Source organism: Peromyscus maniculatus, chromosome 8 (genome assembly GCF_049852395.1).
Source record: "Peromyscus maniculatus bairdii isolate BWxNUB_F1_BW_parent chromosome 8, HU_Pman_BW_mat_3.1, whole genome shotgun sequence".
Classification (NCBI taxonomy): domain Eukaryota; kingdom Metazoa; phylum Chordata; class Mammalia; order Rodentia; family Cricetidae; genus Peromyscus; species Peromyscus maniculatus.
Genome location: NC_134859.1, coordinates 29,793,966 through 29,937,697, shown reverse-complemented (window position 1 = coordinate 29,937,697; position 143,732 = coordinate 29,793,966). Strand labels below are relative to the sequence as shown.

General features: G+C 44.5%; 4 protein-coding genes and 1 long non-coding RNA gene across 17 annotated transcripts; 3 read left to right on the top strand and 2 right to left on the bottom strand.

The window, feature by feature from the left end:
• Window positions 1–3,971: 3,971 nt before the first annotated feature.
• Window positions 3,972–7,124, bottom strand: LOC143274555 (uncharacterized). Its single transcript, XM_076578199.1, has one exon. The coding sequence runs from the start codon at window positions 5,943–5,945 to the stop codon at window positions 3,972–3,974; it is 1,974 nt and encodes a 657-aa protein (XP_076434314.1). The 5' UTR covers window positions 5,946–7,124.
• An 869-nt stretch (window positions 7,125–7,993) lies between these two features.
• On the top strand, window positions 7,994–11,911 carry LOC143274557 (uncharacterized). The gene is made up of 3 exons (XR_013053234.1): window positions 7,994–8,404; window positions 10,344–10,541; window positions 11,126–11,911. It is a non-coding gene; the product is annotated as an uncharacterized LOC143274557 (long non-coding RNA).
• A 4,038-nt stretch (window positions 11,912–15,949) lies between these two features.
• Thg1l (tRNA-histidine guanylyltransferase 1 like) lies at window positions 15,950–25,109 on the top strand. Of its 10 annotated transcripts, none has more exons than XM_006994639.4 (6): window positions 15,950–16,173; window positions 17,327–17,503; window positions 18,694–18,863; window positions 19,924–20,012; window positions 21,055–21,162; window positions 23,256–25,109. In XM_006994639.4, exons 1-6 carry the CDS (start codon window positions 15,983–15,985, stop codon window positions 23,415–23,417), a joined length of 897 nt encoding a protein of 298 aa, XP_006994701.1. In that variant the 5' UTR covers window positions 15,950–15,982; the 3' UTR covers window positions 23,418–25,109. The 10 variants fall into 10 exon arrangements, with proteins under 10 accessions (XP_006994701.1, XP_042139808.1, XP_076434316.1 ...); XM_076578201.1 differs by having other exon boundaries at window positions 16,037–16,173; window positions 18,789–18,863; window positions 23,256–23,689; XM_076578205.1 differs by lacking the exon at window positions 15,950–16,173 and adding an exon at window positions 16,256–16,302 and having other exon boundaries at window positions 18,789–18,863; window positions 23,256–23,689.
• A 2,100-nt stretch (window positions 25,110–27,209) lies between these two features.
• Window positions 27,210–46,795, top strand: Lsm11 (LSM11, U7 small nuclear RNA associated). The gene is made up of 4 exons (XM_006994638.4): window positions 27,210–27,699; window positions 34,433–34,572; window positions 40,588–40,671; window positions 41,059–46,795. Exons 1-4 carry the CDS (start codon window positions 27,249–27,251, stop codon window positions 41,467–41,469), a joined length of 1,086 nt encoding a protein of 361 aa, XP_006994700.1. The 5' UTR covers window positions 27,210–27,248; the 3' UTR covers window positions 41,470–46,795.
• Window positions 46,796–68,252: 21,457 nt separating this feature from the next.
• On the bottom strand, window positions 68,253–126,316 carry Clint1 (clathrin interactor 1). 4 transcript variants are annotated; one of them, XM_076578198.1, is made up of 12 exons: window positions 126,105–126,316; window positions 94,474–94,578; window positions 93,858–93,954; window positions 91,686–91,794; window positions 90,675–90,839; window positions 87,343–87,520; window positions 83,700–83,946; window positions 82,673–82,742; window positions 75,732–75,806; window positions 72,449–72,738; window positions 70,954–71,158; window positions 68,253–69,942 (listed from the first exon to the last, which is right to left on the bottom strand). In XM_076578198.1, exons 1-12 carry the CDS (start codon window positions 126,143–126,145, stop codon window positions 69,596–69,598), a joined length of 1,929 nt encoding a protein of 642 aa, XP_076434313.1. In that variant the 5' UTR covers window positions 126,146–126,316; the 3' UTR covers window positions 68,253–69,595. The 4 variants fall into 4 exon arrangements, with proteins under 4 accessions (XP_076434313.1, XP_076434310.1, XP_076434311.1 ...); XM_076578195.1 differs by having other exon boundaries at window positions 70,954–71,104; window positions 126,105–126,288; XM_076578196.1 differs by lacking the exon at window positions 126,105–126,316 and adding an exon at window positions 113,884–114,471.
• Between the last annotated feature and the right edge of the window lie 17,416 nt (window positions 126,317–143,732).

Genomic DNA, 143,732 nt, shown 5'->3' with positions numbered 1-143,732 from the left:
TTTGTCCCTACCATCCCGGGGGCAGACGTAGAAGGGTAGTTGTGACAGGGCTGCCCTGGCTTCAGGGTGACCACATCCGTATTTTCCGTCATTACATTTGCAAGTTCCCTTACCGTCCTGACAGACGTCTGGTGCTCTGGGGTTCATGGGGTCAGTGGTAGGGATGTCCCAGTCCTCTGACCCCGCTGCTAATTGGCAGAGATCTGGATGTAAGTTAGGCCACCATGTAAAGGGGGTGTGAAGGGCGGTTGTTTGCCAGACCGTCTCCCCAGTTTGTGAGACAACCTGCCAGGTAATTTTCTTAACCAGGTGGGGGCTCTCTGGTGATGCCCCTCCTAATGTCAGGAGGAGGACTATTAGGGGGATCAAGGGGACCCCCGAGTGAGTCTTATCTTGAGTGGGTTCGAAGAGCGTTGAACTTTCCATGTTGATGTCTCGGTGTCCTCAGCTTCGTCGGGTTCCTTGGCAGCCTTCACATGTGACGCGTGGACCCAAGCCGCTATCCCGTCAACCTTGAGTGCGGTGGGAGTAGTTAACAGGACGGTGTAGGGTCCTTTCCACCTCGGTTCTAGGTTCTTGGATTGATGGCGTCGGACCCAGACAGAGTCCCCAATCTTGAATGGATGAGGCACCACCGGGCGATTCAGTTGCTCCCGGTATGCATCCGCCAGGGGTTTCCACACCGTCTTTTGCACCAGCTGGAGGGCTTGGAGGTGTGCCTCTAGGGTAGGGCTAGTGGCAAAAGAGGAGATGTCAGGGTGAAGGAAATTTACAATTGGTGGGGGAGCTCCATACATAATCTCGAACGGGGTTAGGCCATGAGGCCCAGGAGTGTTCCGGGCTCGGTAAAGGGCTAGGGGGAGTAGGAGCACCCAATCTCTAGTGCCAGTTGCAAGCGTTAATTTGGTTAAAGTCTCCTTAATGGTTTTATTTGCACGTTCTACCTGTCCTGAGCTCTGGGGGCGGTATGCACAATGAAGTTTCCAATCAATCCCCAGTAGCCTGGCCACCTTCTGACTTACCTGGGAGACAAAGGCGGGCCCATTGTCTGACCCCAATATCTGGGGCATTCCATACCTGGGAAAAATTTCTTCCAGGAGCTTCTTGGTTACCACGTTAGCGGTCTCCTTCTTGGTAGGGAAGATCTCCATCCACCCTGAAAATGTGTCTACAAAAATCAGAAGGTATTTATATCCATATAGTCCGGGTTTTACCTCGGTGAAGTCAATTTCCCAATGGACTCCTGGGCGGTGACCTCGCAGGCGGCTCCCTCTGCTCAGATGGGCTTTTCCTGGATTAACTTGGGCACAGGCAGGGCAGCTGGAAGTCACCTGTTGGAGGACCTGTTCCTGATTCAATAATACAGTACCCGAAGTCTCATCAGCCAGAAGGGCCCTCATCTTGTTTTTGCTCAGATGGGTTAACGCGTGGAGGAACTTGAGCATATATTTGGTATGGGAGGTTGGCATAACTAATTTGTCATCCATTATATAAGCTTGTCGCTCGGGGCTCCATCTCGCCCCCATTTTCTTCGCTAGTTCCTGGTCCTCCGGGCTGTAAGACATGGGGTCTCTACTTGGCTGTTGGTCCTGCAAGACCAACAGCTGGTCGCCCCTTGGGGGTTGTAAGGCGACTGTCCGGGCTGTTAGATCAGCCAGCCGATTTCCCCGTGCCACGACAGAGTCATCTTTTTGGTGCCCCGGACAATGTATGATGCTGAGCTGATGCGGGAGGAACAATGCCTTTAAGAGTTCTAAAATTTCTTTTTTGTTTTTAATTTCCTTACCCTCCGAGGTCAAGAGGCCTCTTCTTCTGTAGATTTCTCCATGTACATGAGCAGTGGCGAAGGCATATCTGCTGTCAGTATAAACCATGAGTCTCTTACCTTCCGCCATCCGGAGGGCCTGGGTCAGAGCGATCAGCTCTGCTCTTTGGGCCGATGTTCCAGGCGGCAGCGGTGAGGCCCAAACTACCTCTGATTCGGTGGTAACAGCTGCTCCGGCCCTCCGTTCTCCTTCTTGGTAGAAGCTGCTCCCATCCGTGAACCAGATAAAATCTGGTTTCGACAGCGGTTGATCTGTTAGGTCAGAGCGGGTGCCATGGACCTCCGCCAGAATCTGGAGGCAATCGTGCTCCTCGGATGGGTCTGGCAAGGGCAGCAGGGTTGCGGGGTTGAGGGAGACAACTGGTCCGAACACCACTCGGTCTGTGTCTAGCAACAGAGCCTGGTAGTGGGTCATCCTGGAATTTGAGAGCCACCTGTCTGGGGGCTGCCGGACCAGAGCTTCCACCGCATGAGAGGATAACACAGTTAATGGCTGTCCCAAAGTCAGTTTCCCTGCATCCTTGAGCAAAACAGCAATGGCGGCTACCATGCGCAGACAAGGGGGCCATCCTGCAGCTACCGAGTCTAATTTCTTGGATAAATAAGCTACAGGTCTCTTCCATGGCCCCAATCTCTGTACCAGTACCCCTTTTGCAAAGCCTGAGTTCTCGTCCACGAACAGTTCAAAAGGCTTGGTCAGATCTGGCAGGCCAAGGGCTGGTGACTCAAGTAAGATGTTCTTAATTCGTTGAAAGGCCTGTTGCTGCTCCTCTCCCCAGTGGAACATGGTCCCAGGCTTGGTGAGAGGATACAGGGGGGCAGCCATTTCAGCAAAACCCGGGATCCAGAGGCGGCAGTAGCCGGCTGTACCTAGGAACTCCCGCACCTGGCGGGGGTTCCTTGGAGGGGGTATGGAGAGTATGGCCTCTTTCCGTGCTCTCGTGAGCCATCTCTGTCCTCCCTCTAGGGCATAACCCAAGTAAATGACTTTGCTTTGGCAAATCTGAGCCTTCTTAGCCGAAGCCCGATAGCCCTTCTGTCCCAGTTTAGTCAAAAGGGCCCGAGTGCCCCTCTGACATTCAGCCTGGGTTCTGGCTGCTAGGAGGAGGTCGTCCACATATTGGAGCAAGATTAAGGCCGGGTGTTCAACCCGGAATTCGGCTAAGTCTGAGTGTAAGGCTTCATCAAAAAGAGTCGGGCTGTTTTTAAACCCCTGGGGGAGCCGAGTCCAGGTCAACTGTCCTGAAAGTCCCATCTCTGGGTCTCTCCATTCAAAAGCGAACAGTAGTTGGCTCTGGGGGTGCAATCTCAAACAGAAGAAGGCATCCTTCAAGTCCAGTATCGTATACCAAACGTGGGTTGGCGGAAGAGTGCTGAGGAGGTTGTAAGGGTTTGGCACCGTGGGGTGTATATCTTCAACCCGTTTATTAACCTCCCTCAGGTCTTGAACCGGTCTATAATCCCCTGTCCCAGGTTTCTTTACAGGCAGGAGGGGGGTATTCCAAGGTGATCGACAGGGCACAAGTACTCCCTGGTCCAAAAGTCTCCTGATGTGCGGTTTAATGCCCTCGTGGGCCTCCCGGGACATAGGATACTGTTTGATTGAAACGGGAGTGGCGGAAGCTTTTAACTGAATAACAAGTGGGGGTTGGTCGCGAGCCAGCCCCACGCCGCCAGTCTCTGCCCATGCTGAGGGAAATTCCCTCAACCAGTCCTGCATTTCTTGTGGTGGCTCCTTAGAGGGCTCAGATTCAAACAGGCGGTATTCCTCTTCCAGTTTTAGGGTTAGGACTTGTAGGGGGGTCCCTTTGGGTCCTGTCACAGTCGACCCCTTATCATCAAAATAGATCTGAGCCTTGAGCTTAGTCAACAGGTCTCGGCCCAATAATGGGTGAGGGCAGTCAGGTATATGCAAAAAAGAGTGGGTTACCTGTCCAGATGCCAGCTGAACCTTTCTCTCGGTGGTCCATCGATATCTCCTGCTACCTGTGGCCCCCTGGACCAAAGCTGTGCGGTCACTGAGAGAGCCCCCGGTGTGGGTCAGGACTGAATGTTGAGCCCCGGTGTCCACCAGGAAGGTCACTGGCTGCCCCCCAATCTTGAGAGTTATCCTAGGCTCAGGGGGGGGCTCCTGGCCTTGACCTCCCTAATCCTCCAGATTGAGGAGGTCCGTGGCCCTTGACTTAGGCTTCCGAGACTCTTGAGGCTTCTTTGGGCAGTCACGAGCCCAATGTCCTCTCTCTCTACAGTAAGCACACTGGTCTTTGTCCAGTGGTGGCTTTCTCCGATCTCTCTTCCTAACTCCCTCGCTGACCTGTCCCTGAGATACTACAGTGGCCAGGACTTTAGTTATTTCCCTATGACGCTTTTTATCTCTCTCTTCCTGCCTCTGCCATAATCTCTCTTCCCGCTCTTCAGGAGTTTCTCTCTTATTAAACACTTTTTCTGCCTCTCTCAATAAATCTGACAAACTGAGTGAATGCAATCCTTCTAGTCTCTGTAACTTGGCCCTTATATCTGGACTTGACTGATAGATGAAAGACAGTATGACACCCGGCGCCTGTCCTGGATCTTCTGGATCGTACGGGGTATACATTCTGTATGCCTCTCTAAGTCTTTCTAAGAACGCTGCCGGCGTTTCCTCCTTTCCCTGGGTTACATTTCTAACCTGGGCCAGATTGGTAGGGCGTCTAGCTGCCCCTCGGAGACCCGCCAAGAGCAACTGGCGATAGAGACGTAGGTGCTCCCTACCTTCCGGGGTCGCGAAGTCCCAGTTCGGGCGGGTGAGGGGAAAGGCTGCGTCAATGATATTAGGCAATTGGGTGGGTCTTCCATCTTCTCCTGGAACCCGCTTCCGAGCCTCCAGGAAGACCCGCTGCTTTTCCTCCACCGTCAGGAGGGTCTGCAGTAACTGCTGACAATCTTCCCAAGTGGGCTTGTGGGTCACTAAAATGGACTCAATCAGGTTAGTCAAGGCAACAGGGTCCTTAGAGAAAGGGGGATTATGTTGTTTCCAGTTGTAGAGATCAGACGCTGAAAACGGCCAGTATTGGAGCTGGTGGTTAGGACCTTCCCTAAGGGGAAAGGCTCTGGACTCCTTAGCTGGCTCGTCGCGCTTTCCTCGTAGGCGACCGGCAATTGGGGAGGGAGCCGGAATCTCATCTTCCCTCTCTCTCCTTGGAGGCTGTTCAGGCGCCTCCGGGGGGGCCGTCGGTCCCTCCGGTGCCATTGCAGGGGCCACCGGTCCCTCCGGTGCCCGATTCCCTGGGTATGGTGGTGGGTCCTCTGTGAGGAGGTCAATAAGAGGTGAATTGGGGTCCGGGGGGAGGACGGGAGCCTTAGGGGAATCCTTTCGTGGGAGAACAGGGTAAAGGGAGGAGGAAGGAGAGGCGGGAGGGAGCAGTGGTTTGGCGCTCATCAGTGGCGCCGTCCCTCCTGAGCCCCCTTCCCCAAATCGGGGCTCCCCAGTCGTCCCAGAGCCGGTCGGGGAGCAGTCTCCCGCCGATCCCATCCCCGGCCCCGCCTGAGCGCCGGCACCATAACCTGCGGCCGCCTGCGCGCCCGCCTGCGCGTTCCCACCTCCCACAGTCGCCTGCGCACCCGCCTGCGCGTTCCCACCTCCCACAGTCGCCTGCGCACCCGCCTGCGCGTTCCCACCTCCCACAGTCGCCTGCGCCGGCGCGGCGGCCTGCGGGGAGAGGAAAAGACTTGCTGGTGTGGGGTTAGGGAGGAACAGGGAGTGGGAGGGATCCGCCGATCTGGCTTCCTCGGCCCCGGGATTCGGCGAGCGCTGCTGTTGCCGGGGGGCCGAGGGGAAGAGAAACGGCTTAACCCATGGGGGAGGTTCTGTTGTCAGGAGTCTCCACATGGCAATGTATGGGACCTGGTCCGGGTGGCCCTGGGGACTGGAAGCAAAAACTTTTCCCTCCACCTGTGAAATAAGACTAAGGTTAAAGGTTCCCTGACGAGGCCATCCTACATTCATTTTAACCCAATCGGCCTCGCAAAGAGTGATCCATTTTTTCTTCTTGATTACGACTCCTTCGTTGTTGGCTCGTATCTTTACGTCTGACCAGTGTTTAAGCGTGAGGCTCAAGGGGGTGGTGACAGTCTGTCCCATGGTTGTCTCTAGGAGGAGAACGGTTAAACAGAAAACAAGGAACAACAAACCAATACAAATAACACTGACACGCGCTGCGCGGCTTCGGTTCCAAACCGAAAGCAAAACCTCAGAAGGAGACTGCGAGGGTCCAACCCCCTCTTCTCCAACCAGCACAACGTATCCCTCTGATACGTGAGTGGCCCCAAAAAACCGTGCCCCAGAGGGCAATACAGACCGTGCCTCAGAAGGCACTTCAGACCGTGCCTCAGAAGGCACTTCAGACCGTGCCTCAGAAGGCACTTCAGACCGTGCCTCAGAAGGCACTACAGATTCCCGTGGAATTCCTTCCAGGGTTTCAGATTTCCCTAGGACGTCTCCTAGGGTTCAGCGGCGAAGTCCAGGCCCGTCGGCCCCCTCTTTCAGATCCACTGACACAGACAGATTATCAGACGCAGGCGCGGAGACAAACAAACAACATTCAACACTTAGGCAAACAGACAACACTCAGACTGGACAGGGATGACATAAACCAAGGCCGGCCGGCTTACCTCCTGATGGTGGGTCGGTGGTCCCAGGGAGGGGTCTCAATCCCCGTACGGGCCACCAAATGAAAGACCCCCAGGGGAGATCTTCCCTCAGGGAGAGACCCCGGACCCGGGAAACACACCGAAACCACAGATCAGATGCAAACAGCAAGAGGCTTTATTAAATGCACAGGTACCTGGGGCCAAGTCTCTCAGAAGACTTGCGCGCCTACCGAGGGCAAAGGGGACTTTTTATGGGATTTCAGGGGCAGAGGCGCGGCTACAGAAGCGAGAAGCATAGTTACAGGGTCCCTATTGGCTGTTTTACAGAGGGCCAGGGTGAACTTGGGGTCGCGTTCTTTAATTATCAGAAGTTTGATGTGTGGCTGACTTGGCCTTGCCCAGGCCAGCTGCCTATTCTTCAAGGCCAGGGGCCCGCCATAAAATATCAACTGTCTTACTCCCAAGGCTGCTGACCCAATTATCCCCTATCTTAGGCCCGATGGCTGACCATAGTTATCTTTTTCTTCCAAGGCCGGCTGGCTAGTTAGTCACAGCTGTGAACTCCTGTTTTTCTGATTCCTGCAGAATGGCGTTTCTAAGGCCAAGTTATTGGGGGGGCATAACATCGGCCCAACGCCCCATATCCTCATAATGGAGCGGGGGTCTTTCAGGACATTTAGTACCACCCTGACCCTCCACTGTTATTCAGGTTTCTTGGGGTAAGAACAGCTTTAGCTCTCTTTGGCCACACCAGCTGTCTGTCTCCAGCTTCATCTAAGTTTGCCCAGTGCTCCCACAGGCAACTCCTAGTTCCTGACTCCCCCTCTAACCCCTTAGACCTTTACTAAACCTATCATTACCTTTCCTAGGACTCATATTAACTCAATTAATTACCATCTACCATAATTACTTGATACTGAGCCACATATTCAAGATACAGCATCTAGATTCATCCCCCAGCCTCCATGTTGGAAATCATCCTTCTTGTGTGTCAGCTATGTCCAAGTTACGTACAATAGCTTTTGGAGACACTATGAAGAACAAACAGGAAGTTGACAGACTTGCCAGATGACTAGATGCTACCTATGCTCAAACAGGGGGGGTGCCGGAGGACACACTCACAGGCTGTGAGGGAAGGCAGTGATGTAATCCCACTCTGTCTGTAGACACACAACACCTTTCTCCTCTTTTGGGCTGGCTACTCAAGAGAACTAGTCACTGGCTTCGACACTCAGATACAGAACCCCAAATTCAGGAGACTCATGGAGAAATGAAGACTTCCAGGCTCTGTGGGTAGCTCTCCTGGTGCTTTTTTTTTTTTTTTCAATGATAACACCAGAAAATGCAACAAGTCCCAGATTCTTTTTAGGAAGCGAGGGAGCTGTTTCGCCCTTCTTAGCTTCCCTAGGAGTCTCCACAGCCCAGCACCACCTGACCAAAATTAACCATAGAGGTTTTGGAGGACTGAGGCCAGACAGAGAGGTAGAAAGTAGTAAGTCAGGACTTAGGGAAGATCTCAGCCTTTTTTTTTGGGGGGGGGATGGAGGAATGGAAGAGGTAAGAGGTCACTGGTGGCTTCTCTGCTGCTTCTCTGATCATTCAGGTTCTTACACCATATCTGACTCCCAATTTTTTTATTGATAAAGAATAATTGGATAAATGCTTCATTTTACCAAAAAGTCTCAACATATTTTCTGGTCTCCTTCCTTTCCCTCTTTCTGTTTTTCTAGATGAGCTGTGCATGATTCAAGATAACTATCTTACAACTAACTAACTAACTAACCAACCAACCTAACTTACTCATTGTGCACCAAGATCTACCCCTGATGATACTTCCAGCCTGTCCATTAAAGCAGTGGCTTGCAGAAATGAGTCATTGCCTTACCCCAGGGCTGCCCTTATCATTATGCCAAAGAAAGAAGGTACAAACAGTTAAAAACAGGAACAGAGGTAAGAGAAAAATGTAAAAGGAGAGTTAATGTTTCTAGAGGGTGGACAAGGCTTGGATAAACATCTCAGATCTTATACTGGTTGGTCTGTGAGACTATCAGGGTAACAAAGCTGATACAATTGTAGTAAAATGCAGATGAAGCTAGAGGTCTGGGAGGACGAAGGGAAGTTCCAGGACATACTAAAGTCAACAAACCAACACATGTGGTCCTGGAGATGGCGACGGAAGCCACTTTGATGATCTCAGAAGTGATGAAGACACCGATGACACCAAACCCTCCATCTACACTGTGTTGTAAATCCTCTAAGGCCATTCTACGTAGTCTTTCAAACCATTAAGAGTGAAATTTCACTTAGCTAGAGCACAGTGTGTTGAAGCATTAATTTTTATTTTAAAATATTCTTTGAAAACTGCATGTTAATGCTTTGTTTTTCAGTGTAATGGGATTTAGGGTGAAACATTATAATGAACCCTTCAAAAGAAAGGGAAAAAAAAAGCCTTTCCATCGTTGGCTACTTTCTTTCTGGCAAATGAATGTCTTCAATTAATTGTCTGCCCCAGTTCCAGAAAATCTGCTTACCCAGCTTTAGTTTCTCATCAGTAGATGCTCTTTTGAGATTTTTTTCATCAAGTTTAAGGACAGCATAAATCCACATGTGGAGCCAAAGAAAACAGAACTATTTTCCATATTTAATAGACAGATTGTTTTTGTACTAACTTTCGTATCATTGTTTTTGTACTAACTTTCAGATCTTATACACTTATTTTATCATTTACATCACCCCGCCACCCAAACATATCAAACATTGAGTGTCTAATCATGGGTAGGTATTTTGAGTGTGCAAAATTAGTGCTTGTAGAAACTAAACATTAGGCGTTAACCAGTTACCTTGACATTAGAAGCACTGATGTACTAATTGAGAGTATTTTTATTTGATGTTTGCTTTTGTAAGGCATACCTAAAAATAAGACTTGAAAACAAGATAAGAAATAAGTATGTTGTTCTAATATTTACATAGAAAACCTTTAAAATACAGTTTTTGTTTTTGTTTTTTTGTTTTTTTGTTTTTTTTTTGGTTTTTCTTTTAATTTTTTTCTTTTAGTTTGTTTGTTTGTTTGAGACGGGGTTTCTCTGTGTAGCTTTGGAGCCTGTCCTGGAACTCATTCTGTACATCAGGCTGGCCTCGAACTCACTGAGATCTGCCTGCCTTTACCTCCCAGTTGCTGGGATAAAAGGCATGCACCACCACTGCCCAGCTAAATTTTTTAAAAAATTTTACTTTAAGTGCAAGTATGTGTGTGTGTGTGTGTGTGTGCGTGCGTGCGTGCGTGCGTGCGTGCGTGCGTGCGTGTGTGTGTGTGTGTGTGTGTGTGTGTGTGTGTGTGTACACCATATGTATGCAGGTTTCCACAAAGACATTGCTAATTCCCCTAGAACTTGATTTACAGGTGGTTGTGAGCTCCCATGTGGGTTCTGGGAACTGAGTTCAGGTCCTCTACAAGAGCAATAAGTACTCTTAATCACTAAGCTGTCTCTTCAGCCCTTCACACATTTTAAACATTTGTGTGTTTGTGTGTGTGTGTCAGGGGGACCTGCATGCCATGATGTGCACTTGGGGGTCAGAAGCCAACTTGGGGCAATGGGCTCTCTCCTTTCTCCACGTGGTGTTCCAAGGTTCTAACTCGGGTCATCAGGCTCGGTGACATGAACCTTTTCCTGCCCAGCCATCTTGCCAGCCCAAGACCATTTTTAATAATACATTAAATATTTTTCACTTTGCTAAACGGGTTACATAAAGAGGTGCTGTTTTATTTACAGTGCCATCTGCTGTAACTCTCAGTTTGGGTCTTTATGGTTGATCAAGCAGCAATGTAAAAACAAATAGCTGATTTTTATAATAAATTCTATAATCTAAGCTTTTCTCAAAATAAACCTAGGTCAAGGGAAAATCAGCCAAATCTTAATGAAGTGGTTTCTGAATGGAAGCGTCTCAGAAATAGAAATATAACAAAAACATGTTGGCATTTAAAAAAAAACAAAACCGAAAAAATTCCCCTTGTTGGTGACAGCCAGGCGCCAGGGTAAAAGAACTGCATGTCCTCACGTCTCCTGAAGATAAGAAAGACCAGAAATAAGTAAGCAGAATTTGTCCCGCTTTAGTGAAAAACCCATAAAGAGAAATGATTCATGGGGAGGTATGGCCTTTGGCTGGTTGTTCCTTTCTTCTGCCTGTCTGGAATCGAGAGGCAGTGATCAGACCCGTAGCCACTGGAGACAGAAGCTGCATACCAAAACTGGAGGCCTCAGCCTCTGAGGGCAATGTGCACAGTGTGTGAGCTTGTGTGTGAGATGTGACTAGTTCACAGCCAAGCACTGAGAATATCCTTCAAAATGGACCAGATAGTTACAGCCACAGGATGTCTGTTTGGATTTTAAGGTATTTTGACAGGAAGGGACAGAATTTCTCTATATGTACATGAAGAGATGAGAAACTAATACAATGTCCCCATAACAACCATTAAATTAATCTAACATTCTGCCACTTTTGTCTTTTCTGGCAACCTATATTTACCTTGCCAAATCCTTCCAGTATCTCCCAAGTTTAGTCTCCTATACAAGCACATAGCTGTTATCTTCCATAAGTCCCTACTTTTGATCACTGAACCTTTCCAGTGGATTACATTACTGTTCCAATTACTTCCTTTCCCCTTCTGTGTAGGAGATAATACTCCCCTGCTGGCTCCAAGGCCCAGGGAACATCATGGAAGGGAGGGCAGAATGAAAGATGGAGAGGAGTGCTATGAAACACTGTCTTCCGATAATGGGCGGCCATCACAATGAGGAACACTCACAGCTGTAACCACATGCACAAGACCTGTGCCAAGAAAAACAAGGTATGGAAGTAGGTACAGGAGAAGAGTTGGGGAAGAAGGGGGCTCATGAGGGGTGTGAGATAGATAAAGACAATAATGGGGAGTAACCATGATCACAGAACATTGTGTTGTTGTTTGTTTTTGCTCTTTTATGGGGCCCGCCACCCAGCTCCCAAATAAATCACACAGAGAGGCTTATTCTTAATTATAAATGCCCCGCCTTAGCTTGGCTTGTTTCTTGCCAGCTTTCCTTAACTTAACTTATCCTATCTACTTTTTACCTCTGGGCTTTTCCCGTTCTCTTGCTTCTGTAAATCTTACTCTTAAGTGGCTTGCTGCGTAGCTGGGTGGCTGGCCCCTGGAGTGCTCTTCCTTCTCTGGCTACTTTTCCTCTTTTCACTCCTCCATCTCTCTTTTCCTTCTGTATATTCTTTCTGCCTGCCAGCCCCGCCTATCCTTTCTCCTGCCCCGCTATTGGCCATTCAGTTTATTAGACCATCAGGTGTGTTAGACAGGCACAGTAACACAGCTTCACGGAGTTAAACAAATGCAACACAAACAAAAGTAACAAACCTTAAAATAATATTCTACAACATATGTGTATGAAACTGACAAAAATAGAAAAAATAATGAACAACAACAACAAAAAAGATGCTGCACCACCCAGTGGTGAAACTTCTCAAATCACTTCCTGGATTTTGTATTGAGACAATCTGGGGATCAAAATGCCTCCCTGAAGAAAAAGCAGTAATGAGCAAGAAATAAACTCAAAAGACAGTGGTGATTAATGACAGCTTATAATTAGACTACCCCCAGTGTGTTTATAGCAGTTTTGAAGGTAGTACTGAGTCAGAATTTGTACACTCACTATGTTTGGTTTGACTTTCAAGTCCATTTCAATCTGGAACAGCATGCTGGGAGTTTTTGTCAACTTGACACAAATTGGTGAAGAGGTGACCTCGGCTGAAGAATTGTCTCCATTAGGCTGGGCTTGGGCCTATCTGTGGGAGCATTTTCTTGATTAATGTTCCATGTGGGAAAGCCCAGCCCACTACAGACAGTGCCAATCCTGGGCAGGTGGCCCTGGATTGTGTAAGAAAGCAAACTGGGCCGGTGGCACATGCTTATTATTCCAGTACTCAGGAGGCAGAGGAGGAAGGACCTCTGTGAGTTCGAGGCCAACCTGGTCTACACAGTGAGTTTCAGTTTCAAGACACCTAGAGATACATAGTGAGACCTTGTACTTAAAAAAAAAAAAAAAAAAAAAAAAAAAAAAAAAAAAAAAGATGGGGGAGGGGAGGGAAGGGAAGAGAAGGAAGAAAGCAAACTGAACAGCAAGCCAGCTTTCCATGTTCCGGCCTCCAAGTCCCTGCCTTGACTTCCTTTGACACTGGGCTGTAACCTGTAAGTCAAACAACCCCTTTCCTCCCCAAGTTGTTTTGAGTCACGGTGTCTCACCACAACAATGATAACCCTGACTAAGATAACCATGACAACTGTATTATTAGAGTACAGGTTTTCTCCCCCAGGCTTTCTCTTGGATGCCAGGAAGTGAGCTCCCCACCACCACCACGGTGAACTGGAATCATAAGCTGGATAAGTTCTTCCTATTTGGGCTTATTTATCACAGCAGCAGGAGTCTAACACAACCAAGAGGAATAAGTGAGACACAAAAAGCTGCATTTTTTCTCTCATATGTGGACCCTAAAAAAAAATGCGTGTAACTAGAAGAGGAAATATTAAGAAAAGGAATGGGATCGAGCAGAATATGTGTGATGGACAGGGGAGTATAACAGGGGATGAATATAATCAGAATATGTTACATGCATGTATGAACATGATGTCCATTATTTTGTACAACTGCCACACACTAATAAAAACATTCATAAAACAAACACAGTAGAACATTGGTAATGGCCCGAATTCCTGGAGACTCCTGTGGTGAATCCTACCTCATTTGTGGCAGAAACCAGGAACGTAAACACAGTTTTAAGTTCAATTCACAAACCAATAGAAACCTCAGAACCACTACAAAACAACTAGATAAGTGGATGGGAAGAAAGTAGGAGTTTCTGGACAAGTCATTACTAGGATTTGGTGTACATCTTGACACAAACCTATGCAGTACACCTACCCAGTAACTATGCTAACTTACCCTACCGTCCTAGTATGCACGCTGAGGTTTTCATCTATGTTTTTTCTTTTTTAACTTTTTAAGTCTTAGGAGATGAGACAGGTGTGGCAGAGATGGCTTATTGGTTAAGTGCACTTGCTGCTGTTCCAGAGGACTGGAGTTCAATCCCCTGTACCCACATCTGGGGTCTCACAAACAACTGTAACTCCAGCTCCAAGGGACCTCACACCCTCCTCTGGTCTTCTTGAGTACACAAGCAATAAAAAAGAAAGTCTCTTTTAAAAAGATGCAAAGAGAAAATTATTTAAAAGAAAGAAAATACACTGTTGCTTGGCTCATACTTGAAAAGGTTCCGAAAGAAGCATGGGACTTGGCAATTTCAAAAGTATCCTCCAATTTTAAGATGTGGGGAAGATTGTGACCCACCGGTTCAATACTTCAGTCAACTCTAACCAACCTTGTATGTCTGTCATGTTGGGCTGACCAGGATCTCCAGTGGTGGTAGGTTTTAGCACAATCAATGGCACTGGCTTGGTGACTGGCTGAAGGTAGCGAGTGCTCTGCTTATGACTGTGTTTTTCTTTTTTGTGACTAGCAAGCAATTTGGGAGACAATAACACCAGATTTGGAGAACATGGAGTATTTTCACAAATTATATAAATCAGTTTTAGTATCCATTCCTGATCCACATTTGAATTATTTCATAGAAAACCCTGATCATCTGAGCCCTCCATTCCATATTTGAAGCTAGTCAGCATTCTTCTGTAAAGTGCTTTCCCTCATCAGCTGGCATTGAATTATAACTGAGACACAAGGCAAATGCCTTGTTTCTTTTAATAACCAATCACCAGGCTGGGCTGTGGTGGCACGCCTTTAATCCCAGCACTTGGGAGGCAGAGGCAGAGGCAGAGGCAGATCTCTGTGAGTTCAAGGACAGCCTGATCTATAGAGTGAGATCCAGGACAGGCTCCAAAGCTACACAGAGAAACCCTGTCTTGAAAAACAAAACAAAGCCGGGCGGTGGTGGCGCACGCCTTTAATCCCAGCACTTGGGAGGCAGAGCCAGGCGGATCTCTGTGAGTTCGAGGCCAGCCTGGGCTACCAAGTGAGTTCCAGGAAAGGCACAAAGCTACACAGAGAAACCCTGTCTCGAAAAACCAAAAAAAAAAAAAAAAAAAAAAAGAAAAACAAAACAAAAAAACAAAGAAGTTAGTGTAACAATTACCTCCAACACCATCAAACACAGCTTTCCTTGTTTGGGTATTGTTATGGTGTTGTGGGCTTTGTTTGGCCTTTGCTGTGTGTCATAATCAATCACCGCAGTTCTTACTGATGCTCCAATCATCTCTAATCTGCCTGGTGGAAGCACTCCTCACAAAGGCTCATTTTTATCACATCCTCTTATTACTCTGAGCAGTTCTCTCCCTTCTGCTGCAACGTGTGTCTTAGCCTCACTTTGTGTTTTCTGTGACACAGCTAACTTGGAGGTGGTTATTGCTTCTAGGAATTTACTCTCATGAGGAGTGGCGTTGGCAACCAAGAACCGACGCTTGCTGCTTACAGGGTGCCATTTCATCCGTGTCAATGGGCAAAGCTGGGAAACGCATCTTTAAAATGCATGAGCTCAAGCCTGGGCAGATGGCTCAGTAATTAAAATGCTTGCCAGGCAAGCAGGGAGACCCAAGTTCAAATTCCCAGCATTCACATAACTAGTGGGACGTGTAAGTTTATACCTGTAGTCCCAGCACTAGGGAGGCAGAGACAGGAGGCTCCCTATAACTTGCTGGCCACCTAGTCTAGCTGAATCAGCGAGAGACAGTCTCAAAAATTAGGAGGGAACGGGACTGAAGAGGACACCTGATGTCTACCTCTGACTTCCATGTACACATAAACACAGATGTACACAAGCTCATGCACGTACAAAATTACTTTATGTTGATGAGTACAAAATTCACCTAATGCCATATGGCAGGATAGCATGCCTCTGGTATCAGCTACCAGGAACCTGAGGAAGGAAGGTCCCACCATGTGGCTTCCAGGGACCAAACTTAAGTCATCACACTTGGTGTCAAGCACCTTTATAGACTGAGCTGTCCTTTCTTTGTTTAAATCACACTTCTTCGGAACAACCAGTGAATAAAACTGGGAAAAACAAACAAGGTCAATGGGGGAAAATACACAATTGTACAGAAGACTGGTTTCTATTTTATGTTCCTTGTTTAAACTTACCGAGAAGAATCTGGAAGACCCTATCCACAAAGCTGTCAAGTGATAATTTAGTGTATTTCAGTCTTTGCAAGGAATTTATAAATGCTACTTGGAAATGATTTGTAAATGCTATTTAGAAATAAGAGACAAAAGAGTCACAACTACACTTTCAAACTTGGTCACGAAACAACGTTTGACAGCTTCGCGAGAGTGATTTGTTCCAGGCTGGGGTACACAGTCCTGGCAACTTGCTGAGGGGAAGACAGGAGAGTGGAGAGAGAAGCCTCCACCGTGGCTAGAGCGGCCCCGTCGGCGACAGGAACTTCCGGGGTGGGGCCCGTCCAGTGCTTCCCCATGGGGAATGTGGCCTTTCAACGCTGCTGAGATCGGCAGTCGCTTGGCCGCCACTTCCGTTACTTTGAGACGGTTCCTGAGGCTTGGGGTGACCATGGCCAAGAGCAAGTTTGAGTACGTGCGGGACTTTGAGGCTGACGATACCTGCTTGCCACACTGCTGGGTCGTGGTGCGGCTGGACGGCCGGAATTTCCACCGGTGAGCTGATGGGGCGGGAGACCGCGTGCGGCGCCTGCACTTCCGGGAAATGCGCGGCTCCCAGTTACTGGGGTAACGCAGCAGCCAATGAGCACTCAGCATTGAGCGTCACCGGAAGGGCTTGCTACGGTCGGTCAGAATTTGCTGCCCCCTGGCTGGGATACTTAAAAGAAGCCAGATAGTGTAATTAGTGAAGAGCCTGTGCTACTTAAGTAGAAACCAGTTTGCAAGAAATTTGTCGGGGAGAAAAGTCACTTCCCGGGCCACTACTTAAACTTCAGCCAAGTGTGCAACCCTTCTGTTTTCTTTGAGGGCTGACTGTTGAGAGGCCTGCGTAAGCCTAGCTGTGGGCAGGAGTTGATAGTCTATCCCTTTCTCATTGTCAGCTTCCTATTACACGGACTGACTGCACTATAGTCAGTGGGAGAGAGACAAAGTAAACCGATGGGGACTTAGTTTCAATAAAGTGTTACGTTATTGCTAGTTACTATTATTTTCTAACTGTGTAAGTCCATATAGCTATATGTGTACCAAGCACTTAATAAGAGCCAGGCATAATTACATCTTGATCTCCTAATCATCAGGACTATGATTAATGATATGATTAATCATCAGGACATAAGGTAACATCCTCTACCCAGTAAGGTGAACGTCCCAGGAAAGTGAATTGAAGCCCAGCAGTTGTATCCCTTTTTGTCAATTGGTCAAAAGCAAGAAAGAAAAACTTGCAAATTTTTTCGTGTGCTTATTTGTATGTAAGTGTGTGGTCAGTTTTTGGGTGTCACTCCTTATACCTGCCCACCTTGTCTTTTTTGAGACAAGGTCTCTCATGAAACATCCTTAGAACTCACCGAGCCTGGTGGTCATCTAGTCCCAGGAATCCTCTTGTCTCCACCTCCCCAGCATTGGGATCACAAGTGGGTGCCAGAAACACCGCCCCCTTTTATGATTCAGGGATGGAACTTGGTCTTCATATTTATAAGACAGTTTACCTGCTGAGCTATTTCTCCATCTCTGCTGCAGTTCTCAAGGAAACATGTTAAGCTGTAGCTAGCAGCATGCTTGCAGCATCATCCTCTCTTAAGTGCTCTGTGAACTGATGTGGTAATGACAGACTCTCCACCGTCTGTGCCCTTCTCTTTCTTCAATGAAGGTTTGCTGAGAAGCACAACTTTGCAAAACCTAACGACAGTCGGGCTCTCAATCTGATGACCAAATGTGCCCAGACAGTAATGGAGGAGCTGGAGGACATTGTGATTGCATATGGACAGAGTGATGAGTATAGCTTTGTGTTCAGGCAGAAAAGCAATTGGTTTAAAAGAAGAGCCAGGTGGGTTTCAAAGCCAGCCCTCCATTAGGGTGTTCTTTCTCCTGTTCTCTGCTCTTCTGTTTATCTTGATAACAGCTGAGAGCTTAATATTTCAGGTGATGTTGCATCTACAGAGTGCACATTTTCTCTTTTGGCTGTTTCCTTCAATTGAGGTCTGAGCATTCTTGTGCTATCTTTTTTTTTTTCAGATGCTTTCTTTATCTGATTCTTTCCCATCTGTATCCCATCAATCCAGCTCCCTGGCTGACTTACATTGACTATTTAGACTGTAAACAGAGAGTAGAAAAAGAGAGAATTAGTGATTCATAGGTAGCTTGGCCAGTGTCATTTTTTTTCCATGCATTGAAGTATTATTTAAACTTTTAACTAAGAAGATAAATTTGATATTTAATTTGGTAGTATGTTGAAACTCTTAGAGGAATCAAATTATATGATGAATTGGTATGTTTTTGAAATATTGGTTCCTTTTCTTCCAAGACTGAAAACAATACCAAAACCCCAAAAGAAAAACAACAAAATCTTGAACCATAAATTTATACTACATCCTATGGAGGAAAATTTGGAGTGTGCTGGATAGTTTTATGTCAATTTTCTCCAAGCTTAAGGCCTCCCAGAAGGAACCTCACTTAAGAAAATGCCTCCAGAAGATCCAGCTGTAGGCAAGCCTGTCAGGCATTTTCTTAGTTAGTGATTGATAGAGGAAGAAACAGATCATGTGGGTGGTGCCATCCCTGGGCTGGTGGTCCTGGGTTCTGTAAGAAAGCAGGCTGAACAAGCCATGGTGAGAAAGCCAGTAAGCAGCACCACTCCATGGCCTTTGCGTCAGCCCCTGCCTCCAGGCTCCTGCTCTGCATGGGTTCCTGTCCTGACTTCCTTCGATGATGAACAGTGATATGGAAGTGTAAGCCAAATAAACCCATTCCTGCCCAAGTTGCATTTGGTCATGGTGTTTCATTGCAGTAATAGTAACCCTGACCAAGACAGTGAGTAACTTACGTAGAGACAGGCCACATTCAAAACATGCAGCCAGAATGTTGAAAGTTCGTCTTAGCTGAATATCTTTTATCTTCTGGCTGCTTGGACAGTTTGTGTAATTTCTCTGTTGCATCCACAGGTCCTATCTTGGTGTCGAATTAATATCAAACACTTTCTCTTCCCTTCTCCTACCCAACCTGCCTTGCCTTTGCAAGTAAGTTCATGACTCTCGTGGCCTCCCAGTTCGCCTCCAGTTATGTGTTTTATTGGCCGGATTACTTTGAGGACCAGCCCCTTCTGTATCCCCCAGGATTTGATGGAAGAGTCGTGTTGTATCCTAGCAACCAGACCTTGAAGGACTACCTCAGTTGGCGGCAGGCAGACTGTAAGTGGCATGATGGACACAGTTCAAGTCACACACCAAATCTGTACATTAGAGCTGTGGATCTGATACAAGTTGGGCTCATTGATATGTTGTTTGGAGCCAAGCATTTAAAAAAAAGGGGTGGGGGGTTCTCTTCATAGTCTTTCTCTATAGCCCAGGCTGACTTCAAATCCTGCCTCAGCTCTAAAAGGCCTGTGTAATAGTGTGTGTGCCACCACACCCAGCTCGCTCTCATATACTAGTTAACAATATTTGCAAAGTTAGGTGATTTTACAGGAAAATGACCTGTAGTTGTTTGTACTCTGTGTGTGTGTGTGCAAATGAATGTTTCTATGTGATGTATGTGTGCATGCATGTGCTTACATGTGCTTGCCTCTACAAGTGTTGTAGAGCCAGAGGAGGAAGTGGGATGTCCTGCTCTGTCACTCTGCTCTGCCTTATTCCTGGAGCAAGTCTGGCAGCCAGCACGCCCAGAGATCCTCCTTATCTCCAACAGCTCTGGGGTTCCAGGTACATGTAGCTGTGCCCAAACTCAGGTCCTCTGGCTTGCACAGTAAGAACTCTTACCCATTTAGCCATTTCTCCAGCTCCTGTTTGCTTTTTAAAATCTAAAGATAAGGCAGTCTTGCATTTCCACGCAGTTTATGCAGAGCCTGTGTGGTGGCGGCTCCTTTTTTGCTTTGAAACACAAACTCACAGAGACACACACATGAAATAGTATGAATCCGGTAGCTTGAAAAATGTTTCTAGAATGAACACTTAAGTCAACATATTTGCATAAGGCTTTACTGAAATGACCACTTGAAGCTGGCTTTAGGAAATACGTTTTACATGCCTAGCCCTTTGCCCATCTGTTCCCTGTGTAGGCAGACTGGGCAAGCCACTGAACGTCTCTGAGATCTGTGTACTCTAAAGTGGAGAGAAGCTGGGTTGTGGGTTCCTGGAAGCATAAATAGTCTATATATAAAACAAAGTATATATACTATAATACATAATAATATATGTTTATATATAACTATGATTCAGTATATATATAAATGTTATTTTGTTTTCCTCACAGGTCACATCAATAATCTTTATAATACAGTTTTCTGGGCCCTTATCCAGCAGTCTGGACTAACACCAGTCCAAGCCCAGGAGAGATTAAAGGTATAAAGATCCTATGACAGAAACACAGCTGGTTTCTCATAACATTTCTGGAATGTTCTCTGTGGTTCCTTAGCTTTCTTTACAGGTCCATTTTGAAAGGCTATAGAGATCTCGGTGGCAGAAGCTCTTGCCTTGCTTGCTGTCAGTAGGGATGGATTATTACTCCCCCTGGGCTGCTGTGACAGCATGCTTACACTTGGCTCCCCTCTTTAACTGGTGCACGCGCTCCTCTCCTTAATCCTGTGCGGCCTCTTCCCTCATGCCAGGTCCTCTTGGGCTCCTGTTGCTTCTTAGGTTCAGAACCCCTGAGTATAGTGACCGTCAGTGCTCTGGGAGTCAAATAACCCTACTTCTGTGTATCCTTTCCACCTCAGTAAAATTTAGAAGTAATAGTTCTTACCTCATAGGTTTATAGAAAGAACATGCCTTTAATTATGCATTAATCCATGGAGAAGTAAGTGCTGAGTAAGTACTGGCCTTCTTCTGAGATGGCACTGTGGCCTGTGGGGTGACTGGTTCCCCAGTGAGTGACGCACTGTGACAGGTCCTGATAGATCTCCTTTGTGATTACTGAGGTGGTTGTCTTTGCTAATACTGTCAGTAGTGGAGACTTCACACCGGTAGGAACGCCAGCAGCCATGTCTAGTTAGAGCCCACCTCAGAGTTGGCTTCCTCTTAGCAGGGTAAAGATAGCCTTCCTCCGCTTTTTCTTCCCGGAAATCAAGTAAGAAACATTAACACCAAGTTTAGATACAGAGTTCTTGTTTACTGTTAGCAAACCCCACGTAGTCTGGACAGTGCAACTGGGTTTACAGCAGAAGGGGACTTGATGAATGTAGACTAGATTAGATTGTGCTAGCAGGGGCTAGTAATAATCCCCCCTAGATTAGAATGTCAGGGGCTGGGGTATAGCTCAGCAGTAGACTGACTGGAATTTTAATTCAAATGAAAATCCAGTATGATGAGCTCCAACAATCCTCCTGGGTGGTGGGCGTGTAGCAGAAAGACTGACTGAACTTTTCCTCTCTCCGCATTTCCTCAGGGAACTGTGACAGCAGACAAGAATGAGATCCTGTTCTCTGAGTTCCACATCAACTACAATGACGAGCCACAGATGTACAGGAAAGGGACAGTGTTGGTGTGGCAAAAGGTAAGGCTACATATTCACAGAAAGATGGTGGTGAGGACGTGGGAGCCCTAGTCTCCCCCAGGTTGGGTTTTGCCCACCACCCATGTCTGGGTACAGTGCTGGTTGCTAATGTGGCATCGATACTTTCCAATAGGAGACTTCTGGGAGGAACAGTTTGGATGCTCATTTTTTTCAGGGTCGCTGTAAACAGTATCACAGAATTTTAAATTAGTCCTTGTTTTCTGTGTCCTCATATCAAATAAACCCTCTTAACGGGCAAAGTATGAGCTGGAGAGATGGCCCAGCAGTTAAGAGCATTTGTTCCTTTCTAGAGCGCTCGGGTTCAGTTCCCGCCACCCACATGGTGGCTCACCATCATGTGTAACTCTAGTCCCAGGAGATTGAGTACCTCCTTCTGACCTCAGGCACAGCATGCATGTGGTATGCCTATGTACATACACAGAAGCAAAATACTCATACATATAAAGTAAAAATAAGCCAGGCATGGTGGTGTACATCTTTAATCCCAGCACACGGGAGGGAGAGACAGACAGAACTCTGAGTTTTAGGCCAGCCTGGTCTACATAATGAGTTCTAGGCCAGCCAGGGCTACATAGTAAGACTCTGTCTTAAAAAATAAAATAAAATAAATATTTTTTAAGGAGTAGACTATAGATCGGAAGAATTTTGCTTTCATAAAACATTTAAAAAAATACTCTTTCCTGTATCATTAAGTGGTCCATCCACTCCAAGACAGCCAAAGTACTGAGCACTAAGAGATACTATAAAATGGGGATGGAGGTAGCAAAAGAGACTTTGGTTTTCAGCAATTTCCTGAGATTCCCCTAGAAATTCATACTTGCCTTAGTATTCTTGGATGCCTCTATACTTAATTCCACCAATATTTTCTCTGCTCTCCGCTCATAGGCATAATTATTTCTCTAAATTGATTTCTTTTCGTGTTAGTTGTTTCTGAATGAGTACTTTCAAGATCTAAAGGTACCTGAGAGCCACCGGCCCCACTGGCAGCCTCAGCTCATTTATTAGTGTTTTCTTACATGTTTGTTCTTTGGTACATACAGCTTTGGATGCTTATGTGGGCATCTAGATGCCTTCATCTTCCATAGTCAGTGATGACTAGGAAATGAGTCCCCTTTGTTCCTAAGTCTACTGTGTTAGTGGGTGCCTCTGGAGAAACAGAACAATAGGATGAATGTAAATATAAATACGTACTCGTGTGTGTGTGTGTGTGTGTGTGTGTGTGTGTGTGTGTGTGTGTGTGTGTGTGTTATTAAATCAACTTACACAGTATAGTACAACTGCTGTCTCTCACCTAAGAGGATGAGGACCCATTAGTTACCTGGTTCTTGGGCTAGGTGTCTCAGCAGTTAGAGTTGTCCCTCAGGGCCTGTCTCACACTGGCAAGGGAGAGAACCCTGTAATTGCACAGTTCACTGGGCTGGGTGGCTCAGTAGTCCCACCCCAGCACTGAAGACCTACAAGGCTCCTGGGTTGCTGGTCCCAAGTCAGTGATGGGAGCTGGGTTTGGTACCAGAAAGTGCCGCCCACACTGAGAGTCAGGTAAAACAGTCTGGAGAATTCCTCAGTGAGTCTTCCTACGCAGATGATTCTGATTGGTGGCAAGATGACATTAATGCCAGTCATCACAGTCACTTTTCACAATACAGTAAAGTGATCTTTTTACGAGATTTGTTGTTGTTGAAAATTTTGTGTTGCCAAGGATCAACCCAGGGCCTTACATATGCTAGAGAGGAACTCTACCACAAATCTCCAGCCACAGCCTTAAAGTACTGTTTCATTCTGTCTGTTTTTGAGTCAGGGGCTCACTGTGTAGCCCTGGCTGACCTGAAACACACTGTGAAGACTGGGCTAGACTTGAACCCATAAAAATCTGTCTGCCTCTCAAGTGCTGGGATTAAAGGTGTATGCTCCATGCCAACCTAATTTGTATTTCTACTTAGAAAGAAAGATGTCTACCCTGTTGATAAAACTCTTAACAGTCAGTGGCATATTAAGTAAAAAGGTGAATTTCTCCCATAATTCTCTTTGGGTCCCTCTCCCACTCACAACACTGTCCCTACTTTTGCTCATAGGTGGATGAAGTCAAGACACAAGAAATTAGGCTGCCAGAAGAAATGGAGGGGAAAAAGATGACCATAACCCGGACCAGAACCAGGCCGCTGCCCTTGTACTGCGACCTCATTGGGGATGCTTTCTGGAAGGAACACCCGGACATTCTGGAGGAAGGGAACTGACCCAGCACCCTGCAGTTCTGCTCTGCTCACCCATGCAGGGCTCCCTGAGTCTCCCCTCCTTAGGTGGCTCGAGCATGCCTAGCCCCAAGAATACTGGAGGGAGTGACGTGGCTGGAGTTGGGTGGAGACAGAAAAAGAAGCAGTGGACGGGGCGGTGTATCTTACTGTGCTTAAGCAGAATACCTTTTTTTTTTTTAACGGTGTTAGAACATGACTTCTTTGGCTCTTTTCAAAATCATGATCCTATTTTTATAAAAGAACTATTCATGCTTTGCTGGCGGAGTCATTTTTAGCTGTGGTATAAGCCTTACAAAAACCTGTCGCCTCTTTTCACCTCTGAAAGAAGAGGAGCCCAAACTTTACCCTCACCCACCTTTCTTAACTAGAGAATGTGGTGACTGAAAAATCCCACTTCTGACAGCCAAGTACTTGCGCTCATCTTTGGCATGAAGTTAAATATGGGTTCCTGCCTGCACGATGCCTCCAGATTGAGGAATCCCAGGGAACACTTGGGGCTTTGTGCCAGTTCCTCAGGGTGGCAGCTCCAGCCGAACAAAGGAGGAGTGGTTTGGGTGCCCTGCACCGTGCCAGGGTTGATTTTTCTGCAACTGTTAGCATGATCATCATCATCTCCGACCAGGGACATAGTTTCCAATCACTTAACTCTTCTGAAGAAAAGGTATTTTGGGGAGCTATATGTGTGTGTATGAGTGAGGATGGAGAAACAGCTACTCCATGGACACCGGAAGTACTTCAGTTGGAAAAGCTGACTTTGGGTTAGACTTCTGGGCAAGCATTTTCAAATAGCCTCAATGTAGTCAGAACCGTAACATGTGAATTCAGGAGCACCAGGAGGCCTGATGCCGTGGTTTAGCCTAATCCCAGCTCTCAGGAGGTTGAGGCAGGAAGAGCAAACGTTTGAAGCCAAGCTGGACTACATGGCAAGACTGAAAAAGGCTGGAGTTGGGGTTGGGGGCGCTATTGATTTCAGAGTTGGTTTGTTTGTTTGTTTGTTTTTCCCAAGACAGGGTTTTTCTGTGTAGCCTTGGAATTTCAGAGGTTTTAAAGTAGCCCCTCCTGCTGGGTGGTGGTGGTGGTGGTGGTGGTGGTGGTGGTGGTGGTGGTGGTGGTGGTGCACACGTTTAATCCCAGCACTTGGGAGGCAGAGGCAGGCGGATCTTTGTGAGTTCGAGGCCAGCCTGGTCTCCAAAGCGAGTTCCAGGAAAGGCGCAAAGCTACACAGAGAAACCCTGTCTGGGGGCGGGGGGTGAGGGTGGGGGAGCCCCTCCTGCTAATGGTGGGATGGAGTCAGCAAGGGGGCAGAGAGTAGTAATGGGGATCATTTGTTGCCGAGGTGTGTTGGATTCAATAGGAAAGTCAGGTTTCCTCTTGACCTTGTTTTATATTTTAGAGGAAAAAGATTATTTGCCTCCATCAGGAATTAATTAAAAGACAGCCCATGTCCTGCTTCCTGGTCTGGATTGCAGAATTTACAGCCAAGAAGAAAATGTATTTTTGAAAGTGCAGCGTCTGGCCTCATCCCTCACTAATTGACACCCCATCTGCTGATGCCATTTTTTCCCTTCCTGTTCTCCCCACTCCCCAGGAAGAAGCAAGAGAGCTCATGTTTGGTAACTGCTAAAATCTTTTTAAGGGGGGAAAAAAGTATAATAAAGATTTCAACTCCTTGGCCTACTTAATTGGTTTCTACAGAGTGAGTCTAACTTGTGTGTATGTCTTTGAGAAAGTTAGGATGTATGTACCCACATGGCAGACATCCAGAGGCTTCTGGGAACATTTTAAGAGTGTTTGTTTGAATGCTTAATTTTGAAGTGCCAATGTAAGACACCCATGTGAATTTTTGGGACTCAGCAATGTGATTTTTTTTTTAAGCCCAAAGGCTTCTGATACATGGCCGTCAGCATTATAGCATTTTTGGCAAGCAATTCCCTCAGCATGCTGATGAGGCAGTGAGATCGTTAGCTCTGATGAGCAAATTTAACTTAATGGTAAGTTGATAGCATTTTATATCAAAGTTGGACAAGTAGGGACTAAAAACCAAGTTTCATGACAACCCCTAGAGAAAGTTTGTGCTTTCAGATACTGGGAAGCCTATCTCTGGACTTCTCCTAAGATAGTCATTTACTGGAGGTTATGTGGCATGGAGGTTTTCACCCTCGAAGGGGATTTTAAAGCAATAAACTAGGTTTAATACCAGTGCCATCAAGAAACGATTACTGGGCTGGAGAGGTGGCTCAGCAGTTAAGAGCTCCTCTGCCAGCAACCTGGGTTCAATTCCCAGCACCCACGTGGCAGCTCATAACTGTAACTTCAGTTCCAAGGAATCAGATACCCTCACACAGACATACATGCAGGCAAAACACCAATGCACATAACAGTAAACAAATCTTTAAAAAAAGGAAACCATCACTGACACAATGCTTGATTTTCATTTTGGGTGATTTCATCCCACTGAGTTTCTCACAGTTGCACAGTAATCTTCATCTTTATCTTGAAAAAATTCAAGTATCCTTTTGGGTCACATTTTCAAACTTACAGAAAGTAAATAAAACCCCAAAGCAGCTAGTGTATAGACTTAAGACTGGGTGATGCTTTGAGGTGGTGGCAGTGAGGAGAGTGACTTGTGCGGCTGGAGATGGCAGGAAATAGGTCAGCTCTGCTGGGTTGAGGAGGTACTATTACAGGAGACGCACTTAAAAGAAATTAGTTTGGGACTGGAGAGATGGCTCATGGGTAAGAGCACTGGCTGCTCTTCCAGAGGACTGGGTTTCGATTCCCTGGACCCACATGGCCACTCACAATCATTAGTAACTCCAGTTCCAGGGGATATGACACTCTGGCCTCTGCTGGCACTGATTGCACATGGTACAGACATGCTGCCAACATACTCATGAGATACAGCTTAGCTTTGCTGAATTAGAGCTGTCAAATAGTGTCGGTTCGCTCACAGGAGCCTTTGGAGTTTGCAGAACCCAGGAAAACAGTGACGGAGTGAATTTCCTTTTCTTTGATACTAAGGGGTCTCCAGCCTTAGTGAGCACGGAAAGGCGATGAGGATTGGAGTCACCCATCTTTTATAGTGTTTAACCGGCTCTGTGCTCTATACCCTTCCTGTCATATTTCAGATGACAGGAAAAAAACAGAGAGGGTCAATAATTTGAGCCCAGACAGGATAACTCGGCCCATGTCAGGAGTAGTACTTAACAGGGAAGCAAAATGGGACATGCCTTGTTCTCCTGTCCTTTGTCTCCAACTCAAGGTGGACAACAGAGAATGTCCTGGGACTTTAAAATGCGGGTCTCAGGGTCCAGCCCGCAGCTTCAAACGCCCTAAAGCTGTCAGTTAAGTATCAATGAGTTTTTTAAAATAAATGATCAATTTTTGTACTGCCCCCAGAATGTTGGCTTTGTTTTTGAATAATTTGTCCCTAATTGCGTATTTTGTTGACGTTAGATCCCAAATTCAGAAAAGATTATAACTGTCAATGGGGGGGGGGGATGAGAACTAAGAAACAGTATCTACTACTTCAGTAACAAAAGACAAAGGTCAGAGGACAGCCTCAACCTATCAGCAGTCTGTGGGGGCGGAGCGAGGCCCGGGCAGGCCACGCCTCTCACCCCGCCCCCAACCTGCGCCACGCCCCCTGCAGCTCTCCGGAGCTGGTCGATGCTGCCCCCTGGTGGCAGCGGCTGCACAGCGCGTTCCCCCCTTACACACCCCCAAGCCGCGGCTGCGGCTGCGCAGTGCCGCCCTCTGCCGGCCCGGCTCCTTCCTCCCTCCCATCGGCCTCGGCTTGCGGGCCTTTCAAACATGGAGGAGCGCGAGTGGGGGGCGAGGTCGGCTCGCGCCGGCAGCCCGGCCAGCCCGCCCAGCCCGCGGCTGGACGTCAGCTCCTACAGCTTCGACCCGCTGCTGGCCCTGTACTCGCCGCGCCTGCCTCCCATCCCCTACCCCAACGCGCCCTGCTTTAACAACGTGGCGGAGTACGAGAGCTTCCTGAAGGGCGGGCGCACCGGGCGCGGCCGGGCGCGGGGCACCGGGGAGCCGGCCTCGGCGGGAACCTCCACCGGAACCTCCACGGGAGCCGGGACCTCGAGCAGGGCCCGGCGCCGCGCCGCGCCCACCCCAGATCCCGAGCGCATCCAGCGTCTGCGCCGCCTCATGGTGGTCAAGGAGGACGCGGACGGCGCGGCCGGGGCTCGACGCCAGGGCCCGGGGCGCAGCAAGAAGGCGCCGCGCAATGTGCTCACGCGGATGCCCTGTGAGTGCTGCGGCGCGGCGGGAGGTCTAGGGAGGGTTGGCAGAGGTCATCCGCGGGAGTCTCGGGGGTCGTGGGGGCGCGGGGAGGGTCGCCTGCGGGACACAGAGGCTCTGCACGAGTTGAGGACGAGGGAGAGTGACGACCCACGGGGGAAGAAGATCCGCAGGGGCCATTGATGGAGATCTGGAGGAGTGTTCCCAGGTAGAGGAGAGCAGCTGCAGAGGGGCTGCGGGAGTCCTGAGGCATGCGGAGCGATTGTGGGGCTTTGCAGACAGTTTGGGGAGCATTAGAGGTCTGCAGAAGTGATGACAGGTCTTGGGGACCCACTGCAGGGAGGTGAGCAGGAGACGTATGGAAGTTGTGTTGAAGCACAGCCAGTCTTAAGGTGAATGGGATCTGAGGGTCAGTCGGGTGGGGAGTGAGGCGATAGATCTGTTCTCATAGCGCGAGAGGCATTTCATATCCCAGCATGGGAAGTGACAGCTCCGCCTGGGGTGCCGTTTGCAAAATTGGCTGCGGGGGACCTGATCCACTTATGTTCGCATTAACTAAATCACTAGTGTTCGAATGCCGCAGACACAGGATGCCACCAAATCACAGGTGTGGTTTTACAGCCCCTGGCTGGGGCAGCATATCTGTCAGGCTCAAGTCGGCCGGTGTGCAGGTTGTTTTAAATTCTGAAGGTGTAAATGGCACAAAGGCATGTCTTGCAGCTTCCTAATCGATCCTCGGGATGAAGCTGTAAACAGCAAAGGTTCTAATGTGCTAGTTAGGTCTTGTATAAATGGAATAAAACAGCCTAGGGTTATACCCAATAGTTCTGACATGTGCCCTGTGAACACAATGACCTACTTAGCCAGTCAGAGCTTCTGTAGCCGGCTAATTAAAGCGTTACAATGTTAAAGGGACTTCTTTTGGACGAGAGGAGTGAACTCAGCAAGAGATTTTGTTTTGTCATGTTCCTAGAAATTTGTTTATTAGGAGAGAAGCATCCTGAAAAGCTGTGTACGGCTGCTGGTGCCTTTGTTGGGTGACAGACTGTACCAGAGCCTCCCTGCCCAGCTCCGCTTTTCCAGAGCTGACTTGTACAGCAGTAGCAGAAAGACGGAGTGTGCAGGGTTCTGGAACGAGCAGTCCCAGTACCTTCTTTTGCTGTGTGTTTTGCCACTGTTAGCTTGTTGAATTGCACCCAAGTCGCAAGAGTGTAACATTTATTCCCATCCATTCTTCTTACTGCCTTGCTACCAAGATTGTCAAGGGAAACACTGAAGAGTGTTTCTGGTTCTCCAGTGTTAGGACTGTGTGAAGACCAGCTTCATCTGGGTTCTCTTAAGTTCATTTCTGGAGTCAAGACCTCGTAGTAGTAGCCCTCATCACTGGAAAAACGTGAAGCAGTTGGGCGTACCGTGAGAGATGGGTGGATACCATAAAGAATACCTTCAGAAAGCGAGTACATGATTAAAGTCAGAGGATTCGATTTGTTAAGGAGTTTTTCCAAGGGTCACCTTTAGGATTTGAAGTTAAAGAAGGACGTGGATGAAAACACAGTTTTCAAAACTCAAGTTATTCAGTGTGCTTAGCATGTAGCAGAGGCCAGCATTTTCACAGATGTATAGCGTCCCCCTTGGTTTGAACGCTGGCTTCATCGACTTCCAGTTGTTGTATTTTAGGCAAGTTACACCACTGGACCTGACGTTTCCAACATGGTAATGTTTCCAACAGAGGTAGTGTCGCGCTGTCACTGTAAGGGTTAAATTTATCAAGACTTTGAAAACATTTGCAACAGTGACATTCTCTAGTAGGGGAGGTTTCCACAATGTCTGCTGTCTGTGGGTTCCTGTAGTGGCGGTCATTATTATTTCCAGGTTGACATCATTAAAGGTCAGAATACTTGTGACTGATTATTGTATAGAGGGTTGGTTGAACAAATTACTTTCATGCTGTTGAGCCTCTTCAGCTGTAAATTGGAGTGAGATAATTGTGAGCACCAGGAGGACCCAGCCTTCCGTGGGGGTACTTGGGTTAGAAAGTACTAGATAAAGCTCACCAGAAAAGCAGGTGAGCTTTGTGGTAGATCTTTGCTGTGAGCATGCCTTAATATTTTGTTTACCTGTGGTGATATTTTATTTGTGCTCTAATAAATAAAACTTATCTGGGGATCAGAAGACAGAGCCAGCCACTAGATTAGACACAGAGGCCAGACAGTGGTGGCACATACCTTTAATCCTATCACTCGGGAGGCAGAGCTCCATCTGGATCTCTGTGAGTTCAAGGCCACACAGGGAACAGAGCCAGGCATGGTGGCACACACCTTTAATCCCAGTACTTGAGATCTCACGTCTTTGCTTGGGAAGGACACACGCCCTTAATCCCAGGAAGTGATGGCAGGAAGCAGAAAGGTATATAAGGTGTGAGGACCAGGAACTAGAGGGTTTTGAGCAGTAGTTCAACTGAGACCCTTAGGGGTGAGGACTCAGGCTTCCAGTCTAAGGATTCGTGGAAAAAGGATCAGCTGAGGAGTTGGCGAGGTGAGGTTGGCTGGCTTGTTCTGTTTCTCTGATCTTTCAGCATTCACCCCAGTGTCTGGTACTGGGTTTTTTGTTCTTTTTTTTTTTTTTTTTTTTTTTAATTAATAAGACCATTTAGTGATCCGTGTTACATTTACCTTTTTAAATGACTCAAGTTGTGAACGTGTGAGTATTTCAGTCTTTTAATTGGCAGCTGTCAACCTTCCCAGCGTCCTTCTGTAGCCCATACTGCCTGGGCAGCCAACCCATTGTGTCGGGCAGTGTAGTAGGTCAGATAGGAACTTCTCTTGTTATCTGTGTGGTCCCTAGCCCAGTGATGCTGTGAAGGACCTTGTTGCCACTCCTGAGGTCTACACTAGGCAAGGTGGTGACTGGACTCTTGCTCCAGCACCACCTTCTCAGAAACTCTGGAGCCGTCAATCAACCCGCCACTTGCACAGCTGGAGGACAGTTGTTAGGAACTATGGCTACTTTTCCCCTCTTTGAGACCATTTCTCTACGTAGCTCTGGCTGTCCTGGAACTCACTCTGTAAACCAGGCTGGCCTCGAACTCACCGAGATCTGCCTGTCTCGGTCTCCTAAGAGTGCTGGGATTAAAGGTGTGCACTACTGTCCAGCTGGAACTATGGCTACTTTTAATGCCTCGTGTCTGCCCAGCAACACTTTGTTTCAGCCACCTGGGACATGTCACCCCAGGTTGTGGTCAGCCTGGTCACAGGAATCTCTGTAGTTGTTAGGCCTGTTTGGAGGCCATCACACCGACAGCTGTCACCGTGGTAGACTGGACTTCAGCCCTACAATGTCACTCTATAATGGCTCCAGGAGACACTACTTCAACCCCAAAATCTCTCCAGATCACCACATCCATCTTGCAGATGTCCTCAGACAGGGGAGGATTATCTCCTCTACTCATGACAGCCATAAGTGTGCCCTGGGTGACCGAGTGCCGAGTTAGCGGTTAGCAGACTGGGGCCCGTGCTGTGGAGGCAGCCCGTGCTGTGGACGCAGCCCGTGCTGGGCTCTCCTCTGTATTACTGTCTTCTGCTGAAACACTTGGCCCAGGTGAATCCTCATCTGAACTGTTTTCATTGACTACTTGTGGTCTTCGTCTTGGGCAGAGCGGTCAGACCTGGGAACAGGAAGAACAGACAGTCCTGGGGATGCTAGCCCCAGGCACACCCAGAAGCAGCTAGAGGGTTGTTGGAGAGTTCCAGACAGTGGCTAGGAACAGAGATTGTGTGGGCTGAGACTGTGAAGAACTGAAGGAGTGCTGAGATGTCAAGTCTGTGGACAGAGAAGGGCAGCTGAGAGCCATGAAGATGGAGGCATTGTAGCCAACGATCAAGAGTTACTAGGACCGGCTGTGGAGGGGTGGACCACTAGGAGAGGTCCTGGCACCTTCAGCTTGGAGATGCTGAACTAAGAATCTGGTGGATTTCCACCTGAATACAGCAGAAGAACCCTCAGCCAAAGCACCTGTGTGTTGTTAGGTGGTGAGACTTACAGGAAATGATGGATGCAAAGTCAGCCTGCCAGAGGGCCTGGCTCTCAGAGAGCCTGGAGTGGCAGAGATGAGCAGGATGGTGTGGCTGGGGAAGGGAGCCAGGAGACGTGTAATATGCCAGTCATCTGATAAGATTCCGGACCGAATTGTGCTTCAGAAAGAAAGTACTGGGAAGGTCTTAATCCCTGAGAATCTATGGCTTGAACTTCTTGCTAAGCACAAGCAGAAAGGGCAAAACTCATCTGGAGTTGCATAGATGTGTCTCAAGAATAGCAGCAGTAGAGGAGGGGATTTCTGAAGAACTTTCTTCAAAATAATGCACACACACACACACACATTTCATACAAAGTTTAAGGAGCCTGCCTCATATGCATTTGGAGTCTGTCATGGAAATGGCTGGAAAAGAATGTTCAGTCTTAGAATGGAAGGTTCATTTCTGCCTTGATAGCTTGTTTTCATAGGTGGTGCTAAGGTTGTATTTTAACCACTTATGGAAAGAAATGAATGCTTCCTGGAACTACAGCTTGTTTAGTCTTTGGAAGAAGAGAAATCAGAAGAACATTACAGATGTAGGAATTAAGATCCTCGAGTTGCTGTTTGCTTAGTTAAGATACGTGCTTGCTCCCCCTGTCTTAGGAAGCTACAGTAAGGCCCTTTGTTTTGTTCAAATTAGAAAGAGAACTTCCACTTTGTGAAAACACATGCGTAGGAGACAAGACAGTACATATTTGTGTGCAGAGGGTCTAACCGAGACACTGTGATGTGTTTCAATTAATTGAATTACAGAGACCTATTCCCAAAAGTGATCTAGAAGGTCACTAGTCTAATTTCCTTTTACAAATGAGGAAACTTAAACTTATAAGGAAAAGGTCACTTACCAAGGTTACTCTGAGTAAGGGTCTGAATGCTGCTTACACACCTGATTCCAGAAAGTCTGTGACACACACACAGATCTATACATACACACTTATCAAGGGTTCAACGCCATTGCCAAAAGACACGTCAATGACCAGCAGCATTCTCTGCTTCCTTTCTGAGACCAATGTTTCTATCACTTCGCCTGCGCCTGTACTGGGTTACCTCATTTCCAATCTGTCGGTTTTCGCCTGCGACTGTACTGGGTTACCTCATTTCCAATCTGTCACATAGACTCCCACTTTCGTCTGTTGAGTCATTTCCTTCCAGGAGGATTTTCCTTCATTTGTCACAGTATTCATTTCTACGCCAACTCATGAATGAGGAAATCAGTTATCTGAACTGAAGTCCAACACTGTTCTCTCTTACACTCCTAGCAATAATGAAGTTTTTATTTTAAAATGTATTGAGGTTCTTTGGGGAAGTGTCTGTCTGTTTGAATACTAGAACCAGCAGAGCACAAAAGAGAAGCTGACGTGAAGTAAGAAAAGCCTGTCACTGCCCCAAGGTCTGCAAGAGAATCTCTCACCCTGAAAACTGGATCTTTCTTGCCCGTTATTCCTCCCTTGCATGGTCACATTGCTGTGTTCACAAGGTGCTTGTTAGGACTCTGAGGAACCGGATGCTCAGCAGACATCCATTTCCTCCCAGTGTGAAGATGTACATTGAAATACCAGTAACTTCAGGAGCTCCTACAGGCTACACATCAAAAGGCCATTCCACAACAAAAACAAACAGGATGCCATGTTTGAAACCTACTATTATATATGACAAATGGAAAAATAGAAAATTTAAATTTAAAAAATATATAATTCATCTTAAAGGCAGCCATAACAACATATTAAAATAAAATAGATAAAATTATAAACATCGAAACAAATTTACATTTTCTGAACAGCTAAATGTGAATTTACAGAGATCTGCCTGCATCTGCCTCCTAAGTACTGGGATTAAAAGCATGTACCACCACATCCAGTTTACAACTTTAGACTTTGATTGCACATAATATCAAATTACTCAGATGAACAACTCTCTGCACCTGTAGAAATAACTATAATGGTCATATTTTTAAAATAGGTTTTTATTTTTATATTTATTTATTTATGGTTTTTTGAGGCAGGGTTTGTCTATGTAGCCCTTCTTGTCCTGGAACTCACTCTGTAGACCAGGCTGGCCTTGAACTCAGAGATCCTCCTGCCTCTGACTCCTGGGTGCTGGAATTAAAGGTGCGTGCCACCATGCCTGGTTTAAGATACGTTGTTTTTATTTTAATGAATAATATTAAATTCTCCGAAAGCCATTTCCTTTGAGGGGTAGCGTGGATTTAGAGGCAGCTTGAGACAGTTTATTGCTTTCAAACACTTGAATTGGCTTTTGGTTCACAAGAGGATTGACCCAGGGTTACAGTTCACCATAAGTATCCTGAAAAACACAGGACCCGGAAGAACCCGGCAACTAGTGCGAGCATTCCCCTTTATTTCTTTTTTTGCCTGCAGACTTTTTTTAAAAGTGATGGTACGTCTTAGAATCACTGTCATCATCAAGTAGAGGAGACATTTATAGATAGTGAAAGATTTAGATTTGAGCTACGAATGTGGCTTTTCCACAGTCTGTTGGAATCTGGCCTCTCTTTGGAGTGTGTTGGCGGTACTAATCCTGCCACTCACAAGGCTTCTGTTGGCGAAAGTGGGGTTGCCTTGGGTGTGCCGAGTGTGCCGGGTGTGCCGGGCTGGCCTGCCAGTGGAGGCAGGTGTTACCCTTCACTGACCAAGGGCTTCTGTTTCAGTGCATGAAGGTAGCCCTCTGGGGGAACTCCACCGCTGTATCCGAGAGGGAGTTAAGGTGAATGTCCACATCCGCACCTTCAAGGGACTTCGGGGTGTCTGCACAGGCTTCCTGGTTGCATTTGACAAGTTCTGGAATATGGTAAGTAGCCTTTCTTAAGTCTCCTATGTGTCTCAAGGGCATGCATAACCTTGTTAGTCAAAGCCCTAAGAATAACTTCTCAATTGAAATCTTATACATCTTGACAGTCACCAATGAAAACAGCTTTTCTGCTCCCTTCCCTTAGAGCAGGGGTGTTTGGCCTGGGCAATTTGGCTCTTCTCTCCCTCCCAGGACCAGGGGACAGTGTATGGAGATTTAATTATCTTTTTGGTAGTCACATCTGTGGGAGATGCTGGACTGCTGCCAAGACAGCCCCCCTCCACCAAACAACAAACTATCTTATCCTGTGTGCCCTTAGTGCTAAGGTTGAGAAACCTAACCTTAAGGAACAATTATGTCATCATTTAGTAATTTTGAATAGGCTGACTACCAGCCATTCTTTTTGTTTGTTTGGTTTTTGTTTTGTTTTGTTTTGAAGACAGGGTTTCTCTATGTAGTCCTGGCTGCCCTGGAACTACCTCTCTAAACCAGGCTGTAAACAAAGTCTCACTATGTACTCCTGGTGGAACTCACTATACAGACTAGGCTGGCCCAGAACTCAGACTTTCTCGCCTGCCTTTGCCTTCTGAGTGCTGCCATTAAAGGCGTGCATCACCATGCCTGACAGCCATTCTTCTCTCCCTGTCTCCAAAACCAAGAGGAACAGCTTCTGAGGAATGGGACACCGGGGTTTGACTTCTGGCCTCCTTGAGCACACACATACCCTGTAGTGGAGCCTGGCCTCAAATGCAGCCCGTTCCTCCCCTGTCTCCCTTCATATCTCTTCATGGATGAGCTGCTGGTTCTACTGTACCTTTTATAGATAAAGACTGAGTCCAGAGAAGTTGGATCCATGCCCGATCTACTGTTAAGAAAGAACCAGGTTTTAGCCTGAGTCTTTATGGCTCCTAAAACCCAAACCCTGCTTTTATTGTTTGTTTGTTTGTTTGTTTGTTTGTTTGTTTGTTTGTTTGTTTGTTTGTTTGAGACAGGGTCTCTTTATTATGTAGCTCTAGCTGTCCAGGAACTATTGCTGTAGACCATGCTGGCCTCAAACTCACAGAGATCCTCCTGCCTCTGCTTTCCAAGTACTAGGATTAAAAGCATGCATCATCACCATGTCTGGTTTGAAACCCTTCTTTTAATTGTTACGGAATTTGAATCCTAGAGGCTTCATCATTTGGTAATGCCTCTGAGCCTCAGATTTCTCATTTCAAAAAGTAGGCTAACATCCTGTGATGATTTTATTCTTGATAAGAGCCAAGTTTCTTTATTTGTCTTTCCGGACAGGATCTCACTCTGTAACCTGGAATCCATCATGCTGCCTAGACTGGCCTTGAATTTACAGCAGTCATCCTGCCTCAGTCTCCTGCCTGGGATTACAGGGGTGAGCCACCATATCTGGCCCTGGGGGAAGAATTAAAGAGAATGTATTTATTGACAGTAGTGGTCATAATTACTGTTTCTTTAGATGTGTAGGGTGAGTTTGCATTTTTCAGAGTAAATTGCATAATTTCATTGATCCTGACAGTTATCCTGTGAGGCTGATGCTGATCTTGTTGATGAAAAATGATTTTGTCATTTTTCATGTCACCCTGGTGAACCTCAGACTCACTGAAAATGAGAAGTATAAAGGAGTAGTCATGCTTCTTAGCATGTGGTTCATAGCTGTCCTGCAGCAGAACCACCTAGGGTTTCTGTTGAACAGTACACGAGATCTCTAATAATGGCCTTGGGGCTGATGAAATGACTCAGGCAGGTAAAGTCGCTGGCCACCAACCCTGAAGACAAGATTTGATCCCCAGATCCCACTGGTAGAAAGCAAGAACTAAGTCCTGATCATCATCTGACTTCTGTGCCCACCATAGCACATGTGTGTAGGGTAGAAAGCCTGCTTCCAGGGCTTGAAAACCCACGAGTTCCTGAGCTCAAAATCCCACCAATGCCTGGGTTCACCCAAGCTCAGGACTTGAAATCTCACCGATGCCCACCCTGGAAATCTCTACCTTGGAAAACTCTACCCTCAAGAAACCCTATATAAGCCTTCTTTGTAGGGTAAAAGGTCCAAGCCCACTTCTGGGTCCCAAAACCCACCACTCCCTAAGCTCAAAAACTCACCAATCCCTGAGCCCAAAAATTCCACCAGGTCCCAATCTGGAAATCTCCATCCTGGAACCGCCCCCCCCCAACCCAAGAAACCCTATATAAAGCCTGCCTCCTGCTCAGTTCCCCGCCGCTTCTGGCCACCCCCTTGTGTCTCTCCCAATGATCTCTTATGTGAGGTTTGTGTGCATGTGACTGTGTTGTCTTCTTTGGCTTCTGCCTTCCAGGATACCTTTCCCCACAGAGCTGTAACACTTCCATCGGGAAAGTCTGCCCCTCAGAGATGTAACACTTACATTGGTTTTGTGACTCGTATAAGCTCTTCTGTGCCTGAGCTCCACCCCCCTCCCTGGTCTGCAGCACTGGGACCCTATCCCTCATCTCCAGTCCACTGATCCCTTGACACCCCATCCACTAGTCTGAAGTTCTCCCTTAGTCTGTGTAACAGCTTCCCTGAGTTCAAGGAAGTGAGCGTTGAGCATCTGACACTCTCTGGAGGCAGAGGTACCCCCAGCCATACTCTTTGAGCTGGCCCTCTTCACATGACCCCTCCCCCCAGACACATACCTTGGAGCTGCAATCTTGCAGTTTCCTTAGGCCCAACTGGGCTATTGCACCCCTTTCTGTTCCCTCCTTTTCCATCTCGCCCTCGAAGCTGCCTGTAATCCCACAGCTTCTCTCAGCTCTCATGGCTTTTTTGACTTGGCTCTTGATGGTTCCCTGTTGATGAGACCTCGTCCCTGAGCTCAGTTTTCTCATTGCTTCTAGGCAAGCCTTCAGGCCTCCTGGAAAGAAAGCCCTGGTACTCCCCATCGGGCTGTTAGTCATGGCCCCTGTTGAGTGTAGTGATAACCCATGGAATGGCTTGGTCCTCCTTCAGTCCTCCCTGAATCCTGTGGATGCCCTGGACTACAGGCTGCAGTGATGTTTTTTCCTCTCTACCTCACCCCCGTCCATGGGAACAGTGTCTTCTGTACCCTCTCACCACCACCACCCCCCAACCCTTGGATGCCTTTTAAAAAACCTTCAGTCTCTGGCACCTGACCTGGTAAAGGATGCCACACTTACCTTTCCGCCATGCCCCCCGCCTTAGCCTTGCAAACTGACTCTCTTAAGGTGTGCACGAGCATTGGTTTCTGCTGGCCTCTGCCACCCACCATACTAGAGTCTGCCTCTTCAGCTGCTTCTTCCTCCACCTGCTCTAACCATCCATCTCTCCTCCCCTACTCTGTAAGTGTCCTCTCTCTGGCTCCTGGAGCCTGCTAGCCCTCCAGGGCCCCCCACCACGGGAGCAACTCTCTAGCCTGTTTCCTGGCCTCCTCCCCGAGAAGCTGCCCGCTAAGTCCTGCAGCCCCCTCCTTCAGCCCTTCTGGGCCTCTGACCCTGTCCCTCCTGTCTCTGCTCCTCTGGAAGTCTCACAGCTTCTCTACGCCCTCCTGGGCTTATTCCTTGTCTCTCAGCTCTCACTTGGAGCTTGTAGAAACTCCCTCCGGTGGAGTTCATTTCTCCATGGTCTCAGATTTTATTAAAGTCTCACTCTGTTACTACAAACAGCTTGGCTTCAGTACAGTTCAATGGCCAAAATTGGCATGCTCAATTTTCAGTGGGAGCAACTTCTGCCGCCACATAAACAGATGATCGGAAAAACTTTTATATATATATATATATAAATTGCAGGTGGGCTGCATTTTCACCAATAGCCTCTCCTGGGTTCTCTTTAGGAACCTCGGTCTCGTCACACTGTGACAAGTCTCAGTTGCTCTCCATGACCCCTTCCTGTCATTTTTAAAAACTAATACCACCCAGGTGACTCTTGTATTACAAATTCCAGCTACCAATTGAGGTATATATATTTGCTCTCTCCTTCTCTATTTGTTCCCATCTGCATGTATCCATGGCAGCTCTTACATGTGACTATTTATCATCCGAGAGACCCCTCCCAACATACACACCTCTAACCAATAGCCCATCTAAGAGGGTCTGGAAATTGCTCTATATCAGCCTGTCAGAAGCTAGTTTAGTTCCCTACAATTCCCTTATTCATCTCTCCTTCTCCAGGACATTCCCATGCTTGTTTTCTGTATGAAATTTACTGTATGAAAATTCCTGTCCTGAAAACAAAAATCATAAAAACAGGGTTTATGAAAGATAGGGTTTAAAAAACAATGCTTGTTTAATAAGGTATACTCATATATAAGAATGTACCTCAACTGGTAGCTGGAATTTGTAATACAAGAGTCACCTGGGTGGTATTAGTTTTTAAAAATGACAAGAAGGGGTCATGGAGAGCAACTGAGACTTGTCACAGTGTGATGAGACCGAGGTTCCTAAAGAGAACCCAGGAGAGGCAGGAGAGGTGAAAATGCAGCCCACCTGCAATGAGAATCTAAGAAAGGGAATGATGGTCTGAGGATGGGCAAGTTTCAGTAAGTTTTGAGGGTCTAAGAAAGTGTAAAAGATCTGAGGATTCGAAAACTTAGTTTTGAAGGTATAATAAAGTGCATTAAGGTAATAAAAAATATTTCGGTTATCTTTCTCTCCCTCTGCTATTGTTAAGATATCAAAGGCTCAGGAAACCTATATGCAAATGATATGCAGCCCACATACGTGGTGGAGTCTGGAGACTGCTCACCAGCAGGTTGCCAGAAGGAGATACCAGTCCAATAGAGAACCGGATATTGCCTTTCTTAACTCCCTTTCACCCCCTCCTTTTAATTCTACTGATCACACCCTGCCTTGTGAACTTTTTGTTTAGATTTCTTCAACAATAGATCCAAAAGATTTCTAAACAGACTTTTAGTCAGCTGCTATTACAGGATTATTAGCCCCTGGTTACGGAACCAGAGGCCTGTGACCTCAGACTGTATCCTGATTGTGAAGGTCAGATTCACCCCAAGAATTTCTGGTGCCCCCCAATCAACAGGAAGTAGTTTAATAATGATGTTGCCCCCTTCTTGACCCCTAATTGTTTATTAATAATAAACAAAAAAGGGGGGATATGTAGGGTAAATGAGCTCAGAGTTCCAGGGCTTGAAAAACCCACCAATCTCTGGGCTCTAAATCCCACCAGTCCCTGGGCTCTAAATCCCACCAATCCCTGGGCTCAAAAACCTACCAATCACTGAACTTGAAATTCCACAGATCCCCCCCCCCCCCCGGAAATCTCCACCCTGGAAAACTCTGCCCCTAAGAAACCTGCCTCCACTTGGTTCTCTGCTGCTTCTCTCCTGAGCAGAGGCAGCTACCATCTTGTGTCTTTCTTAATAAATCTCTTGTGTGAGGTTTGTTGTACAGTGTGACTCTGTGGTATTCCTTGGCTCCCAACTGCCAGACTTTCCCCTCAGAGCTGCAACATTCACAGCGTGTACCTTCTCCCCACATACAATCAAATGTAAAAAGCTTTTTAGCTGTGTGTTAGTGCACACTTTTAATCCCAGCACATCAGAGGCAGAGGCAGGTGGACCTCTGTGATTTCGAGACCAGCTCTGTTTACATAGAGAGTTCCAGGCCATCCAGGTCTATATAATGAGATTCTGTCTCAAAAAAAGGGGAGAGGGATTGGGGTAGAAGGGAAAAAAACCAAACTAAACAAACGAAAAACCTTACTTTTTTTTTTTTTTTTTTTTTAAGAGCAGCCTTGTGTTTGTATTTTCATAAGCTTCCTGCATATTTATGCGCACTGAAATTTCTGAATATCTACCATGGGATTGTAAAGCCTTGCCATTGTCAAAGAAGCGCATCTAATATGCTGGAAGAAGCTTGGAAATCGTAGGCAGCCTCGTCAGGCCTTACCATATTGTGACCACACTGAGTCACCTGTTTAGTTCTGCTGTAATTAGATGCTCTCCCGCCTTCTCTCAAAGCCTCTATAAATAACATCCTTTTCCCTTTCTTCCCTTTGGGCTCCTTCAGGCCCTCACCGATGTGGATGAGACTTACCGTAAACCTGTGTTAGGCAAAGCCTATGAACGGGATTCTTCGCTGACTCTCACAAGGGTAGGCAGCTCCCCCTGACTTCCTGGATACCCACCCTGCCTTCTAGCTTAGACGCCATGATCACAAGTCCACTGCCAGGGAACCAGGTGTCTGTATCAGAGTCGTAGTCCCTCACTGCATGCTTCCAGCAGATCCCAAAAGCACCCGCTTCTTACCTGCATATGTGCCGTTCAGCTTTGTATCACGGAGATAAGGGTACCTCTTCTCCAGTCATAGTTGTCTGAGTCATGTCAACTCAGAAATTGGAAAGTGACCATTACCTTTAAGAAAATGTCAGTGCAAGGAGTTCACAAGATGTAGCTAAGGAATCTGACCTTGTTGTGTATGTTGACAGAGTTATATTGTAGGCATTACCACAGCTAATAGTTGTCACTGTTTTCCTTATAGCTTTTTGATCGGCTGAAACTTCAAGATTCCTCCAAAAAGGAAGCAGATTCCAAGTCTGCGGTGGAAGACTCCACCCTGTCTAGATACTCGCAGACATCCACTTGGAAGGTGGCTTCAGTGTGGGGACGAGGAGACACTGACCGGGGCTCACACAAGCGCTCCCGCTCCGTCCCTTCCTCCCTGCAGGCTTCTGCCAGGGAGGAGTCCAGGTCTGAGCTGTCAGGGAGGACTACACGGACAGAAGGGTCCAGTGCGGGAGGTACCTTCTCCAGGGCCACCACCCTTTCACGGGGCCAGTCCCGAAAGAAAAAGAGAAAGCCCAAGGTGGATTACCAGCAGGTATTCACGCGACACATAAATCAGATTTTCATTCGAGGCGAGAATGTCCTGCTGGTTCATCTTGCACAGTGACCAGCTCAGCCCCACATGACCTTCGGGTTTTAGAAATAAAGTGCATGAACTGTTCTTATGCTATATCCTAGTATCCCAATCAAAGTGTGAGTCGCAGTGATTCCCACTGGTCCTGCCCGTCCAGAGGACAGAGCTGGCTCACCCTCTGGAAGCCGTGTTGAGGGGAGGACAGGTCAGCAATCCTAACCAGGCAATCCTAAGCCATTCACTGTACATGTGTCCAGCAGGCTGTCATTGCCTGCTCCAGAGTCTCAAGCATAAGCTGCTCCCTTTGACTTAGGGTTATAGTATGAGTGGAATCTACTCTGTGGAAACTGAGAAATGCCTGAGAAAGAAAGATATCATTTTTAAAAGCTAGTGCTCCAAGCACCAGGAATTTGATCTATGAGCAACAGTGTAAACTGCCTGAGAGGCCTGCACCCATATCTTGGGACTGATCTTTGCTGTACATCATTCTCTTTTGACCAAGAAGTGAAATTTCTCATCCTTGAATAGTAATAAGGTCTAGGAAAGTTACCGGCTTGTGCAGGAGTGAAGCGCAGCTAGGTGTTGCTCTAAGCAGCCCGAGGTGACAGCTCGGTTTTGAGCCCCCTCTTCTCCTGGGCAGGAATGCAGAAGCTTGTCAGTGTTCTCCTCACCAGAGGTGGCCTCTGCACATGGCATACCAGATGGGACTGTGCCGTGCTTGTGGCTTGTCGTCCCCTCTGACTCCTGTGGCATGGTGCTAGTGTGCATGTGCTCTGTGGTATCACCCCATGTGTTGTGTGTGAACTGTCCTGATGTGACCTTGGCGTCTGACTTCAGAGAGTTCTGCATGAACTCAAAATACACATATATCACATGCCTGAGAGTCCCCTTTCTAGGCGGGGCTGGCCTTGTGTAGAAAGTCTCTCAGAATGGTGTTGCTATGAAAAAGGGGTCATAGGCTTTTATTCCCTGTGTCACACCAGTGAGGCTCTTAGAGGTCAAATGGGTGTGTTCTAGGGGCACTTGACTCCCATTTAGACTTGAGTACAGGAATACCAAAGGACCCAGGGACGCTCCTACTTGAATTATATCACCATATGCTTTTCAATCACAATACAGAATGGGCTACATCTTGACATTGACTGTTAGGCAATTTCAAAATTTTGTTTATACTTGCTTTATGGTAGATAACTTATGTTCAAAGTAAGAATAATAAATAGATAACTAGTCCAAATGTATGTATGAACAGAACATTTTCCCTGCTGGGTTTGTGGATCCTGTAAGCCTCCTGAGAAGCAGGCTAAGTAAAGTTTGCTTAGCTGGACCACTGCCTCATCAGACAATGAAAAGTGAGCAGATGCCCCCCTTTCCCCACCAGACACCTACCTCACCAGGGCATTGTGGCAGAATTTTAGAAGGTGTTTTACAGCCTCTAAGCATATCTAAGTGCCATGAGTAATTTTTCCTTACTCTATTGTATAGCTCTGTAAAAATCCTCTTCTCCTGTGAACAGGGCAGGTGCTATATAAGAAAGAGATCTTCCCGCTGTCATTTGTGGTCTAGTAACCATCATCAGAAGCTACGAGAACTTCAGCAGCTGTGTGCCATGGTCTGTTCTTTCCTCCAGAGGGAAGCAGGTCTAAGGAACAGCTTCATGAAGGAGAGAGGGACTCTCTTTGCTGCTCCCCACATCCCGGCCCCTGCTTTTCAGGGGTGTCTGTGGTGGTACTGAAGGGAGAATGTGCAGCTAAAGACAGCGTTGTTCCCAGAGGGGGCTCTGTGGGCTGCTTCCTGTCTGTTTTCTGTTTGCCTGCTCTTGTTTCTAATTGTGTTTACGTGGGAAGGCAGGGCAGATGCTCTGAGGTCCGTGGAGGCTCTGGGTACAGACTCCGGCTCACCACTCTTGTCTTCTAGCCTAAAGTCCTGTCTGCCTCCTGTTCCCGTCTCCGTTACCCAGTCATCATCGGGCTGTACGGCCTCCATCTCCATCGGTGTCCCTGTGTGCCTTCCTCACCTGTCTGCCCTTTTGTCCCTTGGCTAGAAGCTGTAATGGATGCTCTTTTTTCCTGACTCTGTAGAAATGTGCAATCAAAAGGAATAGAAAGAATTTCTGTTCATGCTAGTGACCCTCCTGATTTATTTTATACACATGACAGTTTCATGTTGCTATATAACTCTCCCATATTTCTCTAAGGATTGATTTATAGTTTTCCACTCAACATGACAATTCTAAGCCATGAAAATTGTGTGTGTTCTATCTTTAGCTCTTCTCCATTTATTTGTTTAATTTGGACAGTGATTCCAAATGAATACTGTCTAGGAAATGTGTAATTTTGTAGAAAGCGTGGTAATTATTTTCACATAAGTCAATTTAATAAATTATTGCCTTTTCTTCATTATTGGAAAAATTTTCAAAAATAAAGAATAGGTTCCAATAATGTATTGCTGCTCAAAAATGATATCATGTAGGTCATGATGAGTCACTGTCGTGGCTGGACTGGGCTGGTTGCTTAGTGGTAGGCCCTGTGCTTGGTGTTCATGAGACCCTGAGTTCAGTTCCTGGCATGAATGAGCGAAGGGGTCAATCAATCAATGAAAGCTGCTGTGGAAACAGCTGAAGTTTTCCTTAGGAGAAAGACAGACCCTGGGGAAAGGGGCTGGTGGGTTGAGTCCTAGAAGACACTAGAAGGCCCCCTCCTTCTGGAGCCCCACAAATAGAGAGTGGAGTAGAGCCTCCTCACTGGTGTTTTTAAAAAAATTAGAGTTTTCTTTTAAATAAACACTTTCACTTTTGAATAAACAGCTTCGATTGTTCAAACTCATCTCTAGACACCTGAATAAGTCACAGAATATTCCTGCATTCTTGTTGAGGTCTTTTCAAGAGTATGTGGCTTTATTCGGGGGTAATGTTGCCAGCAATCAGCATGGCTGGTGATTGGCTTGCTTTTTTTGTTTTTGTTTGTTTAGCTTTGCTTTGGTTTTTTTTTTTTTTTTTTTGAGACAGAGTCTCAGGCTGGTCTGAAACTCACGATGTAAACCAGGCTGGCTTCAAACTCACAGATCTGCCTGCCAAGGGCTGCAGGTAACGGGTGCCCTACCCCTGGCTCAGCTATTAGTGTTACCGGTTTAGTTTTGGTGGACTTTTGACTAGAAATTACAAGTAGGCAAGCATCAGCACCTGAACAAGGTTGTTAAAGGTTCCTGCTCAAGGCTAAGGGAGGTAGCATCCAGGACAGGGGTCCTGGGCGATGTCCAAGGACTAAGGTCTACAGCTTAAATAGACAAAGGAAGCCAGGCTCCTACAGGCACAGGCAGCCATGCACAGATGCCAGGATTTCTGCCCAGGTCTCAGCGACTGGCTTCACAGAGTGGTCTGCTCCCGATGGTTGGGTTTGTTTGTGCTCAGCTTGCAGAAGCTGCTGGTGGTGCTCACACCGCCTGGGAAGACCACACATTGGTCAAGTTCAGACATGTTGTGCGTGTAGGTTACAGGAAGCTGGGGAAGGAGCCAGCAGCTTCTGAACCTGGTCATGGGCAGAAATACTGTTTTGAAAGTAGCAGGCATTAAATGGGCAATGTTAATATGGAACCAGGGTGCTCTGCTGTGTCACGTGATTAAGAAATGGCCGCCAGAGCCCTGCTGCATGCCATTCTGTGCATAGAGCCATGCTTGTGCTCCACATCAGCACAGCTTTCGCCTGGGTTGTTTGTTTTAGTGTCTGGGAAGCTTGATGGTTTCTTTCTTAGGACCAGCAGGCAGCTTGTGAAGTTAGCTTCTGAGGCAGGGGATTTGGAGCAGTCTGCACCTTGCTCTTTGGCGCTTATCAAGGCAAAGAACATTCCAGTGTGGGTGCCCACGAACCCTTGGGATGAGCTGGGGTCAGATCAGGAGCAGCCCGTCTGTCTTGACAGGGAAAGAATGCCCCTTCCTCAGCCTCACAGAGATCTGTGCCGACACTTCTGCCCTTTAAGAGAAAAGAAATAGACCCAGCATGATGCGAAGTGGGTGTTTGTGTTTCTGTTTACACTCTCTCCATGACAGCCTCGCAGGCGAAATCATGAAATACAGTTGGCTCTATAAATTGCTTCTTTAAATGTCCTGTAGGAAAAAATTAAAATTCAAAGACAGCTAGCTGTCATTGGTGCTCTCCCAAAGCGTTTCATTCCCTTCTGTACTTTTTATGAATGAAATGGTTGCTGTGTGTAGGTCAGGTTAATGGGAAAAAAAAAAAAAGAGTCTGATGGTATAAATTGAGTAGTTTGAGAGATATTTTTATTTTTCTCTTCCTGAACTACATCTGGAATGCATGCAGCCCGTTGTGAATAACTCTGTTCATCTGTCCATGTCTTTCTTGCCCAGAAGGCTTTTTTTTTCTCAGTGGCTGAAAGCAAATCCATCTCCCCTGGCCTGTGTGGGAAGATCAGCTGTTACTTTCTTGCAAACTGGTGGATTTAAGATAAGCCTCAGCCTCCTGTCCCAATTATCTGAAGAAGGGTGGGGCCCCGTCACTCCCAGTGTTTCAAGGAGTTTTCAGACGTTTGTCATTTCACTCTCCTAATAAAAGCAAAAGCCCTCTGTCAAGAATTGGCATGGGTGGTCTGAAGATGGGGGCAAGAAAACTCCGGGCACCCGGGACCCGTGGGGTCTTTAAGCTGTCAGAGTCCAGGCTCTATCCAAACACTTTCTGCAAACACAAGGTGTCCCTTAGGAAAGCTGGGAATGTGGTTCCTGGCACATCGAAATCACTTTTGATTATGAGTCCTTGGGAGCAAATGTCTGATGTGTTTTCAGAGCCCTGAAGGAAATGTCTGGACACTCCAAGGGTCGATGCAGGTGACGACCTGGCCCTGTCGTGTGGAGCTGGGTTCCAGAGCTGCTCTTCCCCTCTTCTTCTGTTCTCCCAACAGGAAGGCAGACAGTAAGCTGTATCCTAAACCACTCACACCTGTAAACCCAGCCCTTAGGAGACTGAGGCAGGAGGACCACTGTGACCCAGGCTAGTCTAAGCTACAGAGGGAAAGTGTTTCAAAAATAAACAATAAAAAAAGATAGTAACAAAAAGTGATTTGCTTATTCAGTATGGACATGTAAAGGCTGTGGCAACTGTGTCCCCCTGCACCGTGACTTGGTGATGGTTTACAGACAGGACTGACACTGGATGACTGTCGTTTCTGTGCTCATACAACAACTGGTAAACCCCGAACTGACCTCCTCTTTACCTTACCCCTTGTTGTTAGGTTAACCGAGACCCTTCCTGTTGTGGGGGCCTGCTGCTAGTCACCTCCGATTGCAATGTGCTGCTTTTGGTATGTGTTGAATGGGAGTCTGGAACTGTAATAAATATGATTGTATCCATTCGCTTGCCGCTTGGTCTCTGCTAATTTGGGGAGTCCTGGAAAAATCGTGGGTCTCTTACCAAGAGAAGACACACATCTAGAAAGTTAAAGTATTTCAAGAGCGGGCTGGAGAGATGGCTTAACAGTTAAGAGCTTCACAGTCATGAGGACCAGAGTTCAGATCTCAGCACCCACGTAACAAGCCAGGCGTCCCTCATACACCTGTAACCCCAGCTCCCGGGTGGACAGACAAGAGACTTGGGCTGGCTGGCTTCTAGCCTAGCTGAGAACAGTTGAGCCCAAGTTCAGGGATGAGACCTCACATGAAAGAGGGAGGGAGGGTGGGGCTGGAGAGATGGCTCAGAGGTTAAGAGCACTGGCTGTTCTTCTAGAGGTCCTGAGTTCAATTCCCAGCAACCACATGGTGACTCACAACCATCTGTAATGAGATCTGACGCCTTCTTCTGGCCTGCAGGTATACATGCAAACAGAGCACTATATATACAATAAATAAATAAATCTTTAAAAAAGAAAGAGGGAGGGTGAAGGAGGAGGACCACAGTGCCCTGGGCATGTCCACAAACGCATACACATGTACACACACATACGTACGCACAAATAACCAAATAAAATCTTTATAGCCAAGTGCAGTCCTGTTGCTGTGGTCTTGGGGCCTTTTAATGCCAAAGCTCACATCTGGGTCCCCATCACTGAGACAGCTTTGTTCCCCCAAGTTCGAATTCTCCCACCCCCAAGCTGTACTAATTGCCCTGTGGATTTCTTCTGCCTCATCATCACTGGCATTAATCCAGTCTCCTCACGATCTGCTGACATCACCATTGAGTCTTACCCGCTCTGAATGTTTTACAACATTGGAGTAATAGATCTACACACACTTCCAGAAATCTGTGAATGGGGCACAGCTTCCCTCCATGCGTGGAAGGAAACTGAGTGGCCTGACAGCTTGCTATATTGATGACTTACTCTGTTCTCTGTGTTTTCACAGTACCCAGTGGAACAAATAAATATCAGGTTGGCTCAAATATGGCATATGCCTGCCATCCCGGCACTCAGGAGGTGGAGGCCAGCCTAGGCTACATAGCACGATCTAATCTCTAAAGCTCCAAAGACAGGGTAGATAGCTCAGTGGTAGGGTGCTTATCTAGCATGTGCAACACACACACACACACACACACACACACACACACACACACACACACCGATTCTTTTTCAAATTAACCTGACATACAATGCCCTGCTCTAAAAGACATGAGTTAACCTGAGTTCAACTGCATTTGTAATTTGCTAACCACCACAAAAGGAGAGAGGGAAGCAGAGCGATGGTGGTACATGTCTTGATCCCAGCACTCAGGAGGCAGAGGTAGGTGGATCTCTGAGTTTGGGGGCAACATTGTCTAGAGAGTGAGTTCCAGGACAGCTAGGGCTGTTATACAGAGAAACCCTGTCTCAAAAAAAAAAAAGGTGTGGGGGGGAAGGTCAAGACCCACAGCTCTAGGTCTGTTTTTTCCCAGTTTGTTTCATACCTCAGAGATTGGCCAGAGTGTAGAAAGCCAGTAAATCGATCTTTACCCAGGCTTGTAAGCAAGAACTGAAAAAAAAACAAACAAACAAACAAAAAACTTCTAGTCTTGAATAAAACTAAATGTCTTTCTCAGTCTGCTCAACTGCCACTAGGTGGCAGTAGGTTAAAGAAAACTGCTTCACTGGGTCTCAGAAGGACCCACGTCTCCAGCTGCAAGCCATACTTACATGTGTACAAGCTTTGACATCAAGAAAAAAAAATTGTGATCCGCCCTGTGGCAATGTGGATTGCTGTCTTTACCTATTCTAAGGCTCAGACAGCCCAACTGCTGGCAGTCAGCGAGGGAATGAACTTAGAATGAGGAAAGAGGTTCCCCAGTATCCCGCTTCAGGGGGGCTGTCACTATTCTCAGCTTCCCCTGCTGGCGGGAGATTGGCCCCTGCACCACTGCCTTGAAGCCCTGGTTTCTCCGCGGTGCCCTATGGAAAGTTCCAGCGGAGCTGTGTGAAAGCCCAGTTGAGACAGCAGTTGCCGCTGTCTTTAGATTTCTCTCCATCCCCAGAATGGAGTGACCACTGCAGAACTGGATACAAACATGCTCACGAGTCAAACAAGCGTTTATAATTAACCAAGGAAAGCTGGCTTTAGGGTGGGGTCGGGTGTGTGTGTCAGTGCTTATCTCCCTCCTAACACATGCCGAGGCCTCCGGAAGACTTCCCTACCCTACCTGAAGCATGATTTACTAGCAACAATCATGGCGAAGAGAAACGTGGCACGTGAAATAATAGCTGATTTTTAAAGGAATCACTAAAAACAAGAATATGGGTATGTTTGTTTGCTTTTCATAACTACAAGGAAAAACTCGAGTTGGTCAACTTATAAAGAGGAAGGTTTTATCTGACTCCTAATTTTGGAGGTCCCTGCCCAGGATTGATTAGCCCCATTGCTTCAGAGCTGTAGTGAAGCCGTGTGCCCACAGCAAAGTAAAGCTCTTTCTACTTCATGATGTATTCATTTCCACAATGTGGTGCTCCTGGGAGGATCTTTGACTCTCACTGATTACTCCCAAGCCTTACCTTCCTCATCTCTAGAACAGGCACACACCATTTTCATCTTTAAAATTAGGCAGTCGGGGCTGGAGAGAGGGCTCTGTGGTTAAGGGTGCTTACTAGTCTTCCGAGGACACAACTTCAGACCCCAGAAACCATGGCCGGTGCCTCACAACCAACTGTACCTCCAGCCCCTGGGCATCCGATGGCTACTTGCGGCCTCCTTGAGCTTCTGCATGTGTGTGGCAGCCACAGACACATACACATAAGTAAAATAAATCCTCAAATGTTGGTGACATAGCCTGCTAATCTGATAGAGCACACCCTTGGTGCTATTCACACTTGAACTTGCTGTGTGATATTATGCAGTTTCTGCACTCGCCTGTGCTTGTGTCTTAAGACCAGATCCACCACACTGCTACTGTGTCCTCCTCCTTTCTCCCAGCACGCAGGCGTCTGCGAGGTTATCCCTTGGCTCCCGAAACTGTCTGTGCTCCATCAGTTAGCTCTTCCCGGGTTAAACCTTTAGCAGATCCCATCTGCTGCTGGCGGAGCTGCATGCTTCCCCAGGAAGGACATTAGACTCCATGGGACATTCATTAGCTGGGGTTGCAAGAGGGCCATGGGCCACTGGAATGGTAATTTCCTACAAGAGGCCCCAGTGACCCAGTGCGAGCTAGCTCAGCTGGTCTGAGCATGTGGCTAATGAGGGAAGGGTCATGCTTTCACTCCTGTGTGGGCCAATTAGAGTCACGTGGAAAATACGCTCTGGAGGCAGCAGGCAGCCGCTCATACATTAGGTGCTGGTTGCCAGGATGGCTTGTCACCAGCTATCACCACGGTCAGAGACCCCGACCCAATGCTTACCTCATCCTTCCCATGACTGCATGGCCCAGTGTGCTCACCACCCAGTTAACTCCGAGCGTCTTCACAGTTTCTGTCATGGTCATGAGCAGACCACCTGCCATATTTTTATTTAGCTACTGTTTCCCTGTACGTTGACTTACCTTTGAACTTCGACTGTAAAGGAGGCTGAGAAAGGAAAATGGAGAAATCCGAATCGGGAGTCGGCATTGGCCTATGTGACTATTCAAATTCAAGTGTTCGTCTTCAGGCCACCGACAAACAGATCCCGTGACAGCCACAGCGATCGGCAACTCGTGGCAATAAGCGTTGTAGCTATAGAGCCAGCATGTGCTGTGAAACACTGGGCAGTGATCAAATGCCATCTGCAAAGGTAGTGTTAGAAAACATTTGCTTCTAAAAAAAATAAAACCAACTTTCCGTAGTGGGGGAACGTAGGGCCAGTGACCTGGATGTTTCATATTCCATTTTGATAAAACGATTATCCTTGTGGGAATCTCGACACCAAAGGCCTTTCTGGAAACCATAAGTGAGCAGCTATTAAGCTGGAACAAACCCAGGGCTTTATTTACATGCACCTTTTTCTCCAGAGTCACAGATTCTGTCCCCCTCATTCTCATGACCTTGTGTAACTTCTTATGTAGCCCACCCCACCCCCGTTCAATGCTAAAGCATGGCAACACCAGTGTTTGCTGCCTGCTCGTTCTCCCAGTCATCAGCCAGCTTCTGCCCTCAGCCCACTCATGGTCCTCCTGCCTCGGCCTCCTGAGGGCTTCAAGTATAGGCATACACCACACCTAGCCATTTGATTTTCTTCCATGATATTAAGAATACTTGCCAGGCATGGTGGTGCACTTTAATCCTAGTCCTAGGGAGGTAGAGGCAGGCAGATCTCTGTGAGTTCAAGGCCAGAATGGTCTGCAAAGTGAGCTCCAGGCAAACCAGGGCTACACAAAGAGAGCCTGTTTAGGGGAGGGGGAAAGGACTGAAGGGTTTTGTTTGTTTGTTTGTTTGTTTGTTTTTACCAGCTCTCATATGTGTATCTCAGATCCCCTCCAGTTTATCCCAGTGTTGTAGCTGAAGTTTTCTCTGGTCCTGCCCAGCCCCACAGACAACGATGCTGCCACCGCTGCCCCAGCCACTTATAGAAATCACTCAGAAGCTTATATTAATTAAAATTGCTCAGCCATTAGCTCAGGCTTATTACTGACTAGCTCTTACACTTAAATTAACCCATAACTCCTATTTATGTTTAGCCACGTGGCTTGGTACCTTTTCTCAGTTCTGCCTTCACATCTTGCTTTGTCTGTGTCTGGCTGGCAACTTCTGACTCAGCCTTCCTCTTTCCAGAATTCTCCCCTCTGCTCATCCCACCTCTACTATACTTCCTGCCTGGCCAGTGGCCAATCAGCATTTTATTTATCAACCAATCAGAGCGATACATTCACAGCATACAGAGCGACATCACCCATCCCAGTGTGTACTATGTTTCCTGTGTGTGCTTTGAAGCAGAACCTGGACGCAATACTCTAACCTCTGCTCTCTCAGGCAGCCTGAGGGTTTAGGAGGAATGGGCATGCTTCCACCCACTGGGCATGGGAGACGCTGCTGGCTTTGACTTGGAAAATGAAACCAAATCCTGGTGATGGCTGATGGTATTCACAGTATTCCGTGGCCAAAGTCATCCCACGAGATGCTGAAGAAGGGGTGCATATAACTATGCCCGGAGCTTAGGGGACACTCAACAAAGGGCAGTTGCTGTGCCCAGAAACGAGGTAGCTGAACATTGACACATCCTGTCGGCTGTCTGTCCATGAGACCTCAGCCTTGTCTTCACCCTCTTTCCTCCTTCCATGGGGCCTCAGTTTAGAAGCTCATCTCTGCTCACCTGGACACTTCAGTGAGCCTTTTCATTTGTCCCTCAAGGGCCTCCATCCTCACTGTTGACCCATATAGCTGCTAAGATGCTCAAGCAGCAGAGCATTCAAGTGAAAGTTATTTCGTGCGTTAAGGAGCCCAATTTCTGGCCGGGTGGTGTTGGTACCCACCTTTAATCCCAGGACTCGGGAGGCAGAGGCAGGTGGATCTCTGAGTTCGAGGCCAGCCTTATCTACTGAATGAGTTCCATCCAGGTCTGCTAGGGCCACAAAGAGAAACCCATCAACCCCCACCCCACCCCCCAAAAAAAGAGAGAAGATGCTTAATTTCCATAGCTAGTTAAAAAACCGAGTAATAAATACCAGGGTTTGAGTTTAGAGAGTGTGTGAATGATATTTTTTGTTTTCTTTGACTTCTACCTCATGGTCTCAGTACGGTTGCTCTAGCTCCAAATATCACCTCTACTTGTAATATCATCCAAAGGCGCAAAAAAGAGCCTTTTTCTCCCACCAAAAAGAAAAATTCTTCTAGAAGCTTCCTAGAATTCCTTAAAACACAGCTACCTTAAACCAACCCTAGGCAGGGAATAGAAGTACAATGACTGGCTGTCCCTAGGCATTGTGTTAGCGATGTAGCCTAACACAGTCAGGATTCCTGTATCGAGGAATGCATGTTAACTATTAGATGAACAATTTCAGCCAGTCCTTCCTATGCTCTACTGGCAGATTCAACGATATCTTGCTTGGACAAGCCTCACCCAAAGCCTCTTCAGCAAAGCCCAGGCTCTCCCTGTAATTAGGTGTTCCCTCTCTATTCTAGCAGACGGGGTCTCATTTGCCGGCACACGTCTTTCCTTCATAACTCCTCGGCCCCTTTTGTAATTATCCAAAGAGGGGACAACATGGCTGATGAGGTCCAGCTACAGAATGAAGTCTCCAAGTGGAGGGATGAGTCGATTTTGCTTCTCATGGAGCCCAACACTGGGCATGGAAGTTGGACACAGAAGGTTTTCATCTTCCTTCCTTCCTTCCTTCCTTCCTTCCTTCCTTCCTTCCTTCCTTCCTTCCTTCCTTCCTTCCTCCCTTCCTCCCTCCCTCCCTCCCTCCCTCCCTCCCTCCCTCCCTCTCTCTCTCTCTCTCTCTCTCTCTCTCTCTCTCTCTCTCTCTCTCTCTCTCTCTCTCCCCCTCTCTTTTTTGTTTTACTTGGTGCATGGATGAATGTGTAAATGCATATACTTGCCAGAGGGAGCAAGCAGTGGTGTCAACAGCTAGACATTTAATTTGGCAAGAGCCAGTTTTCATGTGGCTCTGAAAAGAGGTTCAAAGAATTTGGTGCCTGAATATCACCAACATTTTGTTGAAGGGCTGATTGCCGAACCCCCCTGTGCACCGGGGACCATTAGTAATTCCGTTGCTATGCAAATTAAAACCCTGATGTATGATTTATAGCTTTAATAACATTCTGAAGGCTCTTAAATTTTAATCACTTGCAACATCCTTTTTAATATTCAATTACTTTATTAACTAATTAGGTCACTTGCTGAAGAGGCACATAAGGCCGGTGCTATTTTAATATCAGCTGAGCCTCACAAAATACCTTTGAAATGGTGCAAATGGTTTATTTATTTTAAACAGATCATTAAGATGCTATAATTAATAAACCAATTATGAAAAGGAGGCTCGATAGTGATAGATGCTGGTGCACAATAGCAGTGTCCGACAGATTAGTCATTTTTATATACGTACATCAAGGGGCAAAATTTAAATGAAACCCCACCATAAAAAGCGCTCTCCTAAATAATTAACTTGCTCAGTGACTGATAACCCTATCGACGCAAGCCTAACTTGAGGCTTATTCATCACGCAAACCTGGACCGCGTGCGCTTCCATTTCATCTTTTGACAGCTCGGGAAGGGAATCCCCAGCCAGCGAAACCTGTGCTTCTTGATTACTTACAAGGACCTTCGTTTGCAGGCAGAGCTGGGCTCCTCACTACCAGTGGGCTGGGAGCGAGCCCAGCCTCCTCCCAGAGGAGAGCGGGGAAGAGCCACACTCAGGGTCAGCAGCAACCGGGCTTATTGATTTCTCGGTGCCTGCGAAGGGGCTTCAAAGCAAACAAAGCGAACAAAGCAAGCAGAGGCCAATCCTGCGGGGAGTTCCAGCCTGGGGTTTTAGAAGTGGCAGGGTGGGGGTGGGGCTGCTAAAGCACACTGGCGCTGGACCGTGCCTGGTCGGGAGGAGCAGCTCTCAGCCTCGAGGGAGAATTGTTTTCTGGGGTCAGAGTGAGCCAAAAGGAAGCAAATGCTTTCACTGCGAGAGAAAACTGTCAAATCCTAGGGGCCGGGTCATCTTCCTGGCTAACAACACATGATAATAAAAAGCTAACAGCTTCATTTATTGAGTGCTTGCTGTCTACCGGACTCCGAGTCATCCCCTGAACTAGTCCTTTTGCTAGCCTCATGGATCTCAGAATATACCTGACACTTCTCCCTGGGGTTCCTTCTGGATAAACTGCAATTCAGTCAGTTCCACATGCCCCCTTTGTCTTCTGTAGTTTAGGGTGTGTGTTTTGTATCCTAAATGGGGTGATATATTAAGAACGAGGGCCAGGTCCTGGGTTGGCATCAGAGACACTGGGACACAGGGACCTTGCTTTCATATTGCTTGTATTGTCTTGGGACAGATGGACACTCTGCAAGAGAACAGAGTGTGAATGAGGATGTTAGCTAGTGTAAAGAATTAGGCAGCTAACATTTGCTATGGAGATAGCTCTGCAGGAGGCAAAGGAAACTGTCTCCAAGCCTGAGGACCTGGGATTGACCCCTGGGATCCACACAGGGGAAGAACAACTCCCACAAATCCTTCTCTGAGGAGGCAGGAGAGGGCCAGTCGGGTAAGAAAAAGCTGGAGGAAATGGGCTGGAGTTCTGTTAAGTCATGATCATTATCAAGTCTGGGAACTTGGCTGCAATGAACTTGTGTGGGGGTGTGCGCGCGCGCCATGGAGCATATCTGTGGAGGTCACAGAGGTCAGGGGATGGTTCTTGGGAGTTGGGTCTTTCCTTCCACCTTATTGAGGTGTGGTCGATCTTATTTCGGCCACTCTCCTTGAGACTAGCTCTCCTGGATGCGTCTGGCACTCTCCTGTGTGCCTCCCATCACACTGGGATTACAAATGTAAGCCACCAACCACATCTGGCTTTTTATGTGGGTTCCCAGGACCCGACTCAGTCAGGTTTTTGAGATAAGCATTTTTACCTGCTGCGGTAACTCCCCAGCCCCGGGGTGTGATTTTTAACACTTCCTGGCTGAAATAGATTCCTGATCAGTCAGTGAGCCCTGTACTGTGTGTGGGTACCCATGCAACCTCAACAAGTGGATTAGGGAGGGCTCTCCTGCAGACCCCAGCCCATGTGCATTTACCTGGAGGGGTCTCTCTGTCTCCTAGAATGGGACCTGTGACTATGAACTGATGTGTACAGACTCAGTGACATAAAATTACATTTCATTTAAAGACAATTATTACATAAAACTGTATTTTGCTATTGTTGCTTTGGGGCTTTAAATAAAAGATGTATTTTTAAAAAATTTTTATATGTATATATGTAAGCCTCGGTGTATGTATGTGAACCATATTTATGCAGGAGCTTACAGAGGCCAGAAGAGAGTGCTCAGATCCTTTGGAACTGGAGATTAGGCGGTTGTGATATACCTTGTGGGTGCTGGGAACCGAAACTGGGTCTTCTCAACACCACCAAGTGCTCTTACATACCGAACTGTCCTCCAGCCCTTGTTTTTTGTTTTGTTTTGTTTTTTTTAAATAGGCTCTTACATAATCTAGGTTAGTCTCTAATTCACTAAGTGGCCAGCGATGCCCTTGAATTCCTGATTCTCTGGCTTCCACCTTACAAGTGCTGGGGTCACAGGTATGTGTCACTAAGCCTGCCTTTAACATTGCATATATTGATTGCTACAAAGGATTATGAACACAGAACCATGTGGCCACATGCAAGTGAAAGGATTTTCTGGGAATTCTGTGTACCATATCCTCGATTCTGCAACCAACACCCCCCCCCTCCTCCACACACACACACACACACCTCAAGTTGTTACTTAGCTGAAATGCTAGCCCGCCAGTTAGCAGGAGACTCCAATGGGGCAGCTAACATCTGGGACGAGTTCAGCACCATGCCTGGCGTGGGGCTGCTAGGGAAGTTTTCACTTAATAGATTTGTTACTGCTTTCCATCTAAAACGGGAACCATGCGCTCTGTCTGATACCAACCCTGTGGTTATTAATGTAATTGTGCAGGGGAGGACCGGAAAAGAAGGTCTCCCTTCCCCCAGGGTTACATGGAGAAGGCCGGGTCTTTCTGCCAAAAGGACCTGCCTCTGAGGAAGGATGCCTGTGTGCTCTATGCAGGACTGGGTGAGAGGAAGAGAAAGAGGTGCTGTGAGTGAGACACAGTTTCCTCTGCTTGACTCATGGGAAGGGGACTGGAGAATTAGGGTCTGGAAAGGATGGGCTGCGGGCAGATGCCACTGAGCAGCTGGATTCATGGGGCATGAGAGTCATTAATGATTTTTGAGCTAGAAGGAGGTAAATATGATATTGAGAGTGAAAGAGAGGCTAGAAATGGGAATGTCATCCAGGAGGCCACTAAGAGACCTCTTCTGAGCTCAGAGGGAACTGGTGGTAGTGGGAAGGAAAGATACCAGTTGATGATTTTATATCCTATCTATATATAAATAATATATAATAACTCAACAGAGAAGATCGCATCGTCTTTATTCCCACTCTCAACTGAAACCAACCAAACATCTCATCCATCTTCAAAAGTAAGAAAGAAAAGAAACAAAGAAATCAAATATAATATTATAAGAAAGCCTGGGGATGTAGCTCAGTAGAGGACTTGCCCATCATGCACAAGGCCTTGGATTCTGACCCTGCTGCTGCAATAAATGAAGGAGGAGGAAAGAGGAGAGAGGAGAGGAGGGGGTGGGAAGGAGGAGGGGGAAGTGGGGGAGGTCATCTTGTAAATATAAAGGAGGGATGAACATTATTATTTTTATTACCTGAGTTTAAGCCATGCATTTTCCTAGCTCTAGAATATCCAAGTGGACACGCAAGGTGCACCACATTTTTTTTAGAAATTTTTTTTCTTGAAAACCACATTTAGTTTTTGGGTTTTTTATTTGTTGTTTTTTGTTTTGTTTTTTTGTTTTCTTTTAAAATTTTTTTTATTATTCATACAGTTTGCATGTACACCTGCAGGCCAGAAGAGAACACCAGATTTCATCATAAATGGTTGTGAGCTACCATGTGGTTGCTGGGAACTGAACTCAGGACCTCTGGAAGAGCAGCCAGTGCTCTTAACCTCTGAGCCATCTCTCCAGCTCTTGTTTTATTTTTTTGAGACAGGGTCTCTCTATGTAGTCCTGGCTGTCCTGGAACTTGCCATGTAGACCAGGTTGACTTCAAACTCAGATTTACGCCTGCCTCTGCCTCCCGACTAACAGGACTAAAGGCGTGAGCCCCCACACTCAGCACACATTTAGTTCTCCATAATGCTTGTGTTGCAGATGACAGAATCTCTATTGTCTGCCTGAGCATCCCGCTGGGATTCTGTCATGTGACTGCCTCTCCACTCACAGTTAGAGAAGATCACTCCATATCCAATTACAGGATTTCCAATTCTGCTATTATGCAGAATATTGTCTTACTTATTTCCATGAACAGCACAAGGAACCCTTTTCTTCAAAACTACCTTCTTCTGTAACTGAGCCGTCTGTCACTTTCTGTTTCTGAGATTTGGCCTTTCATCTAGGACACCTTAGAAGAGGTGACCACCATGGCAGGGAAATGGATCTTACATCTCCAGGAGTAGCATACTTAAGACTCAGTGAAGACTCAAGGTGATGTTTTCTTCTATTTAGCAAGGGGGCTAGCACATACCTGGCCATTTCTATGCTTTCAAGTGGGTATTGGATGTCATTCCCCCCAAGACAGTCATAGTGGTCAGCTTGTGGGAGAATGCCACAGCTGCTGTAGAGTGTTGTTCTTTCATGGGGTAGCGAGAGTGGATCTTAATCGCCCCCCCCCCCATGTGGTGCTAGGATTGTCTTAGGCCCCGTGTGTACTACACAAGAGCTCTACCGTTAAGCTCAGTCTCAGCCTCCCATTATTTTTGCTTAGTCTCTCACGTGGATTTTCCAGCTGTGAAGTGAGTACAGTTTAGAAGAGAACAAAGTCTGTCATACTGGGCTTGGCCCTCAGAAAGGCCAGAATGCGAATGGAATAGCCAAGGGTCATGCGTCAAGGTAAGAATGACTGAAAGCGAAAACAAGACTACATGCCAGTTCTTCAGCAATGACACAGACTGGCTGTTCAGAGAGCCTGAGGCAGCAGCATTAGTGCTCTGAGTTCAAGACTGGTCTCCCATCTAAAACCACAATACAGAAGTTTATACGGCAGTCATTCCACATCTCGGTATGTACTTAACCGAAAGCAGGGAGTCGAACAGACATTTTCACAGTACCTTGGACACATCCTTTTTTGCAATAGCCAGAGAGTGGAAACAACTCAAGCGCCCACACATAGATGAATGGTAAATGAAACATGGTGGATACATACAACCAAACAGTAGCCAGCCTTTAAAAAAAGGGTGAAATTCTGAGGCATGATACGACATGAGTGGATCTGGAGGACATTATGCTAAATGAGATGAACCAGTCACACAGGACAAATACTGTATGACCGAATTGACATGAGACACTTAGAGCACACTCAGAGAGACAGAGGGTGGGATGGTGGCCACCAGCAGCTCAGAGGAGTGAGATGGGGTGGGAAGTGAGTGTCCCAGATACAGAGTTGGGGAAGATGAAAACCTCAGAGGATGGATGATAGTGACAGCTGGGTGGCAATGAGACTGTTCCAATGTCACTGAACTGTCCAGTTTAAAAAAAATGGTAAATGTTACAGCGTTATATACTTATACACACATATTTACCATGTTATATACACTTAAGACAAAACACAGTTTAGCATATGTTGAAGGGGAAGGTGTGCTGGAGAGGTAGTGCAGTTACTAGAGTGGCTGATGAGCCTGTATGAAGCCCTAGGTTTGATACCTAGTGCCCGTGAAGAGGGTGTGGCAGTGCCAACATGTAATTCCAGTCCTCATGAAGGGGAGGCGGGAGGGTCAGTTTAAGGTCATCCTCAGGTACATGGGAAGTTTGAGGTCAGCGTGGACTCTATGAGACCATGTCTGTACAAAAAGATTAGTCAAGTGAAATACAGAAGGTCCCTGAAAGAGCCTCCGAGAGCCAATGCTCTTCCTCACATGCCATCGTCTCCCCAGCCGCTGAGTACTTTGACGAGAACAGAGCCAAGGGCAGAGTCTCCCAGGCCCCATCTCTCACCTAGGAAATAATCCCGGACAAGGCTTCCAGAAACATGTCTGTCTCACCCAGGAAATGGGAAGCCCGCCTATGAGCACACAGGTGTCACATGGAGGCACTTTTGACCCTAGGCTTCCACTTATCAATGTCCAGGTCATTGCCTACATGCAGAATGAGGGAGTCCTTCAAAAGGACCCAACGAATGACAGCCCCAAGTTTCTTGTTGCGTACATAGGTTTCACTCTAAGAATTTTCTAGCCCACAGGAAGACACACAAAACCAGTTTGGTGTCAACACACCCCTACCTTTCTCTCCTGGAGATGCCTCCTTCATTTTAGGGTCTTGGTGATGAGCATGTAACTTAGGAGAACAATTTTTTTTTTTTTTTTTTTTTTAACACAGACATCGTAAGCTTCCTGTTAGGCGCTCAGGAAGGAACAAAGTTGTACATGGAAACATGGCCAGCACTCTGGGAAGGGTTTTAGAAGCGAGGAGATACAGAGACAGTGTGGCATCATTACCCTCTCAAACTCAATTCAATGCGGCAGTGACACTTTGCAGCGCGTTGCGTCCGATCTCATTTGAAGCTGACAAAGATTGGTTCTGCTTTACATCTATTGGTTTATTAATGGTCTGCAGCCTCTCAGGCTGATGAATATTCATTAGGTAGCCAGCTGTTAGGAGGTTCCCAGATGTCGAATATAACTCTCTCTTGGAACAGTTTTTTCCCCCTCCTTATCAGGAAAACAAAGTAATTGAGGCTTTATTAAAGAACTGGTTAATTACTAAAGCGGCACCTTATGGCACCCTTTTATCATTCAAATCCAAGAACTCTTGGGACAACTAAAAACTGGGTGAGGATCCAGTATTTAAGAGCCAACATTTTTATTGCATACACTGATAGGTGCTGTACACAGAGGAACACCATTACACATTACAAGAACTAAGAGGATGTGAAAAGTTTTTGTAAAAAAAATTATTACACTTTATTTGTTTGTGTGTGGGCATCTATTTTCTGGTCCATGTGCAGAAGTCACGTTCCTCTTTCCACCATGTGGGTCACAGGGATCGAACTCAGATCCTCAGACTTGGTGGCTGGGGTCTTTACCTACTACTGAGTGAACCTTCTCAATGGTTTCTATATGAAAAGTTTGTTTGTTTCAAGACAGAGTTTCTCTGTGTAGATTTAGCTGTCCTGGAACTAATTCTGTAGACCAGGCTGGCCTCGAACTCAGAGATCTACCTGACTCTGCCTCCTGAGTGGTGGGGCTGTGCCACCACCACTCAGTTATGAAAAGTTCTCAGCTGTTTTTCTGTTACAATATCCTTTATTGGTTCATTATAGGGATTGGATCTGAAGGACAAAACTAATAAACCAAGTAAACTAAAACCAAAGTACTTCAATATTTCTTTTATTCAATCTTATTACTTTCCTATAAAAAAAGGACTTAAAACTTGTATGTATGTGTATGTGTGTGTAATCCATGCTCAAACTTCATTTTATATTTTCTACCCCCATCCACCAAAAATAAACTCAAGTGGTAATCAAGGTGGTGTTCTCAAATGGTCGAGTGTTGTCTGAATGTTTTTCAGAGCTCTTAATGCTGTCCATTCACACATGGTCTTAGGAACATCCTTACCAGCTCAGCAGTGGTGGCACACACCTTTAATCACAGCACTTGGGAGGCAGAGCCAAGGGGTCTCTGAGTTCGAGGCCAGCCTGGTCTACAGAGTGAGATCCAGGACAGCTAGGGCTACACAGAGAAACCCTGTCTCCAACAACAACAACAACAACAACAACAACAACAACAACAACAACAACACAACCAGAAAACAAAACAACCTTACCTGTAGAAATTCCCTATCTAGTTTGATTTGGTGACAGGGCTTCTCAATTCTGTTTCTCAGAGTTAAGAATCACAGAAACATACCCAAGCTTTTGAAACCACTGTGTGCTTTCTGAAATGAATCCCTTCAGACAGCCACCCAATCCCACCCACCTTCCACCTGCAGCTTACTTATGACCTATCTCTTGATCATTTGAGGTACCTTTGAGTTAACTTACTCTGAATCTGCTGGGTTTTCTGCTTTCTAGATTTGGTTGATGATAATGATAATGATGATGATGATGATGATGATGATGTGTATGTGTGTGTATGTGTAAGATATATGTCCATGTTGTTGTTTGTTTTTGCTCTTTTGGGGGGCCCATCACCTAGCTCCCAAGTAAATCACACATGGAGGCTTATTCTTAATTATAAATGCTGGGCCTTAGCTTGGCTTGTTTTTAACCAGCTTTCCTTAACTTAAATTATCCTATCTATCTTTGGCCTCAGGGCTTTTATCTTTCTCTATTCCTGTATACCTTTCTTGGTTTCTTACTCCGTGGTCTGCTATGTAGCTGGGTGGCTGGCCCCTGGGTCTTCCTCCTTCTCTGGCTACTACTTTCTTTTTCCCCAGATTTCTCCTTCTATTTCTTCTCTCTGCCTGCCAGCACTGCCTATCCTTTCTCCTGCCTCACCATTGGCCATTCAGCTCTTTATTAGACCATCAGGTGTTTTAGACAGGCACAGTAACACAGCTTCACAGAGTTAAACAAATACAACATAAACAAAAGTAACACATCTTGCCGGGCAGTGGTGGCACACGCCCTTAATCCCAGCACTCGGGAGGCAGAGGCAGGTGGATCTCTGTGAGTTCGAGGCCAGCCTGGACTATAGAGTGAGTTCCAGGAAAGGCGCAAAGCTGCACAGAGAAACCCTGTCTCGAAAAACCAAAAAAAAAAAAAAAAAAAAAAAAAAAAAAAAAAGTAACACATCTTAAAATAATATTCCCCAACACCAACATGTCCATTTCTGGAAAACATGAAAAAAGGTTTCCCTCTAGAAAACTGTGTAGGTTTTTAGTTGCTATAAGGCTTATCTCCTACTGCTGACCTATAGAAAATGCAAATAGAGGATATGAATATTCCATGCAGGTCTGGTGAGGTAGCTCTGTGGGTAAACGTGCTTGCTGCCAAACCTAACAATCTGAGTTTGATCTCCAGAACTCACATGGTCAAAGGAAAGAATTGACTCTCACAAGTTGACCTCTACAAGTATGTGACAGCATGCATGCATGCATACACACACACACACACACACACACACACACACACACACACGACACAAATTAACAAATATTTACCAGTTGTGTATTGTGTGTGGAGCGTTTGGGGACCAAGTGGTCAGGGGTGCGCAAGAGAAAGTGGGCAGTCTACCTGCGGCCTGTACAATGCCTGAAATACTAATAAACAAGTGATGAAGGAAAGTGGAATGAACCGGAATGGGAATTCCAGGGACTGGAAGCCATGGCCTTTTCCCTAAAGACTGTGGCCTTCCAAGTCATGTTTTCTCACCTGTAAAGAAGAGATAATGACTGCCTTACCTTCTTAGCTTGGGGCTGTTATGCAAATCAGAGAAGAAATGACCGTGAACACACTCTTTGACCATAATAGACACATGGACATTATCATTTGAAATACTCAACTGACTTTTATAGTGGCCCCTTACATGCAAGTAATCCATACCCTTCATGCACAATTAACTGTCAATGCATTTGTTGTTTAAGGGCAAATATCGAAGTATACCATACAAATCTCCACTGGTCTTTAAAGGCTGAGTGAGTGAGCCTTCTCTCCCTTTGTTAGACAGCGTCTCATGTATTTATTCCAAGCTGGCTTTGAACTTGTATGTAGCTAAGGATGACAATGAACTCTTGTCTTCAGCCTCCTTGCCTGGTTTATGAGGACCAGGGCTTTATGCATTAGGCAAGCACTCTGCCACTGAGCGCCGTCCCCAGCCCACTGTCAGCCCTAGTGACAGAAGGGTTGGGGTGGGGATGCTTCCTAACACTCCAGGTTGATAGTCCTCTGTGAGGAATTCCTAAGGAGTGGAGTACTTGCTAAGCCCATCTTACCTCTCTATTCTGCTCTTCCATTGGGCTCTGTCCACATTCACCAAACTCTGGCTGTTGGTTCTCCCTCTGGCACCTTCTGTTTCCAGGACCAGCCTCTTGTCTCACTGAGCATAGCTGCTCCTTCTCATTCAACTCTTCCTTCTCAGAGGGTTTCGCTAGTTACAAGCAGTTCTGCCTGTTACAGTTCTCTAAAGACTGCACCATGACCTCCCTTCATCCCGCTGAACCCTTGTCCGCATGTCCCCTGGTGGTCTCATGGCCATGTTTCTGTTGCAACGACACAGCACAGGACTTGAGGTAGGGCAGACACAGGCACATGGTTAAGTCTGAACCAGTACATCTAACAAAAGGTGGGTGGTTTTGTGGTTTGGAAGGACCTTACAATACTGCAGTCTTACTTTCTAGTTCAGAAGAGTTGGGCTTATTAAATTTGTGGTAACTACAAAAGGAAAAATATCATGGGAAAAATACAACTACTGCGATCTAGTCTACTATATAAATTCAGTTGCGTTTAAAAAAAGAGAAAAGCACCAGGTGGCGGTGGCGGCGGCGGCGGCGGCGGCGGCGGCGGCGGCGGCGGCGGCGGCGGCGGCGGCGGCGGCGGCGGCGGCGCACGCCTTTAATCCCAGCACTTGGGAGGCCGAGGCAGGAGGATCTCTGTGAGTTTGAGGCCAGCCTGTGCTACAGAGTGAGTTCTAGAAAGCTACACAGAGAAACCCTGTCTCAAAAAACCAAAAACCAAGAGAGAGAGAGAGAGAGAGAGAGAGAGAGAGAGAGAGAGAGAGAGAGAGAGAGAGAGAGAGAGAGAGAGAGAGAGAGAGAGATGAGTGTGGTAGTATACACTTTTAATCCCAGCATCTGGGAGGAAGAGGCAGGGCTAGCCTGGTCTACACCTGCACCACGCCCCCTCCAAAAAACAATTAAAAAAAAAAAAAAAACAGGCAGCATGCACCTGTAGTCCCAGCTCTGGGGAGGTTTAAACAAAAGGATCATGCATTTCAGGCCAGCCTGGGCAATATAGCAAGACATTCAATCTCAAAAATAAGTAAGCCAGGCCTGAATCCCTGCCCTCTCAGGGCTGAGATAGCATTGCAGATCCGAGGCCTGCCTCAGCTGCACAGTGAGTCCAGTAAGATTGGGCAACTTAAGTGAGATCTTGTCTCAAGAAAAATAATGTTTAATAAAATCTACAGGCTGAGATCTAGAACATCACATTTTTAATGTTCTAGTTATCAAAAAGGAATTCTGTATCTACACTACAAATTAGTTTCCAAATGAAGCTATGAGATGAGGATTTCCAGGTGGCATTACCTTTCCATGGCAAACCCATGGGGCAATTGGGTGTATCACAACTGCCTTTGCTTGGGAGACTCACTTTTTTTCCTTCTTCTGTCTTGCCTATTCTTTATGTAAGGAGACAGTATTCCACCAGCCTCGAGAATGAAGGGACCTGAGTGGACAGTGGCTGGGCCCAGGGCATACCTTTTAGTACTGCTGGTGACCGCAGCAGCCACAGGTGGAAAGGGTTTTGAAGTCTCCCTGTTTATGGTTTATTGTAAAGGGACCTTGGAACCACATGGCTTCATACACCGCCCTATCTCATTATAAACTAAGAAGCACATGTGCCTGGGGTATTTAAAGACTATAGTTTCAAGATGTAAGCTAAAAAAAGAAAAAAAAGAAAAAAAGAAAAAGTAAGGTCTCATATTGCCTGAGTTATTTCAAGAAACGAAGCCCATTTTTGCCCATCAGGACTTCAGATTGCTCCCACATTTCTGGGAAGCTAAGCGTCAGAACTGTCCGGAGGCCAACCCTCACCTATGGCCTTAAAGAAAGACAGGAATCATGGTCACAGTGAGTTAGAGGTAATAAAAACTCCTCTTTCATGGGTTTTATTTTCTCCCTTTGACTTTTATATGTAATCACTTACCTGGATATCAGAAGGGCAAAATCTTGGTAAGCAAATTCTAAGAATTCAATCAAATAACAGGTCTGCGATCTCTACAGCTAATGAAGGCCAGGGCTGGTGTGGTGGAACACACCTGTGACACTAACTTGGAAGAGGTTGAGACAGGATGAGCACATGCCCAAGGCTATCCTGGGCTACATAGTGAGTTGGAGACCAACCTGGGGTACATGCAGGTCTGCCTCAAAAGTCGGTAAACAAGCAGGAAATACTGTGCAGATCTCAGACCAAAAGCACACTGAGCAGCAGCTCTTTCCCAGGCACCTGCAGGTCCATGGGAAATACATGCCTCAATGACAATTCCTTTGACAGTTAAAAAATTTAACAAGTGGTGTGAAGTTCATGATGGCAGCACAATTCTCAGTTATTACAGAAACCAACCTAAGACAGATACTTGGGCTTTCTGAACGTTGTTTTTAGGAATTTTGGAGTTGTGCTGTGTCCAGTAAGTGATATCACAGGAGGTGGTAAAGGCAGCCAAGAGCAACAGAGTAAACTAGAGTTGGTGTCTAAGTCATCTGCATAAGTAAGGCAGGAGGCAGAGGCACGCCCGGAGCAGGCGGGTCCCCCCACCCCCTGTGGAGTGGACTTGTTTTATATCACTAAGAAGCAAGTCCAGGGACTTTGTTTTAGAAAAATGAATCAGAGCACAGAAATGCTAGCTTATTGTTATTTGTGGCACTGGAGATTAAACCAGAGCCTCACACCCTCCACCCGCCTTTTATACTTTCTGAGATAGTCCAAGTTGCCAGTCTGGCCTTGAACCTGGACTCTCTTGCCTGTCTCCAGACTAGCTGGGATTACAGGCTTGCACCATCAGAGCCAGCTCCAAGCAAATGGGTCTTCCTGTATCTCCACACAGCCACCCAGGAGAGCTGAAACAAGAAGCCAGTTTATTTCTGAGAGTCAGTTTATTCCTTTGACATGTCTCCATGTCCAACACAAATTTTGTCTTACTTCCTATTATCTTAGCTATAAAACTGTATCATGATGACTGATCATTGTAGACAGTACAAAGACCAGAAAGCATGGAAAGCCGCCAAAGAAATTTACCATTTCATGAGTGTCTGACATGGAAGTAAAGCACTGACCCCTACTTTCAAATGTAAGTTAACTGCAGGGCCCAGTTCCTGTGACTACCCCCAAACTAACAGAGTACCAAGGTAATTTAGATGTTTGATTGTATTTTGGGGTATGCTCCTGCCTGTGTATGTACACACGCACGCAGGTACCCGTGGAGGCCAGAAGAGGGCGTCCAATGCCTTGGAACTGGAGTTACAGGTGGCTGTGAGCTGGCCAAGTGTGAGAACCCAATTCAGCCCCCTGCAAAAGCAGCTGGAGCTGCTGAGCCATCATCTCTCCAGCCCCTAATTCAGAAGTTTTAAACAAAGGGAAGCTGAATGAAGTACAGCAAAAAGCACTCCATCCACTTCATGACTTTCAAAAAAACTGTATTTTCCCCCCATGATTATATGAGTAATGTGTGTGGGCACCCAGGCCACATCCCAAGTGTGGAGTCAGTTCTCACCACCTGCCTTTAATGAGTTCTAGGGGTGGAACTCATCGACAGGCTGGAGGGACAAGTGCTTTCCTGGCCGTCTCACTGGGCTTTGACATGTGTTTGTTACATACGTTTACTTTGCATACATGTGAATGGACATAGGTGTGTGTGTCTGGGTGAAGGTCAGAGGACAACTTGTGGGACTCAGTTCTCTCCTTCCACCATGTGGGCCCTAAGGCCTGAACTCGGTCATCAGGTGTGATAGCAAGTGCCTTTATCCACTGAGCCAACTCACAGGCTCCTCTTTTATGGTTCTTAAAGCTATGAGAGAAGGGAAAACAGATCTAGAGAAAGCCACCATAATGGTCCCTGGAGTGTCTGTGAATCCACTGCTAGGTACCTTTCCTCATTACATAACTTGTGGACTAAAGAGATCCAAATCCTTACGGTAAACAGGCCCCTAGCAGGTGTGGTGACATATACCTGTAACCCCATATTCAGGAGGCTAGGATGTTTGAGGCAGGCGGGCGGGTTGATGCAGGGAGACTATCTCAAAAGGAAAAACGAACTGGGCAGGCCTTCACTGAGGGAGCACTTAGCCTTTCTCTGTGGTGGGTTTTGAAACAAAAACTACTTTGGAGATGGCAAACTAAGTGTTGAGGCCCAATGAGAAAGGGGAAGGGGCCCTTCATGTCCTCAGAGAAATAAAGAAAAGCAGGGGCTGTAAAAATGTGTTGAAGTAAATGCTATCAGAAAAACCAAAACCAAAACCCACAGCAGCAGAAACACACTCAGGTATAAAATATTTACTTCCTTTAAGAACCATATATATTTGAGAAAGTGAAGACATACTTCTCAATTAAAAATAAACTAAGATTACAGGGTTCAAGCGTAAATGAAGACAGCCTACCCGTCTTCAGCAGAGGTTGGCTGGATCGCTCTGAAGTAACAACATTTGAAAGCTCCCATTCTTTGAAACTAATTTAAACACACAGAATTGTTGAAAGATTAAAAACCGCAGTCAGCTAATTACACCCTCTCTCATCTCTTATTCAGCAAATGAATCACTTTTCCTTCCCACTTAGCTGAAGTACATGGATTTCTGCCTAATTAGAAATGTTGTAGATGGGACATTAGCAAGAGCAGAGCAGGGCAGGGTGTCTCTGCTGCTTCATGTTTAATTCCTGACAGTAGAGCCTGATAGGAAAGAATAGAGAAGTCATTAAATCATTTTAAATTATTTATAAAAATTACTTTGCCCAAATTATAATTATTTTTCCCCAAATGGCCTCGCGTCTAGTGGAGAGAAGAGGCAATTCCACGTTGATTTTAATGAATGTTTTAATGTTATATATAACAGAACATCATGAATACAATGGAAACAAAGTTGTATCAATTGAATAAAAAAATTCCAACATAAAGTGGGGAGGTAATAATTTGATACTTATAGTATTTATTTTAAAAAATATTCCCAGCTTGAGGTTGAAACATTTAATTTTGCATTCCAAACTCTAGCATCATGATTTTCATGTGAGCTTAATGCAGAATCACAGCAGGAAAACAAAAAAAAAATTTAATTAATTTCCTTTATTTGTCATTGAATCAATAAAATCTCTGACTGCTACAGGTCTCCTTTAATAATATATATCGAACTTCTATTGGAACCATATTGCTAATGCCATATTTTAGACACTCAAAACCCAAACAAAACAAATACTGTATAAAATCTAAACATGAACATTGCTGAGTCCTAACATTTATATTTAACTTAAGGTTTTAATGCATTTTTACCTTTCAATTTTTTGAAAAGACACCAGAAAAGATAAAAATAAATATTTTTCTCTTTTGACTGTTTCTGACTTGAATGATGGCTACAAGGATACGCACGGAAGCAGCTTTGCCAAGTCAATCACTGCACAGAGAAATCAACCACTGGCCTAAACAAACACCACACAAGAGGTCTTCCTTCTCCATCTTTTAAAGGAAACCACAGAGCAGGCCTGAAGAAAAAGGGTTTTCCCAGTTCTGCACAGGGTGATTATAGAAGGAGACGTGGGTGAACTCTCCAGCTGTTACCAGCTGTGGGAAGAGGTTCAATTCCATGAAAACTCAGATGGTATGTCAGCAGTGCTGCTGGAACCTTGGCAAAAGTATATACATCAGGTTACCTTTGATTTAGCCATAATCACATATGTATGCCTTTTTTTGGACAAAAATATATATTTTTATAAAAAACTGATCATCCAACTTTAATGATTTCGTATATGGACTCGAGAGTGGTACTAAAGGAACAGACCCAGTTATGACAAGGCGATTGAGGGACAGAAAAATCAAGTTCCTCAGGGAAAGCAGAGTATCAAGTTAGAGTGGAGCACACTGACTCAGCCCTGTGCCGGTCCTCCCGCAGACTATCCGCGACAGGGGCTCGCCCCGCCCCGTCAGTGGCGCACCTTCACTGGGGAAAACGATCCTGACTGCCTCGCCTGAAGTGCTCTGTGTTGCTTCTCAAACACCAGACACTTCACTTTCTACATCAGACTTTTTGGTTCTTTCTGTGGGCTATTTAATTAACTGATAAAAGAAAAGGGAACTGCTTAGCCTTTTCCATCCCAACATCACCTATATGCAGCTACACATTCTTCTTCCACTTGCTGCTTTATAATCTTTTATTTGCTAAAGTTGGCAAAGTTTGCAAAGGCATCTTGCTTGGGCTGCACAGTTCCAGAAGGCATGGCCATGTTGGGCATACCCATTCCCATTGTGCCCGTCAAGCCCATCCCTGTGGCTGACATCCCCATGTTCACGTTCATGCCCACCATGCTCTGGCTCATCACTGGGGCATTTCCCAGAGGGGCCATTCCCATGGTGCCTGTCATCACACTGGGCATGTTCATCGGCATGGGTCCCCCCATCAGAGGGTTAGTTTGTGGCCGGACAGGAAGCATGTTTGATGGAGAACTGAGGTTCACAGCTCCAAAGCTCTGAGTCATCATATTCAGGGGCTGTTGCATATCTACCAGAAGAAAGGAGAAACATAAATGACTTTAATCAGAGTGAATTCTTAAGGTTCATAGAGCAGAAAAATAAGACTGTCAATACTTCAAAACCCACTAAGCGAAGTCAATTAATTTGTCCTGGTTACATTCAACAGATATTCAGCAGATGTTGCCTTGGTCTCCTAGAGACAAAAACATGACCCCAAACATCCCCACAAAACCCACTCCCGAATCCTATCTAACAACTGTCAAAAGCCAGTGTCTACCCTAAGTCTTAAAAAAGCTTATATTCACTGACTCAAACTATTATATGAAGGAGAAAGCAGATGTACAGAATGTAGACAAATTTTTCTAGTTATAGTTTTTAAAAAAGTTGAACTTAATTTAAATGAGCTATGCACTGATATGAGGGGAAAATCTAAAAATCATTTTTCTCTGAAAGTGCTCAATATAGGAAAAACCATCATATTAATGTTGTTAAATGAAAACAGTAAGAAACAAAACAGTACAGACATCCAGGTTATCACTCAGCACACTGAGAGAAGATAACATCCATGAAGCAGGGGCCCTGAGCTGGGGAGTTCAGATGGTTTTGTTTGCAAAAACAATGTATGGTAATTTTGAAAAAAACAACTTTCTATTTTGGATCACTATGGAGAGTCCACTGCTGTAAGGATGCTAGCCAAGAGTTGTACCATCGAGCTATATCTCAGTGCCGGGTTTTTAACTCAGTCTCACCATGTAGTTCAGGCAGTCCTTGAATTCCCAAGCCTCCTAACTGCTGGGATTAATGGCATGCACTGTACTCAGAAGTATTTTTATTTTAGCGATTAGGGCCTTAGAACTCATAAATCTTATCATATAAGAAACACAATACAGAGTCAGTGTGCTGGTAGGAGGCTAAGCAGATATCTTAGGTGAATACGGTTATCTTCACATACACCCGCACCTGTCCCCAGTGGACACCATCCATTTTTATTTTAATGCAAAAGATATGAAACACAGATGGGGCATTTGAGGTGACTTACTCTGTTGTTGAATCATTGTATTAAGTGATGGCTGCTGGGGCTTGGAAGGCTGCATACCAGGTAGTAAGTTGTCTAGGCTGATGTTGACACTGGGGTCAGACCAAGTAGAGGGCAGGGTTTTGCTGGCCGACTTCTGGACCATATCTGCATTCTGATTATAGAGAGGGTTAGGCTTCTGCAGCACTGCACTAACGTTCTGCAGAGGCTGGAAAAGAAAAGTACGTTCCAGAAACCAAGCACCGGCTGCTCAGACAACAACTTCATCACATAATATCAAATAACTGGATGCTTTATGTTAATGACTTCAATGCTCTGGGATACTTCCTAAACGGAACCCTCTGAAGACTTGGGTATTCTCCAATAACCCAATGCCCAGTTCTCTAGAAGCCACTAACTCTGAAAAATGCCCAGGGCAATCACCAACTTCAGGTTAACATAGCCCCTGACCCCCAGGAAAACAGATTTACTGAGCACACTCCAAAGGGCAGCACCTGGGCAGGCAGCAAAGACCCACCTGCAGGCTAGCACAACTGAAGGTGGACAGGTGGAAACGTGGCCGTGCAAAAGAGAACGCAGGCCTGTCTGCTCAGGGTATAAAGCCCAAGCTCTGCGCACCTCTCCTGCCTCGAGTGAGCACCACCAGAGGCACTCGATACACACAGGGACCGACAGAAGAAATTCAGGAGAAAGAAGCAGAGGTACACGGTGGCTACTAAGGAGAATCTTTAAAGGGACAGAAACAAGGGCAGGAACGGGAGAAGAAAACTAGCACGGCAAAGGGTCAGAGAGGACAACGGAGGCTGAAAGCAAGCCGCCAGCCCTTCCACAGTCACCTTTCTGCTTCTTTCTTCCCCTCCTTCATCCCAATACCCCAAGGATGAGGATCTATGCATTAAAACAAGTGATTAGCATCAGAAACATAGCAGTAACTCAGTCAAAGCTAGCAAGTTCCAGGTACAACCCAGACACTTTCCCACCTCGGTCTGTTCAAATTCTACTGTTATGCAATTTGTATTTAACTCTTGAAATGTGAATTAAAAAACTCTCGCTAGTTTTCCTTTATGAAAATGAAGGTGGATAATAGGCCCAGAACAGGGGTAACATTCATCATCGAGACGATTTTCTAAGCGAGCAATGATATACAGAGATACTTTGTTAAAGACAGAACTGGAATTTACTATTTTCCATGGGTCAAACAAAGTATCCGTTCCCCCAAAACACTTTTGTGACCCAACATATTTTAGCATGTCTTTGTGCCAGGCACCATGCTTGTTATCTGAGGGACGGTAAGTAGGTAAGAAGGCCTTGCCCTTTAGAACACACATAAACAGGCACAGCCCGGACCTCTGTTGTGCAGTCAGGTATCACCTGATGGGGTTTAGGTCCATGGCGGACTATGGGAAGGAGGGTTTCTTGTTGCCTTACACTAACCCATCATCCTAGCAGACATCTTAGCAGGTGCAATAACAATTCCCAAGGGAAGCAGACAACTTACCTGTGATCTTGACATGGGCAAACCAAGCCCCACAGTGTTAGTGCTCATCAGAGAGAAATTCATACTCTGGGAAGACGTCATGGTTGCCTGGGATGAGCCCATAAGATCAAACAAGTCTGAAGAATTTGAGGCAGCAGGAGAGGGGCCTAGGGCTGGCTGTGAGCCACTGATGAGTTCCACCGCCGCAGGCTGTGGGGCACTGCCGAAGAGCTCACTGCCGGAAGCAACAGGGCCTGATGGGGCTTGGTTGAAGGCACTCCAGTCACCAAAGTCTCCGTTCCCACTTGTTGCTGTTACCAAGACAGAAGGAAGGCAGGGTGAGAAGCACTCGGAAGCGCACAGAGCGAATGCAAGCTCTACGAACTGCAACTAACTGAAGTTGATAGGAGCCCGCACAGGTCAGCATCTGCGAGCCCTGTCCCATCTGGACATCATCCTTCCCATGAATATTCCAAGAATCTTACAAGGTGGCAGAGAAAAGAGTTAGAACTCTCAAAGTAAAACCTACCTCTTGGCAGGTCTGTTCATGATACACAAAAAGCACCATGAAATGACTCCAACCAAGTCTGCAACAGTTAAACACGGGGACTCAAAAAGGGAGGAAATTCTATACTGGCTAACTTCCTGCTGGGAGTGAGGGCAACTCCACAGTCAGAGAGCCCCATCTTTGCTCATCGTTTAGTTAGAAGGTTCAAAGAGAAATCCAGCTGCAATTAATATCCACCTAACTGCCGAAACTCCAAGTTCATGATGTAAATGTATTAAGAACGAAACAGAAATCATGAAGGATAAAAAGCTAATAAAGCAAAGTGTGGGCATTTAGTAAATTTCTGTTAGGAGTTCTGCCTCTGCTTTTGTTTCCCAGGACAACACAAGGGCTACCACCTAGACTGACCTCCAGCATGCTGACTGCTCAGTGTATGTCACTAATTAGCAAGGGGAAGTCAGGTGAGTCTGAATTTAATGCAGTCTGAAGGGGCACATATTGAAGGCTTGGTCTGCAGTTTGAGGCACTAAGAGGTGATAACTGTGCTAAGTTTATCAATGGGCCAGTCCAGTGATGAGTTCATGCAGAGTAGGCCATCCGGAGGTGGAGCCTGGCTGGAGGAAGGGTGTGCCTTTGAAGGGTCTATTCTGTCATGGCCCTTTCCTGGCAGTCTCTCTGCCTCCACTCTAAGGATACCAGCCTTTCTACCACAGACCCACAGCAAGAGCAGCTGACCCCGGAGTCTCTGAAGCTGTTAGGCAGATAAGCTTCTTCTAAGCAGTCTTCTCAAGTGTCCTCTCACAGAGATGGAAAGCTAACACCTCAAGCTAGCATTAGAAAGTAATCAGGAAGAGTTCACACATTCCAGAGACAAACTAGTAAAAAGCAACTTTAAACCTGAGCTAACCAGCTAGCTCCTCTAGACCTGACTTAAATCTATATTGTAAAGATGGAGTAACAGCATACGCAGCATCATCTGAGGTTGGATAGTATTCCTTTGTAATAACTTGGACAATTCAAATGAGGGCACCACACAGAAACGTTGCATCTGGCTTCTGGAAAAGCTGCAAACATAACATTAACTATCTGGAACACACTGATTATAAAAGCAAGTCATATTTAAACACTCCTTTGACTAGGCTACACATGACTCCAAGTAAACACACCTGTCCTTTAGGAAGGGACAAGTGCATGAACAGGAGTCTGGGGCAGTTGAGGAAGCAGAAAGTGAAGAAACACCATTTAGAGACCATCCTCTGAACTGTCAGAGCACAGCCCCATGGTCTCCATGGTCTCCACAGTTCGGGGGTACATGTCTAGTCTAAAAGGTAACCATTCCAGCAGCACTGTCTCACAGCTAAGTACAGGAGACCAGTCCCACGATGTCTGGAAGATTGCACTCCTCCATTACTGTATTAATATGCAGCATCTTCAGGTGAGAATCCCCAAGCTTGCTGACAGTTTCAGGTAAGAGTGAGGCCACTATTTACTCAGGGTTTTACTATAACCTGCTGTTAATCTTTACAAGACACTGTATTAACCATTTTTCCAATTAGTTCTTGATTATTAGATGTTTTAAAACCATTTAAGTAAAGGTGCTGAATGAACATAAACTTTACCCTCATTTTCTATTTGCAGGATCCATTAAGCAGAATATGAGTGGAAATGGGCAAAGCATGTTGCCCATCTGAAAACTCAGCACTGAGATGATTAATCATGCAAGGACAAGATTTCAACTGGTGCAGACACTGTTCAGAAATGATTAATCACTGTTGTGGCTTCAGCCCCTGTGCGGTGGTGATCAGACTGTATTAATCACACATATATGGATAGAGATGTATGAGAAGGCTGAACTAACATATTCAAGTTATTTGCATACTAGACAACTTCATATACATAAAAAAGTCAAAGATTACCCAAGGAGCCTGTACAACTAGGCCATGTTTACCTTGTTTCTCTTCCACTTGGATGTGCCCACAGTAAGGTACCAGCCTTGGAAAGGTGCTGCCACACTTCCAGAAGGAAGCAGTTAACTACACAACAACTCTAGTTTTGGGGGAAACACTTGGAATTTATAGAAGGAGGTTGTCAAAATAATGCAAACTACACTCAAAGTTGTGCATTTTCCTTCCTAAATACTCTATGAACATAGATATTACTCAATATAAAATTTAATCCAGATTATAGCAGCAATAGAGTCTATAAGAACTGAAGAGTAACACTAACTCAGTTACATATCATTTCTCCCCTGCCCCTCATGCTTTTGATTCTTAAAGCTATTTTTTAAATGCTCGCTCACACTGTGGGCCACCTAGATTCTATGAAAAAAAAAAAATATCACAATTCCTTCACAACCTGCAGGAAAAAGACATAAGGACCTCAGTATACACTCTACATATCTCTATAGACATAATATCTATATAAGGAACCATGATAGGGGGTGTTTATCCTTAGCTTTTCATTCCTCGAAAAACAGGTCAGCTAAGGGAAACACTAATGACTGTATTTTTGCTCTAAGTGAGACCCCGTGTACTTACACTCATCCCTGTAAAATTAAACAAGAGTGTGTTATGAACATGGGTAGTTTTTGTTGGCTTAGCTTGAATAGTATACAACTAAGTTAACTCATCTTGCATACCTAAGACACTGACTCAATTTATCTTGTGGACAAATTGATTGGGAATTATGAATTATAAATACCACCGGGATTAAAAATGCTGACTAGTAGCTGTGTGTGTGAACTTTTCTGATAGTTTTTAACAGCCTTTGGTTGTGGACAATCAAATCATCTCATACCTTGGGAAGGGAAATTGCCTGATGCAGCAGCTGAGCCAAAGTCAGCAAATCCCCCGAATAAATCAGTTGATCCTCCTAGAAGGCAAAAATAGGAACAATGTTTTAAACTGCTTGAGCTGTGGAACAATTATAAGCAATTTCAGGAATCCTTTTCAAGCAATACACAAAAATATGCCAGGGAGAGGCCCGTGACCATCATACAAGCTGGCCTGCTCACCTGTGGTTCTCCCAGGCATGGTTCCTGGACTCTCAGACTTTGATATTTCTCCCCCCATTTGTTAAAACTTTATTTCTCTCCCTCTCTCTCCCCACCCCCACACTGAAATTAACCAGACCTAATGTCCATGTATCTCAATGAACTTTTATACAGCTAGAACAGCCATTCTGAATCTGTAGATCTTCACATGGGATTTAAAATCTTTACTATCAGATGTATTTTTATGCATTTAACCACCACCAAAAAGTAAAAATTCCATGTCAGAGTTAAAACCAGAAAAACAATTGACTGTATATCCTCTTTCACAAATTGTACAGAGCAAACCATGCAACAAAGAACTAGACACACTCATGAGGGAAGTCTGTACATTCCAAAGTTAAAATAATGTTTACTTTTATTCATGTGTATGTGTCTATGTGAGTGTCTGCCACACGTATGTAGGGTGCCCAAGGAGGTCAGATGAGGGCATCAGATCTCCTTGAGACTGAAGTTGCTGTGGGTGCTGGGAACTGAACTTGGGTCCTCTTTAAGAACAGTGTATGCTCTTAGCCACCGAGTCATTTCTCCTGCCCCCATATTTCAATGTTGTTGTTAGTTTTTGTTTTTTTTTTTGTTTGTTTTTTTTTTTCAAGTTAGGGTTTCTCTGTGTAGCCTAGCTGTCCTGGAACTAGCTCTGTAGACCAGGTTGGCCTTGAACTCACAGAAATCCACCTGCCTCTGCCTCCTGAGTGCTGGGATTACGGGCATGTGCCACTACTGCCTGGCTTATATTTCTATGTTTTACAACAAAATCTTGAGAAAATACTTGAAATCAATTTAGACAGACAATGGGAGAAAACTCTGTGATAATGTTCACTGGGAAGTCGTCTTTTCCCTCTTGCTCACTCCACGAAAGATTATTTTTTTTTTTAAATATATGGAGAAAAATGAGCTTTTTGCTACTCCTTATTCATCATCATCATCATTATTATTGCGTGCGTGTGTGCGTGTGTGTGTGTGTGTGTGTGTGTGTGTGTGTGTGTGTGTGTGTATGTGTGTGTCTCATGTACATATGCTCTGGCACACATGCAGAGGTTATAGGTCAGGATGCAGGGACAAAGTCAGGTCATCACATTCATGTAATCTGAGCCAACCAGTCAGCCCTTGTTACTACTGCTAAACTGTTTTTAAAATGGCAAAATCACAGTCACTGAGTCAATCTCCTTTGCAATTTGTACACTACAAAGGAAAGAGATTTAAGACCTAAAACTTTAAGCTGCTGGCTTTATTTTCGTCCTTAAGATTTCACCTCCTAAGAATCAGAACCTTCGAAGTCTAGAGCGGCAGCTCAATGACAGTGCTTTTAGTGTTGTGTGAACACAACACAGGTTACATCATAGCTGCGTAGCCTGCAGTGCCTAGAAGCTAGCCAGGTGGGACTGCAACATCTGGGCAGCACTCAAACACCACCAGGGACAGCTTCCAACATCTGGTGCCATTTCTGAATTGCTTTATCGCTGCAAGACATTCTAGCCCATCTGCTACACTCAGCTGGGTTAATTAAAGTGTAACCCCCACCCCTTCTAAGATGGCCAGCGCAATAAAGCGAAGAGTCAGTTTCTGATACAAGTGTGTTGCTCTTTCTTTTGAACGTACATTTACTGCAGCCAACTATCAGCAGGCATAACTAATTCCTCCTTCCTTCCCCACACTGCACCATGACACACACTCACAGATACATCCTCACAGCAGCCAGCTAGTGCCCACCACAGGCTCTGCACTCCTACCAACACAACAGCTCACGTGACTATTTTAACATGCAGCCAAAGGACAGTATCAAAGTGACTGGGTTTTTTTGTTTTTCTCTCCTTATAGGTATATGGGACAAGATAAAATGCTATGAGCACAAAGAGCAGCGAGCTAAATGTGCATGCTTACAGACAAGCACATATTAATAAAAGTTAGCAAGGAAATGAATGTTGCAAAGAGTTGGTGCTTAATATTCATGTTTGTTTTCTATGTTCCTTCATGTTAAACATTTTGATCAAAGTGTACTGCTAGCAGAATAATTTCTATTAACAGTAAGGGATTCCAAAACAGATTATTTTAATTTGCTTCATGTAAGCAGTGAATAAACACTAGTGAGTAATTTTTAAGCTAAGCAAGTAGAGACCATCACATCTGAACTAGTCTACGGTTACAAAGAAAAAATCATGCTGCAGATAAAAGCAGTGAAGAGCACAGATTTTAAGAAACTTTTCCTGAATTTGGTATTTCAGGTGAATTGGTTCTTCCTCTTCTCCCACCTACATGAAAACTATACACATCAACTCCTACCTGCTCCATCCACTCAGGTGTGCCTTGGTTTCTACAAGACTTGAGGAAGAAGCAGTGAGAATGGGCACATAAGCTTTCCGGCCTGGGTCTGGCCTTCTGTGATGCACCCCAAAACCACCTTTAACTTTAAGAAGTGTTTCAGAAATTAAAAACTGGCTTCTTTAGGGGCAGGTTTCTCCTAGCAGGGAGGAGCACAGTGAGGCTCTCACAGCACAAGTGCCTATGTTCTAGCATTTCCACATCACCTCTAAGGGAATACAGGGAAGACTCTCTCTAAGACTGCTACATGAGGAAGGCCTGCTGCTTCTCAAAATGCCATTCCTGAAGATTCCTACGTGAGAGCTATCATCATAAATGAATCATATCCTTCTGCCTTCCCAGGGCAGCAAGGAGGTTATTTACAATCACCAGCTGGGAACATGAATTTTCCAGAGCAATACTGGGAACAAGAAAAACATGGTCAGACAGTGCTTAAACTACAAATGAAAGATTAAATAAAGAGTTGAATCCAAATGCATTACAAACTGCAGAGCTTTAATACATATAAAGTAAGTAACTAATGAAAAACTTTTAAATAATCAGTAAGAATGAATATCTCCACTAGAGAGAGAGAGAGAGAGAGAGAGAGAGAGAGAGAGAGAGAGAGAGAAGCCTAGACCATCAGTAGGCAAAGCCACAAGTGGCCTATAAAATACAATGTGCTACTCAAAAGATTCTGCAAGATGTAAATGGACTTTGTTGGGAACACAGAAGGATTTAGAAAACCTCAGGCTAAGAATCTTGAAGTACAGAAAACAGATCATCAGGTTAAATACCTTATAGACAATGGTATGAACACAGCAAGTGCTGCTGAAAGAAAAGGTCAGAAGACGAGCTGTCCTCAACTAGAAGCCACCAAGCCTGCCACACAATAGATGCTGACGTCCATCTGAATGAATATGCACCAAGAACACTGGAAGGGGGGGGGGGGGAGGCGGCATGCACCTATCACCCGAGCACCAGGAGGCCAGTGTAGAGGGACCAGGTGTGCAGCCACTCTGGGCTGCATGGCAAAGCCTCATCTTGAAAGCAAAGAATACTCACCAAAAATTTTAATAGCTACCTTTCTATATTTAATTGGGTGCAAATCAGTTGTTTTGCACATTTAAAAAGCGAGCATAATCATCATCATCACCATCAGTGAAAAATTCACTCAAAATAACTTTTAGTAAACTCAGCTTAAAGATAACTTCCACTCAATGAAGCTGTTGTGCTGAGGCTGCCCCACAGAGCTTCCAATTCACAGAAAATGCAATTAGGTTCAAATGGTAGTGGAAAATTTGGACTTGACACATTTTGTTTTGGTTTTTACTTGAGAAAAGGAATTTAGATTATACTAAGTCCTATTAACACAGTTTTTTAGTTGTTCTGGTGACATGTTTCTCTCCACTCTCAAGAGAAATACATCTTATGGAACAATAAGTTAAGACCTAAATTCCTTAATCACAGAGATACAAAGCCTACAGGGTGGACTCATACTAAAAGAGAAATGGAATGGTTTTAGCATTCTGTTTTTAGTTGGCTTAGTTTCAAATTTTAATACCAATTTTCTAGAACAGACTTAGGAAAACGCTCCCTTAGAAATGAGCTGTTGTGTAGGAGGCACAGAAACATCACCCTAGGAGACTGTAATGGAAGATCACAACAGGACCCTTAGCGAAACAATCTCAAGAACAAGTTGACAGCCTAGGTTTTGCATGTGCAGTTTTAAATTTGGTCAGATAGTCTACAGTGATTTTAGCAGACACTCTTCATAAAATGTAAGATGTAAACACACACACACACACACACACACACACAGAGGCAAGGGAAGGACCGAGACCATGATTGTGGCTAGTGGAGACACTCATCTGTTGAGTGGTACAGATGTTTACCCGCTTACCTCACGTCTGTGGTATATCACGGGCATGGCAGTCCTATGGTAAGTACAGGACATCTGGCACATCCTTACACACTCTCATGTGCAAGTGCTAAGACTTAAACCTCATTTCCTTCTGTGGCAGAACTTCATTTTGATCTATAGTTAAATATACTATTCAAATGGAATTATTAAAAAGTAATTCTGATGTCAAACCACATTCAGTTGCCTTTTTAAGGGCAAGAAACCTTCCAGATCTCATTTAAACCCTGCCTCAGTTTATTAACTGCTATTGGGATACAATTAGTCTACCATTTACAGCAGAGAAAAAAAACCACTTGAAGGTTTCTTTCTGCTCAAAGTAATCTTGGATCACAGAGGAGAACATCCCATCCACACAGCTGACTTCTTAGTTAGTTAGTTCTTCTTTGATTGCTCCACAGATGCACAAAGGGGCCTTTCAATGTTTCATGCCAGGCAGTCCAAACTAATTGAAACTCGGTGACACTATACCTACATTAGATGGCCATATGCTAACTACCAGTTCAACCTCTAGTTCAAATCTTAAATATACAGAGACAGCGTATCAGTTGTTAAACAACCAAGGCAGCAGTTTCCCACTGAGAGCACTGCAGCCTCACCAAGTTACAGTGATTTCAGGACCGTTAGAGAAGAGACTGGTAAGAAACTCAAGACTCTCAGAACTGGGTCAAAGGAGATGCCTTGCAAGCTTATTCCCAGGCCAGTAATTTTATGATAGCAGGCAGTAAAGAAGAGAAAATAACTGGTGGTTCTATATTAATCACATGTACTAATCTATCAGTGAAAAGTAATTTGTACTGTGGACTTTTGCTTATAGCAAACAAGCAAGTTTAAAAACAATTTTGCTTTTGAGAATTATTACACACAATTTAGAAAACAGCTACACTCTGCACATTAGTCCTGATCTACATTTTAATGTAATGAACTTTAAACAGCCTTAGAAAAGGTATCTTTAAAAAGCTAATTTTAAGTTGTTTTTACTTGGAGTACAGTAGTTCATTAAGACTATAATCATCAAGTGTAATTCTATGGTATCAGTTTATGAGGAGTTACTCAAAATACAGCACAGGTTGGAGATCACAATGAAGACACCCTCGTCTCATCAATGGTCTGGTGTTCAATGTGATGTTTGCCCCTTTCTCTCTCTTCTGACAGCTCTGCGTATGCTGCCCAGGTTGTAATTATAGGCATGTGCATTCCACCCTGGACAAAACCCTCTTACAATATGCTTGATGGGGAGTTATATACATATTCATATAATGTCCCCTTTCCTCCAAAGCACCCAGCATGTTTATAACTAGGTAATTACAGTCAATTACCGCCCTTTGACTAATGATTACTTCCACCATTTGACTTTTCCAAGAACCTAAGAATTTCATTTTAAGCACACAACCAGTGTCTGGGTCAGCAAATGCACACTGACAGATGAACAAGAAAGTAATGAACACAAGGCACATCTGCTCTGACAACCACAATGAAGGTTTAGGAAAAGCCACGAAAATGTGCAGAGTAACACATCTTTTTATGAAAAGAAATTTTAAAATGTCAATTTTAATGTAATTTTCAGATCTGCAAATTGTTCTTAAGAGCTTAAAAATGCAAACTACAAAGCCTCCAAAATCTTTGTGGAAAATTTTCTAAGTATATTAAACTCCGAAGGAAAAAGCAGTACGTAGTGGAAGCCCTGTAAGCTAAGACATGTTAAGATGCTCTGAGGACATTACCATTCACTAATATTGCTGACTACCACAAACAAGGTATTTTCCCTCAAAGCACAAAGGTCAGAAAAAAGTAGAAAGCTGAGTGAGAGACTTTTCAAAGAAAGCTTTGAGAAATGTGTGTATGTATGTTAGATGAAAATAGCAATAGTAATAACCCCACAGACAGACTCACCAAGACTGTAGGCACTGAAGACAATAGGGAGAAGCTACCAAATGAGCCTCGTCCCCCTGCCAGGCAGCTACGGAATTCCCTCCAAACAGCACTGAGTGCTCCTTAATGTCATATTGGCAAATCCTGAAGTATCTTTTGCAGGACTGGAGAGACAGTCCGGAATCACAGAAATGCTTGGCAATTGCTCTACCAATGAGCTATAGTCCCAGACCCCTTTCTAAATTTTATTTTGAGACAAAGTCTCTTTAGGTTGCCCAAGCTGGCCTTAAATTTGTAACCTTTGCTGCCATAGCCTCCTGAGCACCAGCAATTACAGGCCTGCATAACCAGACTTGGTTAATTGTTTAGAGACAGGATCTCTCCACATAACCCTGGCTGTCCTGGTACCCACTATGTGGATCAGGCTGGCCTTGAACTCTGAGATCCACCTGCCTCTGCCTCTAAGTGCTGGGATTAAAGGTGTGCACTACCACACCGGCTAGAATTTTTTTTTAATTCCATCTTTCATATAACATTAAAAAGAAAATAGCAGAAACCACACAGTTGCTGGAAAGAAGAAGCCAATGTGCAGCTTACCTGCTGATTGGCTGTTTCCATCAAACAGGTCCACGAGGTCCCCTGATGACTTGCTACTCGGCACTGACGGCTGAAACAGTGGGATAGTCAGTGAGCTTACAAAGGACTCCAGCACCAACCCCCAGTTTTGACAGAAATTTTGTAATCATCTAAACAAGGCTAAACTTAGATTTCTAAAAGAGGTAACAGGACTTGAATCCTTATAGAGGAAGAGTAAGCATCAATCACTCTCTATATAATAAGCATTGTGAGGTCCTAACACATAAGTCTCTTTTCCCCTAGATAGGCTGCCCCCTCCCCCAGTCTTATACAATTTTATTAAGGAAATACGTATGTGTGTATGTCAATGGACACATGGTGCAGGTGACACCGAGTACAGAAGGAGGATTAGATCTCCTCCTGGAGCTGGAATACTGTAAGGTGGTTATGAGCTGCCTGAAGTGGGCCAGCAAAAGCAGTACCCCATCTCTCTAGCCTCCACAATACACGGTCTTGCTATATAGTCTAGGGTGGTCTTGAACTCAATCCCATTGCCTTAGCTTCTCAAGTGCTGGAATTACAGGCATGTATGACCAAACCAAGTTCTAATATCTGAATTTTAACTCTCCTTTCTTCATATTGCATTTCAATCTGGAAAACACTGTACTTCACACCAACCACATTACAGCACCAGCCGGCTCTTTTATCATTTCTCCACACTTGCAAATATACCCATGCTTTCCCTAGTGAATGTGGTTGAGACTGGTGATACTGGAGGTATGAGATGGGTGCAGATGGGCTCCATGGGATTCACAACCTCCCTCTGTGAATGAGTGTCATTTCTACCTCACAGAAAAAGTCATTCAGCACTGGAAGAGGTTTCTTACCCCAAAGAGATCTCTTGTTATTAATGACTGAATAGGGCATGCCTGATATCTATAACTGATACGACGGATGAAAAGGCCCCAGCTTACTAAGGCAGGAATTCTGAAAGCGGTTTTATTGCGAGAATAAGGCACACATGCTATGGAGACCCGTGTTGCCGCACCTTCACTGAGGACTGAGGCGTGTGGGTTGAAGCGTTCTGATCCGGGCTGGCTTTGTCCCCTGTGTAATGTGCTGCTGCTCCAAGATCAATGGTTTTGGAAGGGTTTGCTGTGCGCTTGTGCCGGGTTGTGGTGGTCTCCGTGGCCTGTGTGATATGGATGTGCTTCGTCGTCACTGTTTCCTCTTCGTCTTTGAATTCACCTTTGGGAGATCTGCCTCTTCTTGCTTTTTTTTCTTCATCGCTGTCGCTAAAAGATATGAAAAATGAAATAACATAATAAGACTTGGGAATACTGTAAGAAGGCGTCCTTAGTGATTTGAGTGAAAGAATTTCAAATGCACTAATTCCAAAACTCCACACTTTGACTGTTTGACAGGATCAACACAGTGTTATTTAGGCTGCTGAAAATGATGTGTATGTATTAGGGAGGGGAAGACCATGCACAATTTCCTTGTTAAGTCTAAAACACCCCTACAAAGGGGGAGGGGGAATCTTCAAAATTGTGCCTGAGCAAAAGAATGTCTAATACCTTAGTGTTTGTTACAGATTTAAAACTTACCAGCTGCTGGACCCTAGTATCTCAGGTTATGGAACATTCACAGTCTCAAAATATACTGTGCAAATGTCTACAATTTCATTTTTTCTTTAACATTATTACCAACTTTCTTAAAAGACAGAGGGTCATGCAGTCTTAGATGGTCTCTATCTCACCGTACAGCCAAAGATGACCATGAACTCCTGATCTTTCTGCTTCCACCTCTCAAGTGCTGGGTCTTAGAGGCTGTAATGCCATACAAGCTTTTACAGCTCTATTTTAAGAGCTCAGTTTGTTAGCGATTCTCATGCACTAATTTAAGGAACATAATGAAGAGTGACTAAGGTAAAGTGTGGGGTGCACCCTGGTAACCCTAACACTTGGGAGGAAAGTCAGGAGCTTAAGGTCATCCTTGGCTATACAAGGAGTTTGAAGCCAGCCTGAGCTACTAGAGACTGCCTGGGATGGAACGAAACAATTAAACTTCAATGGTCAGCTTAAAGCAGTATGCCCTGCCAACTGTCCCCTGAAAAAGAATACAAATATGAAACAATCTTTTTTTGTAACCGTTCTTCATTTTGCTACTCTGTTACATCACATTACCTGTCAACTGTGCTTTGTAGGAACTTAGTTATAGTTAAAATACTTCTGAAACAATTATTTTATTCATATTAACACTGCAAGTCAACCAATCAAAACCCCTACAAAAGCAAACTCCCTAGAAAGCAGGAAACCAGGTTTTTCATCTGTTGGGAATGAAGATTCTACTCTAATATCAAGCCATTGAGTTTTTGTCTGGGTGCAAGCAGGAGAGAGGAAGAGAGCACCATGAGAACCCAAAATAAGTTCCATTACCTATATTACTTAACTGTAGAGTAGGCAGTTTAATTTGTAAATATCCTGGAGCAAAATGCTTGGATTACTCCCTTGAACTACGACTATTACTGATGAAATGTAATTGTAATTTAAAGCAACCGCAACTTAAACACAAGTCAAGGATCAAAAAGCACATGGGCTGGCAAGAGGGCTGGGGATAAAGCTCTGAAGAAAGGGGGAAGAGAGAACCAACTCCACAAGTGCTCCTCTGACCCCTCTATGTTCCATGGCATGTGTGTACTCACATTATACACATTCATAGTAAAAAAATGAATGAAAAAAAGCATGGCTTCCCACACAGAGCAAAAGAGTTTTAAATATATATTTTAAACAGAAGGACCTTAAGGAACATACAAGTTCTGTTAAGTACACATAAAGCAAACAACAATCAAATGACCTCGAGGTTGTATCAATAACCTTGTAAGTAAAACTGATGTTTGACATCTAATTTTATTTCAATGCAAGACAATACATTTCAAACATCCAAGAATTCCTGACTCTAATAATGAATTAACAGACATGATTCTGGCCACACACAACTCTGTCTAAAATATACTGTTTTCTCATCAGTACTCTTAAAATGCAATGTACCTGGTATTTGGAATTCAGCCCGACCTTTAAACCCGAATCCCTGGATCAAAGGTGTAGGAACTCTTGGTCCACCCTGCCTCAGTAGGAATGTCACAAATAGCACCACCCAGGTCAGAACCACCCAGGCAAACATGGTCCTCCCCTGAGGACGGGAGGTCAGGAGGAAGAAAGAAACAGTGTGGGATTATACACCGCTATATCACTAAGACCCTACCTTGCTCCCACTTCAGAAACAGCAACAAGATATACAGCTGCTATGTTTTTCAAGTCAGATAAAAAACTTTATACACAGGCCATAAGAGCCTGTGTATAAAACTAATAAGGGAAGATAGGAGAGTACTCAGACACTGTTTCTCAAAGTTCAGTGTTTAGAATTAAAACATGCAGGTCTTTGGGAAAAAGCAGAATGCATCTATTACTGACATAAACTCTGTTCCTTCCAAGACCATGTTCCTACAAGTCCTGAAAAGGGCATTCTAGAGATATAATGACTATGGAAGGACACTAAAAACACATTAGAAGCTGGTATTTTAAAACCTACTTCAAAATCAGATTATGGTTTTATCTGAACTTCATTTCTATGACACCCTAAACCAAACTGTTATGAATTTATGGGTAGGGGGAAAAAAAGCAAACAACAAACAAAAACCTCATTTTACACAGGTCTACACAGTCTGGTCGGGCCTCTTTTTCTCTTCTACTGTCTGATCTAGGTTCAGTGTAATCACCCACATCAGAAAAGAATGTCTGTAAATGGAGGCCTGTACTACAACTCTAGGTGCCAACTGCACAGGATTCTTCTGGTCATGTGGGCATGGGATGGTAATGCAATGTCTCAGGTAGTTCAACTTCAGCCCTTAACTTTCTCTAAAACTTAGTGTGCAGAGGTCATTTCCCTGACATTGTTTTAGACCATGAAACTATATTGTGCCCAAATGTAAAAGGATGAATAAGAATATTATTAGGGATAAAAAAATGTCATGGCAAGACTAAGATACCTGAAGAAAAATGCAGAAACAGGAACAGATCACTACAGAAGCAGATAGGTGTGGACAGTGTGGAAGAAGTGTTAACATCAACACCACCGTCTTGACCTAGTGTCAAGAAACACGGTTTTTATGTGGAGGTGACTAGCAACTTCATGAATGGTTCCCCATTTTTTTGCACAGGGCATTTACAGGGAGGTGACATTACTGGAGAATACAGCACATTCACCAAACTGCACATCAATACTGGTTTTCAGTTAACAAAAGTATCAAATTAACACAATTATTTTGAAACTTGGGCAAAGGAGAGGGAATATGTAGCAGCTTTCTGTACTTTATGACCAAGTTTCATGTGTCCTTAAGACTCCTCTAAGCTGGGTGGTGGTGCATGCTTGTAATTCCAGCACTAGAGAGGCAGGCAGATCTCTGTGAGTTCCAGGACAGCCTGGTCTACAGAGCGAGATCCAGGACAGCCAGAGGTGTTACACAGAGCAACGCTGTCTCGAAAAACAAAAAAAAACAAAAACAAAAACAAAACAAAAGCAGCAGCTAAACTTCACATAGCAGGAATACCTCAAACTAAGACCAAAGCAAAGCCACCAGCTGCATCAAGGCCACCCCTCCAGGGAGCCTGAGCGGGACGAAGGCAGCACACCTGCAGCGCTCTGGAGAGTCCTCCCGGTCTTTCCTCCGAAACTTGCTGATGGTGTCGTCGATTGTGCTTCCGATCTTATCGCTCAGCTCACCTAACTTATCACTGAATGGAAAAGCACTCTTGTTTTTATCCCACTCTTCATCCCATTTGGACTTGGGTTCAGGATCGTATCTTTCGTCTGTGTAAATAATAAGAAACAACTAAGGATATTAAGTTTGGAAAGCTCCACAGTCCTTCCTTCTGAAGACTTTCTCATAAAACATTATTTTTAAGAGAAAACAGAAATCTCCCACAGTGCCACACAAGCATGGCATGGTGCAGCACATGCCAATCATTGTCACGACTGCAGATTCCAAAGCTTTCCTTCTTGGGGACTTCACAGCTTTCCTGGGTGCCAGCCGTCAGGAAGCCCCTGAACCTGCTATAGAGAGGGAGTGGAAACACCAAATACACATGACACAAGCACGAGACTTCTCATTTTCAGAAGTCATTTAATGAATCATATTTCATTCTCGTCTCAATGGTACGTCATTTTTAGAAAACTATGAGCCAACAACAGTGTCTTACAAGAATAGAAAGGGAAGCTAGGTGTCATCGCACAGGCCTGTAATCCTGACATTCAGGAGACTGGCGTGGAGAGCGCAAGTTCTAGGACATCCCAGGCTACAGCACAACAGGACTTGTTTCCAACAAACCAACAACAAAGAAAGGCAAGGGGGGGGGGAACCTGAAGGAGAGGAAGAAGGAATGTGCAAAGCAAGAGGCTATACTCTAGACTACTCCAGACTGAACTGAGTGATCACTTGAGACCAAGAGTTCAAGGCCATCAGTGAAATACAACACCTTCTCAAAAACAGATGAAAGAGGAAGGATGGACAGATGGAAGAAAGGAAATCTTAACTGATTGAGCAACCAACCAACCTACTCTAAAACACTATTTCCCTAAAGGAACTCAAGTCTGACTTCTGTGACTCAATTAGCTAAGAGGATCCCATTCTTTGGTACTAAACTAGAAACACTGTTAACTGAATGGATTTTAAGGCCTGGGAAAGAAATCCTTAATTTCCATAAAAAGAATTTTAACTTTCCCAACCTGCACACTTTAGAGCTACAAGTGTGTCTGTCCAGCAGCTCTGAGCCGTGAGGACCCGTCAGAGTGGTTAGGGACACACCTGGGAACCTCTGCATGAGTCTGGGGTGAAGAAAAGACCACAGTGACATGGACACAAACACCACGATCCACACTGGTGCTTCTCTGGAGCTCGATGGGAATTATGGACACCAACAGAAATCACCCATTTCCATCTCCAAATTTAACTTAAAAAGGGAAACTGGGATATAGAGATACCATGTGATATTTGAAAAAACAGAAAAGATATGAATGGAGGCAGGTTGTGAAGCAACAAGAAAGGGCAACGAGAAACCAAACAACTGAGGACAGCAAAAGGGAACTTCTCCTCGGACCCTGTTTCCAGGGTGTGACGGCATAGGTGCCCTTTGGGAAAGTTCTTAAACGTATTCTGCTGAATTGCCTGCTAGAAGCTCAAAGTTAAATTTTATAGTAAGCGTGTAAGGATTTTACTATGTGTCTTAGGAGCTGGGAACACAGTTCTGAGAAGGTCCAGGTCACATGAAGGCCAGGGTTCAAACCCAAATGCTGCAGAATGAATAAATGAAAGAATGGATGAAGGTCACCACCTAATGTCAGAAGTAAAAACCACACAGAACAGCTAAAGCTGTTGCGCAATTCAAAAAGAATTAATAAAAACAAAGACTGTTAATGCAAACGCAGGCTATTCACTCCACTGTAGCACAAGCTGAACCAGCCCACTGTGACTGTCTGCAAACTCACTCAACTTTGAGTTCATCCGCTGCAGTTCCATACTGCGCTGGTAACGGAATGGGATGCAAGCACAGGGAAGGAGGAAGTAAGTTACAAGTGGCAATTAAGCGATGCAGAACAAGCCAAGGAACAAAAGGACTACTTGGACAAATCCAAAGCCTTTCACGCTCTCAGAGAAGCCACTCCAAAACCCAAGTGTTTACTGAAGAGACATACATTCGATCGATTCATGGCCCGGCCTTTATGTGATGTATGAGATAAGAAAGGCCGTTTTCCTGCTGTTAGAAACAACTCTTAATACTAACTAAATGCAGTATCTTTTTCTTTGAAAGCAGGTAAGCAAAGGAACAGAAGAGTGAAGATATTTTACAGGAAATCACAAAATGATAGATTTTATTTTATTTTTTTGAGACAAGGTTCAATATATATATACATGGCTGGCTTGGAACTCCACATGTCAACCAGGCTGGCTTCGAACTCACAGAGATCTGCCTACGTCTAGTGTATACCACCATGCCCGACAATAAGAAATGTCTTTTTACCCATATTCACAACCTCAACAGAATCCAAATGTAAGCAAAGTCAGACAGGTGCAGGAGCTGGAGAGCCTCACCAAGCAAATGCTAAGGCCACTTACAGCACGGGCCTGCACATGCCCACACTGGCCAGGCACTGTCACAGCTCACAGAAGACAGGCCAGGCCCAAGAGACATGCTATCCAAAAGAACTTATATGTACTTCAAGCACCCAATGTACTATTTTTACATTAAGAATAAACATTAGAAACAAACGTTCAAGTTGCCTTCTGGGAGGGGAGGTGGATGGACAGAGAAACTGGGTCTTGCTGTGTGGCCAGGACTAGTCTCAAACTTATTGCCCTGCCTTAGCCTCCCAAGTGCTAAGATCACAGGTGTGTACTCCTACACCTGGCTTCCAATTGCTCTTCACTGTGTTATGAACAACAAAGAAAAGAACAGCAGACACACAAGAAGAGCTGATAATATGGTCAGCCATATTTTCCTGCGCTATACACTGCATAATTAAGGGAAGGAAACTGAAGCTTCATGGACTTAAAGAAACATACATGTTTGCAACCACAGCTAAACTGGTTTTGAACTAGAAAGATCAACCTCATGATTAAACTGGAAACTGTTAGAGGAGCTTACTTCTGTAAGAAGGCCAATCCTAAGAGGAGGGTGTGCGCCTCTTTGTTCTCTGGTTAACTCAAAATGTTTGTTTTGCACTTATCTAACTAGCCAGCATCAGCTAAACTCTATTTTTTTTGGATCCACAATAAAAACAGAAGAATTCCGAAGATCCGGGCAAACAGGAGTCAAAATATTACATATATTTTAGAATTCTGTGTATTCCTGGAAAAAAAAATTGCATCCCGCCCCCCCTTTTTTTTTTGGTATTTCAATGCCTCTTAAAACACACCCAAGGCTAAGTAAGCGGAGGCCCAGGGGCCACGGCTGGCCCTGATACTCACTGTATCTGAATCCGCCAACGCTGTCGGAGGAGACCCCCACATACTTGTCTTTGTTCTTCTTTGCTTTCTTCCGCTCTTCTCGAAGCCTGTCATCATCCTGCGCGAATTCAACCAGTTCCTTCACTTTCTGTCGAATGTTTATTCCTTGATCCTTGCCGTGTTCATCTTGAGGACAGGAAAGGAGAAAGCAAACCGTAAGACCTCTCTTAGTGTGCACCACACTGTTTCAGAAAAGAGTAGAAATAAAAACAGCTACAAAAATAACTTCCAATTTTTAAGGAGGCAGATTCTGACATTAAATTCCAATTTGACTTGATGACCCTAGACAACAGAACAAGATCAATCCATGATCTACTGAAAGATTTACAAATGGTGACATATGGAATGCAGAGAGCTGAAGTGTTTTCTATTGTATTTTAACTAATAAAAAAGGAACCACTCATTTTTTAACATTCTGAATGCCTAAAAGCACCCCAAGTATCTTGATTTCCCCAAGTTTGGGAACACTAGCTAGGACTTAGTGTGGCTAAACCCTGACATTTTACAGTCATTATAAGTAAGGCAAGCGACAAAATGAAACGCTAGCCGTCCTCTGCCATGTTCACATTCAGAACACACTCTGGCCTCGCTGTCGAGGCCCAGTAAATACTATCTGGAGGGAGGGGGCCCAGCTTCAAACAGATGTGTGTGTTTGGAGCTCTAACCTTCTCTTCCCACATGATTAAAGCTATTCCTTTATGGACACCACAGGGGACCAGTCTCCAGTGCATATTTTAATATAAACCCAACACTCGTGTTGTGTTGGTTCTGTTGTTATTAAGCCAGTCCTTTCTGCAGGCTCCTGTCTTCACTAATTAATACTCTAGGGCCCCACGCCTTGGATTCTGCACTCGTCACACAACCAGCAAGAGTCACATGCTAATTAGAGCAGAGAAGCTTCCAAGCTGGTTCAGGTGACTGACAACCCCAACTACTGTTTTAATTTGCTTATGAGGGTTTTCTATTGCTCACCTACAAAGTGGTAATTTTCCAGGGATCGCAAATCATAAATGTGCTCTCTGGCGCTTGTAACAACTCGCTCCGATCCGTTTCTTATGAGGTAAGCTAGGAGCAGCAACGACTGTGGAAACATAAAGCACCAATGACTTAATGGAAAAAGCTCTGGAAGAGCTTTGGTACACAGCTAAACACAAACACAAAACTCCAACCTTACCACATGGAAAAACTTCATGGTAGTGGTGAGGAGTATCCTTCCCTTTCTGCTAGACCAAAATACACAGTCTGAACTTCAACCTGAAGTTCCTCTGATATCTAGTACAATAAATAATTCCAAACTATTGTGGCCATTTTAAATCAAGATTTAAAAGAACAAACCAACCCAGTACTTCTGACACTCAACACTAAGTGTGTGATTCAAATGAACCACAGGATTTGGGGGATGACCTAGCTTTCACTGTAGGCATTACAGAGCTGAAATACTAGGAAATTGAGCAGAGCAGTCTGTCTCTACAGGACCCTGCACCATTGTCCTCAGATAAAAATCTCATTCTGATGCTAATGAGTCTTCAAAAAACCCTGAGCCTTTCAGAAAACTTGGCTAACATGTCAACTTCAAGGATGCTAAGGGGCATGGCTTCTCTCGGCACTGTACTGTCCGGGTGCTGCATCAGGCAGCGGTGATGCTTGCAGTTTTGTGAGCACAGCAGGAACTCCTCATCGCTTTCCCACTGGAACTTCACTTCCCAGTGACTCATGTCTGAGGGTCTCTGCAGGGTGGTGAGACCGAGAGTAGACACAGACCTGCATTTTACTAGGAACTGAGTTTTGGGGGTTGGTTTTAAGACAGGTCTTACCACAGCCCAGATGGCCTCTAGCTCACAGTAATGCTCCTGCCTCAGCCTCCTAAGTGCTGAGGTTATAACCCTGTGCCACCATTACTCAGATTTCCTTTTTTTTTTTTTTGAAAAACTAGTACAACAATATTTAAAAGTCCTCATTTTAGAAAAATTTATGCAATTTATAGAAACACCAGAGAATATTTTAGGAACCAAACATCATAAAAAAACAGAATTTGTTGGACATAATGGCACATGTCTTTAATTCTAGTACTTGGGAGGCAGAGGCAGACAGATGTCTGAGTTCAAGGCCAACCAGGGCTACACAGAGAGAAACCTGTTGTTCCCTGCCCCACCCCAAAATTCATAGAATGGGGAGGGGTGGCTGAAGAGATACTTAGTGGATAAAGTACTCACTATGCAAACCCAGGAACAGAAGCTCAGATCCCCATCACCCACATAAAAAGCTGGGCAGGCCTGGCTGCCACCTGCAATCCTAGTGCTTAGGAGACAGGGGGGTGGGGGTGGGGGGGTGGGGTGGGGGTGTTCCTATAGCAAGCTGGCTACACTAGCTGAGTCAGAAAGCTCTGAGTTCAGTGAGCCCTGCTCAGAAGATAATGTGGAAGGCCAGAGGAAGACACAGGAGGCAAAGCTCTGGCCTCCACACACACTTAAGTGCACTCATGCACACCACTCATACACACTCAATAACAACACAGACCTCTGGCTAAAACGGGTTTTTAATCCCCAAGTTGAAATATCTCATTTCCAGTGTGAGTACTGCTTTGGCATGCAGCATGTTAACATAATCCTATTTTGACTCACAGCACGCTTTGGAAATAAATTTTGAGGAGCAGAAAACATGGTGAAAGAGAAAGACCACGGCCTTGTTTTAGAAATACAGAATCAAAATGAAATGAAAGGAATCTGACAACAAGTACGCTCACAGAGGAGAATGTCAGGAAGTCTACTACTTCACAGTCCCAGCCAGTATACTTTGTTGTCCTGAATGTCATTATACTACAATTATAATTGTACACAGCAGTGACAAACCTGAGGCTGGTTTACATCTCAAATGCTCATGCAGTAAACATGCAGATGACTAGAGTCAATACTCAGAAGCATCCAAATAACTGAGTAGGAAAAAACTGAAGAAATAATAAAAATCTTCAATACTGAAAAGAACACAAGCACTGCAAAACCTCTGTAAGATGAGGAGCTGCGTATGACGGAACACAGTAAGCAGCCACAGCCACCTCTCTGTGTCTTGGGAAAGTCTAGGACTTAGAGGACGTGGACGGCAGCCACTTCGACGCTGTCAACACTCACTCTGTGGCTCCCACCGTACCTTATAAACTCTTCTCCAATTCTTTTTGTTGTCTTTTAGCATTCGGGACCAAAGCATGTTCATAAGTTCCGGGAACTGTTCGTACATAAAGGTAGCCCTGAAAGAAAGGTATTTATTTCCTTAAGCATTTGTAGTAGGTTAACTTTGACAGTAGATGGCAGGCTTGCTCTAGGTCCTCCAGACTGCCCAACTAGCTTACAAAACAAGCCTAATCCAATTTTAATGACATTCCTCCTAAACTACGCCTCCTCTTACGTTGTGCAGCACATCTGTAAGGCCCGGAATTACTGTGCCATTCTGCCAGCTGTTCATTCATGGCCTCAGTGCCCCACATTATCACCAAGAAAAACTTTTGTAACTTTTACTTCAAATATTTTATATATATTCTTCAAAATTTGCATGAAACTATAGTGAGCCTCTAAACCTGAGTGACATATTTTTAAAAGCTAATTGTTAAAGGGAATGGAATCTACCTAGAACTCTCCACACTATGATCAAAATGGATTATACAGAATGTATGGTTGTAGTTAAACAGTTTAAAACTGAAAACAAACTTCATTTTCTGTGTAAAGACACTTGGATTCTTTCTGCACTGTTGAGTCAAATTACCACTTACTTGGCAATCTCTCCCATGAGCTGCCCAGAAGGTCCCCAAGGATCATCATTCGTTGCTTCTCGAACTTTAGACTCAATCTCTGAATAATTCATAACCACATTGGTGCTGTAGAGAAAAAAAAATGCATGTGTGTGCACACACACACATACACATAGATACAAAGATTAGCATCAAAACTGCGAAATACATGAAAACTTAATCACAATACCAGCGTTATGTCCTAATGAGCTGCCTCTATGGGGTGGGGTGGAGGGCAGCTCTGTGCACAGGCCACCCCAAGGACACCACATTACAGGCTTACGCTATCCTAAGAAGATTTTAGCTTTCAAGAATACACAGGAGAGATTCCGTCAGCCTCGGATCAAATCTCAAAGACAACTGAACATGCTAGAGTCCATCATGGAACCTAGAGGTCAGTTATCTCCCTAGTCATGCTTTACAAGAGTTCAGTTTCGTGGTTACAGGAATTCTACTCTCTTACACTAGATTACAGGGGACTCTGATCTATGTGACATTTAAAAAAGAAATGATCTGAAGATAAGATTCTACAACTGTTTAAAACTATTACCAACATTTTCTTATAAAGCCCTGTTGGATACAACAAACTCTAAGTTACTAGACAGTTACTGTAAAGCCCACACCTTTAATGGCTACATAATATTTTCTTGGGAAACTGTATTTAGCTTTTCCTTCAGACTTCTAGTTTGTTGACAAGAATATGGGAGTCAGAAAGACCGGACTCCAATCCCATTTTGTGCTCTTTGGTAAACTGTTTTGTCTTCATCTCAGTTTGCTCAACTGTACATCAGGAAGAGATTATATACCTCAATGCAGCACAGCAAACAGTGCCGAGCTTGGTCTGGGACATATGGGAAGTGCTCAGGAAACGCTAGGTCTAACTATGGAACAGAATAACCATCTTATAGCAATAATGCTTTCAAAGAGTAAGACACAAGGCAGCAAAATAGTCCTTTTTTTTGAGAACACTGCATCATCATGTGTATGGGATCTGAAGGAAGAAAAGCCATAAAAATGTGGCACCATGTAGTGCTCATTTGGTGTCTATAGATGAACATGGCAATTCAAATCTTCCACTCAAAATAAAAACTTAGAACTAATGAATACAATCAGATTTGGACAGTTACTACTCATATACCCTCCTCTCTTTTGCTATGTGGCTTCCTCCCTCCCAATTTAACTTTTTTATTGATTCTTTGTAGACTTCACATCATGCCTCTCAATCCCACTCATCTCCCCATCCCTTCCCATCCACCCTCTACCCTTACCACCTCCCCACAGGATAAAACAGAATAAAATTTGAAAGAGAGAAGAAAAAAAAAAAGAAAAGAAAAATCTCATCGTGAAAGCCGGTGCGTGATATAGTAAGTCACACAGTATACCCTTTGGTATATATCATTAGAGGCCAGCCTGGTCTACAGACTGAGTTCCAGGACAGCCAGGACTACATAGAGAAATCTTGTCTCAAAAAAACAAAACAAAACAAACAGTTGTTTTCTAAATAAGGAAGGATTGAAGTTGCTACTCAGACCTTTTAAACCATTCACTCCTTCAGGTACTTTAGCTTAGGTAAGACACCACTAAACAGATTGATGTCAGAACTTAGTCATACACAAGTTCAAGTCACTGAACACTGCTGGCTTCTAGACGGGCACCCAGAGCATTGCTCTACCAGGAAAAGTGAAATCCTCGGGTGTTCTCTTCAATCCTGGACACTTCTTCCGAGAGCACCAACTCCTGTGATAGTGTGACCAGAAGTTATCTAGAACACTACTCTCCTTGAGAGCCCACAACTCCTGTTACCCTTGAAGACTATTAACGGATTTTCCTAACTCCAGTGATGATTCTGTTGATAACAACAGATTTTACACCACTTTTGTTTATCGTGGGGGCTGAAGACTGCAGGGTTGTGGGAAGTTAAAAGCATCCAAATGCAGCTGGGAAAAGGAACAATACCAATTAGGATCATAATCCACCTTGCATTTGGTTAGAGATTTCCGCTCAACGATGAAGGAGCCCGCTGCACGTGTGCACATGAACTATTTTCAGTGTTCAGCAGTGCTGAGGTTTTCACAACACTACTTTCCTTGTTCAAGCTACAAAGGCCCGTGGGTCAAATGAGAGCCCTTCAAGGGCTCTTAGCTAAAGGCCTGTATGCTGGAGTGGGGTGTGTTTAGGAGAGGTAGCAAAGGGCCAGCAATTGAAGAATTTCCTCATTTCCTTAGCTCAAAAACAATGGGAGCCATTAAAATATACTGCTGGTTATAAAAGACATCCACAGAAGGATCTTATGCCGTCACTGTGACAGTGAAAACCTAATACTTCCACAAGAACACTGTTTAAAAGTTCTTTTCCAAAAAAAACGGTGGCTGCTTTCAGAAATGAGCAAGAATGAAGCTTTTTTAAGTTTCACTAACTCAGAAACAACTGTAACTAAAACAAAATAAAGAACACTGTGTAGTCCAGCCTCATTCCTAAAAAGGTAAAAATAACATGCTGACTCTTCGTTACTTGAATGGTCTCAATTACTTGGACCCATTCAGTAACTTTTTAAAAGTAGAAACAACTCCCTTCAAAAATAAAATTAAAAACAACTTTACTTCCAGGTAGCTTACTTCAAAACCTTCCTGGGACTGACAGAGACATAGGTCCCTGACTACTTCAGTCGCTAGAGGGGGCCCTCTAATCAGTGTTTGAACACACAAACTCTAGAGAAAGGTCTGAGTTTGGCTAAGCTCAAGAGGGGAAGAGCAGCTTCCCAGGACCTGGGCAACTGTTACTCAAGTAGTTTCTGTGCTTGTAGAAATCTGAACCCAGACTCTGGACTTACAAAGCTCTTACTAGAGGTAAAAAGAGCAGAGCAAGTATCAGCACCATCCTTTGGAGACCACGATGCTGCAGAGGCCGTCTGCAGACAGTGGCCCCGCTCTTCATCCCCACTTCCCCTTACTTGACCACCTGATTAAGAGTAAAACACCACGTTTTCAAACACCCTGCTTAGTCAGTGCCAGGTTAGAGAGGCAGAACTACCACAGGAAACACTAACACAGGGCTTCTGCTTATAGCCAATGCTGCTTCTGATCCATGTTCAGAAAAACCTTCAGGGAAAAATGAGTGGCAACAACAACAAAACCTGGCATACGCCCATGCTGATATTCTGTAAGGTATTTTCAAGAACATGCTTTACTAAAAGATACACACCAAGAAAAAGTATAGAAAGAACTCAGGACCAACTGTGAATGAATGAACAATGTGGTACCAAGTACTTTTATCACACTCTCTCTCTCTTCCCAAATGGGGTCAAATGGGTTTGTAGCTTCACAGGGCATCATCCTTTTAGTCTAAGCTTTGCTCACCCCAAGATCATGAAACACTGAGACCTCTAAATGTGTTTTGTTGTATTCAAGTGTACAAGTTTAAGACAGAAAGCCAGAAACAGACCCGATAACTTAGTTCCAAGAAAGTTTCAAATAATAGTATTCTCATTATACTATCTCAGATTTTCCTAATTCATCCCCATGAACATTATTTCACTCTAACAAAGGGAAACTAAAAAAAAAAAAACAAAAAAAAAAACACGCTACTGAAATGCACATCAAATTCTGTGTCACAGTTGGCAATATTTTAACTATTATAGGTTAGAGACATTAGGATGAGCAAGAGAGAGAATGCCTGCACTTCCAATGTTCTTTTTCCTGGGTAATAAGTGCTGCAAAGCAGCAACCAAAGTATGTCTACCCAGTGTTATACAGTGTACCACTGCACAGATCGAAATACCTATAACTGGAATAATAGTTTTAAAAGAGGAACTGAGAATTAAGGCAACATCTAAGTCACCTTTAAAACATCTATGCCAGAAGAACTTCAAAAGGACAATTTGATAAGGAAGTTTTGTGTTAACAGTTATGCTCCCTGATAAATATCAATGTTAGGCTGGGTCACACTCCTGCAACACCCACACTTTGGAGACAGAGGCAGCAGGATCACGATCAATACAGCAGCCTGGGCTGTGCTGTAAGACTGTGCCTCAGAAAATGTCCTTAAGTGTTAATTGACACAAGAAGACATCAAGTACAGGCACCGTATTGCTCAAAGAATACAATGTTGAAATCACCTATAAAGACACGTTCAGTTACAGAGTTGTTTTTTTAGCATCTATTAAATACAAAGTGTCTGGTAAAGAAGAAAAAAATGGGAGCTAGAAAGATGGCTCAAAGGTTAATAGCACTTTCTGCTCTTGTAGAGGACCAGAGTTCAGTTCCCAGCACGCATGTTGGGCAGTCCACTCACCAAGCTCCTCTAACTCCAGCTACAAGGGCCCTGGTACTTTTTTGACTTTTTGAGGCACTAAGACACACATATATAAACAAATAATAAATCTTTCTTTAAAAAAAGAGCTAGAAGTAAATTTTCTCCTCTCTTACCCATGTACTCTGCCTGTGTCATACACAGAGGTCAGAGGACAACCTGCAGAAGCAGGCTCCTCTTTCCACCAGGGTCCCTAACAATCACTGCAAGGGAGAAAAAGGTACGGGCAGAACAAAGCCCTAACACACCTGACAGACAAAGACTGTGTGCCTTCAGTCTGAACGATGCAAAGGCTACAGAGATCCTGGGAGCGGGCTGGGAATACTGCTGTCTTCTCAGAACAGGGTGGCCAATACTCACAGCCACCTGCGTTCTTATTTGTCAAAACATGCCATTCTTGGGGGCAGAACACTTCTCTCACTGACTCCACAGAGCTGCCATCAACCTCGTGTGTCCGTCCGTCCGTGGAAGCACACTCTCTGAGGCCAGCAGAGGGCACTGGATCCCAGAGTGAACTCAAGTTCCCTGCAGGAGGCACAGTGCTCTCAACAGGTGAGAACTGTTCTCAGCCCCCAGAGGACTTTGAGATGGTTTCCCCAAGGCCCCCAGGTTAGAGGTCACCCTGAGCTGTGAGGTGGAACGCAGTAAGAGGCTGGGCTAAGTGCCTTGTTCTCAACCACACACAGCAGATCTGGGTCAGTTATCTAAGTATAAACTATGTTTTTGCTACAAACTTTCCAGTTTGTTAAAAATGAAAACTTTGAACAGAAATTCTAATAAGAAACTACTATGCTTTAGAATTCATCACAGAGGCAAATGCAGTGTCAAAGAATCATCTGTTAATTTAGCTGCTGCGGACGTGAACTGATGTTACCACCTAATACTTTCTCTTCTGGTTCTAAACTGTCTTTCTCTACAACTCCCAAGAGTAAAACATAAGCACTCCCAGCTGGGCCTGCTGACCCACCTGTCATTCCAGCACCTACAAGGGCCCCAGGTTGAGAAGGCAGCCTGGACTATAAGATGCTGTCTTGAAGGAGGAAGGGACCAGAGGAGGAAGCATTCACAAACCTGGAATTTAAATGTGTGAGTTAAAGAAGTATTTGTTCCCCTGCTTAAACCATCACATACCTCACACTCCAGGAAAATTCCCACTAGTCCATGTCAATGTAGAGAAGGCAACGCTAACCAAAGCCATGTATACATTTCTGAGATTCATAAAAACCAGTTTATTCATTTCTCAGTCTAAAGCTGTCCTAAAATGTAACTAGAAGCCCTGTTTCCACAAGGCACCAACTTTCTGATTGCTGCTAATGGTGATTTACTCTGGCAAGTTTTCAGGAAAATCCTTGAGTAATTTATGAAACGGATGTGCAAAGAAAATGACATGAATGGGACAAGCCAAGAAAAATACCCTGATGTCAGCAACTAAACCCTGAGCTGTAGGAAGACGCCATTTCCTTTCCTTACACTCCAGGGTGAGCGGCACTAAGCAAAACAAGCTACCCAACAGCAGCCCATTCTCAGACTTCACATGGGCCTTGGCTCCAGGAACTACTCCACACACAAGACCTCAGTAAAAGAAGATAACATACACGTACGTGTTTTTCATCAAGCTACTTCACCATTGACAGCCATTTTGTGTAAGAGCAGAGCAATATAGATTTACTCCATCAGTGACTCAGTAAGTTACTAAGTGTGAATTCGGTGCGTACCTACTGTTAGGATCTCTAAACAAAAATCACTGGCAGGCCTCGGTTTCTTCATTTAAAAAGTCCCCATATGTCACTACTGGGGTGACCTAACAACATGTGCGGGCAGTTAGCTGAGTTCTGATATCACTTCCTGTTTTTAGGTTGAGTTTTTTAACCCTAGATATGACTTTGTATGGACTGAACATGAAACATTCTACTGGCTCATGTGTCACAAGCCTGGCCCCTGCTGGTGGCAGTATTCTAGGAGGTTCTGGAAACTACAGGTCTCTCTGGAAGAAGTCAGTCACTGGGAAAGGTCCTCCGTCTCTACTGGCTGTTATAACGTGAACCTCTGTGCTCCACCTCCTTGCCACAATGGCCTGGCACTACTGAGACCATGAGCCGAAGAGCCCTTTCCTGTCTGGGCTGTCTATCAGATAACTGGTCACAAACACAAAGAAACAGATATCAAGTCCCTCATCAGGAGGGCCAGAATACATGGGAATCCCGACTGTCTCAAAGACATAAATGATTAGCAGAGAGCTGGGAAGATGGTTCTCCGGTTCTCTCAGAGGGCTCTCCAGCATCCTCTTCCCGCAACTTACAACTACTTGTAACTCCTGCTACTAACATCCTCTTTTGGACTCGGTGGGCAACTGCACTCACACCCACAGCATATACAGACGTGTATCCACATAACCCAAAGTAAAACTCAATTAAAAAAAATAATAATTAGCAGAAGCTGGGAGTGTGATTTGGTGGTACAACACAAAATCCTGGGTTCAATCCCTACCACCAAAACTAACCAACATCCTAAGTATTAGGATTCTGGGCTCTTAAAAACATCCAAACCAATGTCCATGTAAGTAATTATGCCACGTGGTGTGTGGCTGAAAAAGGGGCTTCAGAAGTGCCAGAAAACCCCGTTTCCTTTCCAAAGACATAAATTATACTAGGAAATATCTGGATAGTCACTGGGTCTTACTGGTTTGGGAGGAACTCTGCCCACTTCCTAGGAGGGGTACTACTTTTATGATTTAGGCAAACGTACAAAATAGCCATCACCACAGAGCTGTCTCATGATATGGCATAGTTACTATTTTCCAGAAAGACACCCTGCCAGCAAAGACCGAGAGATCAAGCTTCTCATGGCTAGCAAAACAGAATAAATTACACACAATAAGAAGTAGAGTACAAAGTGACTCCCATGTGGGCAAAATTCCAACCCTAAGAAATCCCTTCCCCAGAAAAAGTACTCACAAAACAAAATTATCCAAATGTGTTTAACAACTGTATAAAAACATATGCACATGGAGAAAAAGACTCAAAAGAACCAAAAACCAAATCAAAGTTCCAAACAAAACAAGACGCCAGTGAGCACAGTGGGGTGACAGATGGCCGCTATGTCCAGTATTTTCTAGACAATGAAAAAGCAGAGGAGAAGACGGTACCCAGACCTGCCCATCTTCGAGGCAGGTGCTGGCTGGCTGGACAGACGTAAGCGTGCTAGAGTCTCCCCAGCTCCCTGGTTCAGCAGTGCCGTCTGCAGATGGACGGCTGCGCTCACTGCTCCAATCCTTAGCCAGAACAACTGGTTCTCACCAGGACACTAGTCTCTCGGGATGACAGCCACAACCATTTCTCTGTTTTCTGCTTTTAAAAAACTTTTATGTTTCTTAGTGACTTTAAAGGTTTTAAATCATTTTATTTTCTTCGAAGCATAATCTAAACAGTTCTGTGAAAACTCACTGGGGACTGACGACAGGTGCTCCCCGAGAAGAGGGTTCTCTGGGGAGCTGGGCAGCGTTGGCTGCAGAGAAACTTCCCAACTGTATTGCTTCTCAGACTTGCCCAGCCTAATGGCTCATCCCAGGGTCCCAGAGGGGACAGTACTGTACATTCCTCAAACTTCCTAGACATCTTTTCTTTCCTTCACATCTTGTCTGAGTGTCCCCAAACCCCCTTTAATTTGACTTTTGTAAATATAAGTGCCTAAATCAAACCGTCAAATACACGTTCACCTCACTGTTCTTATTAGCTAATTTCTTATTTTCTTCTGAGGGATGACTTTTCCTGTAGTCCTAATTTTTTTATTTTTACACCTCTTTGAGAGTACATGATGTCTTACAGGCAAGGGGCCTTGCTGCCAAGCAAGAGTTCAATCAGACCAGATTGAACTCTGCCAACCAGAGTTCAATCAGACCAGATTGAACTCTGCCAACCAGAGTTCAATCCTGGAACCCACATGATGGAAGACGAACCAAGTTCTGCACATTGTTCCCTGGCATCCAAGTGTGTGCCATGGTGTGCTTGTGTGCATACATACACCTATGCACATACATAATAAAAGTTAAAAAAAAAAAAAACTATCTCTAACTCTCGGCTCAGATTTCAGCCTTTTAACTTGTCTCAAGTCTCACTTATTTTTGGTGGAGTTTAAAAACCTCAATTGCTCCTGAGTGTCATTTTCCGTTCCCCACTTGCTAGTTTTATGTTCTTACCTTACTTGTTATTGACACAAAACTACACACATACAGACAGCCTCATGTTTTGATGCATTTATACACCAGGTAAGACTCAGCACACCCATCATTGTGGTGAGGCACTCGGAAGGTCTGTTCTGGCCACTTCAAAGGACTGGGCACACGTTACCCAGTGACACTGCTATGCAAGTGTTCGGCAGAACTTCTTTATCTGTCTTTCTTTCCTGTTCCTGTATTGCTTACTGTGCTGGGGATCAACCTAGGACCTTCCACATACTGGGAAGTGCTCTTATCCACACCACCAACACCTCTTTTTCTGAGACACGATCGCACTGTGTAGCTCAGGTTTATCTGGAACTTGCTACATAGCCCAGGCTGGCCCACTACCTGAGGCTAGGATTACTGGAGTGTGTCACTATGCATAGAGCCCCGAGTACCTTTGTAACAACAAACTCATCTCCTCTTCTTCACTCTCCCTGGTTCCCCAGCCTCTGGTTAACACTATTCCCTCTAGTTTCGCCCTCTGTGGTCAGCTTCTCACTATTGACAGCTGGGGGATCTTCGGATCCAGCTGATTTCCCTCACCAGTCCTCCAGTTTCATCTAGGCTACTGCATACGACAGGAATTCCTCTTCTTATGGCTGGAGAGTATCCATGGTGGAGATGTGCATTGTCTTCATAGTCACTGAAGGACACAGTTGATTGCATGTTTTGGCTGCTGTGAACGCCTCAATAAACACAAGAGTGCTGTTTATCTCCTCAACAGACTATTTCCTTTGGACATAGACCTGTAAGTGGGGCTACTGAGGCATATGGCTGTTTTTTTTTTTTTTTAAATAAGATACCTTAAAAAAACAAAAAACAACAAAAAAACTTATGTGTATGGGTGTTTTGCCTGTATGTATATTTGGGCATCATGTGCATGCCTGGTGCCCAAGAAGGCCTAAAGAGGGTGTGAGAACCCCCGAATCTCTACTGTTACAGACAGTAGGTGCTAGGAATTGAACCCTGGTCCTCTGGAAAGAGCAGCTGTGCTCTAACCACTGTGGCATCTCTCCAGCCCGTGTATGCCTAACTTTCTCTTTAGGTCTCCATACTCTTCTCTGTATTGGCTGTGCTAGCTTACTTTAACTCTCTTGCTAATGTCTGTGTAAACAGGCCCCACTTCTTTTTTAACACTGCTGTAAAGAAGGCATTTAACCTTTACTTCAGTCCCTTCAAAATTCTTGTATTTTAGCTTTACATTTTAATTTCTAATCTCCACCGTATCATTTTATGCCAAACACCTTCCCCTTCACTTTGTGTTAATTTTATATGGCACAAAGGGATGATGGGTGGATGGCCCCACCACATGGCCTTACTCTGGACCAGCAGTGCTTCTCTGGGTGCTGCCCCTTCATAAAGAGGTGTAATGCTGTTCACAAATGCCAATTAAAGATGCATGTGATGTTTACAAAAGAATTAAATTCCTCAAACCCCAAGAGTGAAAACGATTATTCTTGTAACCAGAGCCGCTTTTAGGCAAAAGAATGGTATTTTTCTTTGTATTATTTGACAAGGAAGAATATGAGTTCAGGGCTCATCAGAAGTCTGGGCAGGCTACATGCAATAGCTGGAATGCTTCCAGCCTGCCTGTTCACTCCATATTAAGAATACAGGCTCTTCTCTTGGACCCAGGAGCAAGCTATTTCCAGTGTGTCCCTTCAGTCATCCTTCTACCATGCAGTGGTGGCCATGTTAACCAGCACACAACCCCTTCCCTCAAACGCCATCCTCCTCTAGCATCCATGGGCAAGTCTACCTAAGAAGTGAGCTAAGAGCTTGAGTGTTGCTGCTGATCACTTCTCACACTCTCCATCCATCAGCCCTTCTTCTCATCCAGATCTTCTCAATGCCTTTTCCTATATTCTCTACAGCATACATCTCTGCTTCTTCCGCCCACAGCAGCACTATCTTAGTTCAGTCACCTTTTCCCCACCTGGACTGCCAAAAGTCCTCTAACTAGTATTTCTGCCTTTATTTACAAACTCCTACCAGGCTAGAGTCAAAGGGAACTCTTGTTCACATATAAGTCCTACTTAAGTTGCAAAGTGGGGCCCCCACCCCCGCCCCATTGCTTTCAATTCGAAGCCTTGACATGTCCTACTCATGTCCTTGACATGAAGTAAGGTTCTTGCTGGATAGCAATTTACCTCTCTGATTTCATGACTCAGCAACCTTTAGGTTGCTTGCTCGAGTTTTCTTGTTTTTGTTTTTAGGTCCTTTGCTCCACAGCTAACTATATCAGCACGAGGTTTTACAAATGCCACTTCCTCCAAGAAACCCTCCTGCAGTGCCCCAAACAAGTGGAGACTGTCTATATCTGCCTTCTACAAGTGAACTGAAACCAAAACAAGCACCCTGCTGCAGGCCTGCTTCTTTCCCCTGCCCTGGACTTAAGACTATGACAGGATTGTGCTTACTTAAATCACCAAGTCCTGGAACAGGTTTGGTGACGGCAAACATCAAACCTTTACTGAATAGCCCCAAAACCACAACAACAACTAAATAAATAGGCAGCTGTGACTAAGGAGGACAGACGTACCAGGAGATGAAGCAGAGGAGCAAGGGTCAAAGGTGACTGAATTGCCTCTTGGGGACAAAGTGTGCAAGCAGAAGCAGTGAAGGTGGTAAGAATTCCACAGACTGACAGAAGAGCACAGAACATCTCAGTGACCCAAGGGCCTAGAAAGAAAGCTGCTTAGGCAGCTGGTTTGGAATCTTTGGTTCCAACCAAAGTTCTGTCAACTGATACCAAGTGTACATTAGCTGGAGAAGTTCAAGGAAACACACAAAGATTTGGTTTGAATGTCTCCTCAACTAGTGAAAATGCTAAAGACAGCATAAGACACTAGAGATTGTGTCAAGTTCAGCTGCAACAAGAACCACAAAAGATACAAAGAGAAAGAGCAGAGTGCTCTAGCCCAGTGGCTCTCAACCTTCCTAATGCTGCGACCCTTTAACACAGTTCGTCATGTTGTGCTGATTGATCCCCAACTATAAATTATTTTTGTTGCTACTTCATAACTGTGATTTTGCTACTGTTATGAATCTTAATGTAAATATTTGATATGCAGGATATCTGATATTTGACTCCTTTGAAAAGGTCATTCAACCCCAAAGGCATCGTAACCCACAGGTTGAGAACTACTGCTCTAGTCTCTAATGAAAAGTTCTTGATGAGCTCTGATGGCCAGTGCTTTCCACTTCTGATTCTTCTTGGTGAATTTTATGCTTAAGTGCAGTCACATAATCTTGGCTCAGGATGGAGAAGCAAGTCTCCCAAGTACACCAGTGAGCATCAGCAGAAATCTGATGCTTTCTGGTTGGGCTTTTAAAGTTGCTGGGTTTTTGTTTGTTTTTGTACCTTTTCTTTCTTTTTAATTCTTCTCTCATATATTACATCCCGACCAGTTTCCCTTCTCTCCCAAGGCTGCTGTTTTTGTAGTTTGCTGTTAATTGTGGAGCAGCAGGCGAGGGTGGAGTGTGGTCCTCCTTCTTTGTGGACTCCATACTTGCAAACTGACCAAGACCTAAACTGCAACAGTCACGTGCTGTACTGATCTCTTGGGACATGTGTGTGCAAAGCAGTATCCATCACACTGGTTCTCAGCTGAGATGGAAGATAACACTGTGCCCTCGTTCACTCAGTTGTCTATTCAGTACCATGTTTCCATGATCCTGCTGTTTAAACAGCCCACAAAGGCAGTAAGTACAGTGTGCAAGTGCTGTCCAGTGTTGCTCTAAGTTCAAGAGGGCCCCCGAGAAGTATGTGAGTTACAATGCTGTGGACAGGGGTTCAATGAGATAGATACTACATATAAAATAAGAGTCGGGGCTGGAGAGATGGCTCAGTGAATAAAAGCACTGACTGCTCTTCCAGAGGATCCGGATTCAATTCCCAGAATTCATATGGCAGTTCACAATTATCTGTAACTCTAGTTTCAGGGGATCCGACACCTTCATACAAACATACATACATAACAGGCAAAACACTAATGCACACAAAATAAAAGTAAATAAATTATTAAAAAAATAAAAAAGTGTCTTACATCAGGAACACACTTTTAGAAGGTTATGGATCCAATGGAGCAAATGCTGTGGCTCAGGTTCACAAAAGCTAACTCGATCTTTTTAGCTGGGAGCAAGCGCTTGGTTCTTGCTAACTCTGTTGATAACTTTACAAAACCTAACAAGGACTGACTGCTGTTATCTTATGCACTGGTGACTTAAGGTTCAATTCCTAGCACCAGAAACAGATAAATGGACACTTAAAACTGACTGGAGAAGTGAATACATAAATGAAATTACGTTATCTTAGACACAGGTTGGCTGGAAGGTAAAGAAGGGAGACCAAGAGGAGATTAAAACACATCCACCCAAAGCACACAGAGGATGAATGAGTGAATGTCCTAATAAACAGCACTGCATGGGAGGGAAGCGGTTATTGATGCTGCTTTTAAAGACATCATGGAAGTGTTTCAATGCAGGGGTCATTTGGGGCTTGGATGGAATTTGCTGTCACCTGAAATTACCTCAGGGACAGGAGCTATGTGTCTCAAAGAAATAACCGAAGAACTAAATTTGAAACCTACCACTCAAAGGGATACTTGAACATTGAATTAAGCCTCCTCCCTCCTCGTGTTCAATGTTACAAGAAGAGCCATGGACGTCATTTAACACGTGGAGAAAAGTCTCCCATGTCTCTTTCCTTGCATGGAAGCATGCTTACTAAAACACTTCCACGCTGGAACTGTGTTCTCCACACAATCTGTTCCCATGGAAGAATTGCACAAAGCTGCCATTGCCTGTATAGTGATAACGACTCTTGGGTTCTCTCCAAAGTACAGCAAATCAACAGCAAGGCACAGCATCCCTGGCTTCACTTTCTCCCCTATAACATGGCTGTACTTGTTGCTCACTGTTTTGTTTGTTTGTTTGTTTTTAAAAATATAAACTTGGTGGTGAAGAGTGCTTGCTGCTCTTCCAGAGACTAGAGTTCAGTTCCCAGCACCTACATCAGGTGACAAGGCAGCCAGAAGGAGGTGCTGGCACCCACATGCAGGTACTGTGATGGTGTAAACAAGAATGGCCCCCACAGGCTCATATACATGAATGCTTAGTCATTAGGGAGTGGCACTGCTTGAGAGGGATTAGGAGGTGTGGCCTTGTTAGAGGAAGTGTGTCACTGGGTAAAGACTTTGAAGTTTCAAAAGCTCAAGCCAGGCTCAGTCTCTCTCCTGCTGCCTGCAGATCAGGATGTAAAACTCTCAGTTACTTCTTCAGCACCATGTCTACCTGTGTATGTCCATGCTCTCCAACATGATGACAATGGCCTAGACTTCTGAAACTGTAAACCAGCCCCAGTGACATGCTTTCTTTTATAAGAGGTGCTTTGGTCATGGTGTCTCCTCACAGCAATAGAACAGCGACTAAGATGTGCTGTGTGTGTGTGTGTGTGTGTGTGTGTGTGTGTGTGTGTGTGTGCACCTCTGTGTGTGTATACATACACTTACATACAAATAAAAATAATATAAATTTTTAACACATAGAACTCCAACAGACTGGGTAACAATTTATTTGATCCCTGAAGGCAGGTTTTATTACTATCTCTATTTTACAGAAGGTAAACTGAGGTACAAGGAGGTAAAGTCTCTCACTCATCACACAACCACTCAATGGGTGTGCTGAGGACCCAAGTTCAGCCAGGCAGTGTGGCCTTAGAACCTGTGCTATTCAGTGTTGTCACAGTCACGATTTCAACAACCCTCCCCAACCAATATACAACTCAGCACCAGGAGTAAGGGACACATTTGGGGTCATTTTGCTCCTTTGCTCTTCAAAATCCCTCATGGGTGTCTTATAACATGTAGGCAAATCCAGACTGCACACAAATAATTTACAGAGCCCCATTAGCACTTCTCTTCCCTGCTCTGCCACACGATGTCCCACTGTCCGCACAGAAGCCCTGCCCACTCCCTCCTCCTTAGGTACTCACTTTTTAGTCTTACTGGAAGCACTACATTCTCAGAGGGAAAGCCCTCACCATAACCCTTTATTCAGCCTCTTCATAACTCTCCTGAATGTCTACTGTTTCTTAGAACTTACTTTTATTTATATGTATATGCATGTGCCTGCTTACCTATATATTCCACGTTTGCAGTGCCTACGGTGGCCAGAAGAAGGTGTTGGATCCCCAGAAGAGGAGTTACAGGTGTTTATGAGCCAACTGATGGGGGTGGCTGGGAACTGAGCCCAGAGGTTCTGCAAGAGCCAGTGCTCTTAACCACCGAGCCATCGCTCCAGCCCCAACTATTGTTTTCACCTGTGCCTCTACCTAAACAGGTTTACAACTCCAGTACCTACCTACAAGAGCTCCAGGTAAAAGATAATTATTCATTCAATAACCTATCCCGTGGTTTCCTGTATTCCCTGTTATAACACTCTGTTCCTTTGGATGTGGGCATTTGCCACGAGATACCTGCCTTTCATCTGATTACTCATCACAGATTACATAAGCATAAAGAAGAAAGTTAAAGGACAGGCTTAGAGGGTAAGGTACTTGCTGCTGAGCCGCACAACCCAACTTTAGTCCCTGGAACCTACATGGTACAAGGAGAGGACTGAGTCCCACAAGCAAGTACACACACATACACACACACACACAAAACCCAAAACAACAAATAAACAGAAGACCTGTTGTTGTTTTTTTTAAAAAAGAACAAACTTAAAGGACAGGTCCCATGACAGAATTTTTGAATAGAATATGCAAAGTTCTGGGTTTGTGTACATATGTGTGCACAGAAAATATTCTTCATATTCACTCACCATATAATGATTATCTACCAAAGGAGCAACACCTGTGGCTCAAGCTCTTTCCCTTAAGACTGTTTTTGAATTGGGGTGGGGGAAGAACACGAACAGCACAGTGCTCAAGTGCAGGCCAGAGGACAACGTCCCAGAGTTAGTGCTCTCCTTCCAGTGTTACACAGATTCTGGGGATTAAACCCAGAAAGCCTGCATGACAAACAGTTTTATCCACTAGGCCATCTTCCCAGCCCAGCTCTTCTATTCTTTTTGTTTGTTTGTTTGTTTGTTTTGAGACAGGGTTTCTCTGTGTAACAACCCTGGAACCAAGTTAAAGCTGGCATCTATGACTGTGACCAAACACTGAAGGAGTGGAGACAGGCAGATGGGCTAACTGGCCTTTCACTGAGCCCTTGTCTCAAAGGGGAAAGAAGGTATGGAGCATAGGTGTGAATGAGAGACATCCCAATACGAAACTCTGGCCCCACAGGCGAAGGTACACATGCATACAACACATACACACAGAGGAAAAAAGTAAATTAAGAAACTGTATCTGTGCTGTGTACAGTGGTCCAGACCTATAATCTCAGCACTTGGGAGGCTGGGGCGGAACATTGTTAGTTCAAGGCCAGCCTGGGCTACAAAGTAAGAACTCATGATTCTCCAGCCTCAACCTCCTGAGTGCTGGCATACACAGTTTTAATTAGTGGGAAAATGCTACCCAACATATAATCAGTTCCTCTCCAACTTTACTCAAAATGATTTCATATTCCAAATAAGCTGCATGCTTACTTTGGAAGGAAAGTACAGTATATAACCTCAGACTATCTATAGATACACCTGCCAATCCTTACTTACACAAAGTTCAGGAGCAGCTACTTCACACTTGTAGTTGCTAAATGAAGTGCCAACATCGAGCATTCTAATGAGCACACTGCTGCCATGATTGAGACTCTTACTGAGTAATCAGTTAAACCTGAAGGAGGCTGCCAGTGCAACAGGAGTGTGGAGCACAGGTGTGACCGGGACAGGAAGTGCTCCTAGCAGGAATGCCTTCTCTGAGAGCCATTTATTGACATAATCAGAACAAATATGCTTTGATTGTTGTCTGTTCGTACCTAATTGACTTAAGGAAAGCAAACTGCATTGCTGTGGGTAAAAAAACCAACAGATACATAGATGTGCTTTTAACCTCCGAATCTCTGCTATGCACTTCCACAAACCGTGCTCTCTTATTATCTGAAAACATGAAGCCAGGCTGAGGATGTTGCTTAGCTGGTAGAGTGCTTGTACACTACAGGCACTAAAAAAAAGAGGGGCACGATTTAAGTAACCTCTTTTCAGGCAGATCAAAATGTGTCTATAGACACACGGGGTGAGGGGGAGGAACATAGACAAGCATGTAAATGCTGGCCACTATGGACAAGGGGTTCAGGAATGCCCCATCATAATTTCTACAACTTTCATCTCAAAAAGCAAAAGTTAAAACAATCAGGGCACTGGCTGCTAGACAGTGTCTTCTAGACACGACAGGTTAGGCTGTACCCACGTGATTAACAGTGTGGTTGCTGAAACAAGACCTGCATGGTGACAACACCTGTTGACACACCAATGTGGACCATGAAGATTTCACAAGTCCCTACCTTAGGTGAAGAAATACAGGCATTCAGTGTGCCGAGAGAGGGAGAATTAGTTTTTTCCAAGGACAAGGAGCATCCTGGTAGGTTTTCCAAACCTTAGTGGTCAACCTTAAACATATACATATGAGCAACACTACACTAAATAGACTCGGGTTATTTTTACATATACACCTATATGTATACATTCCTACATATTAGATATGTGACTGTATGTCTAAAAATAATAATTATAGAAAGGTCATGTATTTAGAAGGTCAAGGGAGGAGCTGGTGGGGAGGGAGGAAGGGTGAAAATGATATAAGTAAAATATTCATACATAAAATTCTAAAAAAAAGAAAAAAGAGGTAGGCTGGAGATTTGGCTCAGTGGTAAAGAGCACATCTTGCTCTTGCAGAGGACCTGGATTCAGTTCCTAGCATTACATGGTGGCTCATAATCATCTGTAACTCTAAGCCCAGTTCTAAGGACTCTGACACCTTCTACTGGACTCGGAGGGTGCAATAAACTCGTGTGTGTTTGTGTGTGTGTGTGTGTGTCACACACACAATACATTTTAAAATTAAAGTTAATCAGGGGCAAGGGATATAGCTTAGCTGGTAGAGTGCTAGTCTAGCATGCAGAGGCCCCAGGTTCTATCCATAGCACTACATAGAAACAGGAGTGTGAGGACACATCTGTCATTCCAGCAGTGGGGAGGCAGAGGATCAGAAGTTCAAGATCATCCTTGCTGACACATTAAATGTTAGGATAGCCTGGGCTATGTGAGAAAATGCCCTTACTGTCCATGCTGCAATGTGCTACCAAACAGTTTAAAACGATCAATTTATCTTACATGACCTCTCTCAATAATGCTGTATGCATAGACTAGCTGCTTTTCAGTAAACTCGTGGGTTTTGTTTTGTTTTGTTTGTTTTTAAAGAAAGGACAGTGTGGTGTTATTCTCACCTGAGGGTATCATATGTTAAACTGTTTTACAAACAGGTCAAATACCCAAGGTACTTTAAAAAATGAACATAGCCTAAGAATTTTATTTGCATGAGATTCTAATTCTAATTGGAATTACATACATAATGAAGTAGTCATTAGTAAAATTGCTACATTTAAAATAGGTTAAAATGCTATAAAAATACCATACTGTACTTACTTATCCATTTATAAACAGGGTTTCACTATGTAGCTCTGGCTGGCCTAGAACCCACCAGACTGCCTCCCCAGTTCTGGCATTCAATGTCTGTGCCACCATGCTTGGGTAAATAAAATTTAAATTCCTATGAATTAAAACTAACCTGAAAAATACTGTCATTATGTAACTTTAAACCCTTTGGGTCATAGCTTTGGCAAAATTCTTACAAATCTGTTGGGGAAGGTTTTAAATATGGAGGCCGGAAGACAACTTACAGAAGATGCTTCACTCTTGCTACTTCATAGGTTCTGGGAATTGAACTTAGATTATCAGGCTTGGTGACAAGTGCCTCTGATCCACCTTGATGACCCCGGGTTATAACTTTTAAAGCTATCTCTCAGTGAAAAAATTAAAAAAAAAAAAAAAACTTGAAGAATAAAAAATCTGAGAGCACAATGATAAAATCTTTTCCAAATAAATCAGCTCATTTAATCCTCTAACAGATCCAGAGGCAAACTATACCGATTTCACACAGAAGCAGCTGTCTCCCCTTCCAATGACCTCAACCAGCACTCATGAAAAAATAAAACGGAAACCCAAAGGAATCTGACGAGCTCTGTTACACTCATGACTGGCTATCTTTTTAGGTGGTACCTTACCTAAAACATTTAAGGTAGTTTTATCAAATGCACTATCTTACTCTAAGGTTGAAAAAAAAAAAAACCCAAAGGAAAGCCATATAACAGAATGATCAAACATCCAGTACTTACGAGGTAGGAAATTCCCTTTGTGGACTTTGATTCTATCACTTATAAACTGTTGTCACTATTGGCCAATGAATTTCAGATACAGCACCAAATATCCACTAAATTGGCAGTCTATGACTCTAAAACACTCCCAACAGAAAGACAATAGGAACTATGTATTTCAACAGGAGAATGTCCAGGACACCACCTCTGGAAACACAAGCAGGGTCTTGGTAGCTCAGATTAGCCACAAACTTAACTTGCTAGTCTGCCAAGGCTGACCCTGAACTCCTGACCTACCTCTCAAGTGCTGGGATGACAGATGTGTGTCACTGCATCCAGCCTCTTTTTCATTTTTACCTGTGATTGAACTCATATACATTACTAAATCCTCAAGATCAGGCTTGGCTTTTTTGACATAAAGGCTAACAAGGTAAAACAACAAAATAATTATATTTCAAATTATTGACTTTGGACTATTTAGTGAGGGCAAAAGAGGACTCTGTCTTTCCTAACAAACGTACATTGCTATCAACAGAGGCTAGGAATCACCTGGGAGCAGCTTATCACCAGTGAGGGGTGTCATCTGGCTTGTGACTTAGATGCTGACTCCAAGTTTGGTAGCTCACTTGAATTTCTTTCAGCAGTCATGACTAAACAGCAGGATCTTTATCAGGCTTTGGCTCTGCCTGGTTCTTCCAAGAGTCTGGCTTTGTGTTATACTTGAAGTATCCAAACTGGAAAAGCATCCCTTATTATAGTGCTTCTTTTTCATGTGTAACTTCACAGAATCCCAGAGTCCACTAGAACCCTAAGGTCTGGCTTCATGTTGTCGAGAACTCTGCAGAGCTCTTTAGAAACTTAAACTTCTCAAAAATCTGTTGAATACCAGAAAGCTCTCAACAGTGTATCCAGTTACTATGTAACATTTAAATATCTGGAACGGATTAGAAAAGCACAGTATCTAGACAGGTAGATACAAATCTAAGATGCTATTTCTAAGTGGTCCATTCTGAACATAAGAAACACTAGGAAAAAGTAGATAGTAAGCCAATCAGTATGGGAATATCAAAGTAACCATAGTACAAAAACCAAAGGACTGGGAAACTGAAGAGTTCTGGAAGTTATTCACTGATGACTGATTCTTCATTGTGATACTTCCCACAAAAGGGACAACATTCTTTGAGACTGATGCCAGAGAATGCCTGCATGACAACAGTGAAGATTTCCTCTCTCGCATATGAAATAGTCTGTTTTTCCCTCCATTTTGTGTCAGGTAATGTAAAGATGGTACATGGGATGTTGCAGGAGAACAGTCTAATTCTCTTTTGTGGAAGGCTGTCAAGTTTGATTCTGAGTCTTAATTAGTAAATACGTTTTCCAGGTAAGACTCAATCTGCAAAAGATATACATGAGTAACTTACCTTTAGGATAATGAATGAGACAAGTTTGTCAGGTGATTCTTAGGAAAGACTAGCAAAGACTTAAGATGTATGTCCTAAAGGTAGATGAGATTTTAGCCTAGACTACTTTCCAGGTCTGTTACCTTAGAATGCACCTAGACTTTTGTAGCCTATTTTTCTTATTAGAACATTAAACTCGTGGGAGCAGGAAGTCAGGGTGGGCATGGTTGAGATACATGGTATATATGTATGAAATTGTCAAACAATAAAAGGTACTTTAAAATGATTTTATTATTTTTTTAAAGATTAAAAAATAATCTGTGTGCTCCTGGGCAGTGGTGGCACATCATTTAATCCCAGCACTGAGGAGGCAGAGACAGATCTCTCTAAGTTCAAGGCCAGTCTGGTCTACAGAGTTCCAGGACAGCCAATGCCACACAGGAAAACCCTGTCTTAAAAAACCAAACCAGACCAAACCAAACCAAACCAACCAACCAAACAAACAAACAAACAAAAAAACAAAACAAAAAAAAACAAAACTGTGTGCCTGGAGTTCAGAGAGAGGCTAGAAGAGTATTTGATCCCCTAAAACTGGCATTGCAGATGGTTGAGCCACCATGTGGGTGCTGGGAACGAACTGGGGTCTTCTGCAGGAGCAGCAAATGTTCTCAAATACTGCCCCTCTCTCCAGCCCCAAATTAAAAAATATTAATTATTTTAAAGATTTATTTTATGTGAGTGAATGTTTTGCCTGCATGTGTGTACGCCTGGTGCCCACAGAAGTTATAGGAGGGTTTTGGATCCCCTGGAACTGGAGTTATGGATGATTGTGGTTCCCACCACTATGTGGGTGCTGGGAACTGAACCCAGGTCCACTACAAGAGTAGCAAGTGCTCTTAACTGCTGAGCCATCTCTCCAGGGCCCCCAAAAGGTATTTGGATGGATGGATGGATGGATGGATGGATGGATGGAAGGAAGGAAGGAAGGAAGGAAGGAAGGAAGGAAGGAAGGAAGGAAGGAAGGAAGGAAGGAAGGAAGGAAGACAAAAAGAAAGAAACCTGAACACAGATGGCCATTTACTTGGTACTTAACAAATGATCGGTCATTGTTGACCTTTATTACTAGAAATGTCCTGATTTAAAGAACAGTCTAACAGATATCAAGTTATCAAGTTTAACAAATTCATTCAAAACCATTTATGAAGTATCCACTGCACCTCATGGTGTTTTAGCATTTAGCAATAAAGAGCAGGAACTAAAACAGACAACTACATGTAAGCAGAAGGCAGGCAGACATAGGGCCAGTATGTGAGTGTAGATTCTGAAATCCAGGAGCCCAGGGCAGTGGTGAGACATGAGGTCAAGTCTGCTCATGGGGCTGAGATGAGAAGCCACTGAAGGATTCTGAGCAGAACTGACTGCTTTTCTGCTATTATCAGACATGTCTTTGCTGCATAGTGCAGACAGCCTGGAACCTGCGATCCTCCAGCCTTAGGCTCCTTAGCACCAGGGTTACAGGGGTGCTGCACCATGTGTAGTCTGACTGCTCTACTGCCCTAGGGAGTGTCATTAAAGTCTACTATAGGTGTGCAGAATGTGTGTGTCAGAGCACACATGCCATAGTACATGAGTGGAGGTCAGAGGACAACTCTGGAGTCAGTTCTTGCTTTCTACCTTTACATGGGTTTCACAGATCAAACTCAGGGCTCCAGACTTGTAGAGCAAATGCCTTTACTAACTCAATCACTAAACCATCACACCAGTCCCGTTACAAACTTTTATTTAGCTTCATGATAACTGAGCTACATTCCAAAAGCCCATTCAGTACCAAACATGAGCTAAACATGCCAAACTAAGAATATGATTTAGGTGTCTGAAATGCAAGTAAGACATGACTTTATTCAAACTATATGTCACCTGAAAAGAGACAAATATGAATGATAACAGACACCGTAATCCCAGTACTTGGGGCTGAGGCAGGAGATCACAACCAAGTTTGAAGCTAGCCTGGACATATAATGAGGTTAAAAAAACAAGCAAAGACAATAACGAAATCTGAGAAAAATTATAGAAAGCACCAGTAAGCCTGATGTATTATTTTTCAGATTTGCTAAAAATGCATGAAATGTCAAGAAAAATTAGATAAAATAAAACTGAACATGGCTGGGCATGGTGACCATGCCTTTAATTCCAGCACTTGGGAAGCAGAGGCAGGCAGATCTCTGTGAGTTCCAGACAGCCAGGGCTTTGTAGAGAGACCCTGTCTCAAAAAATAAAATAAAACAAAACTTTTAAAATGCATGAACTTACAATGCATGTTTCTATCATGAAAATATAAAGCTCTCTAGATGAGAGATGAATGAAATGTTACAAAAGCATGTGCACAAACTGACCAACCACAATGAGTGTGTACATATCATCAAACACTGAACTTCGGATGTAAAGTTCCTACCTCGCATGCACAGAGCCCTCGGTTCGATCCCTAGCCCTGCACTGTTCAAGTGTGATGGCATTCCTGTCATCCCAGTAGCTGGGAGGTGGAAGCAAGATGATCAGAAGTTCAAGGGAGCACATGGTCAGTGTGGGTTACATGAGACTCTGTCTAAAGAAAACTTTATAGTTGAGTGTGCTGGCTCACGCCTTTAGTCTCAGCACCCGGGAGGCAAAGGAAGCTGATCTCTGTAAGTTCATCCACAGAGAGTTCTAGGCCAGGCAGGGCCACATAGTGAGACCTTGTTTTGTTTTTATTTATTTATTTCTTAAAGAAAAGAAAAAGCCAGAAAAATTATTTATATTCAAATTATACACAGCATTTAAATGTTCTACATTAAGAAATTAACAAAAATTAATGTCAAAAGACATTCTAAATAATTAGTTACTAGACTTTGAAGTGAAATACAAAACCTACTGTTGTCACACACTAACAGAATCATATTAATGATTAATAAATCATTAATCTACTCAGAAGTAGCTACATTTGGGTCCAACATGAGAATATGTCCTATTCCTTGATCTGTACTCCCACAACTTTCAGAAGAGCCCCAGTGAGTTTAAAAAGACTTCACTGTGAAACTAGAAAGCCCTTTTTCTAACGACTTTTCTTCACACATGCTACTCACTCACTGTCAAGTGATCATGTATTGGGGATGGAGAGATGGTTCAAAACTACTTATAGCTCTTGCAAAGAACCAGGGTTGGGGCCAGGTGGCGGCGGCACACACCTTTAATCCCAGCACTGGGGAGGCAGAGCCAGGTGGATCTCTGTGAGTTCGAGGCCAGCCTGGTCTACAGAGTGAGATCCAGGACAGGCACCAAAACTACACAGAGAGACCCTGTCTCGACAAAAAAGAAAAAAAAGAAAAGAAAACAAACAAACAAACAAAAAAGAACCAGGGTTGGTTCCCAGCACCACATCAGGTCACAAACACCTGTAATTTCAGTTCCAGGAACCCAATTCCCTCTGACCTCTAAGTGCACATAAATTCATGCAGGCACCACATTCAGATAAATAAAAATTAAATCTTTTAAAAGAGAGAAACTGTGTACTTGTTACCACATATTTGAGTGGTATCTTAGTGCCCAATTTAAGGATGAAATGGCAGCTCCAATTGACATTCATAAAATCTTTTTATGTTTTAGATAAAATGTTTTACATTGGCAATATTTTTAAAATCTTAGGGAAATACAAAACAAGCTGAACGGCACAGTAGAACTGGCAGGTGCGGACTGCAATATGTCTTTCCCAACACTTCCGTCTTCAATATGTCTTCTGAAAGAATACCCTGTAATATGCGTCACAATATTCAAGAAAGAGCATCCATGAGTTGGTAAAAAATAACACAATACATGCACAGCAGAGTTTAAGACAAAAGGCTGAGCACAGTGGCACACACCTATGATGCCAGCATTCAGGGCAGGGGAAGCTGAGGGCAAACGGGTGAGAATTAGAGGCCACCCTGTATCACACAGCCAATCCTTGTCTAGTGAGATCTTCTCAGAACAAAATAAGAGCTAAAAATAAAAACTAAACAACAAAAGAGTGCCACTGAGGGGCTGGAGAGAAGGCTAGATGTTAAGAGCACTTGCTGCTCTTGCACAGGACCTGGGTTTGGTTCCCAGCACCCATGTAGCAGTTCACAATAGTCTCTAACTCCAGTTCTAGAGAATCTGCCTCCTTCTTCTGGCCTCCACGGGAACTGCACACAAGCAGTGCACATACATACATGCAAACACTTATACACATAAGATAAAATACATCTTTTTAAGAAGCCCATTGTAAACAATGAGCTCATCATTAGGACACAGATCTTACATACTAGTAAGTAATCTATTATATCTTTATTCTCTTACTGCACTCAATTTCCTCAGTGTTAGTGATTACTATAACAAAACAGTAACAATAGATTTCCCAAGAGGTACTAGATATCAGGGTATTTTTTAAAAAAGGTTTCATGTGTAACACCCATGAACCTGTAAAACAAATAAGCATGTCTTAGTTTACAGTTGGAGAGGTACTGCTCCAACATCCACAACTACTGTTTCTCTGCAGTGGTCCCAAGATTTCAATCCATGTCTTACTTCTGATCCACCAGTGGCATCCAGATTCAGTAAGCACTACCTAGGGACAGCTGAATGTGGTGGGAAGTGTCTTTGGCTAGCAAAGATCAATGAACATTACAGAAAAACTAGGTTAACTAAAGAAATTTCATAGAAAGTGATAAGAGGATTGTACGCCTAGCAAGTTAAATAACATACAGCTGGGACTAAACTGCCTTAACTGTGTACAAGAAACACCAGAAATCATAAAAATGAACTTCTAAACTAGGAAGCAGTCTTGCTCCCATAGATTGGAGCTTGAACTTATCAACTGACTAGATATAATTGTCATTTTACAGGTGATACAGTGGACAAGAACATTTACACGCTACTATGGGATAGAATTAGCAAAATCCCGACTTCGAGAAATGCAAATAACCTAGGCTCATCTGTGGTGGTATTGTGTTCCCCAAAATATTGTGCACCCTAATAAACTTATCTGGGGTCAGAGACAGAACAGCCACTAGATACAAAGGCTAGAAAATGGTGGCACTCACACCTTTAATCCTAGCATTCCAGAGGCAGAAATCCATGTGTTCAAGGATACAGCCAAGCATGGTGACTACGCCTTTAATCCCAGAAAGCGAGCCTTTAATCCCAGGGAGTGGTGGTAGAAAGCAGAAAGGTACATAAGGCATGAAGACCAGAAACTAGCAGCATTTGGCTGGTTAAGCATTTGGCTGGTTAAGCATTTGGCTGGTTAAGCTTTTAGGTTTTGAGCAGCACAGTTCAGCTGAGAGCCATTCGGATATGAGGACACAGAGGCTTCCAGTCTGAGGAAACAAGACCAGCTGAGAAGTTGGCCAGGTGAGGTCTCTCTGATCTTCCAATGTTCACTCCAATATCTGGCTCAGGTTTGATTTTATTAATAAGAACTTTTTAAGATTCATGCTACACTCACCAATAAACAAACAAGTGGGAAGAGATTTAGAATAAAAAAAAAGATGGGAGTCTGACTTACAAAATAAGAGAATCAGCCGGGCGGTGGTGGCGCACGCCTTTAATCCCAGCACTCGGGAGGCAGAGGCAGGCGGATCTCTGTGAGTTCGAGGCCAGCCTGGGCTACCAAGTGAGTTCCAGGAGAGGCGCAAAGCTACACAGAGAAACCCTGTCTTGAAAAAAACAAAAAAAAAAACAAAAAAAAAAAAAAAAAAAAAAAAAAAAAGAGAATCAAGGGAAGACTGGCATGTCTGGCAGTATTACTGGGGAAGCAAGAGGAACTAAGAGATACATCTACCAATCAGAACATTAGAAACAAATTACAGGGCTGGAGAGGTGGGGCTCAGTGGTTAAAAGTGCTTGCAACTCTGTAGAGGGCCGGAGCTCTCACAGAGGACCAGCGTTTGCTCTCTAGCACCTGCATTGGAAGGTTCACAACTGACTGTAACTCCAGCTCCAGGAGATCCAACATCCACTTCTGATCTTCATGGGTACTACACTCGAATATGCACACCTCACACACAATAACAAAATGGCCAGGCATGGTGGCAAATTCTATATAGCCATATATATGGCCAGACTTTGTCTCATTTAAAAAAACAAAAACTAAATAAAAAATAAAAGAGAATCATGAACAGTTAAGAAATATAAGACCAGACATTTGATACCAAGGAATCACCTTCAATTTATGAGGCTGACAATGGTATCATGGTCATGACTGAACTCAGTGACTCCTAGCTGATTATGGGGACTCACACCTTGATCCCAGCACCCTGGGCACTGAAGCAGAAGGCTGTTGCAAGCTAGAGGCCAGTCTGAGCTACACAGGGAGTTCTAGGTCAGCCAGGGCTACACAGCAAGATCCTGCCACAAACACACACACACACACACACACACCCCACACACACACAAATAAGACAACTCCTCACCTTTTAGGAACTGATTCATTTATAGAATAGATAAAATGATACGATATCTGTGATTTTCTCCAAAATGCCATCTATCCTAGGTCACACAAGACTGTGTCCCACCTAGCCGCCCCTCAAAAGAAAACAGGCATGCATGGATATAGGCAGCATAAAGAACTTTTAAAATCTTCTAGAAGCTTTGTTTTACTTTTCATATCTAGATCTTTGATGCTGGCACTTATTTTTAGCTTTTATTATACCAAATTTCAAATATGGCTTCCTGAATACTAAGCACTTTATCAACTAAGCTGCATCCCCATTTTTCCTTTTCTTAAAGGGATTATTAAATATCATAAAGGAGTATGAAAAATAATACAGGAACATGTACACACACACACAGCCAACTGTGAAGCCATACTGTAAAAAGCAGGAGTATGACTGGTACGCTCTGCTTAAAATAAAAATGGCAGAGTACCTGCAGTGGACATATTAGTAAACACACAAAAGCCACCTGTAAACTAACACCAAAGGGCACACCAAGAGGTGCGGGGCAGGTGAAGGCTTTTAAGAGGCACCCTGGGAGTAGTACTAAGCTCGCTCACGGAAGCTCCTGAAAATTACCGACGAAATACTGGCAGAAAGGAAACTAACTCATCTTTCTCTGGAATTAAATTCTTAATACCTACTGTGTCCTGTTACCAGAAGAAAAGGAGGATAATTAATTCATTGTCTCAGTGGCAACAATTCTCAACAACTGGTTCAGAGCAGTTGTTCTCGGAAGATCAGAGCCGACAACCACCTTCTCGTCTTTGATTTCAAGTTCCAGGAACTGAATGAAGAAGACTTACTGGCCAGATGGGGATAAACAAGAGTGGGGGATGAAAGAAAAGCAAACCCAAGGCTGTTCCCGTGGCAGTGGAGTGTAGCAAAAGCCTCTGCCAAGTATGGAGCGCACTGCACAGGTCCACAGCACTAATCTAAGACAACAAATGCACTATCTGTTCAAATAACTGAAGAAGAGACCCTCTCTGAAGAGCAAAGTTTCCTATGGAGGCAGTCGGACAACAGCAGTGCACACAGCTCTATCACAGCAGCTAAACATCTAGGAAATGAAAACAAGCAATGTACAGCAAGGAAAATAACTAAGGGGTAGAGGAGATCTCTAATTGAGAGAAGAATAACTTAAAACGGACTGTCTGCTGCAGATGCCTTGACCTTAACAGCCAGGCCTGTTTAAACAGCTATGCTAAGAAAGGGCTGCTGGTGGAACACACGGCTCCCGGTACGAAAAGAGAAGGGTTAGCTGGCTTGCAGAGCCAGCAGCAGCTTCCCTGTACCAGAACCATGCATGTCACTTTTGCCACATTCCCCCAAATTCCCAGAGAAAAATGCTACAGAGCTACAGAACTTTCACTTCATACCTTGTGTAGGATTACGAATAATAAATGGGTTCAATTTATTACAGTTTTGAATTCAGGTCACAGATAACAACGCCTAGCTGGCTGCAGCTGGAAGTTTCTTCACTTATCCTTTCCTGCCACAGTTGGCCCTGTAAGCAACTAGACAAGACGGGGAAATGGCTGTCCTGGACTCTGGCTGGCCTATGTGGCCTCCTTTGCTTTCCTGCCGTTTTATAATGTTCTACTCTAGACCCATTTCGTTCCACCAGGAGGTGCAGCCAGAGGGGCACTCGACCCTGACTTCCCAGAAGAAGGCGTCAGACGACCGAGGGGCAGCATTTGAAACGCCTCCTTACTTTTGAGCATTGCCACCGCACAGAACCCAAGGGCTGCTCTGGGGAATGGAAACATTCGGAAAGAATACATTTCTCTTTTTGAAATAAGTCACATTTGCTAGCGGGTACACGCTAAAGTCTAAGTTTTCCTGAGTCATGAGCTGTACTTATTGATTGCTTCAAACATTTAAATATAACTTTATTGGCCATATTTTTTGGTTATCCTTTGCAGTACTCAGGACTTCCACATATCAGGCAAGCACTCTACTACTGAGCTATAGTCCTCATTCTCCCCTTTTTCTTTGAGACAGGGTCTCCCTTAGCCCAGCTGGCCTCCAAGGGGCTGTGTAGCAGAGAGTGACCCTGAACTGATCTTGTTTCTCTTGTCCATGTGCTGGGATTACAGGTATGTGCTAGAGCTTTAGCCCAGAGCTTTTAAGAAAATGTACTTGCTGCCCCTAGCACTGGGACTGAACCAAGCAGAGCTCTGCCATTGAGTTATAGCCTCAACCTTTGATTACCATTAAATAAGTAAAGAAAGATTTATTTCATTGTTAGTTCTGTGTGTGTCTGTGTGTTTGTGTCTGTCTTTCTGTCTGTGGGGGTGGGGGTTGGCACGAGATCATGAAGGCCAGAGGCTTCAGATTGATTGTGAGCTGCTTGATGTAGGTGCTGGGAATTATTCTGGTCCTCCAGAAAGGCAATACATACTCTTTTTTTTTTTTGTTGTTTGTTTGTTTGTTTTGAGACAGGGTTTCTCTGTGTAGTTTTGGTACCTGTCCTAGATCTCGTTCTGTAGACCAGGCTGGCCTGGAACTCACAGAGATCTGCCTGGTTCTGCCTCCCGAGTGCGCCACTGCTGCCCGGCACAATACATACTCTTAATAGATAAGCCATCTATCTCTCCAGGCCTCTTTGATTACCATTAAAATAATAACAATAATAATAATAGTAATAATATTAATACACATTCTTTCCAAACTAAATTGTCTCTGGAGGACCATGATTTTCCAAAATTTGCTTGCTAATGTGAAATGCTAGTTTTAGTTATTGTTTTCTTTGATGGAGATTTATTTCATTAAGTACCCAATGAAGTTGAAGTTGCACCTAGACTATGACCATCGTTTTAAAAATAAGAAATCTGAAGTTTGGTGTCATTCTGCCTTAAATTATATACAGGGCTGGTTAGACGCAGTGCCAGAACCTGAACTCCTTATTCCTATCATAGTCTGGTAATCTAGCTACCAGAGCGGCCATATTAATCACTTGACCATTTCCTCCTCTGCCAGTAACCTCATTCCTCTAATAAACCAATCAGCCATTCTATGGATAAGTTTCATCCCCATCATAGTTTTTTGAAGCGTATAGTTCCGTACCATGGTTCTGTATGATGCTTATATTTTAACGAATTTTTCTTCCTGCCAGTTAAAAGACAAAGATCAAATGCTGAGCACTCATCAGTAAGACTGCCTCCTGTCCTCCTGTCTCCGTGTGTCAGGTCCACAAGAGAACTTTGGGAAGTTCTTAGTGGCAACATTCTTACACATCCTTGAGTAAGTTGGCTCAAGGCTGCAATCGACACTGGGCAGAAACAAGAAAGGAGACATGTTTCACTGTCCTTTCAAACTCTGCAGTATCACACATTTGATGGGGGTAGAGTGGCGGCGGGTGTCTTAGTCATTTTCTTCAGCTTTCCTCTGACTTTGAAGCAGAGGTACAGCAGTTTTATAGACACCTCTTTCAACTTTTAAACTAAGTTGGATTCTACTTCATATATGATACCCTGAAAACACCCATGGATCTGGAAAAGACATGATTTTTCTCTTTGGTAAACCAAAACAGAGTTTACAAATGGTGAAATGGCCCCATATAAATTTCTGAACACTTAAAGGAAACACGAACAATAAAGCCACTAAAACAAGCTCTTTTCCAACTTGCAGCTTCTCGGGGAGGTTTATCTCACTTCAAAGTCGGAAATCTGTTTTCTCTCAGGAGCACACTGACATGAACATGTTTTGCTATAAAGAATCAGATGAAATGGAAGCCCTTAGCTCTACATCCTCACAGCTTAACAGGGGCATCATTATCTCCATTCTGAACCAGAGAGGACGGGAGTGCTACAAGGCTAAGAGCCCGGCTCCTTCAGCTGTGAAAACAGTACTCTTGAAGCACCCGACCAACTTCTGGGGGGGGGGGGGTTGAAGCAAATCTGCACTGTCAAGTTCTGGTTCCATCTGAGGCCTTCTCCAAGTTGCTGCGAAATATGTTGTTTTCTGGGGTCAAGAAGCGCTTCTTCACTTCCTGGTTTTAGGTTAGGAGGATGGCTCAAACTGTTTTCTTACCACACTTATTGCATAATCACAAAAACTCAAAAGGAAGAGGGCTGGTTAAATATTTAAACTCTTATTTCCTGGTGACCTAGAAGACCTACTGTTCTATTCGATATGCTCAACTTAAGGGTTAAGGGTTGCTCAGTATACTAAGGATACTGGAGTTATTTCTGTCTAAAAGGAGTTAAAAGCAGGTCAACAGGATATCCAAACTCGGCTTTTCTTTTTTAGGGAAATTTTTATTGAAATGATGTCTTAATGAAAACGAATGGAACAAGCGACCCACTCAAAACTAAGAGTAGTGGGAAAGTTAGAGGGAAACAATCAAGAAAAGTTGTCTGGTCATCTGCTTTCACTTAAGTGTGAAAAACCAGAAGGGCGAGTCTCGTCTTCGGCAACTCCAGCCTGCCCACAATGACCACTTGTTACACCTCCCACCCACTCCACTGTGGGTTCACTGGAAATTCAAAGGACTCTAAGGGGCACACCCGGCCAGGCCTAAGGTGCCTATGGGTTATACCCTGAGGGGGACGGTGGACGGAGCGCACCGCGCGTCCCCTCGCCCCCAAGCCCGGCCTGGTGTCCAGGAGGCCAAACTCCAAGTTGGGTTCGATCAAAGAATCCGCCTGCCGGGAGAGGGGTAGGGGCGCGGTGAGGACGTCCCGGGGAGCAGGGATACGAGTGGGAAGGGAGGGTGTGCACTACGGGAGGATCAGGAACCGAGGCCCAGGCCCGCAGCGGCCGCCGCCATCACCAGGCCGCGGGGCGGGGGGCGTGCCTCGCGCCCCCGCGCGCCGGACCACCGTGCGCAAGCTCCCCGCCCCCGCCGCGGCCCCGGCCGCAACTGCCCCCCGCTACTCACGCTTTGTCCACCAGCTCCCGCACTTTCCACATGTTCAGCATCGCGCCCCGCGCGGCCCGGCCCGCTGCCGCCCGCCGCCGCTCCTCACGGACCCCGGGACGCCTCCGCGCCGGGGCTGGTCCAGGCCCGGGTCGCCGCCGCCACCCGCCGCCGCGAACTCTCCCTCGCTGGAGCTCCTTCTCCCAGCCAGAGCCACGGCGCCTCCGGTGACACGTCGAGACGCGGCCGCACCGGCGCTGCGTGGGGCGGAAGTGGCCGGCTTTCCGCCCGCGCCGCGCGCCGCACGCCGGGAATTGTAGTCCGCGCCTAGCGCTCCAGAAGCGCGGGAGGACTAAGGTTGCCTTGGTTTGGGGACCGCTGACAGAGCCTTCAGGTGATTGTCATCACAGTGACAGTTGCAGGACTTAATCACGTTCACCTTCTTCAGATGCACAGCGCGGATGCTAAGCTTAACTGCTCAGGTGTGATCGGCGTGCGTGTTCTTCCTTTATGCACGTGTCTCTCTCTGCATTTGCTTCTAAACTTCCAGATGTCTATACATCACTGAGCCCCGGGGATTCCAGCTCTGACCAGTGAAGAATTTTATTCTAAATCCTTTCCCACACTAGTTCTATGATACAATGATTTTATATGCAGACAGTTACCTGGTACCCTTGTTGGATACTTTTTTACAAACCTCAGAAACTCAGCTCATAATCGCTGGGAAATCAGAAAGCCAGCACTAAATATACACAGCATACCTATGTGTATTTTATGTGATACACCCAAGAACTTTGTAGTTTTAATTTCTAAAAGCATACATACACACTGCTCGCTGAGATCTGCTAAAGTAATTGCCATTGATCATGTTTCCACTTATTTATGTCAGTCAAAGCAGATGATGAAACTTGAAGTAATCTTAAATTTCGTTGTAGGCAGCTCCTTCAATTTTATAGGTTCTGCTCACCCTGGTGGCGCACTGCTTCAGTCCCAGGGCTTGGGAGGCAGAGGCAGAGGAATCTTGATGAGTTTGAGGACAGTCTGGTTTACATAGGAAGTTCTAGGTCAGACAGAGTTACACAATAAGACCTTGTTTTTAAAATTATAATTTAAAAATTAATTAAATATTTATTTATGAAAACGTAAAATATTAGATAAAATTATAATTTTTATTTTTTTAACTTAAAAAAATCTGCCACTATATACTGAACATCTTCAGGATGGTACAAGTGAAGACTACAGCTGGGGCTCCAGTTCCTTGAAGCTTAAAGGTCATTGGAGGAGGAATATAACAATAAAAAAAAACCATTTAATTAGAGAGAATAAATGCTTGTTAAAATAAAGAACAATAGACAATGATGCCAGAGGAAAATAACACTAGGGAATATTTAGGGCTCTTTGAGGAGATTGAATGTAATCGAAAATTGAAACAACACAAAAGAACTGGCTGTAAGAAGATCAAGAAAAGAATACTGGGGGAGGAAACACACACAAAAAAAACTCAGATTCACAGTGAAGGGAAAAACGGTGGCTGGAAGGAGCAATGGTCCCAGGTCCTCTAATTCCAGATCCTTCAGTCAAGACACCTGTTTAGTTTGCATTTACTCGGTCATTGGAAGCAGCTCTGAAAGTGCTCCAGTAAGAGTCTGAAAAAGAGTAAACTAAACTGAGAAGCACAAAGAGCAGAAATCAAGACAAAGCTGGCTCACATAATCCTTAAGACAGGGGCCCTGGAGATCACACTAAGTAAGTTGGAGCAATAGCTGGGGGAAGGAAGGCAAACAGGTACAGAGGCAATCGGAGAAATGGAGCTTTCAAAAGCAAAGTTTAGTTTTCCTGTTGAAAGCATTGTCCAGCCCAAAGTTCAAAGGATGGAATGTGGCCAGGGCAGATAAGAGAAACTGCTTTGCATAAATAAGAGCTCAGCAAGTTAGCTTCCAAACAAGCCAGTCCGGAGGACACCTGCAGAATGGGCTTGACACACAACAAGCAGCTTCCATGCCCTGGGCTCTTCAAAGCAGTGCATAGCCAGGCTTACCATTTACCCGCAAAACACAATGTGAGTATCTCATATTCCCAATCCAACACCAAGTTTGAATCTATCGAGAGTTAATCTGAGTTGTTACCTCTGCCATGTTTAGAGTCCACTGGGGCCAAACAGAACATAACACTAAAACTCTTTTTTCCACTTGTTACTCTAGAGAGCCCCCCAAAAGGGCTCAGAAAGAATTTGTTTAAAAGGTGGTCTCCTGAGAATAATCATTTGCATATCAGCAGAGTGTTCCAATTTTACCTTTTAATCTTGCATGTTTGAGAGCAGTTTCCATAGTAACTTCTTTATAGCAAGTTAAATATGTCCATGGTAGAAAAATAAACGAGGAAACACCCTACCAATCCCTCCTCAGGAAAACATTTTTCCCTAAATGAGCTGACGCTTTTGAAGGAAGGCTAACCCAACATGTGCTTTGAAAGACAACATACTCAGCTCTGTTTGTTATGTGCAATGGACAGTTGTAGACAAATGGACACTGACTGCTTAGCTGAGGTGGTTCCTTGGGAGAGCACAGTATCAGAGCCTCGGGACAACACTTTACCAAAGATCACAGTTAAGGTCTAGGGGTTTCCAGGTTCTTGGCTTCTTATTCCAATGACTGAAATAAGGGCTCACACTGCTTTTCAAAGTAGCGAGGAAACTTTATTTAAAGCAAAGCATAGAAAAGATCAGAATAAAAAAAATTCAGAATCCACTGTGAGGGAGCAGCAGACCATGTGGGTGAAGATTACTCAAGGTCCCTGATTATTGTTTGGAGTTGAAAAGGAAGGATTTGGTTCCTAAAGAATGTGATGGGAGTGGTTTTGTGTTTTGATTGATAGATTAGATCTTAAGATTGTTTTTTTATACTGCACATTTCCCTTCCCAATTATGCATAGGCACAAGATGGTAAGTAGGGGACTATCCCTCAAAGGTCACTTGGGGACCTTATTTTGCCTTATTGCTCATGCATCCAAACCCACTTCAGATTGGATTGACATTTCTAGTTGCTATACTGGATATGTTGGGAATATAGTTGGACAGAAATTGTCTGTGTGTGATTGTTATTAGGTAAGGAGAAACATTCCATTGTTCAGAGGGAGAAGATTGGTAACTCGCTGTAGGTGGGGGCCTATGGTTTCTAGATGATTGTTCAGAGAGAGGTTTGTGTCATAGTACCTGAAGTGAAGGAGATAAGCAGTCAAGTGCATTATTAGAAGAAGGGTATGTGCGTGACTCAAATCTAGCAGGGTCCCAGGTTACTACACTCTCTTATGCTTGCCTGCTTCAGCACCATCTAGACTTCCAAGAGGACCAGTTGGCTGGGGCATGTTGGCTCAGACCTGTAATCCTATCACCTGAGGACTCAGTCAGGAGGACTAGTGTAGTGGGTAGCCATTCCAACCTTGATCTGGAAGTTCCAATCCCCACTGAGGCTTCGGTAACTGTCACGCCTACAAGGTGGGGCCAAGAGAGGACCCTGAAGACCCAAGATCCGGATGTGCCATCTCTCTTGGTTCCTGGACCCTGGACGCTGGAGGTAGACTGAGCATAGTTCTCCAGAGAACACCGCTGGACTGCGCCATTCCTAGACCCTGCAACCCACCTCTTCCTTCATTTGTAAGTTACACCACTAAATAAACCTCCCTTTTAACTATGTGGAGTGGCCTTAATAATTTCACCAATAGACTAGCATGAGTTCTGGGCTAGCATGCCTACATACTTTGTTACAGGATAGCCTAACCTACAAAATGACACATTGTTTAAATAAATAAATAAATAGATAGATAGATAGATAAATAAATAAATAGATAGATAGATAAATAAATAAATAAATAAATAAATAAATAAATAAATAAGATGACTCAGCAGCTAAGAGCATTGGCTGATCTTGCAGAGGACCTGGGCTTGGTTCCAAGCACCCACACGGAGGCTCACAACCCTCTGTAACTTCAGTTCCAGGGCATCCAGTGTCAGCTTCTGGCTTCCATGAGCACTAGGCACACAGTGGAGCGCAGATATACGTGCAGACAAAGCAGGAAAGGGAAAAAGTGGCTGATATGGTAGTTCAAAGTGAACAGAAAGTGAACAAAGCAAGACAACAGACGAAAAAGAAGCAGAGGACCAACTGCAAGGTGTGCTGTTGACTGACATCCTCTAATGACCTGTCTCTTCTAGGACCACTTATCCCCAGGCTGGAGGTGGGCCAACCCTGGGCTGTTCCACCCAGCTCCTCCACTCCTGGGCAATCAGAGCTTTGCTATAATGTTGACTCTTGTGCCCACTCTTTATTTTTCCCTCCTCTCCCTTTGCAGGTGGCAGAACTGCCTTGGGGCTTGGAACTCTAGCCACCTGCTCTTGCTCTTGATTCCTTTTTTCCTTCTTACCCACCCCCATAAACCTCTACACCTCTAATTCCATCTTTGTTTCTTGTCTGTGGTACCTAGACACACCCAGGAAGTAAAACCACACGTGTTGACTTTCTGTGTTTGGGTCCCAAGTCTTGATTTTGATCATACCTGAGTGTTCTTTCCTCTTTAGAAGGGAGAATACTTCATTTCTAAATGTATTATGTGGGCTGCCGCAAAGGGTCAGGTGGATTATAGATTGTACAACCCCTCGGGCATCATTTATGTAGACTATCATGAATAGGCTATACAATCAAGTAGGAAGGATGTGGTTAATGTGTGTGGGATAAGAGTTGTGAACTAAATAGTTGGGTGTTGTGGTTCACACCTTTAGTCCCAGCACTTAAGAGGTAGAACTCAATGGATCTCTGTGAGTTCGAGGCCAGCCTGGTCTGCACAGCAAGCTCCAGGCCTGCAAGGGCTATGTAGAGAGAACTTGTACAAAAGTAAAATAAAATAAAATAAAATAAAATAAAATAAAATAAAATAAAATAAAATAAAATAAAATAAAATAAAAGAGTTGTTGACTTTGGGGCCAAGCTGTCTGGATTTAAAATTTTTATTTTTATTTTGCCACTCACTAGCCATATGATCAGAATTATTATATCTTTTTTTTTTTCTTTTTCAAGACAGGGTTTCTCTGTGTAGCTTTGGTGCCTACCCTGGATCTCGCTCTGTAGCTCAGGCTGGCTAAATGATTTTACAGTTTTAATCTCAGTTTTCTCTTAAGGATAGGGAGAATTAGAGATCTATCATGAAGGCATTTTACAGACAACATCTTCTAGAACAAAATTAATATTCAGTAAGTGTTAGCAATAGTACTACCATTCCAAAGTTGCTAATAATAACTATATGAAGCTATGAATGTCATCTACTGCTAAGTATTTAGTGGGTCTTTGTTTCTGACACTGTATAGGGTGGTGGATATACAATTGTACTTAAATTAGATGTGACAAACAAGTTAATAAAGGTTTGTCAGATAAACAAGGCCCAGGCAAGAATTCTCGATGTATATCATAGGGTACATATATCTCCTCATGTTAAGTCCTGCATAGATAAGTACTCTTTAAATTCTCCCTCATGGGGCTAGAGAGCCAACTCTATGGTTAAGAGTGTTTTCAGCTCTTCTGGACGACTCAAGTTCAGTTCCTAGTTCACAATGGGCAGCACATGTAATTCCAGCTCCAAGGGATTTGATGCTTTCTAGCTTCTTCGGGCAACTGCACACGTCACACACACACACACACACACACACACACACACACACACACACACACACACACAGCCCACACACAAATAAATAAAAATAAAATCTCAAAAAATGATTTTAGCCATTTAAAATGATTAAAGGCAGCAGTGGCACATGCCTTTAATCTCAGCACTCGGGAGGCAGAGCCAGGTGGATCTCTGTGAGTTCAAGGCCAGCCTGTGCTACAGAGTGAGTTCCAGGACAGGCTCCAAAACTACACATAGAAACCCTGTATCAAACAACCAAAATAAAAAAAAAAATTACCTAATGGGGATGGGTAGATAACTCAGCAGTTAAGAGCACCAGCTTTTTTCCAGAGGACCCCAGTTCACTTCCCAGCATCCAAAACCACCTGTAACTTCAGCTCCAGAAGGTCAGCTGCCCTCTGTAGGCACCCACACACATAGCCGTACACTCACATAGATGCACATAAACATAAATTTGAAAATTAATAAAAAAAAATCCTACCACATTATTATCAAATCCCTTATATGAATCCAGCCTTTTCCTTATAAACAATGGTTTTGTCTTATAGAGCATCCCAAACCTAGCCACCGATCAGCAATTCATGGACATCTTTCCAAAGTCCAGAGTCTTCTGATTTACCTCCTGAACTTCTGATTTGCTAGTGACATAATCATCTAAAACCCCCGTAGGCAGAATAAAAGGCCTTAAAATATAGCTCAGGGGTAGAGCTTTTGCCTGATGTGCACAAGGTAAGAAAGTAACATAAAGGAAGGAGTGAATGCTGGAATGACAAAACCAGGAAATGGTTAACGTTGGGAACGGAGACACTTGCCTTGGAAGCTTAGTAAGTATTGCTGGAATTCTCCCTCTGATTTTCATTTTACCTGCATGCAGAGAGGCATCTTACAGTGGAGAGGAAGAAGGCCCAGCCCCTTTAGAGGTATAGTTGCTGTTTGTTTTCAGTTAACCACCCTTGGGGGAAGAGGTAAGTTTGTCCCGTCCAGGAGGCTAACAGTAGGACAGATGATTCTGATCGGCCCAGTTTGGAACATGTATCCATCAAGGCTAATCATCTCCAGGGGAAACTGATGGGTTTGGATTGGATCACATGCCTCCTTCTCACAGCTGACTTTAAGGAGTGGGCAACCCTAGCAGAGCCACAACTACCAGGGAAGGACGTGTTCTCTGATGCAGGCGAAAGCAAACACTGAAGGTGAAGTTCGGGACTCTGAATTCTCAGACCAAACAAGGCCTAATGTAATTTTTGCCAGAGCTGGGAATGCCCTGGACTAGGTTTTACAAGTTTCATTCTTCCTAGTAATCGGAATTCCACAGACAGCCAGGGCAGGGAAGGTAGAAATGAAGAGGAGGGCAGAGGAAGAACAGGAAAGAGCCTGCGACAAAGAAGACGTGAAAGGCTTGTCGCTGCTGCTGGTTGCTGTCTAGGCAGCAGGTAAGCCGGCTCTCCAGACTATCTTCGCTCACTGTCTGTTCTGCTGATACTTGGGCCCTTCCTGGCTGAAACTCAATCCCCTCTCAGTGTGCTCAGTGGGGCTCAGAGGGGCCTCCTCGGAGAGCCTGGTGGGTGCGCTGCTGCAGGAACGCAGGCCTTCCCGGAGCTGGGCAGGTCTGAGTTGAGTACAGATGAGATGGTGTGCTCCCTGCCTGTGCGCCTCCTGGCTGCTGCACCTTTGCGTTTCTGAAATAGGAGAGAGCCTGGGTGGACAAGCTGCCACTAGTCTAGGCCTCTTGAAAAGGATGCCATCAGTGTGGCCATGGGAACTAGTTCTACACAGCTAAGTCAGATGTAGGGCTTGGAGTGGTTGTCAGAAATGATGGGCTAGCTCATTTCTTTTTTAGGTTTATTTTAACATTTTTATGTGGATGAGTTTTTTTGTCTGCATGTATATTTGTGCTCCATGTGCATGCCTGATGCCTGCAGAGGTAGAAGAGGGTGTTGAATCCCCTGGGACTAGAGTTATAGACAGTTGTGAGCTGCCATGTGGAGGCTGGGAATTGAACCCAGGTCCTCTGACCCACTGAGCCAACTCTCTAGCCTTGGCTAACTCATTTTTAAAGAAGGAGTTTCTAAGGCTGGGCGGTTGGTGGCACACACCCTTAATCTCAGCACTCAGGAGGCAGAGGCAGGTGGATCTCTGAGTTCCAGGCCAGCCTGGTCTGCAGAGGAAGTTCCAGGATGGCCAGTACTACACAGAGAAACCCTGTCTCGAACCCCTCCCCTCTAAAAAGGAAGGGATTTCTGGAAAGACCTAGTATCCCGAGAAAACCCAGTGAGGCTTCACTAGCTCCTGAACTCTTAGGTCCTCTCAAGAATTATGCTATTGGGTATGAGCTCAGTGCTGTGGAGCAGTGTCTGATGGGAAGATGACAAATTGATGGACAGCTTGTCTTTAGTAAACAATGAATGTCACCAAAGACTTGGGGTAGGAACAATTGGCCCTAGGAATGTGTTTTTTTTTTTTTTCTGGAATAGTCAACCTTTGTCATTTATTGGGGCATCTGTAATACATGGTGGGACTAAATAGTGGCTGTCATCCGAGTGGTGGTGGGCACCCTTACTCTGTACTCTGTTGTCTTTCTGCCCAGGGACCTGTAAATGAGACTGGGGACAGATTGGCAAGGAAGAGTTCCTATGTATAAGGTGCACCACACGGGAGTGCTTGGCAATAAGTAACACAACGGGGCGGTTAGAACCCTGGGCTCATGGATCTAACTCAGTGGGGGGAGAGAACAGGGAGAAAGGCACCCCAGGCAGGAGAAGTGGGTTTTTAGGAGAGCTATGGTAGAAAAGTTTGTAAAGATACTTTTCCATACAGCTGTGACTGGTCTCAGTGTCGTCTTCAGGGTCATAAAACTCCAGCCAGAGAAGGGTTTTATGGTCAATTTATACTTGGTCTCTGTCCTCGGGGCAGACGCCTTCTGGAAAAGGGAATTTATGGCAGTCTTTCTCAGAATTTTCTGTTTTGAGGTCAGGTAAGGGGATTTCCAGAAGGCTTCTTTCTGTACTGGTGAATCTCCAATGTCCTCAGCTGAATTTGTTAGCTGACTCTGGGGTTCTGGTGTGCCGCCACATTGTCCACTGTGGAAGACAGGTGTGGAAACAAAAACTGAAGGGAGATAGATGAGTCAGGGCTGTGTGCCAAGGACAGAAGTATCAGCTGTGTTGCCTGAAAGCCTCTGTGGCACACCTGGTCTCTACTGCAGAGCTGTGTGAATTTATCTAAATGTAACCCCTCAGGTCTCAGCACCCTCACTGTACAGCTGAATCTCAGCCTCATCGGAATGTTGGGAGAAGTGGATGGATTGGCAGACACTGAACTTCTACCATAGGGGATGAAAAGATGACCAATAGTTCAGAGGTCCCAAGTCGAGTTCCCAGCACCCAAATCAGGAAGCCCATAATCGTTGAAAGCTTCAGGTACAGAGGTTTTGATGCCCTCTTTTGGCCTCCATAGTTATTTATGCTCACACATTCTCAAGAGTGTGTGCACACCCACCTACACATATAAAAACAAACAAACTAAAGTCTTAAGAAAAAATTCTCCCATAGCACCTGGCATGGTTTAAGTTCTCATTAACTACAAGGTCTATTACTGCTAAATTGTTTATGTCCAGACATCTCAGTTGATACGGGAGAGGGTGTTGGATGAAGTTCATTAACTCTTGTAATAAATATTTATCTAGGCACTTCTCACTGAAAAAAAAAAAAAGTACAGTGAAAACCACACCTGCTTCCTGTTCTCATGGAGCTTACATGTTAAGCTTACAGTCTGAGGGAGGGTTCAGATGCTAAACAAATAATGCCATGACTAACTTGTCATCACAAGCTCGGGTGGATGCCGTGGAGGAAAGAACAGGCTAGTGCGAGAGAATACAGTGTGGTACTTCATCTAGACTGGGTAGGCGTGAGGCCCAGGAAAGACCTTTCTGGCAGAGTGACATTTAAAGTAGGAGTGGAGAGATAATTTTAAGGTGAGAGAAGGGAAGAATTGTCCAGGTACAGAGAGTGGTCTGGGTCAAGGCCTCAGGCAGGATGGAGCTTAGTTTGTTCTGGGACTGAGAGGAGTTCCTGTGGGGCTGGAAGGAGAGAGGAAGAAGGGCATCGATGAGCTTGGGGACCTGCTGGTTCTCTGCTTGCTCAACTCATCCTCTCTTTTGCTGCATTGTCTGTCTGGCTTGTGTGGACTTCATGGCCCACAGTATCTTGGCTTCTGACTCCCAGATTCTACCATCTTGGGGAGAGGGGAGCGAAAGAAAGATGGGGCCCTAGGGGAGAGGGTGGTCTGGCACCATGACTACTTTGGGGCCACTCTCCTGAAAAGCGGCACTCCTTCACGGTCCTAGCTTTCCCTGAGGTTCCTTCCCTTGAGTCTTCAGGCTCTGGATGACAACATGCGGACTGAGGGTAACCATGCCTGCTTTTCTAAACGGTAGCTTTTCCCACCTTGCCCACCTTACTGAGAATTGCCCCCGTTGGTGTTTTAGCCATGCTTCCAAATTGTGCTGTTACCCCGTCTGACTGAAGGAATCCTAATGTGGGGTATTTCTAAACGGATTTCTTTCGTTTGTCAAATTGTGAGTATGTGTACATTAGTGCAGTGCCTGCAGAGGCCAAATGAGCTGGAGTTCCGACAGTCGTAAGCTGCCTGACATTCGTGCTAGGGATTGAACTTTGGAAGAACAGTACATGCACTTAACTGCTAACCCACATCTCCAGTCCTGGAGACTTTTTAAAGGGCATTTTAATTTATTTTGTACATGTGTAATGTGTATGTGTGGGTGTACTATATACCACAGTACACATGTGGAAGTCAGAGGATAACTCTGTGGAGTGGGTTTTCTCCTTCAACCTTTACATGGGTTCCAAGGGTTGAACTCAGGTTGTCAGACTTGAGTGGCAAGCACATACTTTATCTACAGAGCCATCTTGCTTATATCACAACATGGAGGGGTTTGCATGTCAAAATAAGGACTTGTTATTTTTTGTAATTCTGTGATGCTGGCATTGGAACCCAGGGTTTCAGGCACGATAGGCAAATGTGCTAGCACTGAGCTATGCCCCGAGCACCAATATAGGCTTTATTGAGTGTTACCTTTAGCACAAGGAGAAGGTATAATCATTTCTTATTACTTCTCTCTGGTGCCACCCACCAGCCTTTTCTCTGAGTCTGCTCTTCTCCTCTTCCTTCTCCTCCTTCAAAGTAGTCCCAAATACTCCTGCTTCAGACTCTTGAGTGCTAGGGTTATGAATATGTAGCCAAAGATGACTTTGAACTTGTGATCCCCCTACCTCTCCCTCCCAAGTGCTGGGATTATAGGTTTGCATAAACCTGCCCTGTTGTGCAGTGCTGGAGTTCAAACCCAGGGCATCATGGACACTAGGCAAGCACTCTACCACTGAGCTCTATCCCAGCCTCCTCTGTTTCTTTTAACATCTCCATCACTACTTCTTGAACCACTATAGACCCTACATTCCTTTACAGAAGGCCTCTTCCCACATATTTTGGACTCCTTAGAAAACTTGTGTTCCTTCCTTGTTACTAGATGACGGTAGGGAGAGGTGGTCTTGCTTTTCCTCTCTGGTCAGGTATTAACTGTAGTCACCTGTCTAGATTTCTGAAGTATTTGCAAACACCTCCTAGTGTGGGCATCTCTAACCTTTCTTGGATTGTAAATTAGAACATGTTAGTCTTAAAGTTCTTTAAAAATCTCTCTTAAAAGTCTTGTTATTTTCCATGACACTTAGCCAAACTTAACCCCTTAGGTGTTCCTCCCTAGTCCCCAAATCTGGAAAGGCAGAAGCTTCTGTGGTTTTGCTCTGGGTTAGGACTCAAGGCCAGTTCCCAGGACAAGCAGATTGAGAGTGTGAGTCACCAGCTCAACAGATACCACTAAAGTCTGACATCTATATCCTTTTCCCTGCATCCATTTTCTTTTACACTCACTTACATTGTATTTATCTTCAGGCAGTACTTCTTGAGTCTTCATGATATCAGTACTTACTGAGAACATCTTCACAGTAGCAGCTGGATTTTTGTAGCACTTTAGATGGGGAAGCTGCCAAAGCTTGCTTCACACTCCGTGTACACACCCTCCTAGAGGCGAGGCTACTCCTTAATGTGTTGATTTGACTAGTCCCAAAACCTATTCCTTTGTTCTTTTTAATGCTAAGTATGTATTCAGGTGACACCCCATGATTACAGAATATAAGCATCCAGTGTATGGTACAGCTTGCCTAGCTCTCTGTGTGGTGAAGCTGCTTTTCCAGTGTGTTTCTAACTATTACTTGAGTCTCTCAATGAAACTTATTTTCCCTCAGGCAGTCTTACCATTAGTAATGTCCCTTTTCTATGATTCACCCCAGAGACTGTTGAGTCATGGACCTGGCCAGGAAAGTGAAGATCTTAGAGACCCAAATGCCTACTAGGAGAAAACCAAATAGAAAAAAAAGGTAATTTTATCATATATTACAATAATCAACATTCTTAATAGAGATTGCTTTTCTTCAGAAAAAAATTTCTTGAGACAGGGATGCATGTAGCCCATTCATTCTGGCCTGCAACTCCCTGTGTAGTTGAGGACCTTGAATTTTTAATATTCCTGCCTCTATCACTCGAGTGCTGTGATTATAGGCAGGTACAGTAACATTCAATTCTGCATTGTCAATGGAACCTAGGGCTTCATGCATGCTTGGTGAGCCCTCAACAAACTGAACTACAACTTAGCCCTCCTTCTTTTCTCTCTATAAATGAATCTGTTCATTATCTTTTTGTGTTTGTTTCGAGACAGCGTTTCTCTGTGTGGCTTTGCGCCTTTCCTGGATCTTGCTCTGTAGACCAGGCTGGCCTCGAACTCATAGAGATCTGCCTGGCTCTGCCTCCCGAGTGATGGGCTTAAAGGCGTGTGCCACCACTGCCTGGCTCATTATCTTAATAGTAAACACAGCATACTCACAGTGCCCTCTTTTAACCCAGAAATTCCACTCTTTGGTATTTAGCTAGAATGAAAAACTATATAAACGTTATTACAGAAAAATATTCCTAGCAGCTTTATTCACAATAGCAGAAACCCCAAACCAACCCCAAATGTGTATCAGCAGGGTTTGGATGAACGGAATGGTTTGCATCATTTGAGTGAATTCTGACTCAGCCAGAGAAATGAATGAATTTCTAAGATAGGCAACAACCTGGGCTAATGAGCAAAAGCAAATGGGCACAAGAAGTTATGCTTCTATTCGTTTGAATTAGTAGAACAGGAAAAGCTGAAGTGAAAAAAAAAAGATAAGCACTGTGGTTTCCTGAGGTGAGGTATAAAGAATTGTGGGAAAGGGGAATTAAAAGGGAAAGGACCAGTACAGTCACTTTAAAAACGAGAATGATCCAAACCCAGAACAGTTAATGCTTTCTCCCCTCTTTGGCAATTTTGTTAAGAGCTCCCTGGGTTTCCCACTCTTTATCCTGGTCCACAGAGATGTAAACAAACCTATCTGCACATAAGTAGGTTTTGAGATCAGGCCATGCATGATGCTTAGTTTAAAAAATAACACAGAGCTGGCGAGATGGCTTAGCAGGTAAAGGTGCTCATTGCCAAGTCCAGGTTTCATCTCTAAGACCCCATGATGGAAGGATAGAACTGACTCTCACAAGTCTTTAGCCCAGGCTAGCTCCAATTCCCAAGGATGGCTTTGAATGTCTCATCCTCCTGCCTCTCTACCTTCTGAGTATTGTGATTGCTGGGATTATAGATAGGCATATGCCGCCATGCTTCATTTATGTAGCGTTAGGAATTAAAACCAGGACCTTGTGCATACTAGGCAAACACACTACCACCTAAGCTGTATCAAAACCCCAGTTACTTATGTTTTTGGTGACACATCTAAAAATCTGTTGTCTTATCTAAGGTTGATATTTTCTTCCAAGAGTTTCATAGATGTAGTTCTTATATCCAGATGGTACATTTCAATGACTTTTATTATTGTTATTTCTTCTCCTCCTCCTTCCTCCTCCTCCACCTTCCTCTGTCTTCTCCTCTTTCTTCTCCTTCCTCCTTCTCCTTTCTCCTCCTCCTTGACAAGATCTTGCTATGTAGTCTAGGTTGGTCTCAAACTTGCAATCTTCCCGCCTCTGCCTCTAGAATTCTAGATTTTTTTTTTTCCTTTTTTTTTTCTTTTTTTTTTCGAGACAGGGTTTCTCTGCGTAGTTTTGCGCCTTTCCTGGAGCTCACTTGGTAGCCCAGGCTGGCCTCGAACTCACAGAGATCCGCCTGGCTCTGCCTCCCAAGTGCTGGGATTAAAGGCGTGCGCCACCACCGCCCGGCCAGAATTCTAGATTTATAAGCATGCACTATTACTTCTAGATTTCTGTAGAAGAGGAGTCCCAACTCCATTCTTTTGCTTGGAGCGATCCAGTTGTCCCAACACAATTTACTAAGTATATTTTTCTTTCCTCTACTGAATTGTTTTGGTGCCTTGCTGAAAATGAATTGAGCATGCTCAGAAATGATTCCCAATGTCAATGATAATAGCATGATTGCTGACTTGTAGCTTATCTCAACACCCTTTGTCCTTTCCACTCTGAGGCCGTTTGTTTCAGAGATTGTTCTGGGATTTGTAATCTTGAGTAACACTTTACCAAACACATGGAAGCTTTTGAAGGGCACACTTACACAGGGGTACGAGGGTAAATAACTGCGAATTTTCCTTATCTGTCGGGTGGGGAAAATAAAAGTAGTTACACACAGAGTGTTCATGGTGATGGAGTAGGGTTTCAAAGATACCTTTGACTCATACATTGGGGGGCCAATTGTAAAATATTGCATGATGTAAAGAGAGCAAGCTCGGTGCTTTGGCAAGATTTGCACGAGGATGCCAGAAAACAAGCTTTGCTCTTTGATTAACTGGCTGAATGACCTTGCCCAGTCGCTGGACTCTCTGCAGCTCAATTTCCTGGTCTACTGAATGCAGGTAATGACGCCAGCTCTAATCACTGCTCTGAATTATTAGATTGAAACTGGGAGTGTGTGTGTGTGTGTGTGTGTGAATGCGCATCAGAAAATTCGTTATTCTGGGCACCGTGAACAATTTATGAATTACTTTCATTCAAAAAAAAATACCTTTGACTTGTTTATAGTGAGTGATTTGCCCTTTTTGAAGAACAACCACAAGCAATGTTTACCCCAATAAAACATTAACATGAGGTTTCTTACCACTTATCTGGGCAAAGGCCAAGGCCTGGTATTTGGCTCAAAGAAAGTAGTTATACATTGTTTAATAACAACCAGGCCCTTAGGCAACTCTCTATAAAAACTTTTGGTGTCAGGATTAGAATGTAAGTAAGAAGTACCTCACCCACAGTGTTTTATTGATTGCTTTGACTGTGGAGGGAGTATGGAGACGTCCTGGGACTAGATATGTGGCTTAAAGAATACTTACCTGATATGCATGAAGCCCTGGGTTTGATGTCCAGCACCACATAAACTGGGCATGGTGGTATATGCCTATAGTCCTAGCACTTTGGAGGTGGGCACAGAAGGATCAGACGTTCAAGGTCATTCTTGAGGAATTTGAGGTGAGCCTAAATTTACGAAACCCTATCTCAGAACAAATATCTGAATAACCTTAATTTACATGATGATGAGCTTAAGACCTAAGCCTTCATCAGCTCCATTTACCACCTCATGGAGTTAAGGGGAGAAAAATGGTGTGCCTGAGGGAACTGGATGTGTAGGAAAGAAGCAGTGAGCCAAGTAATAGTAGCAGCCCAAAGTCCTAGCTGCCTCATTGAGAAAGAGATACATTGTGCAGCTTTTGGAGATGTTTCTCTGCATCCAAACAGGGCGCTGTACACTCACTGGACTCCGATGGTGTTAATCTCTGTGAGATACAAATATAGCCTAATGGTTACAGACAGACCAGGATGGGGAAAACAAAACAAAACCCAGCTCTAGCTGGGCGGTGGTGGCGCACGCCTTTAATCCCAGCACTCGGGAGGCAGAGGCAGGCGGATCTCTGTGAGTTCGAGGCCAGCCTGGTCTACCAAGTGAGTTCCAGGAAAGGCGCAAAGCTACACAAAGAAACCCTGTCTCGAAAAACCAAAAAAAAAAAAAAAAAAAAAAAAAAAAAAAAAAAAACCAAAAAACTAAATAAGTAAGTAAGTAAGTAAGTAAATAAATAAATAAATAAATAAATAAATAAATAAATAAATAAATAAAAATAAAACCCCAGCTCTTTAATTGTTGCTAAATGTCACGGTGGCACCAAGGAAGCCAGGCAGCTGGAATACTAACTTTTCTGCCAAGTCTGGGTGTCATTATAAATTGAGCAACTTATCTTCGAAAAATTTTTTTTCATCCACAAAGAAGACATTTTTACCTGGTACAAAAAGAGGGATGGCCATGGGCAAGAACAGTCACTGCACAGAGGACAGAACTTTCCCGAAAGTGGTACAGCGGGCAGAACTCCAGGAGAATGGGAGCAGCGTACCAAGATGAGGATCTGGAGATTTCCAAAAGGGAACTTGCCTTATGAAGGTTTCCTTCTTCGGTGCCTTCCATTTTTAACCACAGAAAGTCACACGTTATATAGAGTTTTACACAGTTGATCTCAGATTCTGAAACTGCATTTAGCTTCCCCCTGCAGTCAAGTGTGAACCTAGCTTGATGTGGTGGCCTGTGCCTATAGTCTCAGCACTAGGGAAACTGAGGCAGAGAATTCGACACCAGTTTGAGGCTAGCTTGTTCTACATATTAAGAGCCAAGGCAGCCGGAGCTACATATTGAGCCCTTCCTTGATTCCTGAAAACAACAAAAATGTGCACACAGCTACTTATTGGCAGGTACCTCGTGAAATGGAGATAATTCTGCATCCTAGGGTCGTGATGAGGGTTAAATACATAGGCACAAGCCAAGTGTGCTGATGAATATGCATAGTGATGGCCACCAGATGAAAGTACTTATTGTATGTTAAGAATCGTAGCTTTTAGAACCACACCTCTTTCTCCTCTTGTGAGATGTCTTCTCCCAGGCCTTTCAGATACCCAGAGAACTAGAGCTACTAGTATCTTTTTGAAGCTAATGGAATATTAGCAGCAAGATGGCAAGCAGAAGATGTTAGCTCAGTGGTGGACAGCTTGCCTAGACTGGGTGAGATTCTGGATCCCATCCCTAGTCCTGTACGGTTTAAATAGTTCAAAATAAATAACTAAACCCTAAACCCAGGACAAAACTCTAGAATTTTGTACCGGTTGGGGTTCACACCCGTGATCTCAGCATTGAGCAGGCTGAGGTTAGGAATGTCCTTACGAGTTCGAGGCTAGCCAAGTTACATAGTGACTTTCAGGCCGGCCAAGAATATGGGACTGTATAGAGTTGTGATTTTGCTTAAAAGGAAAGGGGGTGGGAGTGGCATGCTTTAAACATTTATATGCAAGAAATTAATACTTGGGGACACAAAGTCAAGCAATAAAACAGTGTTATTTGCTGTACCCATCACACAAATACACAAATAGTACACTCGCTATGGGCACACGATCAGAGATTGGAAACATGAATATCTTCCAGATCTGGTCTGCCGGCTTGTCTTTTTTTTTTTTATGTAACTGCCTGTGGGGAATCTCAGAGATACATTTAGTCTGAAGGAGAGACAGACCAAAGTTCTTCACTCTACTGAATTCTTGGGCCCTCAGCAGTTTGTTAAAGAAAGGAAGGGCTCCCTCTGGCCAGACCCCTCTCTCCACCTCCTCCTTTCAGGGCTTCAGAGCACTCCATTGCCAGAGAAAAATCAGCTCAAAGAATGATGCCAAGACATTTCTGGAGGGGACAAGCTCTCTCCCTAATGTTGGGAGATAAAAATGTAGGGAGGTAAAAATGGAGATGGAGAAGTCACGTTCCAGTAGCCTGGTTAATGAACACCTGGAGTGTCACAGGGGGCCAAGGGCTTCAGCCTCTCGGACTTGCACGTTCTTGGGTTTTGATGG

Coding starts and splice junctions, on each gene's coding strand:
- LOC143274555 (XM_076578199.1), bottom strand. CDS start 5,945: ATGGGACAGACTGTCACCACCCCCTTGAGCCTCACGCTTAAACACTGG.
- Lsm11 (XM_006994638.4), top strand. CDS start 27,249: ATGGAGGAGCGCGAGTGGGGGGCGAGGTCGGCTCGCGCCGGCAGCCCG. Junction 27,700..34,432: donor TGTGCTCACGCGGATGCCCT/GTGAGTGCTGCG, acceptor CTTCTGTTTCAG/TGCATGAAGGTAGCCCTCTG. Junction 34,573..40,587: donor TTGACAAGTTCTGGAATATG/GTAAGTAGCCTT, acceptor GGGCTCCTTCAG/GCCCTCACCGATGTGGATGA.
- Thg1l (XM_006994639.4), top strand. CDS start 15,983: ATGTGGCCTTTCAACGCTGCTGAGATCGGCAGTCGCTTGGCCGCCACT. Junction 16,174..17,326: donor GACGGCCGGAATTTCCACCG/GTGAGCTGATGG, acceptor TCTTCAATGAAG/GTTTGCTGAGAAGCACAACT. Junction 17,504..18,693: donor TGGTTTAAAAGAAGAGCCAG/GTGGGTTTCAAA, acceptor TGCCTTTGCAAG/TAAGTTCATGACTCTCGTGG.
- Clint1 (XM_076578198.1), bottom strand. CDS start 126,145: ATGCTGAACATGTGGAAAGTGCGGGAGCTGGTGGACAAAGC. Junction 94,579..126,104: donor CGGGAGCTGGTGGACAAAGC/GTGAGTAGCGGG, acceptor TTTTCTCTACAG/CACCAATGTGGTTATGAATT. Junction 87,521..90,674: donor CGTTGGCGGATTCAGATACA/GTGAGTATCAGG, acceptor TTATTTACACAG/ACGAAAGATACGATCCTGAA.